This window comes from Oreochromis aureus, linkage group 13, assembly GCF_013358895.1.
Source record: "Oreochromis aureus strain Israel breed Guangdong linkage group 13, ZZ_aureus, whole genome shotgun sequence".
Classification (NCBI taxonomy): domain Eukaryota; kingdom Metazoa; phylum Chordata; class Actinopteri; order Cichliformes; family Cichlidae; genus Oreochromis; species Oreochromis aureus.
This window is the reverse complement of record NC_052954.1, coordinates 9527008-9667847: the sequence shown is the minus strand read 5'-3', so window position 1 is coordinate 9667847 and position 140840 is coordinate 9527008. Positions and strand designations below refer to the sequence as shown.

At 41.1% G+C, this 140840-nt stretch overlaps 10 protein-coding genes across 16 annotated transcripts; 4 read left to right on the top strand and 6 right to left on the bottom strand.

Annotated features, from left to right (window-relative positions):
* Window positions 1–22698: 22698 nt before the first annotated feature.
* emx2 (empty spiracles homeobox 2) lies at window positions 22699–27649 on the bottom strand. Its single transcript, XM_031737939.2, has 3 exons — window positions 26946–27649; window positions 25523–25707; window positions 22699–24022 (listed from the first exon to the last, which is right to left on the bottom strand). The coding sequence occupies exons 1-3, from the start codon at window positions 27334–27336 to the stop codon at window positions 23855–23857; spliced, it is 744 nt and encodes a 247-aa protein (XP_031593799.1). The 5' UTR covers window positions 27337–27649; the 3' UTR covers window positions 22699–23854.
* A 2303-nt stretch (window positions 27650–29952) lies between these two features.
* On the bottom strand, window positions 29953–38140 carry eif3s10 (eukaryotic translation initiation factor 3, subunit 10 (theta)). The gene is made up of 22 exons (XM_031737940.2): window positions 37960–38140; window positions 37310–37500; window positions 37082–37218; window positions 36763–36926; window positions 36090–36289; window positions 35765–35973; window positions 35481–35652; window positions 35258–35362; window positions 35019–35117; window positions 34804–34920; window positions 34479–34664; window positions 33939–34286; window positions 33742–33846; window positions 33555–33668; window positions 33332–33454; window positions 33092–33245; window positions 32790–32971; window positions 32597–32664; window positions 32067–32503; window positions 31804–31939; window positions 31465–31682; window positions 29953–30825 (listed from the first exon to the last, which is right to left on the bottom strand). Exons 1-22 carry the CDS (start codon window positions 38006–38008, stop codon window positions 30641–30643), a joined length of 3699 nt encoding a protein of 1232 aa, XP_031593800.1. The 5' UTR covers window positions 38009–38140; the 3' UTR covers window positions 29953–30640.
* A 2174-nt stretch (window positions 38141–40314) lies between these two features.
* On the top strand, window positions 40315–45387 carry dennd10 (DENN domain containing 10). Its single transcript, XM_031737912.2, has 10 exons — window positions 40315–40578; window positions 40664–40718; window positions 41023–41219; window positions 41328–41407; window positions 41490–41638; window positions 43340–43451; window positions 43534–43634; window positions 43759–43866; window positions 43940–44034; window positions 44121–45387. The coding sequence occupies exons 2-10, from the start codon at window positions 40673–40675 to the stop codon at window positions 44286–44288; spliced, it is 1056 nt and encodes a 351-aa protein (XP_031593772.1). The 5' UTR covers window positions 40315–40578; window positions 40664–40672; the 3' UTR covers window positions 44289–45387.
* Window positions 45388–49381, bottom strand: sfxn4 (sideroflexin 4). The gene is made up of 14 exons (XM_031737913.2): window positions 49210–49381; window positions 49047–49112; window positions 48905–48961; window positions 48786–48812; window positions 48605–48659; window positions 47188–47213; window positions 47038–47091; window positions 46888–46950; window positions 46674–46748; window positions 46490–46580; window positions 46053–46168; window positions 45881–45966; window positions 45687–45804; window positions 45388–45607 (listed from the first exon to the last, which is right to left on the bottom strand). The coding sequence occupies exons 1-14, from the start codon at window positions 49246–49248 to the stop codon at window positions 45530–45532; spliced, it is 951 nt and encodes a 316-aa protein (XP_031593773.1). The 5' UTR covers window positions 49249–49381; the 3' UTR covers window positions 45388–45529.
* A 275-nt stretch (window positions 49382–49656) lies between these two features.
* On the top strand, window positions 49657–57162 carry prdx3 (peroxiredoxin 3). The gene is made up of 7 exons (XM_031737919.2): window positions 49657–49834; window positions 53981–54092; window positions 55044–55185; window positions 55332–55467; window positions 55713–55816; window positions 56689–56854; window positions 56985–57162. The coding sequence occupies exons 1-7, from the start codon at window positions 49799–49801 to the stop codon at window positions 57033–57035; spliced, it is 747 nt and encodes a 248-aa protein (XP_031593779.1). The 5' UTR covers window positions 49657–49798; the 3' UTR covers window positions 57036–57162.
* A 185-nt stretch (window positions 57163–57347) lies between these two features.
* tm9sf3 (transmembrane 9 superfamily member 3) lies at window positions 57348–71384 on the bottom strand. Its single transcript, XM_031737918.2, has 15 exons — window positions 71183–71384; window positions 70083–70278; window positions 69813–69935; window positions 67570–67730; window positions 67359–67436; window positions 66906–67037; window positions 66626–66792; window positions 65083–65177; window positions 64840–64970; window positions 63993–64132; window positions 63198–63266; window positions 62944–63090; window positions 62757–62840; window positions 62586–62662; window positions 57348–59041 (listed from the first exon to the last, which is right to left on the bottom strand). Exons 1-15 carry the CDS (start codon window positions 71273–71275, stop codon window positions 58974–58976), a joined length of 1761 nt encoding a protein of 586 aa, XP_031593778.1. The 5' UTR covers window positions 71276–71384; the 3' UTR covers window positions 57348–58973.
* Window positions 71385–72128: 744 nt separating this feature from the next.
* si:ch211-117n7.7 (uncharacterized protein LOC751622 homolog) lies at window positions 72129–78974 on the bottom strand. The gene is made up of 13 exons (XM_031737911.2): window positions 78729–78974; window positions 76471–76586; window positions 76268–76373; window positions 76000–76119; window positions 75853–75883; window positions 75721–75766; window positions 75272–75401; window positions 74053–74090; window positions 73534–73616; window positions 73343–73425; window positions 73143–73221; window positions 72881–73002; window positions 72129–72784 (listed from the first exon to the last, which is right to left on the bottom strand). The coding sequence occupies exons 1-13, from the start codon at window positions 78827–78829 to the stop codon at window positions 72763–72765; spliced, it is 1077 nt and encodes a 358-aa protein (XP_031593771.1). The 5' UTR covers window positions 78830–78974; the 3' UTR covers window positions 72129–72762.
* Window positions 78975–84396: 5422 nt separating this feature from the next.
* Window positions 84397–93559, bottom strand: mocos (molybdenum cofactor sulfurase). Of its 4 annotated transcripts, none has more exons than XM_031737901.2 (15): window positions 93127–93557; window positions 92952–93041; window positions 92776–92842; window positions 92032–92676; window positions 91852–91928; window positions 91514–91713; window positions 91303–91419; window positions 90830–91210; window positions 90560–90722; window positions 90346–90427; window positions 89822–89946; window positions 85510–85606; window positions 85224–85365; window positions 85034–85138; window positions 84397–84928 (listed from the first exon to the last, which is right to left on the bottom strand). In XM_031737901.2, exons 1-15 carry the CDS (start codon window positions 93236–93238, stop codon window positions 84821–84823), a joined length of 2511 nt encoding a protein of 836 aa, XP_031593761.1. In that variant the 5' UTR covers window positions 93239–93557; the 3' UTR covers window positions 84397–84820. The 4 variants fall into 4 exon arrangements, with proteins under 4 accessions (XP_031593761.1, XP_039477969.1, XP_039477970.1 ...); XM_039622035.1 differs by having other exon boundaries at window positions 92782–92842; XM_039622036.1 differs by having other exon boundaries at window positions 92957–93041; window positions 93127–93178.
* A 4255-nt stretch (window positions 93560–97814) lies between these two features.
* zgc:110045 (uncharacterized protein LOC664755 homolog) lies at window positions 97815–110967 on the top strand. 3 transcript variants are annotated; one of them, XM_031737922.2, is made up of 14 exons: window positions 97815–98428; window positions 99726–99766; window positions 102698–102806; window positions 102972–102995; window positions 103116–103148; window positions 103256–103372; window positions 103523–103654; window positions 104110–104238; window positions 104876–104965; window positions 105527–105568; window positions 105982–106057; window positions 106946–106998; window positions 109177–109346; window positions 110569–110967. In XM_031737922.2, the coding sequence occupies exons 3-14, from the start codon at window positions 102729–102731 to the stop codon at window positions 110603–110605; spliced, it is 981 nt and encodes a 326-aa protein (XP_031593782.1). In that variant the 5' UTR covers window positions 97815–98428; window positions 99726–99766; window positions 102698–102728; the 3' UTR covers window positions 110606–110967. The 3 variants fall into 3 exon arrangements, with proteins under 3 accessions (XP_031593782.1, XP_039478120.1, XP_031593781.1); XM_039622186.1 differs by having other exon boundaries at window positions 109684–110967; XM_031737921.2 differs by lacking the exon at window positions 99726–99766 and having other exon boundaries at window positions 109684–110967.
* A 2654-nt stretch (window positions 110968–113621) lies between these two features.
* vwc2 (von Willebrand factor C domain containing 2) lies at window positions 113622–139603 on the top strand. Of its 2 annotated transcripts, none has more exons than XM_031737882.2 (4): window positions 113622–114051; window positions 124231–124951; window positions 126353–126482; window positions 138814–139603. In XM_031737882.2, exons 2-4 carry the CDS (start codon window positions 124310–124312, stop codon window positions 138963–138965), a joined length of 924 nt encoding a protein of 307 aa, XP_031593742.1. In that variant the 5' UTR covers window positions 113622–114051; window positions 124231–124309; the 3' UTR covers window positions 138966–139603. The 2 variants fall into 2 exon arrangements, with proteins under 2 accessions (XP_031593742.1, XP_031593743.1); XM_031737883.2 differs by lacking the exon at window positions 113622–114051 and adding an exon at window positions 122734–122809.
* The last annotated feature ends 1237 nt before the right edge of the window (window positions 139604–140840 follow it).

Below are 140840 nucleotides of genomic sequence, written 5' to 3'. Positions count from 1 at the left end.
GGAAGATAGCAAACATCCTATGGAGGGGTGTTTCTGATCAGTCATATATTGTCACTGTTAAAGCTACTTTGGGATGTTCTTGTCAGAGGTAGCTCCACATTTTTGGCAGTTTCTGACACAACCCCAGGAGGAATTTGTGAGTCCTCCTGGGACCAAACCAGGGATGTTTTCCTTGGTAGCACTCAGTGACCTAACAAGCCACTCTGCACTGTAACCACGAGTCGTATATTCTCACTGTATTCATTTTATATTAACTAAATAAGACAGATTGAAAATTATTACATCATTAAATAACTCGGCGAGTTTTTTTCAGGTATTATTATGAATTATTCTAACACATTACACAATCACCCACAAGTTAGAGTAGACAGACTCTGTAAAACTGTAAGCAGGTGTGAATGAATACTGAACAGAGGTATGGAAGCGTGACCGCAAGCCCACCCACACCTTTCACATTAAGTAACATCGACCTTAAACCTGCGTGTAAAATATTAACAAACTGAGAAAAAATGACAGCTGCCTCACTTTAAGTTTCATCAGCATGTGGAAACAGTTAATATCATACCTCTATTGTAGCCTGTTCTCATTAGCAGAATGACTGAAGCAGGAGGGCTGGGGTGCGGGGTGATGAAGAACATCCAGGCTTGCGTTTTCAAGACTTCAGCACACGTAAACACAACATGAGGATTTGGTGAATTCACTTCCTGCTTTGAGAGAGCCGCTCTACTAAAAAAAAAAGCAGTACAGCTGGGGTCCTGTACTTGTTCCCATCAGTTCCATGGTGTTACCTTCAGGGTACCAGGACCAGATTGTCTTGGGGTACAGGATGACGCAATCAAGTATTTCATTTTCAGCTGTTTTCTATTAGTCAGAACATCTTTTTGCATTCTTGTGTTAATTTTTTCTAGAATAGTTCACCATTATATGTGAACTGCAGTAAATTTTTAATTTTGGAGGCTGTTTCAACACAGCTAAGAAGTCTTGTTTGTGTGCATGTCCCTTCCTCCACTTGTATTTAATAGAGTAGGTAGAAAGTAACACCTCAGGCAAACAAGTAAGAACATAAAAATCTTTAGAGACTATGAAAAATCTCACAGTAACTTTGTAACTGCACTGCTTACTAGTTTTATTTTAGTCTCTACAAACACATCAGATAAATGTTAATGATGGATTTTCCTCGTCCCCAAAGCTTGCCATTCTGTTTTTATTCTACTGAAACTGTGCCATTACCGGTTAGATTCAGTCCTTGGTTTGGGAAAGCTGGTTCAAAATAATCTCCTTCTTGGACAGGTGTTATTATCTGATGAGCTGGAAGTGAGACCCTTTTCACTGTTTCTGTAAACCAAGCGCCGCGTGTCTGTGAGGCAGTTTTGACAGAGTGGCAGTGTTTGACATCCTGGGAATGAGAGAAGGCTGGAAGTGCAGTGAAAAGAGTCAGCTCTGTGTGTTTTGGGAAAACAGTTTTAGATTACATGCAGTGATTTGACCCATTTCTAATAAAACATATTTATTTGAGCAACTGGATGCATTTCTGATTTTGAACAATAGGCTATAACTTCAGTTACTGTTCGGGTAAAAGCAGGTAAAATGAAGCCGTCAGTGTGGGAGCATTCTCCCTATATGACATTAAAAAACACATTTTGTATCGTTGTGTATATTTAATGCCTCATACAAAGTCTAGCTGTGTCTCACTCTGTCATGTACATTACATCAGCCTCAGCCTAATTCTGCTCCAACCAAACAATCATTTGGATTAATTGTCAAAGAAAATCTCCCGTACAGAAACACGACAGTCGCTGGAAGCTTGTGTGTGTGCGTGTTTGTGTGTTTATTATGGTTATTTTTCCCTCTGTCACAAACATGAGGACTTGAGTGGAGTGTGAGTTGTGTTTGAAAGGTGGTAAACCTGCTGAGGCTCTTTAATTTCCCCCCTCTTCACCGGCATGAGGGATGGTTCAAAGGGTGACTCTCTGACAGGGCATGTGATCGCTCCTCCGTCCTTTATCTGCCTCCCCACATTAGCACGTAAATGAGGCTGCACTTTGGGTTTTGGGAGCTGAAGCGTGCTCAGTGTAAACAGGAGTTGTACTGTTATCATTATTGGACAGATTTCTGACATCCTAACACCTCCGTTTCATTAACATTCAAAAGGGCTGGGATTTGACACTGCCTCTGTTTATACAGATTTTTGAATACTTTGCGGTGGGGATTGTATACAAAATACTGTATACATAGTATCGCCACTGTTGAGTGGAGTTACACACCTTTGTATTGGCAACCTGAGCTTTGTGGTGTACGCAGATGATTGGATGTTTAAGCCCCGAAGTTAACTTAAGAGGCTATAGTCGGACCCTAACAGTGATTTATAAGAAGAGACTCTTTAGTTCGAGATGGAGCCAATATTGTATGTATAATTAGCTACAGTGCTATATTTCAATGTGCTTGCATATCGATGTTGATGTCTGTGCTGAAGTGTGTTCTCAGGCCTACAGTGGGGTGACTGCAGGGTCCTGAAACTCCATTGTGATTCGAGCAGAGCTTATCGCATGGGAGAGAACTGGCAGCCTCTTAAAAGGTATTATATGTGCTCTCGTTCTCCTTCCCTCTGTCTGACAGGAGCCCTTGGGATGAAAGGAAAAAGCAGTGGAAAAAGAGACATCGGTTCCCGACATGGGGAAGTCTTTGTTTCTATTCTCTCCATCCCAAGTCTCTCCAGGAATCCTAATTTCCACCATTCACCTACCTATCGGCAGATAAAAGCTGCTTGAAGGGGGGGATTTCCTCAATTGAGACAGCTTGTAACCAGTCTGCATAAGGGGGAAGCCGCACAAAGCTCCGTGAGTGAGAGGAGGTTGGAGCGCAGATTTCAAACCGCTTTGAATTCGAACACACTGGTGAGTGAGTTGTTCTAAAGGACATTTTCACAGAGGCCGATTTGAAACCTGGCTGGGAATCTCCGAGCTGAGAGTTTGGATAAGAACACTGACACACGCCATGAGAATCTCCTCAAATCCTGAATATTCCCAGGAAAACCAAAGCGAGGATGCTGACACGGCTTGTGAGAGCGTCATAGCCTTGTTTCTCATTATGTCGGTTTCTTGAAACCACTTTTTATTAAGGTTGTTTGCTTTTTTGGGGGGATGGGGGGTGATTAGATGGTGATGTCCAAGTTCAGGGAATGCCAGGCTTGGCAGCTGACGTCCTTAATGCGGCTGCTTGGCATTAGAATGGGGGAGGAGAAAGTCCATGCCAGTCTCCGGGGAGTGGGAGGTGTTAACTTCTAATGGCTTTCTCTGCCACAGCCCTGACATCTGCAGGGCTCCCAGCAAAAGAGAGTGAGGCCTTTTTGAAAAATTAATGGAGCTGAATGCATCTCACAGCAAGGAGAGGGCTGGATTAATCAGCACATTAAGGGCTAGCTCCGGATTGGAAATAATTATTGGAGCTGACAAGGTGCAGAGGTGCCAGTGCCAGCTCCTTTCAGGAATGCATTTTAAAAAGCAGTTTAAAAAGCCTTCAGATGTTGGCATTATCTTGCGTGACCAAATTAGGAGCAAATGAGAAAAGTTTATCTGGCATTTTGGAGTATTGAAAGAGCTTAGGCTTTATAAATTATACAGTGTGTGTTTGTGTGTGTGTGTTGGTGTGTGTGTGTATGTGGAAGCGCATGTGTCTGCACAGCGTGCACGCAAAAGGGGTGCAGATGTGTTTTTTTGCAAGTGGGGGGAAGAGATGAGAATGAGAATTATGAGTAAATCCCTTTTTTTTGCAAAAAAGAGGAAAAAAAACAGGTTTCTGATTAAAAGTGTGTGTGTGTGTGTTTTTTTTCTAGAGGGACTGCACAAAACTTTAAGGGGGATTAATTTAAATGGGTGCTTGAAACTATCTTACTGTTTGTGCAAATGAAAAGTGGATGTCTTAACATCCTGAAAGAGCCAGACGGTAAACTGATTACTGTTGACCACCCATGAAAAGCATGAAGGAGGAGGGGTGGGGGGGCTGAAGAGAGAGAAAGAGAGAGAAATTATTTAATAAGCGGCATGTTTTTCTGCCTTTCAGAAATAATCCTCTATAATTTTTCTAAGCAAGTGATCGGGCAGGCGTTACAGTCAGCATTAATATACTCTACATTTCAGACATCATTTGCCCGATAATAGCTGCTTCCATCTGAACGGAATCAAGGTGATGCAAGCCAAGTCGAAGATAAGAACCATTGCTACGGAAATGCAAAACATTGCAGTATTTTTATTTATTACATTTGGACAAATCAAAGTGAAATTGGAATTAGTTATGTAAGTTATTAGGAGGCTACCTGACATTTGGATGTCAAAAACTGGAGGAAAGAAATGAGCAAACTGCTGCAAGCTAATACAAAACATCTTTTCTTATAATAGCTGCTTTATGATTCCTGCACAATTTCCAGGGTTGACTTTTTAAAAAGTGTTACAAATGGTCAGTGAGCATTTCTCTGGGTTATCCTGGATAAAATTGAATGTGACTCTGCCCTGAAAGCAAACAAAATATGACTGAATGGATTAAGAGTAATAATGTTTACATCTTCGTGGTGGTATGAAGACACCTTTGAAGAGAGGCGGTCCACAACATCAAAAGAAGCTCTGTGTGGAATGCCAAATGTTTAGCTGGCTGTTTGATCTTTAAAGCACCGTCGATCAGATATGCAACCTTGGATAGAGATCTCCATTATGGCTGTTAGTCTCTTTTAAGTACAACGGCTCTTCAGGTAAAGTGCTCAGTAACAAACTGGAGGGCCTTGAGCGTCGTCTTTACGACCTCTGTTCCGCTTGCAGTGAAACAAACTTCAGGAGGCGGTGAAAACTTCAACGCTGTGAACGAGCGATTACTCGAGCCAACGCCGATGTAATTCCGTTGTCTCGAATGTTGTCGCCGGTCCTCGCCATGTAATTACACGGAGCGTAGCTAAAGTCAAACCCCAGAAAATGGGTGGATTTCGCAGATGCAATCAGGTTTGTGACATACCCAATTCAAGGGATGCAAATTTGATTTAACTATTTCCAGGGCTGATGTATGGAGCAAGATATTACTGAAAAGGCACGTAAATTGAAAAAATAAATAGGAAAGAGATCATCTTAATTACCTTGAAATTAGACTCATATTCCACGGTGCTGATATCAGGAAGTGACATAGGTTAGAGATTTCACTTGTTTATTCACCAGCTGACTTGGTGATTGCCACACGTCGCATATCACGGTTTGCATTTATATATGGCGTATCAGTGAAATTGTGTTTGTTTCAAGATGCTGCAGATTATCCAAAGGTGTGAAAGAATTCATACAACCGAATTGCTTAATATTGAATACTAAATCAATTCCGTGTCTGTGTGTGTGTTGGGGAGCGGGGTTGGGGAGGGGGGGGTCTCTGCCCTGCAGCTTGTGGGCGTAAAGCTTAAGCTTCTACATTCATGAAATCCAACAGGATATTTACCACCTGTAAATGCTTACATTACGTGAAACTCTAATTTCCCCAGATCCATGTGTGTATGATTGTGTTTCTGAGTCCTCATCCAGGCCCGGTCGCCTCAGGGGCTGAGACTGGACAGCTGTATTCACTATTGTAACACTGAACTGCTTTGGACTTTGTGTTTCTTTATCACGGTACTTAAATCCAGTGGAAATGGGGGTTTTAATTCTTTTTTAAAAGATGTTTCAGGTATATGCATCTATATATTTCATCGTGTTCTAAATAAATAAAGGAAAATTCAACTTTCATGCTTCCAGAAATGAATTATGCCTTGAGGAAATGGCCAAACTTCACAAAAGTGGGCGTTTTCTGAAAAGACGCATAGGCCTTGTCATTATTTCCTGCCCCACCTACTATTTTTTTCCCCCTCTGTCTGCAGAGCAATGCATCTCTGCCCTGCAGCCACAGCCTCGAGCACGTCATTCTGGGAAGCATTCGAGAACACCTCTGTCTCCTCTTTTCAAAAGCTGTTTAGTGTCTGGGAATATTTGTGAATTCCTTTTGATATCATTACATACATTGTAGTGGTAAGCGCTCCTGCACATACATGCGGGCTCACAGTGTCTTTGTGTCTTTTTCTCCCCGATCCACACTTAAAACAGTGTCGATGGATTTATGTTTTTTGTGATGGATTAAAGAGCTACGAGAGCGACGTGTCTGCGTGAGAAAAGGCTGCTCTTGGAAAAGCTTCGCTTTTTTTTGATGATCATTGTCGTGTCACCGCGTGAACAGAACAAATCAATCCCAGTCTTCATATTCACACATCACCTGCTGTGTGGTTAGTCACCAGCCACCACTAGGTTACATCCCAGACTAAATAAATTATGTGTATCAGAAAAAACCATAGAGAGGAACAAAATTGCAGACATTTTACAATATCTATAAATATATTGAGTCTTAATAATATTTAAAATATGTTATTCATATTCAACCTTAGTTTCCATGGTTTTAATCATACCTTTCTGACACCACCCCTTCTCACCAGCATCTCCTGTTCTTAGCAAAAATATATTAAATGCATTTAAAACACATTTGCATCTAAAGAAATGTAGATGATGCAGAAACCACAAGGGGGGAAATCAATGTGGTCCTTACAGTAGCCTGTAATTAAACTTTCTTAAAGCTACTAAAAGAGATTTCATGAAGGCCAAAGGTCCTAGACTGGCACCATGGGTGCTGTGAGGGTGCTGATGGTACAGTACGGTGGCGAGGGAGAGCTGTGATAAAGGGCAGCTGCTGGCGATTTAATGAGGGAGCAGGGGATGTGGCCCCCCGCTGCAACTCATCGCCACTTAATGGCACCACTAATCCCTGCAGAGATGGTGCTGTACACACAATTGGTCTCCCCTTCATGTGGCGAAATATCCCAGCAACACTTTCTCACACCCAGCATCACCAGTTAGCTGTTCGCAATCACTATGAAATGGTGCCTCTTTCAAAAACATTGACAGAAGAAAAGATGAGCCGCTTCTTGCAGGTGATTCAGTCTGGAGCTCAGTCCTTTGAATGTTGTTTCTGGCTAACACCAGCCACTTCACCCACTCTATAACCGAGGACATGGTGTGCAGGTGTAAAGGACTAGAGGGTGTAAAAATGTGCCCATTATTTTTCACTGCAAGCCTCTCTTGTGTATGACTGCTGGCGGCCACACGCTGCTAAACTGCAGGGCAATGAGTGCTCGTGCTTCCAAGGTTGCGGTGTTAAGGGTTGAGACAGATCCATCAGCTCTTGATGTTATTTAAAGCAGGCTTTAATTGGCCCAGGGTGTGAAATGTGATCTATGAGTTGCTGGTCCACTTGTTTTTCACAACACTATGCCATTATAAAGTGGATATTCCCTGACCTGTTAGCTTTGCCAGGAATTCTGTCCCACATTTTCTCTCGCAATCTATTCGACAAAAGCCTCGGGCCTAACATCAGCGATGTGCATATACAGGCCCTCCTGTAGTCCATTCATCAAACACAATGATTTGGCTGTGTGTTTATATGGCGCAAGCAATTCTCCTGTCTATATTTGAACAGAGTCTCATTAGAATAGCAGAGAGAACTTGAATTTCGGGTAGTGCTCACCGCACAAGCACATCGCTCTCAGATGAACATATGGAAATTGATTTGCATGTGAAAAAAAGCATGAATGAGCGTCCAAACCGCACTCTGGAAAAACATTCCATGTACGAGAAGAAGAGGGAAGCACTTGCAGCGTCACAGAGCAGAAAAGTTAATGCAGGAATGTCAAAGCAAGCATGTTTCACTTGTAAAACATCTCAATCTGTTAGCATGAGCGCACGATTTATACGTCTCAATTTTATTTACATGCATGTAGAGTGCAATCTGTTTCGTTCCCAGCTGGGAGCTTCGCCTTGTTTTCTGGAGAAGAGTTACTCGCTCCACTTGTCTGGACGATAACTTACGGAAAACATTCATTCTTTGACTGAAGTTGATACTTTGCTCTCAGCGGGACTCCGGGCCAGCGGAAACAAAATCTTTACGATTCTTTACCGTCCATATGTTCTTGTTTATGAGCAGGCACCTCTGCCTGGGGATTCAGCCTGTCATGTTGGGACACGGAGGGCAGTTTCTTCATAATTCTTCAGAAAATACGTCCAAACACAAAGTGGTGCCCACCTGCCTGACGCAGACATAAGCCCACGGTCTATTTAGACACTCACATACACTATCCCTCCCTCAGCTTTAGATCCAGATGTGCTATGCTCTCGGCGCAGCCTGAGCTGCCAGCTGAGGCGAGAGCATTACCCTGGCAAAGAGCAAAAAAGGCCACATGAAACAGACAGAGGAGAGGGATTAATGCTCTCCTCCCATCTTCACTTGGAACCGCACTCGCTCTATTCAGCATATCTGGCCTATAATGCATTTACAAACTGGATTGTTACTGACTTTAATAAAGAACAGAGCCTGGATGGCATTCTAATACTCCAAAATTTATCTTGCACCTGTCCCGAAAAACTCGTGTTTCTAAGCCTGACACAGTTATTGATTTGGACAGCGAGTTCATCCTTGTTAAGAAATTCTGCCTTAAATCCTCGCAGCTGTAAATTATTGCCTACGCTTATTGTTGATGAAGCTGTGGTTTGTGGAGACAGAGTACTCTTTGCTTCAGATCTCAGCGTTTTATGCTGCAAAGAAGGAGAGGACCTTTGGAAGTTAATCGAAAACTCTTGGCACAGATGAATCTTTTAGCGCACGAGAGGAAGACACAAGGCTAAAGAGGGCAAACCTCAAAGGGCGGTGCTTCATATTTCTTTCCAAGAGGATTGTGGGAGATTTTGCATACAGGCACCTCTTGAAACCAAAAAGAGGCCGCAGCGAATCAAACATGGAAGAAAGAATTAACTGCCAGAGTATACGCAACACGCTAAGATTTAATTCACAGCTCTTCTTTTATCCTTGTGGTGATTTTTTTGTCACTCTGTAAATGTGCACTTAGTTTGCATTTGGCAAAGATTTCGTGGTGAAAAGACGAATCGGTGTAATCTTTATCCCATGGCAGCGAGCGCAAATGATGAGCCACCAGTAAAAACAGAAATGGAGTGAAGCTCTCGCTTCTATTGCCCCCATCATCTTTGACAAATGGAGCAGCAGTAAGAAAGGCCTCTTTGAGTGAGTTGTAACTTTCGGCAGCCCCTCGCAGGTGTGGGTGATCTTTCATCCTCCCGGCCCTCCGCCCCCTCCGCTTCGGCGTCCAATCTCTGGCCCCCATCAAAAGTGAACGTGCTGCCCCAGGTTCAGATTAACTCCACTCTGACAGACCAAAGGCCTCCCCTCCTCCTGCCCCTTTCCACCTCAACTCACACATCTCCTACAACAGGGGAAATTAGGGCTAGTTTAGCAGATCTTACAGCACCACTAAACACCGCCTCAGATCGCTCGCTGATTGCCTGGCTCAATCCGTTGCGTCCCTCCCACCACCTCCACTCCCCTTCGCTTATCTTTGCCTTTGGCCAAAAGCAGCTTCTCTGCTCTGAACCCTTACTCTCCCCTTACTCACACACTGACACACTCACACACAAGCACAAACGCGTGCGAAAGCACACACAGTCCTCCCTCCAACTTGTCCAGAGGAAATATATAACTAACTTATTGTGAACAATCTCTCAGCAGAGTCAATAGATAATTTAAGTTAAGCTTGATGCCATGCCACAGTGTTTGCTGTCTGCTTTTTCCACTCGGAGTTAATGTTTCTTGTAATTGTGAACCATAATAGATAGCTTGCTGTGTTCATGATCAACTGTACGACCTCCTTCACAGGTTATTATCCCAGCTTTGTCCCAGACGAGCTTCAGTGGTAACACATTTACAGATTTACGTGGACTGGGATGAGTCTGACTACAATGAGCTAGGTAACCACAGCTTAGTGGTCGACTTTTGGAAATTAGTTATGGGAAAATGGACAGAGTTGTGGTAATTGCTGGAGTAAAATCTTTTTTTAATTAAATCTCACCAGATATTTTAAAGGCTTTTTAAAGTCTTGCAGCAATTACGGATGATCAGCTTTTGTAGCAAACTGGTTTACCAGCGGGTGGTTGGGTGAGACCTGTCATTTGTCTCTCTTGTCAGTTTCCTGTTTTCCTGAGCAACTCCCTTGACCTGGCTGGCAGGCCTCCCTGCCCTGAAGAGCACTTTCCCTTTCCTCATTTTGCGTTGGGCCTACAAGGATGAAGGGAGGGAGAGCGGCAGGGAGGGAAGGGTGAAGGTGGCGGTGGTGGGGAGGGTCCAACTTAATCTGACCCATTGCTCAGGTCAGTGAGCTGCTTACAGGGTCTATCCAAACATAGGAGCTTGTTTTGCTAAAGCTGTGGAAAGAAGAAGTACCCTCTTAAATCAATGCTTTACTTAGAGCTGTGCACATGCAAGGTTGTTATGCGTGAAACCACAGGAGGCAGAGCTGGCACACAACCAGCAGCGTGCTCCTCTTCTCCACACTCCCCTCACCAAAGGGAAGAAAAAGAAAACTTGCCTCTGTACATGGCCAAAAACTTTTCCCCATTATGAGCTGCATTTTTAAAGCATAGCTGGAGTGTGTGGAACAACCCCCTCCCCACACGCACAAACAATTGCTTTGGTTCACTCAAATGCAACAGCATTTTCATTCGGGCCCTCCACAGTGTGTGCTCTTCCTATGACAAAAGAGAATTGCAGTCTAAAATGCATCCAGCTGTGTGTACTTATCTTTTTCTCTTGACATATTTTCACCAAAAAAGTTCAGCCCTGATCTAATCACGATGCTGCGGAGAGACCAGATTGAGCGGCGCTCATGTATGTTTGTGGTGCACACGCTGGAGCAGTTTGAGTTTTCACCCGGTTGTTTGGGTATCATATGATCTAAAGAGGAATGTAGAAATCAGCCAGATTTATTATTCCTGTTTGAGTGAGAGTTTGCAAAGGCAAAGAGAGAACCGCTTACTGCTAGCTTGAGGAGGCATTTAAGGTATCTTTGAAGTAGCTACTATGACTTTTCGGGGCACTAAACTGCCTTGTTACAGAGGGGAGCAGACGCATTGCACACTTCAGAAGTGGTTTGTCATTTAGATTGAATTTTTATGAGTGCCCACAGGCACTTTTTCTCAGGGGTCTTTGCTTTCAGTGAGGTGGGGGCGTTGTGGAGTTGTGTTTGACGCTGCAAAGAAAGGAATTCACATAAAATTCTGCAGGTAGAGCGCAAACACCTGGGCGAGGTGTGTTCCCAAACTAATGTGCCACAAGTAACCAAAGGAAGCACGGCACACTTGAACCCAGGTTACACGGGGCTTCTGACAAACATGGCCACTGGTAAAAGGCTCTTGTTGTGACTGTAAACAAAGGCTCTAATTCACCGTAATGGTTCTTTGGGTCCAATGCTCTGGGAGATGCAATGGCCAGTCTCAGTAGCTTAATTATCTTTCTAATTTGTATTAGCACCAGCTATCCTCTCAGGGATAATTATGTATCTTGTGTGTGAGCAAGCTTAATGAGGTTAACTTAAGTCTTTACATGGAATAAGGGTTCATTCACCTTATAGAGTGGAGAGGCGAGGAAAAAGCTCCTGATTGCTGTGTTTTTCTCCTTTATAGATGAATACCATAAAGTCTTAGAAATCCCAGTAGAGTGCAGAGGTACTGTGAACTTATTCTCAGTGCTAACAACAGAGGAAGTTAGTTTGGCGTTCTGGTTGAGGGATGTTCAGCTGAATCAGTCGAGAGCGCTCTACAATGGCTAAACCTTGTCCATCCTCACTGATTATAGATAAAAATCAAAGAGCATTCCTATCAGATTGGTATAACCTCACAATCATTCACTATGTTCCCTCTCCTCCCCCTCCAGTGACATTTTCAGGAAATCTCAGCACTTCCACCAACCGAAACTCAGCGCGCACTGAAGGGAATCACGTTTAGCAGGTATTGATAAGGCTGATAAGAGCTCAGGCTTGCTCCTTGATATGATCTGAATTCCTAAAGTCCTGTGATCATACGCCTTTTCCCCTCTCGATTCATATGCTGTGCACCACCACTACAAAAGACTACATTTTTTCCCTCTTATGACTGAGTGTAATCCACTGCTAAAGAGCCCTCATTTATTTGCTGTACCCCTCCCATTTTTGCTTGCTCAATACTTAGCTGTTTTTACTGCGGGTTAGGGAAGGAAACCATCTTATCTGTGACTAGGGGGATTTATTAGTGCAAAAAAAGATAATTGCTATTCATAGGCCACTGGGGGCTGATTTACAACCACTAATATTTAGGATTCCTAGAGCCGGTTTTCAGCTTTTTTATCTCCAGCCCTGCCTGCAGCGCAGAGGGGAGAGAGGTCGATGAGGGATGGACTGGGCAGAGCCTCCGCTCAGAGTAATTTGGTTGAAGACTAATGTGTGAGGAAGTAGCCTGCATGAGAAGGCCTCATCCACGTAGGTCTGCCTGGAGCTGACAAACACTTACTTAACCTGTAATGAGTCTGCAACTGAGATCTGTCTTATCCCCTTTTGGTCCACGGGAGCAATTCTAAGGCAACAAAAAATGTCAATAAAGTGGAAAAATCTGGAACGATATTACTTTAAAGTCTCTTTTATTATCTTTGAATACGTAAAAATATCTGGAATGACCACATTGTTCGCTTTCTGTTTTCCTTCTGGCCTTTTACCCACAGCACAGTGAAAACATAGCTTGTCCTCACAAGGGTCGTGCTTTGGTTACCTGTAACACAGGTAGCTTCTTTTTTCTTTGCTTTGCTTTTTTTTTTTTTGTAGTTGCAGGCGAAACAGGAAATGAAGAGTTCTGGGTCTGTCTGTCCGTGCTGATCCTCCAGCTGACCGGGAGGCAGCGGGGGCTTCAGCGAGAGCACTCAGATGTGAGGTCACGGGTTCAAAGCCCAGGTGTTGTGCCTCACAGCAGGACGTTTCCCAGTTTAAACTGTGTAAATGATTTTAGAGAATGTAGAGGTTAACCAGAGATCAGCCTCTGGTGAGACTCCTTCTACAGTATCTGTCAAAGACGTCAGTTTGTAAACACTCTGATCTTGGCTTCGGTGTGCTCACGCTAATGTGCTCTGTTACTGCAAATCCAAATCGCGACTTTAAGTAAATCTCACCTCTGTGTCTTGGTGAGCAAATTTGATTGTAGATAACTTCAGATAAGAATTAAACAATTATTAAATTTAGTTTTCAATTTGAAAACAGCGTATCTGCGCATGCAAGCTGTGATATTACAGCAGGAGAAATTTTTATGAAAAAAGAAGGCGGCAGAAGAATCCTGAGTACATGCAGCTACTTCCTTTTGATTCCCATTTCATTGATTTAATTTCTCATCCTTAAGAGATGTCACTTTGTCTGAAAATGTATTCATCCTGCATATGCGACTCTTAATAACGCTAATCTTTTCGCCAGAGCAGAAATCTCGTGGAGGGATAATCTGAGATAAATATAGTTAATTGAGGCCAGGTGAACTTTCTTTATCAGCAGCACAGTCAACCAATCTGAAGTAAATGTGATAATTAGAACGGAGATGTCTTCACCAGGAACAGCGCGTGGTCCTGTCCCGCAGCCATTTGCCTCAAATTATATCTGATTTCACAATACGTCAGAAATCTATAGCAAATTAGTTGGGCTGAGAATGCACTCATGTTTCCTATAGACATGCCTGAACGTGACAATCTGGAGGGAAGAAGGACAGCTTCCCCTCAACCACTCAGGCTTCTGATCTTAAATAACACTGCACATCTTACACGGCAAGTGCACCAAACAGCCCCCTCCCTGAGAGACAACAGGTCTAAATCAAGGGGAAAACGGGCTCACGTCTCCCCCCCTTCCGCTTGCTGGTGAGGTATGAAAGAGTGCTCTCTTTGGCCATACATGCAGCCTATGCTCCACTGAGCCTGACCACCATTAACACCCCTGAGAAACTCCGTCCTAATTACTCATTCAGCCCGACAGAATCTCCTTAATTACAAACTTCATTAGCCTGCAGGACTTTGTTTTTCTCCTGAAAAGGAGGGAGCAGGGGGACAGCTCAGGCCAAGGTGCAGTGGAGGCGAGGGGCTATGTGCTTTAGCACCTTATTCCTCCATGCATTTCTTTTTTCTTCTTCTTCTTCTTCTTTTTTTTTCAAAGGAGATGTTAAGACCTCAGTCAGAGATCTAATTAGATTCATGGTGAGAATCAGACACCTTTTAACTAGCCTCTGGAGTCCCCCTAAAAGGACAGCGAGATCCAGGCTAAGAGAGGCACAGAGAATTAAATGAACCTACTCCTGCCTTTCATGTGTGAAGTGGTCTGATTTGCCATGTCCTCACCTCCAAATACAAAATAAGCTGCAGCACTTACACACCCCGCTACCATTATACCTCACTCATAAACACATAGAACAGCCTGTGTGTGCGTGCGTGCTTGTATGGGGGGGGTTGGGGGACAAAAAGCTTCAACAAGACCAGGTGCTGTGGCTTTAGCTCTCGTTGTAATTGGACTTGAAAAGACATAGATTGCCATTGCCTCGTTTATACATTCCACACTCGGCGTTGCACCTGTTTATTCTGCCCGCTCGTCTGAGGTGCTGATGCGCACATCGCGTGGCTTCACAGTCAAGCCGCCCCTCATTTCTGTGGGTTACATGCATTTAGAGCTCATATGTTCACACTGCATGCAATTATATGGTTGAAGGCGCTTTAGCCAGCGAGCGTTAGCACCAGTTAGAGTCAGGTGAAGCACAGAGCACTTCTCGGTTGCTGCTAATGCATAATGGAGTGCTGCACGACCGTCGAAGTTGGAGAGTTCCCAGCCAACGCTGGTCAGACTTCAAAGTCTCTCTGCGCTGCTGCCTGTGGAGAGGTAATTATTTCACCTTAAGCTTACGTAAACCGAGTTATGCTTGTTATTAATTAGAAGGTGGCTCTCACAAACTCCACTTGAGATGTTTAGACAGCATCCCTCTCCCTTCAATAAATAGCTAAGCTGTGCAGAGGAAGAACATTATGAGTGAATGGGAGTGAATGATCAGCAAGAGTAATTTAGGTCAGTTTCTCTGTGGAGGTGCTAAGTTGTTCATTGGCCCATAATAGGTGTCACAAACTGAATTACTGCCACCAATCATTTACACCGCCTGTCAAGCAAGGCTCCAGCTCTCCAAGCAGTCACACTGAAACCTGCACTAAAAGCCTTTTCTTGTCTTTCTGCGTTGCTTAAACATGTCAGTGTTTAGATGTCAGACACTTCAGCACACTGTATTTTTTCCCCCTGCCGTAACACATTTGGAACACATGGCCCGCACGGTTTTACAGCAGGGAATTCGAGAACATCTGCCGCCATCGGAAAGACGTAACAAACACGAAGCTTCTCGTACTTTTTCCAACCTCATCTTCTGTATATTACTTCCATATTTGTGTGCTTAATCTCAGCTGAAGTTGCAGCCCTCGGGCTCATGAGACAAAACCACTTCTTTTGTTAGGTGTTTGTGCTGAACATAACGATGTGTATTTAGCCACAACCGAGGACATTCAATTTCTCGAGACAAAGCCACAGACTGTTTTGTCGGACGGTATTTTTCCACGATGGAGCAGAGAACGCAGAGACACCCACTACCAAACCGCAAATGCATACTCGCTCATACAAGACACGCACACACAGTCCTCCACGGAAAATATTGTTTGTGAATATTAGTCATGTTTAAACCGACTTCAAGTGTCTGTTGCGCAGAGGGGGAGGTGGGCTATTATGACAGAACTGACCAGAGAGTTGGCACGGCGTCGCATTGATGCCACAAATGACTTCAGTGTTGTATGAGAAGCTAATGAGAGCTGGCGTAAGAGTTGGATCAGCATTCATGAAGACGTCGCGTGAAGCAGCTGAAACGTCATGAATTACCATGAATTACAGAGTGTCAAGAAACCCCTTCTGGTGTGTTATGAAAACTGCCTGTTGTAAATTAGAATAAAGTGGTCTGGTCAGTGTTGCTTGTCATTCTCCAGTTTTGACTGAGGGTAATTTGGAAAGGAGGGTAAAAGCTCCAAATTCCAAACTAAAGCGTGAAAATGTACTGAATGAGCTGGTAAATATTTTCAGTCTCAAGCCACACTTCTGTTTTTAACTCACACCAAATATATCAACACACACACAAGCAGAAATGTCAAACACTTCATAATGACCTTTGTTGTTAAATGGTAAATAGATAGTTAATTCAACAATTACAGGATTAATTATTTACTACTAACATAAGTATAATTATTCCTGTTTACCAATCATTATTAAGGCAGTAATATAGTTATATAATTAATTCATATGTAGAAAAAAATAATTTTATTCAATCCAATATTATTTATGGGACACCTAAAATTCTAGATATTAAAAAAGAAAGACCCTTCAACATTTTTTAAAATTATATATAGTATAATGCATGGTGTCATAACTGATAAGAGAAATATTGTAGTAAAGCTTTCATTACTGATCGCTGAGCTTGTTCTAATTCTCAGGGCATCAAAATATTGCAGATTTGTCATAACTACTGGCATCACAGAGATACGCAGTGCTCAGTGAGATTATCCTCACTAGATATATATATATATATATATATATATATATATATATATATATATATATATATATATATATATATATATATATATATATAATTTCTAATATATTTTTATTTTTTCTAAAACAGGAACTTTTATTATTATTATTAACCTTTATTTAACCAGGAAGATCCCATTGAGATTAAAAACCTCTTTTTCAAGGGAGACCTGGCCAAGATAGGCAGCAGCAGGTGTCTCACAGTTACAGAGATTACTCAAACACAGGCAGCAACAACACACATGCAACAATAAGTGAAAGAATAAATAAAATAAAATTCAATAAAAAAAATAAAAAAGTCAGTTAAAATGACAATCTAATTGAAACAGTTGCATGTTATGGACTTGGCCTCAAGGATTCATAGTTTAGATTTAAAAGCACTTAATGAAATGAATTCAGTCATTTTCCATTCCTTCTGCAGTTTGTTCCAAGCCGAGGGTGCTAAATGGACAAAAGCTCTTTTACCAAGTTCAGTTCGGGCAAATGGAACAGAAAGCAACAAGTAACCATGCGGACGAAGAGAATACGACCAGCATGTTTCATTGCAAGCAGGGAACATATATAAGAAGGCAGCAACCCAAGTATCGCCTTATATATATGTGAAGTGACTAATTTGTGTCTGTTTAAGCAACAATATTTTAAAAAATACCAAGATGCCAGCATAAGTAAGCAGCATGTGAGTGAGTAAAATGGGACCCGAAGGCCCCCCCCGCCCCAAGCTCACAGTCTTATCATTTACGCCACTGCCCAACTTACCTTCTTAGTTTTAAGTTATTTAATACAATATTATGAACATCAGCTTCAACTTTTAGAATAGCCATGTAAGTAATGTTTATAGTAGCACTGCTGTGTGTTTACTAACTTCTACAAAGATTTATAAACATCATTTCCAGCTTTACAGTACCGTCAACGAAATGTTCACGGATAGTTTGCAAAATTAAAAAAAAATATATGCAAGTTATCGTTGCTTAAAGCTCATTTTATTGCTAATTAAGGATAGTTTTTATACATTGCCCGCTCTTGTAGGTGCTTCACTGACTGTTGTTTCACAAGCAAATTAATTATCTGGTAAAGGAAACGTCAAAATAGCGCCAGCTAAAAGTATTTCTTCTATCACTCAAAAAGTACTTGTATATTATGTTATCATATAATTATTTGTGTTATGATAAACTATAGCTCAGGCTATAAAACAAATTAGAATAATAATTTTTCACCTTACCATACGGTGGTCCAATGCAATAGTTTACAGTTCCACTTTCAAACTGTGCCATTTCTTTTTAGTGTTAACAACACTATGTAAGGCTACAGTACCAGTAGTATTTACTGATATGCGCTTTACTTCAGGCTAATGTTTCTCTTGTTTGCCAACAGTCTATTTTAAAGCCACTTAATGAAAAATCCAAACATCTAAAGTTACACTTTAAATGTGTGTCATGGGCTCAGTTGACTCCTGCGTTGAAAAGGAATAAGGAAAAGCGATGCACCATCCACTACCCAAGAGCATGCAAGCCCCTGTCTGCAAAGACCACTAGTATTTTATTGCTGCTTCACTTCCCAGACACTAAACACTCCACTGCTGTCAGACTCAGCCCAAAGTAACTTGATATTTCATGTTTTTTGGGGGCCAGATTTTGCTCCCTCCCAGTCACCAAAAGGGGGAGACACAGCGAAGCTTTGAGGGGGCAGAAGAACAGGTGCCCACAATTTCACCTGTCTGCTTGGTAACCCATGCTCTGGGAGCTATGTTACACTTCAGCTCTAATTGTAGCCACATTTGCAGCGATTTCACAGGGATGAAGTAGCAGAGGGGAAGTGGACTCAAAAGTCCACTTTTAGAAGTGAGCTAATTTAATTGCATGTGACCATACCCTCACATGGAGCGACATAAAACACGGATAGGAGAACTAGCAGCTTAAATAGAGACGCACACACACACACAGGAACAATGGAGCTTCAGCAGGCCATAGCACTACAGCCTGTTTATTCTAAAAGCAGGAGGTCATAAAATCAGGCAGTATTTTCAAAAGTACCTGCAAGCTGCGTCCTGCAAACAGACAGAGCCGTGTCAGTGCTGATGATGTGGGAGGGGACTTGCAGGTCAAGAGACACAAAATAGTTCAGCAGGCACATGTGATATATTTAGTGAGGCCATTGTTTGTTTTATTTAGAGAGCGAATTGAGGATTTTCCAAACTGCGGCGCCCCTGAGGTATTTTATCAGGTGTACAGTCCACCATGTGTTACACATTAGGGAGCTGAAGGGAATGCTGGTTGCAGATACAACCTATAAAATGTTTGGAGGTTGGAACTTCAGAGGACAAGGGGTCGACAGTCGTTCTCTTCAGAGCTGGTGGTGGATATGTGGGAAACACTTATATGCAAATGAAACAGCCTCAAATTACAGCCCAAATTGCCCCTATATCGTTAGAGAAAATAAGCATTAGGAATCTCTGGCATTGCAGTTGGCCATAAGAATATTAATGCATGGAAAAATAGATGTTTACTGCTGCAGCCAATTATAATAAGAAGAGTTTAAGGAGGGGGGGGGGGGGACAGCTAATAAAGTTTCTGAGGCCTTCCAAACTGAGCTGTGCCTGTGCACTGTGGTTACAGAGGGGAGCACACAGATATGCTGGTGGTGTCTGCAAATGCAGGGCGCAAGGCATGATGGGACTGAGGCCTGACAGAGGGGGAGGGCGGCCATTGTGCAGGTGGAAAAAAAATAAAGTTTACTGTTTCTGAAATGCAATGAATATTTCATAGTGAAATGACCATTTGTCACTTGTAGGTCATGTGACATGTGTGTGTGGTGACCTCGGTGAACATGGGCAATGGAGCACCAAAACCCAGTGAGTGAAACTCTGCATGGGCCTGTCAGAGCAGCTTGTAATGTGCCACTTGGCTTTGTTCATCTATTAACAATCACATTTTGGTGCCAGGCTCTTAGTGTGTGTGTGTGTGTGTGTGTGTGTGTGTGTGTGTGTGTGTGTGTGTGTGTGTGATGTCGACCTGCCTTGAATACATTAACTCAAGTGTTTTTTGGTTTCTTTTTTTTTCTTTTCTTTTCTTTTCTTTTGAAAGAACACTCGGCATATTTATATCTTACAGCTTTGGCATTTTTTCAAACAATATATTGATTAATTTTATTTTTTTTTTCCAGTATAGGACCTCAGGCGCTAACAAGTTCATTGTCATGTCAGAAAACGCAGCAGGCCGCTGTGATGCCTTTAGGAGCGCTCCGAGAGTGTCTGCGTGTTTAATCGTGCACTTAAACGCCTCACCTCGTTCAAAATCTGAGCTGGAAATAACTTAAGGATAAAGAACGCGTTATTCACCAAGATCTCCACGTCTGCCCAGCTGTGTTCATGCCACTGAAAGTCGGTAGACTAGTTAGTCCGAGTCAGTAACCGCTGACTGTACCCGATGGCAAATTGGAAATTGCTGGGTTCGGAAAACATAATCATCCGAGCACATCGTGGCTGCAAACGCCCCTCTTTCGTTATTAATAATAAAGAAAGAAACTGAATCCGAGGCGTGGATGTTTAATTTAGTATTATGTAAGCTATTTGAAGAGTGATTGTATGGTAATTGCTCATTAGTCTTGTATATTTATCGCTGCACCTTATGTCGAGGCCAGGGGAATTGTGCGGGGTTCATTCTCTCGTTTCAAGGATCAATTTCAGAGGCAATTTGTGAAACAGGACAGATCAAGTTAGGCCTGACGTTGGGTCTGTCGGCCTACAGGTGCCACCTCACAGACATTCATTTTGCCCCCGACGAGATGCTCTTCGAAATGAAACTCCTCCGGCAGACGATGTGTTGACAAACTATCCAAATCTATCCTTTCAGAAGCACTTCTTCCGACTTAAGAGATTCCAGCTCGATCAATTATTGACTTTGCGCGCTAATACCGAGCCTGTCCTCCCCTTATTCCCTCCCTATTCACATTAGTGGTGTCAGCGGACGTAATTATACCTACTAATTGCAGATTAGAGGTTTTGGGTCAGTGGGGTCATTTGATAGGACCGACTACTCTTTTCAGTGGTGAATAATCATTTCACGTTGCGCGCTAAATGTTTGATGCAGCGGGAGCTCGTTTCCAAAATGTCCAAAATTTACGCAAGAACCAAATTGCGCGTGGACTTGGGATGATTTATGAGGGAGTTTAGCCCGCGAGAGGGGCAGTTTAGGTTTAGATAAGCGGGTCACCAAAGGTCCCCACAGCTGGCCCGTAACGCACAGCACGAGCGTCTGGAAGAAGGATCTAATATGTGAGGGCCCACTTCAACTCATAACGCGCGCACGCTGTTTGAATTCTGTCCAAAGCAATTATATTCATGTGACCTTAGTTTCAAATTGCGCCTGATCGTCCTCTAACAAATGCCAGGATCTGAAAAGAAGAGCGCCTTGAATTTCTCAGACGTAAAAACCTAAATATTACGGAAGCCGCATGCGCGCTTTTGTTAGGAAGATGTCTTTACCAAGACTGCTTTACAGAAAATAATCCCCCACTCCCCCTCCGCCTACAGCTTTTTATTATTTTATTTTAATTTTTTATGTAGTAATAGGTACTTTCAAAATAGAGAGTCTATTCTATTTTTATTTAGCAAATTAAAATACAATACACCCGGTGGAAGCTTTTAATTTGGTGAAGCAGATTTTTTTGGATATTGTAGCTTTAAAAAAAAAAAAAACGTAATTTCAAAAATAAGATCAAAAATTATTTCCATGCACTACTTTTTTTAAGAGAGAGGGGTTGAAATCAAACGCATTTAAATTAATCAAATTGTGCCAGGCTCTAATGAGAAGCCTGTCCTGTCTCCTGTGTGTCCATGCAGGCGCACACGAGGAGGGGGTGTATGTGTGGTGGTGGCGGGGGGGGGGGGGAGAGTGCGCCAAATTTGTTTGCGGCGGATCAAGGCTCACCGCCTCCACTGCACTTTCTTTATCTTAATTCCAACTTGAAAAGATATAATTATCTAGTTTGAACAGGACTGCTATCAAATCCTTCTTTATAGGCAGGGTAGGGAAAAGCTCGAGTGGATTGTGAAGCTCTGAGCCGCTCGGTGTTGCCCGAGATAGGAGTAATGAAGTTGTGGAGTCCGGAGATACAAAGGGCATTAACCTCATTAGCATGAAACCTTTTCTTCTAACTATTGTGGGACCCTTTCAGTCCTCTAATCCCCCCTATTTCAAAGCTGGGTTTGTAATAAAGCTTTTAGGGGTTTTTTTCTCCAAAGCTAATGGTATTCTCTATAGATTTTTATTGCTGTTATAATCTATGGGCCGATTAAGAATTCCCTATATGCCATGCCCCCCCCCCCTCCTTCCTAACCCAAACCACAAAAACACCACTTTTTACTTTATGAAACAATTAAACAAACACGTGCACCTCCGCGAGAAACACCGAAGTTAGGTTTGCTATGCTGTTCGCGAGGAAACAAACAAAAACCATCATAATCTAGTTTCAATTTGTTAAGATTTCTTTCTGCTTTCGTGGTTTTGTTGTTTTGTTTGTTTGTGTTTAAGTGAGAAATCATTTCCTGCATCTCTGTCTCTTTTTTAATGCGCTCACGGGCTCCAAAAAAGAAGTCCTGTAATGTTTCCGCTCGGTCCAAAGCAGCAGCTTGCAGCATGACTGGAGCCTAAAAGACAAGATTTTAAACAAAGATCCCATTTTTTGCGGCACATTGCAACCTTCCCTTATCGCGTCGTGAGGGGTAGTCAGATTGTACTAAATTATGTCCAACCAAGCCCCCCTTGGATCCGTGGATTAAGAGATTAAAGTGGACCACTGGGCAATGCATCCCCTTTCCCCCCCTCATATTACTCGCATGATAATTGCCCAAACTGATTTGCACTTTCACAAAAGCTTGTAGGGACTCTTTGTAGCCGGAGCGGAGCAGACGCTGCAGCTCCTGGAGGAAAAAAAATGCTTTCTGTGTCAGACTGAGAAACAAATGCAGGGCTGAGGAAAACAAATTACATGCTGCAGAATTTTTCCTCTCTTTGTTTTTTAAATCATCCTATAAACGCCACATCAGCGCGCCTCGCTGTGCGCCAAATGATTGCGCATTTCCAAAAAAAGAAAAAAGAAAGAAAACCATTAAGGTTGCTCTGCGTAATCAAAAGTCTATACTTTTACTGCGCGCGACATATTGATAAAACTTTATTGACAAAATATTGACAATTACATACTTCTTGGAAGTATACTTTGTGTTAAAATTGTAGCAAACTTAACACAAACACAAAAAAGTATTTACATTCTGTAAAAGCGGGTTTAACAGAAACATTAACTTTGTTTTAGCATTTCTGTACATGGAATAACGCTCAGTGCTTTTTTTTATTTTTGCTCTCTCTCCTCTCTTTGTCAATTCTTGCTTTTTAGTCCTTCGTTTCAACTTTCACTGGAGGGTCAAGTCCTGACAGAAGGCTGTGTGGGGGCCACAGCGACACATTGGTAAAGCTTTAGGTTAAAGGAATGTCCTGATACCTTCCCTTTAAGTACTTTGTCTGTGGTCTGATTCACTTATTTTTTAATTTTTTTATAGAAAGATGTCATTTTTTTCATCGAAATTCCACTTTTCTTTCCTTAAAAAAAATTAAAAATAAACACCATAACGCAGCACCGCTACTTCATATGTTTTCACAATCACTTTTACACGAGAATCATTAATTAAAGACTGCACACATTGTAAAAAGGAAGAAGCACGACATCTCTCAGTTTGAAAATAGAGTTGGAAACAAAACTGATTATTCCTCTTTTTTGTTGTTGTTGTTTCTGTTTTTCCTTGGTTTGCGAAAACTCGTCAAATTAATAACAGCTACCAGGAAAAAAGAAGAAAAAAAAAAACTAGACCATGCATTTCAAGTTTTACAAAAAAAAAAGCAGTTTGGTGTTTTGGTATATCTTACGTGGAAACGATTTTTTTTTTTTTGTTTAAAAAAATAAGAGGAGGAAAAAATAATAATAAAAGCCTTCTGAAGTGCAAACGTCCAATGTGAATTGGAGAAAAATATAATTAGGTGTTGGTTGTAGGTGGGGGAGGGTGGGGGAAGGGGGGTAGTAGTGGTGGTTGGTGCGAGAAAGGGTTCAGGTAGGTGGACTGAGACACTGTCGGTCACATTTCCCTGGGTCACTCGGACTGACAGACCCGCGTGGTGACAGCAGTGTCAGTCGGGCTTGTCTCACCCTCAGCTGCCGATCTCCGGAGATCTGAAATGTGACATTGGCTTTGTACCCTCTCACTTGTCTCTACACGGCATCCTGTATCCATGTCCTCCTTCATTCAGGCGCATAGTCTTTATTTTAATCGTCCGAAGTGACATCAATTTCCTCCGGGCTCGCCTGTTTAGTCGCCAGTCTCCACCGGTTTATGTGATGCGATCCTTTCTTCTTCTGCTGAGACTCCGAGCCCTCCTCTTCCAACTTCTGTCTCTTGAACTTCGTCCGTCGGTTCTGAAACCACACTTTTACCTGCAGAGAGAAGGGGGGGAAGAAACCAGAGAGGGAGAGAGAGAACAAACCCGTATCAGTATCACGAGATAAACCGCGATTGGCCAGTGCGTAAAACCAAGCGTGAATAGGATAGCAGGGCTAAAAACAAGCAGAGAGTTCAGCAGAAATAACAATAATTTTTTAAAAAGGCAAAATGTGACCTGCACCTAAGGAAACAGCCGCCAGAAAAAACAAACATCAATTATAGTTCCAGTACAGCACGAATACATGCCATTAAAAATCATGTCATTGTTAATTACTCCAATTATTCTTATTAACTCACATAAAAAAGAGCGACTTCCGCCTTAAAAAGGTCAACCCCCACTTCTATTAACAATATAACAGGACAGAGTCTTTTCCACATCACGCCTTAAAATTATGGGGAGAAAAAAACAGGAAAATGAGACAAGGAGTTGTGACACAAATAGAATATTTTATTAAATAAGGTTCACTATTGTTGTAATGCGCGGAGAAACTTTGACGCCATACCCAAAGTAGGTCAGAAATTTATTTTCTTTTTTTTTAGATTTTATTTTAAAACAAAAATGTCAGCATGTGGATGTCAAGAGAAATAAATGTCTCTGAGGCACGTTTAACATATATGTCCACACGCTCCTCTAAGTGGATTTGTCAATAATCGGTACCGTAGGGGGAATTAACAACATCTAAATCGATAAATTATCTGTTCCTGTTTTGTCGCTGTGCAGCCCTTTCAGCTCTTTAATGGCAACCGAGGTGCGTTTAATAAGCCTTCAGTGGGCTAATTGAAGTAGGTGACGGTTCATTTCTCCCTTCAGCTCCTCCAAAAGGCCCCGCCGTCTAAAGGAGACACAGCGGACAAAAGACAGCAGGCTGATGGGCTCAAACAGCATCTTAAATATGGCAGGGGGAATTCACTGAACCCGCCTCGCTCTTTGTATCTCCTACCCTATAAAATGGTTAACTGGTTAATTTGCCCTCCATTTTGAAAAGGCAACATTCTCTCCCCCCCCACCCCAAAACAAAGTAATTCAACCCCCTCCTGGAATGAGGTTAGGCCTACACAATGACGGTGGACTGGCTCCAGCAGAAAGCCTCTGTCTTCAAATGACAACGTGGAAACGGTGTGCCACCTGATAATTTCGCGTTATTGTTTGGCAAATGATAAGCAAATGATAACACCCCGCTTTAGTGCCGCGCGTAAATACGCACACGTTTTACAGGCCTGATTGAAGGCTCCATGACGCACGTTAAAAAAAAATAAAATAAACAAACACCTAAAAAGTAACACACCGTCCTCCAGGACAAGCACCACAACACAGTCAGCTTTTATAATAATCTCTCGAACCACTGTAAAATGAAAGTGGGGATTTCCTAAAAGCCAAAAACACGACACGACGCGCTGAGAAGCAGCATTGAAACAAAAAACACACACACAAAGTGAGAGCAGGTGAGTGGAGAGAGAGGGCGGAATGTCGAGTAAAATCCTGTGCTTCTTACCTGAGTTTCTGTGAGGCTAAGGCTGTGGGCGAGCTGCTTTCTTTCTGCTCCCACCACATAATGGTTTTTCTCGAACGCGTGTTCGAGCCGCAGGAGTTGCGAAGGTGAAAAAGCTGTCCGGATTCTTTTGGGCTTTCTGGCCAGCGCGTTGTGCAAAAGGAAGCTCTCTGGACTCGTTTCATTACCTAGAAGCGAGCAGAAAGCGAGGATCCTCAGTGACTTATTCAAATATATATGTATATTTTATAAGATGTTAACTATTCCATAAGAAACAACAGGCCTGGGCGCAGCTAGAGGACTGCAGTCTCCTGAGGGACTATAAAAGAGGACGATAATAAAGTCCAAATAGAAGCTGGACATTAGTCAATAAAAAGCCACACGCCGTGTTTATGAAAGTGTGTGTGTGTTTAAATTAATCATTATTGAAGGTTTCTTCTTTTAATATCTGTCAGTCCTTCCGTGTGAAGAGAAGAGGGAAACAAATAAAGCAGACGTATAATCCTGGACTTAATTAAATTAGCTCTTTGTGAACAAAATGTAAATCGACAACACCCAAAACCACCTTAGAAATTAAACTGAAAATACATTCAAGGAAAATAAAAAATAAAAATAAAAAATAGTGCTGTCACTTGCAGGAAAAACAAACCAAACCAAACCAAATCAAACAAATAAAAATAATATTCAGTAATAATATTATTAATAATAACAGTCACATAAAAATACCACAAATTCATCCCCCGAAATCAACAATGGTAAAGTTCTCAGGCCAAACCAACTTAAACAATAAATTTACAATTTACTCATATTTTGTCTAATGTCAGGTTCAGAAATTTAGGAACAGCATAATCATATAATTACACGTTTAGCTCAAATAAAAATTTATGTATTTATTTAAAAAACAAAACTAAAAAAACTAAAAACTAAAAAACCTGCTGTAACAGGTCTTTAAACCGCAGACTAGCGAAATGCATTCATTGCGTTTCTGGATATAGATCATGCGCTATATATAACCTGCAGACTACCGGTGTACAAACATGTCAGAATTTCTACTCTTTAAAAAAACAACAAACGTGAACACATACTCCAAAGCTGCAGGCGTCCTCACAAGCCCAGCCACAAATATTTCTTTGCTACAGATTATTTTTCTTTCTCCAAAATCGAAGAAATTCGTTACGAGGTCATTTCTTTTTACAGCTGCGACACCTTTAAAACTAGTTTTGGCACTTAACGACGCTTCTCTTTAAAACTGTTCTGCTACAGCTTCAAATATGTATTTATATATATTTTTACACCACCTTGCTCTCAGCTTAACACAGTCTAAAAAAACAAAACAAAAATGAAATAATAACAAAAAAGAAAATGCTACAGTCCGTAGTTGTTCGTGCGTAAAACTCATCCAAAGTCGAACACTTTGACAACTTACCTTGAAACCTGTGACCCAAGTACCTATATCTGTGTAATAACCAGGGGTAGAAAGTTGAGGGGTCTCTTTGCTGGCTGGCAAAAAGCGGGTGCGGACTGTGTGAGGATGAAAGCGGGTGAGCGGCCAGAGCGTGCGGCGGGGCCACCGGATGCACTGGAACGGTAGAGTTTGGCGGATGAGAGACCGCCTCGGCAAAAACCAAGTCCGGGTTAGAGTAGACGCCCCTGCCGCCGGAGTGAAAGCCGTTCAGAAATGGGTTCATCTGGCCGGAGTTTGCATAGCTGAGAGCCGCTGGCCTGATGGGCTCCTCGGTGCGGGACGCCGGTACCGGATTATCCTTCGCCACTAAAGACTCTATAGTAAAACACCTCTTGGGTGTAGGTTGAAACATGGTCTGATAGTCCAGATTCCCCAGTTTAGGTTAAAGTTGTCGTAGGCGCTCTTGCTTGAAAAATACTCCACACCCAAGGAAAAAAGGGGGAAAGTTTCTGCGCAGTAAACAAGTTAGGAAAGGGCGGCGGGCAGTGTCGAAGAAGCCAAAAAATAAAAAGTGCTCGGCTACTCCCAGACTAATCCATGGATGTGATCGTTTTCCTCGCCGGCTTCGTGCAGGCAGATTTGTTAGTTCATGAGCCTAATTAGCGCTGCAGCCCCATAAACAGCTTCCTCTGAAGGCTGTAATGGCATGGTGATTGGTCGCTGCCGCTGCTGCTCGCCTTAAGGTGGAGAAGGGGGAAGACGCTTAAAAAGTGCGTCAATGGGAAGCAGGGGCGCGGAGAGGCGGACTCGAACGCGCAACACGGAACGGATTCGTTCAGAGAAGAGCCCCCCGCGTGCACGCACACATGCCCGCACGCGCACATGTAGACACACAGACACATGCATCCACTCGTGGGCACATATCTCCAGGACATTTAACACATTCAACTAACCAGTAGAAAAGGTAGCCTGCTTATTTGCATTTACTGTCTACGACAGGTTCGGGCAGATTTTTAAAGTGAGTGTGTGTTTGTGTGTGTGTGTGCTGTTACTACTAGAGGTGATTACTTTAAAATATGCAAAAACAATGTGGCGGCAGCACATCAGCTCTGTTTGACTCTCTTTTTGGGATGCTAATGGAATGGAATAAATGGAATTTTTCAGCAGCCGCTTATTTGCGCAATTAGTCGGATTTAATTTATTTTTCTATATTTTCCTGTTTTCTTTTTGTTTATTTATTTATTTGTGACTGGACATTTGTAGAAAATTCTTTTTATTTCGTTGCTACTTGTTTCCATTTGTCCCGATTCTAAGATCAGCATTAGTATGAGTTCTACGCTGACACGCTTACATTTGTGCAGAATGGTTTGTCGGAGACGCAGACGCGCTAAAGCTCAGATTTAGAGGTGTTTCTGCTTTTTTTTTTTTTATCTAGTGTGCGGGACACGACCCTGAAACAGTCAGTGTTCAGTAACACTGATGAGTCGCTGTGTCAGCCGGTGAGAGCTGTTTATTAGTGTACCTGTGCGAGTGCGACCTGTCACCCCTGCGTGCAGATCAGCGGCTGACGGCAGCAGCACGAAGCTGCAGCCATGTCCGCGCACAGCGGGCCTTCACAAAGAAATGATACACACTTGGAGTGCGCGCAGGCTGCTGACAAGTGAACTGATGCATCCCCGAAATGAGAAAATGATGTATTGCCTACCGACAGCCTAGGTCCAAGTGTTTGGAGATTATTTCATCATTTTATGCCCTTTTTTGTTTTTGTTAATTTAAATTTAAATTTTTTGGCCGCTCCTTGTAAAGCTGATACATGTTTCAAGGAAAGTTTCCAACCAAATACATATAATCAGAATTATTCCACTTATTATCATCATCATTATTATTATTATTATTATTATTGTTATTATTATTATTATTATTATTACTCACATGGAGTTTAGGCTTTACTCATTTATGCGGTTAAGTGTCCCTGAAATGAAATGTGGCCTATAAAAAAATCAAAGACTGGAGCACTGAAAGGGCTTCCCAGCGCTATCAGAGCACCAGCATGCCCACACACATACACCACACGCACGATGCATCTTGTTTAAGATGTTAAAAAACACATTCCAGTTTATTATTTTCAATACCTTGAGGAATCTCCTAGAGGTGGATATTTCCCATGTTTTTTAATTCAATTCGCTTATACAGTTCAATCAGAGAGAGGCTTTTATTTTGCATTAAATATCAGCCTATTATTATTACTATTATTACTATTATTATTATTACTATTACTATTACTTTTATTATCATTATTATTATTATTATAGGGTAGCTCAAATCGGGCATTCAAATTCAAAATGCCAACGCAGTTTTGTTGTTGGGGCAACAAACTCCCGCCCTGCTGAGGGTGTTTTCTTACTTTACAGCTCCAGCAGCATGTTACGGGTTTTGTAATTGCCTCCTTTCTGACCACCTCCTGCTTGTTTATATTTTTCCTGAGTTTTATACCCTCAGTTAACTGATGATCTTAGGCATGAACCAACACGCTTCCCTTTTTCACATGGTGACGCGTCTGTCTTCTTTCTGGTGTTTTACCGACCTCTAGTGGTTACAGAAAGAAAGGCTTTAAAAGATCGCCAGCGTCGTACGGTCGTAACCTTCACAAGCAGTTTTGAATAATTATCTTGTTTGCCAGGCCAGCAGTCTGACCGCTCCTAAATATTTGGGCATACATGTTTCAGTTTCAGCCTCAAGGTATTCAAGAACTTCTGGATTACGATGCAACATTCCCACGTGTTGTTGTTTATACATTAGCAGTGATACTTCAGTGATGTGGGATTAATTTAGAAACCAGAAACCAAAATCTAAACGAAAAGCTTCATCATCTGCAAGTATCAACATAGTTGCTTTACTCATTTAAATGAAGTATTAAAATGTATATTCATAAGGTTATCTGTGGCTTTATTTGATCTAAAGTAGGCAAAGCTGAGGACAGCAGGCTCTAACATTTTTTTAATATCCCATTCAAGACAAAGAGAACATATCCCTGGTGAGCATTGTCTTTATTAATAAAGGCTTTATCTGTACACATGCAACCTGGCGTGATACCATTGATTGCAGCAAGATAGAAGCACACACTGGATATGAAGCCAGACCATTTCAATACTCTATGCATGCACATCAAAATGTAAATTCCACTAGTTCTTTAACAGGTTAAAAAGCATCTCATATTAGATGGAAGAGCTGAAATAACTGAAGCAGGTGACAAGATTCGTAGTCACTGCCATTAGAAGAGTTGTAGATCTGTGCCATAACATAACATCTATGCAAAGTACAGTCAATAAAAGAGGCAGTTGGTGGTACACTGAGTTTGCATTGAATATTGTAGCAGGTTCACTGGTTTGCATGTAGGTCAGATTAACTTCACTAAGGTAAGAACATTTCTAACCACTGGGGGTTACAGTAATGTTTCACTGAAACCTAAGTGAACACAAGTTCATTGGTTAATGGTGTTTGGAAGGTGAGGAGTTTCTGGTTCAAAACTGTAGGTCAAAATAAAAAAACAAAATCACTTCCCAGGAAACTACATTCTACAAATGCTCAAATCAAATCAAAGGTATTTTTTGGCCACCAATGAAACACTGTGGCCAACAGAGTGATGTGGTATCTATGATTATTAGAATTATTATTATTTTAAATCATTTTTTATTGATTGAGGCATGAGCTGAGGTTCAGCGGCGAACGGTGGTCCAGCCATCATCATCTGTCTCATTTTTGGTGCGGCGAAGGTTTTCTTTGTCAGTACGCCAGCCCTTCTCTCCATCAGCGTCACGATCACGGTCCCGTTCTCGTTCCCTGTTTCGGTCCCTGTCGAGCTCCTCACGTTTATTGTCACCTACACGACGCCAAGAACCACCTGTGGGGAACAAAGATATTTTGTAGAAAATATTCCAGCAACGGAAGTTTTTATGTTTTAACTGTAGAAGTTTTGTGTGTCCAAAGTGGATGATTTCTTTAAAAAAAAAAAAAAAAAAGCTTATGTAGCAGAGCATGTATTAAATGGGTATGTAGTGCCCTCTGCTGGCTGTATAAGTTATCTTCACGTTGAAATTTTTGACAGTCACAAGATGAGCTCAGTGGATTGAGGATGGAGAGTTGGATCAGGGACAACAGCATCTACAGTGTTTTAAATCTCTCTCAACTGCGATTATTTTTTATTTGATTTCAGCAAGATAAAAACCACGGTGATGTTGTGCACATCAGTTTTCTTTTAACATCTCTTAACAACAAAAGTGTTTGGGAACAAGCCATACTAGTTTTGGAATCAAAATGTTCTCCATTCAAGCTTGATATAGGATTATTATTAATAAAAGCGGAGCTTAAATTATTGGTAAATCTCTGCAGTTTTTTTTTTAAATTTTTTATTTACATTTCATATAGCAATTTTCTGAAACAAAGTTGCCATTTGTGCATAAAATAAATTACTAAGATCACAGTTGAAGAGATCAAACCCACCAAAGACACTGAAAGCAAGTCTAAAACATGCTCTGCTCACCATCATCAGGATCTCTGGGTGGGCCTCTGTTGTCACGATCATCACGGCGATCTCTATCCCGACGGTCTCTATCGCGGCGATCATCACGGTCGCGGCGATCGTCTCGATCACGTCGATCATCTCGATCACGTCGATCGTCGCGGTCTGCCTCCTCTCTGCGAGATTCTCTCCAGCTGCTTCCCTCATCAGTACCCCCTCTTCTCCAGATACCATCCTCTCTGTGAACGCACAGTGACACCAATTATAAACTCTGCCAACAACTACCTGAAAAGCAAATTGTCACAACCTCCGTGGTGCTACGAATAACTCAGCATACAGGCATAGATCTATTAGCCCCACCTGTGTGGACGACGGTCTCTGTTGCGGTCGCTGGATCTTTCGTCTCCTTCACCATCATCTCCATCATCATCATGGGGGCCACCACGGGGAGGTCCCCAGCTCTCCTCTCTGGCCTTCTCTCGCTCACGCCAGCCCCCTATATCAGAGGCGTTCATTATCCTCATTTTATTAAGACTTGACATTTAGGCACAGACCAGCTTCCTGGCTGTTGGATAACAAGACTTTTCTATTAATTACTGATAGGCAAATGGCTACAGACTTACCAGGTCTGCCCAGTGGTTTCCAGGGTTTGGCGTCATCACCACCACGACGTGGCCCATCATCCATACCTCTCCTTCCAACTCGGTCATCATCTCCTTTTCTGGGGCCCCAGTCGTCATCAGCTCCACGCCTGGGTCCCCTGGAGTCATCCATGCCTCTACGAGGACCTCTGTCATCATCAAAGCCACGTCTAGGACCACGGTCGTCATCTCCACCACGCCTTGGACCACGATCATCGTCGAAACCTCTGCGTGGACCACGGTCATCATCCAACCCTCTGCGAACAGGGCGGTCTTCATCGTCACCACGGCGTGGGCCTCGTTCATCGTCAAAGACCCTACGGGGACCTCTGTCCTCTCCGCTTCTACGAGGACCATCTCGTCTGAAAGGTAACTCTTTCTCCTCCTTGTCATCATCTCGACCGTCCTGTCTCCAAGTCCTAGGGAGCACACAGTTGTTGTTAAAGAAGCCATTCATAGCTGAGTCGGCAGTACAAGAAGAAAAGCAGGAACTAAGTGTTAGTGAGACACACCTGTCTGGTGCAGGACGACGCCACTCTGAATCCCCACCCTCTGTGCGTCGTCTCCATCCTCCCTCCTCCTTTTAACAGAATCACATGATACTTCAAGATTACTCAAAGTCCTGTAGACCATATTATCCTTACACAGCCTATCCCAGCCATCTTGGGGTAAGCAAAAGCAACTTATTAAAAAACACATCCAAACCTTTGGCTTCTCCTCCTGTGGGACCCTTCTCTCCTCCTCACGGCGTCGTTCTCGCTCCTCAATCTCCTGCTGACGAAGACGCTGCTTCCGTTCTTGCTCCTCAAGCTTTCGTAGACGCTCCTGGTACTCCCTCTCCTCCTCCTCTCGCTGCTCTTGTTCCAGGCGTTCACGCTCTTCACGCTCTATTTAAAAAATTTAAAAAAAGCAATTTCCTTCCTGGTTCTCTGTGGAATATGAGCTCCTGTCCTAGCTTTATGAGGACAGGTTGGATCACGGATTCGACTGAAAAAAATTGTACAGACCTTTCTTGAGCTGCTCCTCATGAATACGCTGTGCCTCCTCTTCTTTTTCCCGGTAGAAAGCATTACGCCTGTCCTCTTTGCGCTGTCTCTTTCTGTCTTCCAGGCGCTTCTTCCTTTCCTCTATCAAGCGCTCTTGGAAAGCCTTCAGTTTTTCCTTTAAAAGGCACAGAATTGAAGCTGAAAGCACTGCTTCAGTCCTCATAGTCAGCTAATGCTCAGCGATTGACTAGGCAGTCTTACCTCATAAATGAAGCTACGAGCAGCTGTTATTTTGGACAGGAAGTTCTCTTTGTCCTCCATCATCCTGGACATGCGCTTCTTGTGCTCCAGAGCCTTCTCCCGTTCAACTTTCATGGTACTAATCTACATAAAGAGAAGAACAACTTGTTACATTCCAGATGCTCAGATTTTTTACATTTGTTTTTATCTCTTTATGTAACGTGCTTTTTCCCTGCCCACTTACCCTCTCCTCCTCCTGGAGCTCCCACAGTTCCATATCCTTGACACGCTGCTCTTCATAAGCTTTTTTGATCAGGGGAATCTCCTCAAGACGCTTTGCCCTCTCAAAATAGTCAATCTGAAGAGAAATAAAACTTAGGGCCCAGTACATATTTAAGTTATCAATACTTTTGCTGATTTAATACCATTACCTTTTTCTCCTGGTTCTTCAGACGCTCCTGAAGTTCTTTCTTCTCCTTCTCCAGCTGCTCCACCTGTTTAGCCATGATGAAGTCAGGGTCCAGTTCTTCCAGGTCCTGCAACAAAACCAGTTTGTTAGATCTACATTAAAAATGTAATCCATGTGAAATTTACCCAGATCAAGTTGATTCTGGCTACATTTCATCACCTCAATGTCGATATCCTTGAAAGCCTTTGCTCCAAGTTCAGTCTTCTTGATCTGCTCCAAGCGCTCACGGGCATTCTTCTTCTTGATCTGCTTGTGCTCCTCCATGATGCGCTCCTTCTCCCTTTCTTTGGCCTCCTGCCGCAGACGCTCCTCCTCTGCCTTGCGAACCTTCTGCATCTCAGCCTCCCGCTGTTCTAGCTCCTCCTTCTCACGCTGAATGTTTAAGCTCTCCAGACGCTCCTTACGCTCTTCGATGGTCTGTCTACGAGCCAGGATGCGCTGGTGATCCTTGCGTGCATTTTTCAGGTAGGCAGCGATGGCCTGTTGGTTATGCTCCTCTCGCTCTTGCTGAGAAAAGAATAATTTAAAAAAAATAAATAAATAAAATGCACTTGAATTCAAACAAAGGCATAACATGAGTAATGTTTTAAATATAACATGAAAAATACAGTCACTGTATGTACATTAATAAAGAACAAAAAAAAGCGCTGTATATTAGGTGCCTCTGGTCACTGTGTATCAGTTAGAGGTTGAACTCACCAGGATGGAGGCAGGCTTGATGACCTGTATGGCTTTAGCCAAAGATGCAGACATGGCAGTGAGCTGGTTCCTTATCTGCTCTGACGGCATGTTCTGCAGGAAAGGTCCAACAGGAGCATCCTCTTTGGTCGAGTAGTTCAGATCAGAGCCGAAGCTCAGAGTTTTAGAGGTGTGGTCTATTCTGACCTACAAGACAAAAAGAAATGTTAGATAATCTACAAAAACGCAGCATGTTACTTCAGTAATAGCTCACATCCCTGTTGCTGGACCATCAGTAATGTCAGTGTGTAAAAAACAACATAATCTCTACCAATGTGAATCTTACCTGCAGATCACAGTGCCGTGCAGCATCTACAATGGAGCGCTCCAGCTGGAAGGCGTCCACAAATGGAACCAGAGAGGCCAGACGACTGAACTCGATGCTTTGATAGATCTGTGCAACCTAAAAATTAAAAAAAAATGAAGACAATTACAACCATTTCAGGGTAGAAGTGATTTAGAAAAAAAGATTAACCAGAAGAGAGAGAGAGAGAGGATTACCTGTTGCAAGAGCCTCAGGATGGTGTTACTCTGCAGATGTGGGACATACTGCTGAAGATCAGGTTCCTTCTCAGCCTGATCTCTCACCCAGTTTAACACCTGGAAGAGAAGGACATTACAAGCAACAATAAATGTTAATTAAATTAATAAACTTCAAGCTGTATGTAAGAAAATGAACTGAACGACAGCTCCTTGTAATTATTACATCTGCTGCTGCCACATGGAGCTGGACAGTTTACCTTGGTCACTCTCCCGCTCAGCTTCAGAGGATGAAAGTCGACCTCAAGCCAGTTGTAAAGTTCTTTCACATCAGGTACAACATACTGCAGCAAGTTAAATCTCACCTAAAACACAAAAATCATACATTTGACAAAAAATTTAAAACAAATTAAAGAACAGATAAAAACAAAAAACTATATTCTTAAAAGGGTGTGAAAATTTCTCTCTTCTTGCATAATGTACCATATCATTAATGAGACTTTGGCGGGTTGGTGGAGACTGCAGGGCCAGGAGGGTAGCTAGCCTTCGGTGTTTCTCAACAATGATGCCATCCATGTCCAGCAAGCGAGCAATATCGGTACGCTCAGGGGTGATGGGAATAGACAGCGTAGCCAGGAGGACTCGGGTAGACATCCTGAAAATTGAAAGTAAATTTTAATACATATTTGGTCACGATCAAGTTTAAAAAAACAAACAAAACCCAAACAAACACTGGTGCATTTATCCACAAGGAATTAATGGAATACCGCTGCATCTCCTCTTGGGTCAGATTCTTTCGCATCTCCCTGGACAGATGATAGAGCCGGTGAAGGGTGCAGGCATGGAAGAGAGCGTTTCCAGATTTCCAGAACACAGTAGACACCTTGTTGTAGTAGTTGGCCATCAGCTGTGGTTTGGGAGGCTTCTTGGAAAGAGCAAACAGGCCATGGATGTCCTCAACAGCCTTGAACGCTTCCTGAGAGGAGAAAGAATTAGTACCATTAATTTTACTTTTACAATGTTGGAGGCATTGTGGAGGCAACCGATATGAAAATGCTTGTGTAGTTGTCGAAGAGTGTTAGGTAGACTAACCTGCCACAGCTCCATGCTTATAGCGCTGTCCAGCTGCACCAGACGTGTCTCCAGGTGCATGGACTGACTTTCAGGGTTGTTCAGATTGATGGCAGTGCTCTGGTTGTGATGGCGCTGGATCTGACCCAGATGCATGCGCAGGTTGTCACAGAGCTTACGAAATTCTGCCTTGCGGGTGTACTGAAGGCAAAACTTGAATGCTGCAGGGAAGGTAGGAAGATAGAGAATTTAGAGCCTCGTACCTAAAGGTTTTAACTGTAAAAATGTTTGCAGTTGCAAAACTATTCAGTTATTTAATATTAATAGTAACAACAACAATAACTGTTCACTTTGACAATTAATTTAATCTGTTACATTATATCTTATTACATCACACTGCTTTGCGTAACTACTGTAATACCTTGAGGATTAGCTAATCCTAGACTCACAGCAAACAGACTAGAAATACATTTCTGAATTATAATTAAATGACTTGATTGGGAAAGATTTTTGTTTTATAAAACATCCTATACATGCATTGGTGTTAATTAACATCCATATACAGAAAATGATTAAAAATACAAAAACTTTATATTAAGATGGTAGTAAGCAGCCTGGAATACTGACTTAGCACTATAACATGACAACATGAAAACAGGCAGTATTTAAAAAGTAATTTGATGCGTGTCCCTACCTTGCTGTGCAATGTCATGGTATAGACGCTCCACCTTGGAGTTGTTTCTCAGCAGGTCAAGGCATTGGCGGTAGGACTCCCACAGGAACTTCACCCACGGAGTAAGGAGCAGGCGATCAGTACGATCCTGAGTGTCCTCTCCACTCACAGCACTCAGGAGCACGCTAAAATCAAAACAAGTTCCACATTAGTAAAGTTTATTTATTTAATTGAAAAAACAAATCAAAGTTTAAAGTTAAATCAAATACCAGCCCTAAGAAATGAATCAAGTCATTTGTTAAACAGCTGATTTACTCTATAAAAACTTAAGCAGCATCACCTTTCTGGGGTCTGGATGTTATCCAGATCTTCGATGTCCAGGACCATTTGCTGGGACTCCTCCTTGGCTGTCTCAGTCTTCTCCTCTGCCAGCTTCAGGTAGGCCCTAACCACATCCTCCAAAGACTTGATGTTCACCTGGAAACAAAAAGCGCTTACATTTAGACGAAACTGCTATTTTGCATAAATTATTCTGTGTGTGCAAAAATCACAGATTTTTCTTGCAGACCTGCTGGCAGATGTTCTTGTACTGGTAGAGACCCTCCTTGGCCAAGTGACTCTTGCGAAGATCGACGCAGAGCTCGAGATATTTGAGCATAATGGGCTCGTGGATCTTCTGCCATGTTCGGTGTTTCTTGCTTTTGATGACATCGTACAAGACATCCAAGGCCGGCTGCTTCTTGCCAACCTCAAGAAACTCTGCGCAAACACGTTAAAGTAATATAAGTCAACAATAAACGCGTAAAGTCCAGCATCATTAAAATAATGCAAACGCTTCAAACACCGTGGTTAGCTAGCGCCGGCTGATTAGGCCGCTGTTGGTGCGCCGTGATAGTAGGATCTACTTACAGCACTGTTTCCCAGGCAGTGTTAACAGCACCGTAAAGCTACTTGGAGGGTTAACAGCTCTCTGGCAGCCACTTACCTTTTCTAAAAAGTCTTTGTTTTTGTAATTAAAAAACTGCTTAGACCGTTGGCTACATACCAACGTAGCTCCACAATTTCGATATGGCTTCCCCGCCATCCGGCTAGCGTTAGCAGTTAGCCCGGCGGGTAACAACAACGAGTCACCAACCGCTAACGCCAGCTAACCCTTCGCCCAGTAGTTAGCATGGATGTGGCCCATCTGTTAAAACACGAAGCCGTTTGTATACTCACCGTTCGCTCGTTTCAGAGCATTCTCTGGCCGCTGAAAATACGCCGGCATGTCGATGACCTTTTAGCAAAGCTCAAAATTGGTTGACTTGGATTAATTTTAAGAAATTTTACCAGTCCATCAAAGCCACGCACTCACCCTGTGCAACGGTGCTGGCTGAGAAAGGAACAACCTCGTGAGTGGCCTTGGTAGGGTTGCCAGTTGCGTAACGTGTTATCCCTCCCCCCAATCCCACACTGTGTGCGCCGCATCTGTGTGGCGGTGAAAGGAAATAAAGACAATAAACCTGTACGTTTATTGTCTTGTCTTTATTGTCTCAGCGTATCCGCGTAGTGTTGTTATTATTTTGTGTCACTTTTGTCATTTGTAAACACATCCCTTTCACATCTTGTTGACCTTTTTGAATATGCAAACACATAAGACTTTAGTTGATAAATGATTCAGTTGTGGCATGTTTTCGGTAACGGAAATACGATCATTAAAATGATAGAGTTTAAAACAGGAAATAACTTGTAACTCTTATGCTTTTATGAAAGTTTCTATAGCGTTAGCACCAGTGGCCGTCTGAAGTCACTGGTCCATTTTAGAACGTAGAATAGCAACGCAAAATCTAAACTTCCCAAGTGAGGGCTTTAAACAAACCTGGCAACTCTGATGGTATAAGGTTCCCGTATGTGCTCTCCCCAATGGTACCTTCAAGTACTACTCAGAAAAAAGTTAACTCAAAAAAGATCAATTCAATCAATGCGGATATGATCAAAGAAAAGCCACACAACCTCTGTCAAAACCCGATTTAAACCATGCTACTAGCCTAGAAGAATGAGCAACAATTTCCACAGCAGGTTTATTTCGTGTGTATTTTATTTTCATCTGTATATATCCTTTGTAATATAGAGGTTGAGAGACTTTGTCTGAATAGATAAAAGAGTGTCTGTTTATTTAAGAGTGTGAAATAAGATAAGATAGAGCCCAGTTTATCCACAAAGTTCGTAAATTCCCGTGTATAGGTAGAAAAGAGTAAACACAACCAATGAAACAATGAAACAATAGCTTAACAAAGTCGAATAACTCAGTAAAACGGAATATGACAAAATTAAAAGTAGCTCAATAAGTAACATAAAAAAATGATCATTTAAAGCTAAATACAATACAATTATTAGCTGGATAATTATAATTATTATGTTAGAGAATGTGCTCCACCAGTGTTGGGAAGGTTACTTTTAAAATGTATTCCACTACAGAATACTGAATACATGCCCCAAAATGTATTCTGTAACGTATTCCGTTACGTTACTCAATGAGAGTAACGTATTCTGAATACTTTGGAATACTTAATATATTATCATGCTGTTTACAACTACATGAATGTCCTATTGCTGTGATTTATTACTGTTACTGAAGGTCCGCGGCTCCGAAACGTAGTAAAGGGACCTCTGGCTAATACGTCGGGTTCGTGTCGGGCTGGTAGCCGAAAACTAGCTTTACTTTGTTGTCTGGGTCAACTTTGCTTGCGGGAGACAGAGAGAGGCGTTGAAAGGCTGCTCCAACGGAACTTATTTTTTCCGGAGGAAAACACGAACACAGTGTACAGTTGAGTCTTAATAGCTTACTTACAAATGGGCTCCTCAGGCACTCTTCTTGGCTGCAGTGGTTATTATTATATTTACATGCTTCCAGCTCCCGTTTTTGCTCCGTGACAGCTCGGACTTTTCCTTTCTCTCCCTCCCTCGCTCACAGACACATAACGGGTATGGTAGTCCATTCTCCCTGCAGCACGGACTACACTGCCCATCAGGCTACATGCTTTAGAGCTATGCCTGTAGCATTCTGCCTTTTAGCTTAGCACAACAACAACAACAAAAAAGCGCTCTCTCACCCAGGAAACACGCAGAGAGAGAGCGCGTCACCCTGTAACCATGGCAACCGTAACGCTGCCGCCTGGAACAACAGAACGTAGCTGTCAAACAAACCCAAACAATCCTGACCCGCGACAATATGAAACAGGGAAGTACCGCCGTGTATTCCATTTATTTCAACAAAGTAACTGTATTCTGAATACCACCTTTTTAAACGGTAACTGTAACGGAATACAGTTACTCATATTTTGTATTCTGAATACGTAACGGCGGTACATGTATTCCGTTACTCCCCAACACTGTGCTCCACTGCCTGTCCAATACTGCCACTTACAGTACAGAATACAATCTTAAAAGCAATCTTCATTTTATTTTGACTGTTTTACTTTCAAAAACATATATCTGTGTTACAGATTACGTGAAAACGCAGACTTTTCTATCACATCCTAATGTGAAATGCTAAGGGTTCATAAAATTTCAAATTTATATTTTCCTGCCGTCCGTGAATATAACTAGCATTTTATGAGCTACCATGAACGCACCGTTACGGCTGCTGCGATTGGCTGTGAGCTGCGTGGCTCCTCCCTGCACAGCCCTCCTGTCCCGGAAGAGGGAAGCAGCTTCCCAGAGAGAGAGAGGAAATGTCTGTTGACAGCAGCAGAAATCATCTGAATCAGACTGCTGGCAAGTTTTAGCCTACTTTCTGTCACATTAAACCCATCCAGCATCGCTCTCTGGCATTCTGATCTCGCATGAGCTCTCAAGGTAACTTTCCTGTTACATCTATGTCCGCAGAAAAAGACGGCCGGTGGCTGCTCTCCAGTTAACTTGTGCTTATGAACTGTTTCAGGTATGGAATATGGCAACGACTGAAACGCAGTTTATGTTAAGCGTGGGATTAATCGGTAAGTTTCAGTTCGTAGGTCGTTCTTTTGTCTTTTTTTTTTTAAAGCGAAGTCGGCGTCTCAGATCCGCTGAACATGCAGGACAATCACATGATACTACTGTGATCCGAGAATGTCCCCTCACTAGTTTATTGCTCCTGCATGTTCAAACTGAATGGCTCTGGATGGGTTCCTGAGCGCATCCAGAAACCTTGTTATTGGTATTGATGCTCTTAGAAGACCCTGAAAGTCCAGTCTGAATGCATTTCTTTCTCCTGACATGAATTAGGAGTCATACATGTTGCTTTTATTTCCCCTCCTTTAGAGAAAGATGTGAATGGAGACACTTTGTGGGTGTGGTGCTATCCATCTGTGGGCGACGAACTAAGGGAAGTCCTGCTCAGCAAGTGCTGCCTGACACACGATGGCCGTGACTTTCACACCTTTGTGTTTGGTCAGTTCTGTCGTACCTGGTATTACATTACTACAATGGAAGTACAGGAGCCGACAGCACTAAACAAGGTAAGGTGTCTTTATCCAGGCATTAGCTTCATCCTTTTTGTCACATATAATATCTTCATCCCTCCATAGATGAGCATTTCTTTAATGTCTCTCTTTCTCCTCGTCAAGGTCACTCATTTTTCAGTAGTTGTTACAGCAAAAGACTTCAACCCTGAGAAATATGCTGCACTCAGTAGAATACTCTGCAGGTGACAGCCTTTATGAATACGAAGCATCACCTTATGTCTTTGTGCTTTGGGCTGAACTCACACAGTTACATTTATTTCTCAGGATGTATGTCAAACACGGAAGTCCAGTGAAAATGATGGAAGCCTACATCACCGTCCTCACCAAAGGAATCTGTCAGAGTGACGAAAACGGCTCGTTTCTCATTAAGGACTACGATGTTCGGAAAGCCTACTTGGCAGGTTCAGTCAAAGGTAGGACTTCACATTTGTTAAGAGGAACATGTAAAAATACTGAACACCTTTCCCTGACTTTCCTGTGTACACAAATCTACTATTTAAGATTTTTGTTATTTGTTTCATTTGTTTTATTGTGGCCAAACACTGTTTGAACTTTTTAAAAGCAAAGAATTCATGCTTTTTAGCTCTTATTAGAAACCCCCACTGTTACTGGAGGTTTTTAGGAAGTAAAACAAAAAAAATCCAGTGTTAACATATCAGGGTCAGCTAATATTTCACATGAAAATGAAAGTGTTCTTACAACTCTATGCAGTCCTGACAAAATCTAATAAACTTACTGCTTTAATAAGAGGGTACCCAGGTGCTGCTAATCAAATGTACTTGATTAATTTATCATTGTTAAGTGTGAGAACCTCTATAAAAGCAGAAGTTTTGTCAGTTTGCTGGTCTGGAGCATTGAGGCATGTGTTAACACAATACCACAATCCTTCCAGAAGTGCACGTTGCAGCAAATCCATCCCAGTGTCAGACCAATCACTGCTCAGAGAAATCGCAAAAAACACAAGAGCTACGTCTCAGACTCTACAGCCATAGTTAGAATGTTAAATACTGACATTCATGGAAGAACAATCATAAAAAGACAGAACAAGGATGGCTTTGGGAGGGTTACCAGAAGAAAGACTCTTTTTTGGGGGGGTTAAAAAAATAAAGAAATAAAATAATAATCATTAAAAAAGAACATAGGAACACATTTTAGGTTTGCAAAGAACAAAACTTATGGAACAGTATCCTTTGGACAGATGACAATAAAGTGGAGATATTTGGCCATGATGCAGCTACCAACACCTCATACCAACTGTCAAGCATGGAGGTGGATGGGCGATGATTTGGACTAGTTTTGCTGCCACAGGGTCCTGAGCACCTTACACTCATTGAGTCGACCAGAATTCCCCTGTATACCAAAGTACCAAAGAGGCCCATCTGTCTGATAGCTGAAGTTTTCCTTAAAAGAGCTGTGCATAAATGACTGACTGTAAAACGTCAACGAACTGAAGCTATGTTGTAAAGAAGATTGGGCCAAAATGCCTCTACAGTGATGTTGAGACTGATGAAATCAGAGAGAAAATTATGAGTTTATGTTATTGCTGTTTAAAGTGGTCCCACGAGCTACTGAATGATGAGGTGTACTTAATCCTGTCTCCCTACAGTCACGTGAAAACGTTTTTTACACGGGCATATGCATATATAGTGAGATATACTATAAAGGAAAAACGATGGGGTTGTCATTTATTAAATTTGAAGTTATAAATTTCATAAACTAGAAACCAGCAATTTATTGTGAAAACTGCACCACTGTTTGCTCAGCTGTGATGCTACTCTGCTACTCGTGCAGCAGATGGTGCTCAGCGTGCTGGAAACAATGGAGCCAGAGTCATAATCATGGACAAAATACACGATGACACCATTTATATATCATCTCAAGCAACTATTTCTGCATTAAGTAGTGTAAAAAATATGGGATAGCAATAAATGAATTACTGGGGACGGCAGGAAAACATTATGCAAACGCAGTTTGGCGTCTAGGTAATTATTATATCCATTTTTAATTGATGTACAGCTTTTTTTAATTAATTCATTGAACATTTTAAAATGTTAGCTGTTAGTGGAAAAAGTCACAAGATCTCAAATCTTCGACCATGTTTTTGCTCGTCTCAGATGTGGTGTCTCAGTTCGGGATGGAGACCATCATCCTGTATACAGCCCTGATGCTGAAGAAGAGGATTGTTGTCCATCACCCTCGGATTGAAGCGTTGTTGGAGTTCACAAGGTGAATTTAAGACTTTCATAATCATTTTATAGTGGACATAATTGTCTCGTGTGGGTAACTCTTTTCTCTGTTTGTCTCTCAGAGTTCTGCCGGCTTTCGTGTGGCACAGGAAAGACTGGTCCATCCTCCACCCGTACGTCCACCTGAGTGATGCTGAACTGGAGGATTTAAAGAAATGCCCCGGTGAGGCTGCCTACTGGTTTATCTCTCTAATTAACAGAAAACTCATCACGCAGCTTAGCAACTATCTGCACTGCCATGACTGGGGTGAATTATTAATGGTCCAATATGTTTGCTTCCTCCACAGGATACATAGCAGGGTTTGTAAATCCGGAAGTGAGCAACAGAACGGATTTGTTTGATGTGTTTGTGAACCTCCCAGACAGCACCATCACAGTATCCCAGAGTGCTAAAGGTAGCATGTGTTCAAAGAGAGAGCAATATGTTGCTTTGATTCTCTCAGACTGATGCTGAGTCTCTCACAACAGAAGCCATGGCTATGGGGAAGTTGCACAAGGACATCGGCCAACTCATCGTGGAGTCTGCGGAGGATGTGGAGAAGTCAGACAGTCAGGTGATCAAGGTAAGGATGTAGTTAAAAAACGCAGGACAGGAAAGCGCCAGCTGTAAGAAACCTAGTCTTAAATCTAATGTGTCCTTCATCTGCAGGACATTTCTGTCAAGACTAAAGAGATCCTCGCTAACCTGGTTGCTCTTGCCGATGAGTGTGAAGACTCTAAAATCACACTGGAAGGTTTAAAGCAGCGTCATTTCCCTCCAGCGACGGAGAACTTCCTCTTTCATTTGGCGGCTGCAGAGCAGCTCTTGAGGATATAAACCTGTTTTCAAACACTCTACTGCAGGTTACCATCTGCAGCATGGACTCACTGTTGGGATCATTACGGTTTTTGTTTTTATAAATGTCACACTGTTAATACAATGAAGAAAAGTGTCCCTAGCATCAGATTTTATGGTGCACTGCTTATCTAATACATCAGTGGACTCGCACACCAATAATGGGAGCAATGAAAGGATTAGTTTGGTGATATTTAATGTTTTTTTTAGCAGAAACTAAATTAATCTACAGCTCGAGTCGTTAAAAATATCAACACACAATGTGAACATACTGGCTGCTGTTTGAGTTTTTGTGTAATCTGAAACAATGGTCTTTATGTGGGATTTGCTGAAAAATGTAAAACAATGCAAAGTTTATCACTTAACAGTAACAGGTATGAGTGAAAAAGCGCCACAGCTGTTGACTTGGAGGTTGTAGAGCAGAAACAACTAGCAGTGATTTTCCAGCAGAGCGTTTTCCTACACGTTAGCTTCCTGTTCACGGTGCAACGCAGCAACTCCAAATGTCACAAATCTTGTTCGTGGCTGGGTACTCACTTTGTACTGTCACATGTGTGTGCAGATTTTGCAGTTACCGATTTAGCTGATAGAAACTTTGCTGTACGGGGAAATCAGATTACAAGTGTAGCAGACACTGCACAACTTGTAGATTCTTTTTTTTTTTCTTTTAAAGGAATGTCACATTTTCTATTTTACTAACAGCATTAGCACCGCGCACAACTGAAACAGAAGTAAACTGTTGTGCGGTGGAGATTTTTCAGAGTTACTAACAGCTTCCACTTCAGTCTTGAGCTGATTAAATAACAATTAATGCTTCCATGCCCACACTGACTCACTTGTATTTAATTACACGTCTTATTTTCCAAGCTCTTTTTTTTTTTCTCCACTCTTCTAAATCTGTGTCGTTAGCGCCATTGTTGTACTGTTGAATCCATTTTTCACCACATTGCAGTATTTCAGGTGGGGGTAACACATAGGCTCGTGCAACTTTGAAAATATATTTTCATGAAAATGTGTAATATTTGCTATATCTATAAATCCAACTGATACTCAAAGTGAAATAAATTTCTATCAGAAAGTACACTGTTGCTTGAAATAAACTCTTTATTTTGGGGTGTGTGGGGGGAACGTGTGTGGTGTGGGGTTGTTCCTGTCACGCTCTCTGCAGTTTGTGAAACATGTGTCAGTGGATTGTGTGTCTTCTATCTATATAAAGCTGCTTTTCAGAGTCCTCTGTGGTAGAATAAGTGTCTCCCAACTGCTGCAGCCTGCAGCTCCTCCTCCAACTGCTCCCTCTTTATCTGCAAAACAAGGTCAGTGTCAACCAAGTTCAAGAAAGCAAAACAAAACCTGAGAGCAGAGGAGGACCCCGACTCTTACCGTTCCCAGCTGTGGAAAGAGACTGAATGAAACGGGAATCATCAGGCCAAGGACGAGCGCGGTGCTTATGTGTCGGAGAGGAGCGACAAGCAGAGAGTTCCTCTGGAAAGGTCTCACTCTGTAAAGAAAAATCTATTCGGTCAAACCTGATTTTATTCGGAGGGTGTTAAAGACAGCTTTAACAAAAGGCTGACCTTTTCATGAGTAGCACCAGCAGATTAGGAACGGTGGCGGTCATACCGAACAGTGCCGCTCTTGACAAGGCAGTCTCCCACACAGCCTTACAAAAAAGGAAAGATCGTTAGTAAATCAAGATTTCACTGAAATTACTGACTTTTCTTTTTTTTTTTTTTAATTTAAAAATACCTTTTCTCCTGCTGCTTTAGACACGCCAACAGGATTTCCATTGTGATCAAACACTTGGATGCCAGTTTCTGGCTCCTCACTTCGGACAGTTAACACATTGAAGAAGGCCAGAGTAGCTGAGGAGAGTAAAACAGCATTACAGCGCTGAAACTATGCTAGTTCATTTGCTCTTTTAGGGTACCAATAGGCTCAGGCTTCATTTTTTTCCTATTATCCCTAATATGGTCAACCATAGCAGCTTGTTTCAGACAGAGGGTCTGCTCCAAAGCTCAGTGTAAAATAAATAAGGATTATTCTGAACTGTAAATCATGCAAAGCTACTCTAGTAGAAACCTAAAATGCAAAATGGAAACTTTAAATACCATGTCTGCATTGGGATGATTTCTACTGTATGAGTCTCCGCAATACTATTTATGCATTCAGCACACAGAACTTACCTGAGAGAGGGATTGGTAATATTGACCTAAAGAAAGTCTGCACTGCTGAGCTTCTTAAACCTAGTCTGTTGATAAAAATCTGAGGGAGGGCCTGAAACAGAAGATACAAAATAACAATGACTGAAAAACCAAAAGTTTACTTGAGGCATTACAGTTACGATTTCCATAATCAAAATGTACACACCCCTGCACATGTCGTATAGGAGACTGTACCAGTGATCAACAGAAGCTGCTTCAGAGAAATGTTGTACCCCTGGTGCTGAGAGATAAGTGCAGAAACAGAGGGAGGGCTTGAGATTAGAGAAAGGACACTTAAAAAATGATTGAAGCAAATAGGAGCTATATGGTCACACAATCAGCTCATAAATGAATCTATAGGCCTGATCTAAACACATTACCTGCTCTGATGAAGAATTTCTGTTTGCATAATTGAACCCAGCACTGTAACTCTGCAGCAGAAACTGAAAGAGTGCAGTGGAATCTTTGCCATTAGTTACTTTGTTCATGTCTAATATATATTTATCAATCTGATCAATATGCTTTGTTACCTGCCAAAACAGAGCAGGTTTCACAGTGCTGTGTGGCAAAAGACTGGCAACAACCTGTGAAATTAAATAAATAAACTTCCTTTTGAAAAAAAACAACAACATATATACATATATATATATATGTATCCATGTAAAGGAGTAGACACCTACCAAAGGTCCTGATATAGGAAACAATGCTGAAAAGAAGCAGGTGGACATAAACTCATCAGAATCTCCTTCTGTAAAACTCTTTCAGCGATATACAGCACTGTGCAAAAGTCTTGAGCCACACCTTGTTTGTGTTTTTTTTAAATATTTTTCTTGTAGGGAGACAGTTTATTTTATTATTTATAAGTGTTTTAAGTGGTTTTGAGGAATAGATCTGCAGGCTTTCTAAACGTCTTTCAAAGTTTTTCTCTGGACATCAGCTGCTTTTACAATAATTTTCTGTTCTTTCCTTGTACCCGACCATTTTCAGAGGACTGTGTTCTGAATCATTCATGCATAAAAGGACATTTAACTTAAGGGATGAACGACTGTTATGTGTAAACACGACAAACAGTCAAAAAGCTACCGCAGAGGAGGAGTATCTGAAAGGCATGAAAAAAATAAAATAAAATAAAAATAAAAGACCTGACACAGGAGCTGAGAGATGGATCTGACCTTTCAGTGGACCCATCTACTGCTCACCAAAGCCTCATCAGAAATGGTCTCAATGGGAGGTGGCTGTCAGGAAGTCATTATTAAGAAGGGGGAAACATGGGGATAAGACTGAGTTCATTTGAGTTCCACCCTGCAAACACACCGCTAGTGCAGTTAAAGCATACTTGGATAGAAAAAAAAAACAAAAAAACCACACAGTGGAACACTATCGGTCATGGATTGGCCTCCCCAGAGCCTGGACCTCAACATTATTGAAGCAGTGTAGGATCACCTTGACAGAGAACAGAAGAAAAGGCAGCCAACATCCAAAGAAGAGCTTTGAATGTCCTTCATGAAGCCTGGAGAACTATTCCTTAAGACTACTTAAAGAAATCACAAGAAACCTGCATGTTTTGAAATATTGTTGCATTCATTCCCCCCTTTCATTGCATAATATATAGATATGGACTGCTATTGTGCCCATTTACTTGGATTCTACTAGGGTAGCTTTCATTTAATTCACAGACATAATGGACCCTGGTGCAGCCCATCAATCTGACACAGGTTATTTTCATCCCATTCCTTCCCCTTCTTAAGCTCCTTTTCTTCTTCCTGAGCTGTTGGATCACGTAGGTTACTTATATGTGTTATATATGTTAACCTTGCTATTTGAAACTTTGGTCATGTGTTATATGAGATAATGTTTTTCTTTGGAATATAATAAAATATGGAAAAGTCTAACAGGTCCATTTGAATGCTTCAGGGATACACATGGGAAAAAACCCAGCCGAATGCGGTTTTTACTTAAAGGTGTCTATCTGGAAAGCCTGCAGCCTTTGTAGCATCTTTAACAACCGTTTAAATCTTTGTTATCACACATATGAAGTGATCACACAGCAAATGTATGTATGGAAACTTGTAAACAACACTTGTAAAGGTCTGTTACCTGGAGGGCGAAAAATTAGTGGAAGAGCAGCCCCAGAATCAGGGTGGACAGAGGACTGTGGAGACAAAGTGGTCATCCTCTAAATCACATCTGCACAACATAGCTCTTTCCACTTAACAATACTTTAATAAGACTGATAGCGAGGAAATCTTAATTTAGGGTCATGTCTTGCAAGACTTACAAGTGAGATGGTCAGTGCAGCTTCATCCTAGTAGAGGAAATGAAAGAAAGAGAAGTAAAATAGCCTGCAGCAAGTTCACAGTGACCGCTGTGCACTTAGATCCTTCAACATAATCTGACCTTTTCATTTAATTTTTCTCCGCTTCCAAGGAGAGAGTGAGCCTTTTGTATCTCAGGCTGCGGGGAGCAGAATCACAAGGTAAACATCAGGTATTTTCCACTCATCCCATAATATCGGATCACTGCAGTGGCTGCTACTCACGTCAGAGGAGAGCAGGAGGGTTGGATTAAGGAGATTAACCCAGATCTTGAGTCGACGGAGGAAAGACTGTAAAACAGGAAAAGTGTAGTCATGAAAAAGCATGAGAGAAAGTAATTCCATGGTAACTGTGAGAGCTGATGCTATGCATGCTGTGCACCGTTACCTGTCCCTCTGCTTTCCAGTACAACAGGTTAGGATCCATTAGAACAACGAGTACATTCACGTTTCATAAATTAAATCACTCACAGTGACACTATTACAGTACATGCTTTTGAGGTCAACTTCCAATTAGACTCGACTTCCGCCACCAATCACGTGTTCGCAGAGGTTTATGCTGCATTCACGGATGTCGGATATATTAGGCGTCGCATTTTTTTTTAAACTTCCTAGTGGCTTTCTGCTCAGCTTGTTCAGCAGAGAGCACAACGACTCATTTAACATTTTTACGGTCAAACAAACAACATTTAAATTAAAAAGAAAACAATATCACGAAGCTTCGTGTTTCGCTCACTTAAAATATTTTTCTCTCAATATTACGAGCTGTACCTGAAAGTATCGTGACTTTAGCATTTTCTTTATGCGCCATAATTTGTCACAAAATACGTTTTATGGTCGGCGTATTCGATAAATTGAGCTAGCAAAATATTATTACAATTCATTTATTTTTTATATTTTTTTCTTCCAAGGACAGGTTGGAATTAAGCACGTGCGTAATAACCTGCTCAACCGTGCCTCCAGTGACATAATCCAAAATGGCAGCCACCATCGGAAAACTGCTCAGGACCTCTGTAAGTGCAATTTTATATAACGTTATTTCGCATTTGTATTTCGCGCTGTTGCACATAAGTCATTAGTCAGTGATGATAGCAGGTATTGGTTAAAATAAATAAAAAATCTATTTATTTATCATTTATGAGCTGCTGCACATTTGAACCTGAGCACCAACTGACACCGGTGTCAACCCGCCGCAACTGCGCAAGACTCGCTTCATAAGAAGAGCAATGAGTAGAGTTGTGGTTATACCAAACCAAAACTTTAAAAAATGACGTTCGTGTCTTATATAGAAATGTTAATTTCGCCATCTTGATGCATTGTGCTAGAATATTCTATGGTAAACAGGGTAAAAGTTATGAACTGAGTTCCCTTGCATTGAGATTTAAAAAAAAAAAAAAAAAAAAGCTCGCTTGCAATTAATCTCATTAATTACACAAAGTCTTAAAGAAAGGAAGGCGGGAACACAGCAGAGGTTCAAATTCAGTATGATTATAATGACCACGTGTGGGCAAGTGCTGTGTTCACTTTGTAGGCCATGACTAATATAGATTTATTATTATTATTTGTATGAATGGCAACAACTGGGGCTGAATTGTGTTCAATATTAAGGCAGTTTGTTTAATTGCGTGGTTGAGCTGTTGTTGAATTTTATTCTGCAGTCCACATGCTTCAAGAGTCCCAGTTTTTACTTTAAAGCAGGGGTCCTCAATCTCAGTCCACGAGGGCCGGTGTCCCTGCAGGTTTTAGATCTCACCCTGGGTCAACACACCTGAATCACATGATTAGCTCATTACCAGGCCTCTGGAGAACTTCAAGACATGTTGAGAAGGTAATTTATCCATTTAAATCAGCTGTGATGGATCAAGGACACATCTAAAACCTGCAGGGACACCGGCCCTCGTGGACTGAGATTGGGGACCCCTGCTTTAAAGGTACGGCGTATAAAATCTCACCACTAGATGTCAGTAGATCCTGCTTTCCAACCCCTCCCAATAGAAGTGCATAATCCTAGCTATGTTGGGCGCTGTAGGACAACCAACTCTGGCTGCTGTATATCTTAGTGACTGTTTATCTCAGTTGTCAGTATGTCTATGTCCATTTACTCTGGAGGAGGCTGTAAAACTTTGAAAGTAGTCTGAAACAAGTCGATTAGTCAGTGAAGCTCAATTCTATTTGAAAGCGATACTGACGCGAGTTGTTGAGAATATCCTGAACCTTTATGTCAGCAAGCACCGATGTTTTTGCTGCAGTTAGCCATCATTAGTGTAACTTTCTTTGGAGTGGATGTAACATTGTTGGACTGACATTTAGCGAATAAACTCCCATACAATGTGAGAATGTAATCAACATATTTATCAGATGGAACTCGAGCTGGCATAATGTTGGCTTATGACCAGCTGTTGTTGTTTTAGCCGGCTCATTATCAGACGTTTGTTTGCATGTCTAACCTGCTGAAAATAAGTAATTGAAACAATATTGGGAGTAAATAAGCACTTTTTTGTGTTAGAGCCCTGACAGGTTAGGTGAAGAGGAAGATGAGGTGGAAATGAGTGAAGAGAAAGAGATGCTGAAAAAAGAAACATGCTAATGCTAAATGGTCATGTATAATTTGAAAGAACTATTTGTCATCTTTAAATTAAAACTTAATTATAAGCCCTTACTGTATATATAGCATGTCTCTTTCATAAAGGTTTTACTTATTTTTATTTAAATAGACTAATTGTAATGAGCAAAATGTGGCTTAAATGTTACAGCTGGATGACAGTGTTCAGTGAGAGCATATTAGTGTAGTTCCCTAGTAGTGTAATGTTACGGTCCCCACCCTTTCCATCAGTCTACAGGTTTAACAACTCTTACAGCATAAAACTTGCACAGTCAGTAACATTTGGCACATGGCAGACATTAGCATTAACAACGATGACCCTCTATCTCCCGTGGTGTAAATCTATTTTTGCTTTGTCTTTTTTGGTCTTTTTTTTCTTAAATATGGTTTATATGTAAGAGTTGGTGCTGGTGGGGATGAGGGTCCCTTTCTAGAAGCCTCAGCCACTGTTTGCTGCCCGACTCATTAGAATACCTTCCACATGTTGTTCTTCTACACACAAATCAATTTATGTGCAGTCTTCAAAAAAGGAAACCATACAGAAAAGTTTCAGACACATCATAGTGGTTGATTCTTTGCATGCTGTAAACCAGGGATGTCAAACTAATCTTACATCATGAGCCACATACAGTCCACTTGGATCTCACATGGGCCAGACCAAAGAAACTCCTCTTTTACAGTTTAAAGAAGTTTAACTAAAAATTTACAGTGCAAAGATATTTTTTTCCACATGATAAAGCTTTTTTTAATTTTTTTTTTTCTCTTTTTTTGTAGCAAATGAAATGAAAGAAATCTGTCAGCACAACTTTTGGGGCTTAAATTGTAAAAAATAAATGTTGAAAATCACATTAAAATTGTTGTAGATCATTGCCTAGACTGCCCTGTAATTATAATACAAAGTTTTTGTTAATTTATAAAAAATGTCTTCTTTGTTTGTTTGTTTCTGTGGACCCATTGTAAATACATTTATCTATAGGGTCATTTAATTTTTTTATCCTTTACTCAAGTAACAGAGGTTAATTACGCAATGTCTGTTACTTAAGTTGTAGTGTAAAAATCCAAAATGAATGTCATCACATTTTCCAAAGGTGCCTAGCGACCAGATTGGAGTCTTTGCTGGGTGTTATCTTTGACAGCCCTGCTGTAAACGGCTTTGTTATAGTGCCTTTTTCATAGGGATTGTTAGTGATGTACAGTAAATGAGTCACTGCAGGGGAACTGCCTGCATAGTTCAGAGTGCTAATGTGGTTTTATTCTAAGCTCATGATAAAGTCATTGAGGTCCAGTGATTGCTGTCTCTGACTTTGATGCATTTATTATGAAAATGGTCAGGTTAAATGTAACACCAATAATGCCTAACGGGGATTTCAGTATTTGTAAAGATACAGACTTCTGCAGATGAGTGTCCTTCAGTATGAGCTTTGATATCAGTTATATGAATGAGGAAATAAAAACTGAGTGTCAGGGAGCTGCTCCAGGTGCAGCAGGAGGGGAGGAGTCAGAGAAACTCAGTGAAGAGGACAGGGCACTCGTTACTGTTAGAGCAGAGCGCGAGGATTTCATGGACTAAAAATTCTAATTTTAGAAAGCCTTGTTGTGATTTATTTTTCCTTCTGTTAGCAACAGCACTTGCTGATATAAAATCCCTGCTGCGGTTTTGCCGTTTGGGAGCCAAAGCAAGTGGTTGACTTAGAAACTTTTAGAGGCAGTGTAGCCTCAGTTTCCTCCTATTTTTGGAAATTCTCTTTGATATCCTAGCTAAGCAATTCGTTCAACAAGTTTTGAATAAAAAATAATTTCTTACCTAAAGGTGGTGCGTGTTGATATGACAGAATCTCCGCACAAACACAGCAGGAATGTTTCCTCAAGCTACTCCAGAACACACTGTAGCCTACATATAACAGTACAGTGTATCAAAAATAAATCCATTTAAATAATTCATAACCTACGTTGGAAGAAAAGTCACTTTAAAAAGTTAAAGTGGCACATGCGTTTTTGAACTATTTATGGTGGCAGTGTATGTGCAGTAGGAACATTTAAGATGTGCTGCTCACATAAAGCACTTTCTGTATATAACATAGCAGTGGAATATCTCAGTGTGAGTATAGTAATTAAAGAATGAGCAGTACTCACAAAGACCTTGGTTTTGTTCAGTGTGGAGAAACTGTTGGTTTAGACCTTTAGTTTTATGAACTCAAATTCATTAAATAACCTCTCATTTTAAAAGGTTTCTTAACAAGGCTTGTTTAATGCTGGAGCATCTTGCTTTAAGCACCACCATCACCTTTGCTCACTAGATTCTCAAGTGGTACCAATGAAGGTAAACCATGAAAAACACGATTAGAGGACATTTTCCTTTCACGGAGGACAAATTCTTTCACTGGTTTGAACACTCTTGAATGCATCTGCAAGCTTGAAAGCATTGATACCTTTTCACATTCCAGTCCTCCTAAACCATTGTTGCAGTTTTGCAATAACTAAAAGGGCTAAATATCCTTCCAGAGTATAGATTATGGATCATTCATGTCATATTAATGTCTTTTTATTTATTTTTGAGGCGAGGGTTGCAGCAGGAGGGCTGAAAGTCGCGGCAGCCTGTCAGCATGGAGCCTGCGGGGCTGCAAGAGTCCTCACCGCTCCTGCACTCCAGAGATCCCGTTTCTCCACCAGTATGTACAGAACCAGAACACACAGCGTGCAGTCACATTATAATGAAACTGCCTGATTCAGCTCTGGCAGGATTTTTCAGTTTTCTACAGATGGATGGATGGATGGATATAGACCACACCATGAGTTAGTCAACTGATCAAATAACTTACAGATGAAATGAAGGAAGTTATTTGCTTCCCAGGATAAGATGATAACATTTTTCTCCCAATACTGTTTTTATCAATCTTATTCTGCAAAATGCAATATCGGGCAGTTTTATCAAACAGTTGGTTACAGTTGTACTTAAAAGGAAAAACTATAGTCATTATAATTAATTAATTAACTTTCCAGCAATATCCACAGTATCGTTATATTTGTGATCCTGCACATAAAATTGGCTAATATTGGCCTTACAGCATTGGTTAAATTCTGCTTAACTGTTCAGTTTTGTGGATATAAACTAAAAGAATTTGTTCAAATGTTAGCTTTGCTGTAATATTATGTTTATTACAGCAGTTATGGCAAAAAATACCCTTACTGTCATAAAATTGATGTGACAGAATGATTCGACTTTTTATTTCTGATTTTTCTTGAACTCGTATGACGGCTGAATTTTTCAGAACTTTGCAACTTTGTTTTCTTTAGATAACATTGTTCTTGCTCTGTGTACTTAAAATACACTGCAGCAAACAAAGGGGAGATCTGTCTAGAAAACTAACTAAAATCATGTTTGATGTGTATGTTTCACACTGCAAAAGCCTTGTTTTCCCACCCCCAACCCCACCCACCCATTACCAGATAAACAGTGTGGATGTTTGTATATCTGTGTCAAGCCAAACATTACCCAGATGACATTACAATAAATTACTGTTTTATCCAGCATGCATCTTATAGTCAGTTATGAAGACTGTTGCATATCTTATGTTGATAAATAAATAATAAATAAAGAGAGTTTGACTTTGCTATATCAGGCGCTTCCAGATGGGCCCCTGCTGTCACCCAGCCTGCTCCTGCTTTTAAAGGGACAGCTGTCCACAATGGGGAGTTCAAGGACATGAGCCTGGCTGATTTCAAGGGCAAATACCTGGTCCTTTTCTTCTACCCACTGGATTTGTGAGTTTATATAAGAATAATTTTCAGATTTGCATGAGATGAAGAAGTGAATAAAATGTTGACATCAATGGCCTTAGATTTTCCAGTATTTCTGCAGATGTGCTATGATTTTTAATAAGTGCTTTTTATTTTTTGTTACACCACAGCACATTTGTGTGTCCGACAGAAATCATCGCATTCAGTGACAAGGCCAACGAGTTCCACGATGTCAACTGCGAGGTGGTTGGAGTGTCTGTGGACTCCCACTTCACCCACCTGGCATGGATCAACACGCCACGAAAGGTACATTCAGTGTAATAGTTATTCAGTAAGCGGCACACGGGGCAAGGTTCAGATCACTGTGTGTTCTCTATTCAGTCTTTGAAGTAGAACTTCAAGGAGCCTTTAGTAAATGACTGACCTCAGAGTGTGTTGTGCTTGCAGCACTTTGCAGTACTGTGAAATAATCTCAAAAGCTGTTATTTCAAGAACACTACTAGAAGCACTATGCAGCGTTTGTGTTCATGTATCTTTTTATGTTTTGTCAGGCTGGAGGCTTGGGAAATATCCACATCCCTCTGCTCTCAGATCTCAACAAGCAGATCTCCAGAGACTATGGTGTGCTGCTGGACGGTCCAGGAATTGCTCTGAGGTGAGTTCATTATGTGCTCTGAAACAAGTATCAGTCCACAGCTGCCTCACAGTACTAAAATAACAAACCAAAGACATAAAACACAAACCAGTAAAAATGTGCACAGCTGTAATAGGAACCCTAACAGAACCTGATAACATGCATCATGGGGCTAACATTATTATCTAGATTACCTTTTATAGAGCGTATTAAACAGTTTTTCTTTGATTTTTGCCATCCAGGAATGTCTCTGCCAGACTGTTTGTGTTTTTTAAAGTTATCCTCATATCTTTTATTAAATTTTTATTTTACATGGTCAGTTTGTATAAAGGCTTTAAATGGTAAACGTCATACATTCACACCCAAAATAAAATTAGAAAAAGCTAATTTCAGGAGACCACAGAATACAGTAGTAGAAAACAGTGGATTTGAGATAAACTTAATTGGAGCACACTGAATACAGCTTTAATTTTTTTTAATGTCTGGAAAAGTGACTAATGTTATTGTTGATTTCAATACCCAGAGGACTGGGTATTTTTAATTTGAAGACAGGGAATATTACGCAACAGGCCTTAAAGTGTGTTTTCTCTCATTTGGTGGGTGTATCCAGACATATCACCAAGTGTTGCAATAGTGCCTGTAACTGGTCTTTTATGTAATTGCTCAATATTGAAGGGAGAACCTTCTAAAACTGCTTATAAGGTTGGGGAAACCTGCAGTCAGCTGAAACTGAAGAAGTCACTTGGATGAGTGACGAAATGTTTCTCCCACTGAAAACACTACGTCCAGATGAACACAATCAACTTTTTGGGATTTCCTTACCTGGATGATTGAGCATGCATCAAGACCTTCTAACACTTGTTTAGAAAGATGCCTGATGTTTTTTATTTTAGGGGACTCTTCATCATTGATCCAAATGGCGTGGTGAAGCACATGAGTGTGAACGACTTGCCCGTGGGCCGCTGTGTTGAAGAGACCCTTCGTCTGGTGAAGGCTTTCCAGTTTGTGGAGACTCACGGGGAGGTGTGTCCGGCCAGCTGGACCCCTCACTCCCCAACAGTGAGTACACCTGGGCAATGTGTTTCGGTCCATTCAAGACTATAACAGCTAATGTGGATTTTATACCATACACATTTTAATGAGCCTTTTTTCCCCTCCTTCCTTAATTTTTGTAATCTTTGTTTTTCAGATCAAACCAACACCAGAAGGATCCAAGGAGTACTTTGAAAAAGTCAACTGAACACTTCACAGCAGACTGAAGGCTGAAACATGGTACAAATTTAGAAATATACTCAGTTTACACTTTAGCATATGCATTTACTCATAACATCTGGATGCTCTAATAAACAAACGCTTTATAAAACACAGCTCTTTGTCTTGAATAATGCACCAGACCACAGAATAAAGTGGTCTTCATGTTGGTCTTATTTTTCCTGTCATAACTTCATCATCTTAGCTGCCTCTCCTTAGTGGTCCAGCTAGGACTATAATGCCCTAGTCTGGAAATAAATGCTGTTCACTAAGTGCTAATCAGGTTCAACAGTATTTACCATCAAAGTCAAGATCACACTTTAATAACCCCTGTACATAAACATGTTTATTTTCTTTTTACAGCAAGTTAATATGCAGGTTCAAAATGTCTAATCAGACATTGGTACACAACATGAGGTGCCAAAATCAACTTCAGTGGGGGAGAACTGGAAATCAAGAAAAAAAAAAAGAAAGAAGGCAATGCCACTTCTCATACAAGTAGGGTACATACTGAATTTACACAAAATGGGGGGGAGCATTTGAAACACACCGCAGCACTGTGTGTGGTTATGAAAACATCTAGCTTTAAGTGTACATAAAGTTGAATTTGTACAGTATGTTTGCAGAAACAAAGCGACTGCCTCTTTCCGTTGAACATTCACAGATGATGTTTCAGGTTAGGCAACAGAACGTGATGGAAATGGCTTACCAGAAGATGTAGAGCCTTTTTAAAGCTTTAAATAACATATGGAATCAAAATAAAGTGTCTAGAAAATCACCAAAATGCACCTTTCCATTTTGAAACCAAGAAGATGCCAACAATCAGGAAAAAGAAAAGAAAAAAAGGACAGCGCTGAAGTGAAATCTGATTTGATGATTTGGTGAAAACTTCATGCAATTTCAGGCAAGATGTAACAGCGCCACCAGCCCCACCCCAAGCACCAAACAAACAAAGTGTTTTAACTGAACGATTCATTTTTGGAAGAAAGGAAAAACAACACCCTGTAGTAAATCTGTACAACGAAAATACATTTGGGATCTACATCTAAAGGTACATTATTAAGGTTATATACACTGCCCACCATCCATATATTATCTTTACATGTAGACTTCATTCAAACCCAAACATTTAGAAAACATAAAACTAAACAGATAAATGGGATCACATCAAACATCCATTTTTTTTAAAAATCAGCTCTTGCTGTACCTCAGCTGTTGCTCAGTCCCTCTGTTCTTTGTCTGTACAGTAAACTACAGCAGGACTAAAATCTCATGACTGGATGGACTGCTACCTTAACAGGGAGTTAAGAATAATCGAAATTGGGGAATGATTATTGGGTGATCATTTTTAGGTTTTTTTTTTTTGTTTGTTTTTTTCCCAGTGGATTTCAATGAAAACAACCAATTGTACTATAGTAACAATAATTCGAGTGACTTCATGAATACAAAATAGACTTCAGAGTCAGAACACAAACACAAACCCAACTCTCCAATATTCTGACACAACAGAACAAAGGCTTTCAATACACTCAGGCCTCTTCACTGAAGAGAGCTACACTATTCCATCAAAATCACATGTACTGTATGTTCTCTGGTCTCAGGTGGGACTGGGTTGGGAAAGAGAAGCCATGTCAGCCTTAAACATTCGCCCCCTCCCTCAACGTTTGCTTGAAAGCAACTGATAAAAATCAAAAGTTGTGTTTGATATCTCTTCCGCAGGTCTCCTGTTGTTCACTTTTGAGTTGCGGCGTTGAAAATCTTTCAGAGGGAAAAAAAAAAAAAATATGGAAAAACTACATTGTACAAAGTGAGATTCTCAATCTCTTTGCAAGAAAGAAAAGTAATAAAGAATGACTTGTGCCCGCCGTCTTTTGGGATACGCCTAGGCAAATCCATTAACATCCCTGTGTTGATGCTGCTTTACTTCTTAGTCAATTTTCACATTTGTGTAAATCTTCCTCACAAAGGCACTTGTTCCCATGTATCCTACGGCACCTGAAAAGCAAAAGATGATTTGTGAGCGAGTTGCTTTTTGTTTGACAGCACCACGTATCAACCTCTGCTGTTACTTTGCAGGTAAATCCATCACGAGACAGGATGATTACTGGTGAGGTATCCAATAAAGGTTTTAGCACAGAAACGCACATCCCACATCTACAAAATGAGCAGTCAGACACACAGCCAGCCCAGGAGGCACTGTGTAGTACCTGATGCAGATCAGAGAAAGCTCCACAAAGGTCCTTCAAGGTACATGAGTGTCAGCCTTGGCTTATTACTCTTTCAGCTGAAAAATGAGTTTGGCTTGCAGCTGGTGGGGAAAAGACTACTTAGCTGCACTTAGAGCTGAATAACCGATGTAGAAAATAAGATTTCTCTAAAAAGATAATTGGTTTCATGCAAGAACTACTTGTATGTACATACGACTAACATTTTTCATACTGAATAAGCCTAAATCATATACAGTCAGTGTGCTTTTCTCCACGTTTGACTATGAATGAATTTTCAGGTTAACGTTGTAATTTCATCGTTTACAGGGAGGTGTGAAAAGCTTTTATTAGATTGCTGACCGTAGCAGCTGTCTACTGTACTTCTATAGCCCCCTCCATTGTACCACCTGCTGTTTAATATTTTCACATCCATCTCTATGACTGTCACGTCCCCTCGACCACCACCTGTCTAAGCTGTAAACCACTTTCTGTTTGAGCAACAATTCTCCTTTACTCCTGTCGCAGTACCGTGCACGTCTAACAATACAATGTCAGCAGTTGTATTAATATCTTCAAATTATTCGAGGTCCCCCGTGTCTGCTGACAGACTTCCCAGATTCTCTTGATTTTTGACAGCTAGACTTGCAGCTTGATACACAAAAATAATCCATCTGGGATGATAATTTGCAGCAATTTTTGGAGAATTTGCACAAGATCACAAATGCACTCCCATTCATGAGCAGGAGGCATTCTTCATGTGAAAATGAGCAAGAGGAGGAAATTTGTGCAGGTAAGAGGAAAAGCAAACCTTGCAAGACATGAATTTAAGGAAGACTGTAAAAATGGTCATGTTAAATTATGGAAGCTGCTGCTTCCTGCCTTTAACATTTTTTAAAGGCAGGAACCAAAAGGCATGTTTCATTCACTAAAAAGTAAAGCGAGGTTAAATCCTCTAAATGCCCAAATTTAACCACAAACTGTTAATGTAAAGCACAGTTTGAATGCTGTAAATAACGGTTCTTGCTGTGACAGTGATCCATCAAGTATCACCTCAATATTTGCATTTTTACACCAATCAAATTGATCCACAAGTTCTCCAAATGATATTAAAAAAAAACCCAAAACTGAGTAATAATCCCCCACTCTGAGATATTTAAAAACTGAACTTCAGTGAAAGGTGAATTTGCTCCACACTATGAGTAAGATGCAGTGTAAGAACTGTCTCAGTCTCTGTGCTCAGAGGGTGGGGGGTGTGATGAGGAAATTGAGAAATCTTGAGCAGAATTTAATGTCAGACTGGATTTTGCTTAGGGTTATTTTTTATGGCGTCACGCCTCACTGGCACAAATAACACTGCTTATTTGTATGTTTCCAATAAAGTGGATGTGTAACCAACATGTGACATGAAGTGAGACGTGGTAGTTGAGATTTTAGCCCATCACGTATTCATCACATCTATTTATTTCTTTTCTCTTTTGTTTAAACGAACTGTATGTAAAGTCACATAATCACAAAACCAACCCTTTATAAATGAGACCACTGGTGTTTATGAAGTGAACAGCTATTTACATTTGGCATAACTTCTAATAGTTCCTATTCTGAGATGAGTCTTCAACAAACTCTGAGTTTAAAAATAAACTCAAAGTTGATTAACTTTGAGTTTCTTGTTCCAGACCAGCTGAGCAGAGTAAGTTCAATCAACTCTGAGTATGTTCACCCTGAGTTAAGCATGTGAGAGTGGAGAAAGAAAGCCATCATCAATGGAGCTCTGATACCACAATTCACTATGGCAACGGGTAAATAAAAAGTGTTATTTAAATCCAGTAAACCAAGGAATATGAATGTGTGTCAGTGTGGACCGTGACAGTTATCTTAAAAAACAAAGAGAAAAGAGATTTTAATGAGCTTGGTCTGCTCTGTCACCATCATAGAGAGAATAAAAGTTTGATATACACGTGTGTGTGTGTGTGTGTGTGTGTGTGTGTGTGTGTGTGTGTGTGTGTGAGAGAGTGAGAGAGAGAGAAGTTCAAAGCTGGATCATCACTTACCCGGCTTGAACTTTCATTAAATGAAGCTTGAATTCTAATTTTAGGTTTGATATTTAAATCTTATTATTTAGCTTTAACCCTACGGGGCCAGAGAGTAGGTGAGAGAAACTGAAGACAGTAGCAGACTGCAGGGTGGATCCACCTTCAAGACGCGTTTTTATTAAATTATAACAGTTTTTTTCTCCCTCTCTGCTCTACAGTTTATGACCATTGCGTTGTTTGAAAAAATTATTATCTGGAAATGTTAAGTCATTATAAATGGATCCAGACAGGATGAACCTAAACTGGATGAGGGCCTGATCTGGTCTGAACCTGTGATCTATTCATCAGGTTTCGATCTCTCCTGCTTTGCAAGTAGACTCCGGCCCGTTTGCTAATCTGTTACGGAGCCTTTGGGCAGATCCTGTTCTCTGTCGACCCACTGAGACTGATTTGTGATTTTTAGTGGGAAATATGTTGAGATTCAGAGTCTGAATTTCAAACCTTTTAAAATGTTGAAAGCCTTTAACGACTGAATCTCAAGCTGTGAACAAATTTCAGCAGATATGTTCAGAATACTGCTTTGCAGCTGCATATAAAAAGACACTTTAAATAAATTTAGTCCAGTTTTCAAGTCTTAAAATCATCTTCACTCAAATATTCACCTTCTCCAAAATCCCAGCTGTAACAGACATTTTCCCCATCGGTGTGACTTTTACGACATGACAAATGATTGACAACAGATCATATATTATGCATCTTTATACAGATGCAAGCTATTATGCAGATACATTTAAGTTAAACATTAACTGCTACAGTAATGTTTCAGAGGAACTGACTAAGAGTGTGACTGCTGGATTACTGTCCACAGAGTAAGAAACATGTAGACTACATAGACTTTATTCTGAGCTGTCCGTCTCTATCCTTATATATTGATGAGTGAATGGCTGTAACAGCCCTGATGTGATTTTTTTTCCAACCTAACATCTAAGGTGGGATTTCACTGCTTCTAAAAACATAAACATCTGCCAATTAAGTTGCTCTTTCATTTGCTCTTAGAGGGACTTTACAAATGAGGAAGGAGTGAGTGTCAATCAGCTGGTTCAGGTGCAGAGAAAAACTCAAGAGTTTTTTAGTTCATGATCTGTTACCACGGTAACCAACTCAGTTAACTTTTTTTCCTGGCACAGAAAACCAGGGTTTCCCCCCATCTCATGGTTAACAAACTCAGAGTTAGCTAAACCTGCTTCATGGAATAGGGCCTGGACCTCCTACAATATAAAATTAAGTGGACCTAAAACTTACCACACATGATTCCCAGGGCAGTGCTGAACACAGCCATGTAGCCAAAGTAGAAGGATGTCTGGAACAGCCCATACATCCTGAAATACAACAGGATAAAATGTAAGAGGTGTGTAAGATGTAAGCACTTCTACAACAGGATGTTTCATCGGATTAATAAAGAGTAAAACTCACTTAGTTTTGAAGAAATAGTAGTAAAAGGAGTACATGTACACATAAACAGCAGTGGATGCAGCAGAGAGGAAGCTCGTCCATTGCCTGGAAGAGATGGACAAGCAAACGAGAATGAGGATTGATGACAGGATGACAATGCCTCAACTTTGTGGCTGATATTCCAGAGATCCGTGTGGGAAAAACTCACCATCTGTAGTCCTCAGCATTGAGAAGAAAGTATGTACACACAATGGTGACACACACAGTCACAATGCACAGGATAACCAGGACCAGCATCATGAAGCCATACACATAGTAGATTTTGTAGGCCCAGAAAGATGTGAAGATGAAGTACCTGTCACATGAGGGGGAAAAAAAAAAAAAAAAAAAAAAAACCCACTTCAACATGGCTGTCTGGATCATTTTAAACCGAGTCCCTCAGTAACACTGCAATACACTTACATTTCTATGAAAATGGAACCAAATGGAAGGATTCCTCCAAGGCACACGATGACAGCTGGCTCCATGAACCTGAGAGCACAAAATTCAACATATTGACGCGGCCATGTATCCTTGAGTGTTCGTGTCAGAGTCCCCCTTCAGGGTAAGGACACATTACGAATTGTTTTACGAACGCGAGAAGGGGGGAAAAGTCGACAGATTGGAAATTCGAGTAGAGTCAGACAATGGCCTTAGGTCACATCTACCTTTTCCATTTGGCAGCAGGCCACAGTGCTTGGCAGAACGTTGTAAATGTTAATAAACCTGCAGTCGATCGCTTTTCCATATTTCATAACCTAAAAGTGTTTGTGCAGACAGCTAAAATGTTTTGAACTTTAAACCTGACATCTGGCAACTTAAACACAGGCCATTCAACACCTTGTGTCACCTGCATCGAGTACGACATTCTCACTGCCCACTGATCCGATAAGCTAAACCTACATCTTCTGACATTTTATAAACAAAACAAAGGAAACCTGCCACTTATTAGAATCATAAATAACACTCTTCTGACCGGTGCCCCTTACAAACTAACGGCCTGAACGGCATTTAGGGCAGGGTCTGCATGAAAGAATTATTTTAGGGATATGTGTTCTCACTGACATCATAGAGGGACAAGATTAAAAACAAAAACTGTTGAAAGTGGTGAGATCAGGGTAGTACAGAGTTCCTGTTACACTATATGCATTATCTGACCCCACGTCTCTGTCACTAAGGCAAAGACACCTGCGACTATCCACGTCAAACCACACCTACCATTTCTTCTCAGGGATCGGCCGCGGCACAGCATTAACTCGGCAGGGAAAGTTGGGCTGGCCAGACAGATTCCTCCCCAAAATTGTTCCCACGAGGTTCAGAGGCAGGATGACAAAGAAGCAGATACAGCAGACAGCAACCTGCAAAGAAAACAAACATTTAATTGTTTTAGTTGGGTGGTCTGTATTTACGGCCATTATCCAGGGTGTTTTCACATCCCCAATCAGTTGTTTTAATTTTGTTGACTGTGTTACAGAAGTTAATGTTCACTGCGTGATCTTATGGTACAAACTCAAATGTTCATTAAACTGGAAGAGTAACAGATGAATGGATTTCATCAGCAGATGCTCCGGTTTGGACAGAAAGAGCAAAAACCCTGCCCCAGATGTTTCTGAGGTTTGGCTGAGTCAGGGGAACGATGGCTATTCCGTGACACTTTTGATTGATCAGCTTTGCAGCACTGAGTGGAGCAAACAAACAGCTGTTTGTAATTTTTGTAATTAGCAATTTAAAAAATATGTCAAATGTTTGTGTGTGTGCATTTTTTTATTGCTGTAGTGTCTGAAAACATTTGGCACTAAATGAAGAACTAAAGCAAACAGAATTAAAACTCTATGGCGGGTTTGGGACTCCGGTGTCATAAATATCAGGTGAAGTGTGTGTATTGTGTTTCAATTTGTTAGTACACTTTTCTCATTACTTCAGTTGTGTTCCCCTCCAAGACTAAATCCCATCGCTGATACCAGAGATCTATGTGGCCAGACAATTTAAATGCTAGCTCTTGACTTGGAGGATGTTCTTCATAACATTGTGGTTTTTAGGGAGGTGCTGCAGTGTGAAATCCCACCATGGTTCCAAATGGGATGGCTCTGGAGGCGTGGTAGTAAATAGCGATGAAGTTGATGAAAAAGGCAGTCCCACACACCATGGCTGGGATCATAAAGGCCCCAATGAACATTTGTTTAATCCATCTCCTGCCTGTATTAAGCCAAAAAATAAATAAATGAATCAGACGGCAAAACACGACAATCTGCTTTAGCAGGGCATGTCGAACATATTGTGTTTGTAAGAAAATGAACTATTTTATTACCTCCTTGTTTTGCATACAAACTTCCCCCGAAGTAGCCATTGACAGGAGAGGTTGCAGCATACACAAAAATGGCTGTGCTCAGCATGGATCCTCTCCTACAGGGAAAAGAAAAAGTTAAGGCAAGTGAAGACCACTCCCCTTAGAGTTGCATATAATTTTTGTAGTATTTTATAGCACACTTGCACCTAATTCTATGTCTAAAGCAAAAGAACGATAGAAATAACCACTTGATTCCTTGATTTACAAAATGGTTACCTTCTTTTTTTAAATTTCCTCTTATTTATACACAAATGATAATTAATTATTCTTTTCTATCTTCTTTCTATTTTTCTAATCATTTTTTTAATGTTAAGCATGACAGACTACAACAAACTAACGTAAGGTAGCAGACCACTCAAAATGTAAGGTAATGCTTTTTTAACAAGTTAATGCAAGTTCCCAGAACACCTCTTTCAACATGTAGCTCCCAAATATAGCACAGATGTTCTTTTTTCTACAATGCCTGTTTCAGAGTCTGTAGCTTTAAAATCAACTGAGTTGCTGCTGCCCCCCACCTCTTCTAGGAAAAGGTATGACAGTGAAATGAAGCCAATGGGAGCAGCACAGTATCTCTCCCACTTCTTTGTCTGAGTGATCTTATTAAATGTTATTATCAAAATCACAGCACGTCTTTAACTTTCTCAGATGTTATAATATAAAATCCGGATTTATAGAGTGGGAAAAAATGTCTTGCATGTTACACCAGGTTAACAGTCCTTCATACCCATTCTCTGCAGTGACGCAACACAAAAACACAACCCGCACAAAACTCTTGTCTATTGGCTTCAGTCATCGATCTTAAAAGTCTCCAATTGTTCTTCAATATTAGCATTTTGAGCCTTACATCAAAAGGTAATTGTAACCTTAGCCACATTAGCCACTAGACATACCAGAATAGGATTTTTACCATAGCTGTGGAGACTAAAAATAAAAGCCAACAACTCAGTCTTCACTTCTGCAAGAGCCAAGACTGCATGAAATGATTTCTTGGGATTATTTAGAATACTTTCACTGCCTTCCCGTGCTGCCAGACAACTTTTTTTTGACTGAGAAGCTGAAGTCATTATATCACTATAAAGCCAGCAGTCTCTGCAAACAAAAACTGTATTTTTACTTTAGCTTATTTGTTTTGCTGTAAAACTTTTTAAAACACAGAATAATGCACATTTTATACTTTTCAGGCTAAACAAAGAAAGCGAATAAAATTCTTAGAGGCTTTTAAACCTGGGAGCTCATCTAGTTGTGGGGGTGCTAGGAGAGTGCAACTTTTCACAGCTTTACACAAAAAGGAGCATTTTCACAGTACAGATTTTCCTGATTATTTCATATTTAAATTTTAGCTGAATGATTTGAACCTCGCTCTTGGATAAAACCGTAAGTGAGAGATGACAAAGATTTTTGATAAGGGATCCAATACATAGAAATCAGCTTAGCAACTAAAAACTAGATCAACAACAGTCCTCAGCGAAATCTTACAATCACAACAAAATGTTCAATTACTCACTCTGTGTACAGATCCTCAACCATAGCAACGATGATAACGATGAGGGAGACTGAGAAAATCTGGCAGCCGGAGCCAATAAGTGAAGAGAAGATCAGTGGATGGCTTGACGGCCTAAACACATCTCCATGTACCTGCTTCCACCCATATTCATCTCCAAGGTCTCTATCCTGTTGGTACAAAGCAACATAAGGAAACTCAGAGAAAAGCGTGATGGGGAGAAAAAACAACAAGACCAGATCTTAGTTACATGTTAAAGCATGCAAGTACATCCAAAGTTTACCATGTCATCCATTTCCTCCTCTTTGCTGTATCTGGCATAGTCCTTTCTTAGCGTTCTCATAAGAATCATGGACACCAGACCCACCAAGAAAATGACCATCATGAAGGAATTGAAGATGGAGAACCAGTGAATCTAAAAAAAACAAACAAACAAAAAAAACGTATAGTAAAATCAAAAATTTTCTTTAAGAGGTAGCAACACTGGAAAGCTCTTTGCATCAAAACAGTACATCAAATATCCACACTTGAGTAAAACAAATGAATTATGACACTGCATGGGAAAAAAAAAAAACAGACTCTTATTGAGCAGGTTGGTCATTTACATTACATCTGGTGCAAGGCTCAACTTGCATCTTCTGAAATGTCATACAGAGTTGTGCTGTTACAACAAGCCAATGGTATCCCCACTGGCATGAGGAAGCATGTGAAAAACCAGAAAAGTTATTTCACTCACTCTGTGCTGAAAGAAGGATGGATCAAGGTACTTGTCGAATCTGTCTTCAAACTTTACATCTGACTTCTTCCATTTCACCTGGATAGGAGAGGTTCATTGGCATTTATGCATGTGTTTACATGTCCTATGTATCCCCAAGAGAGTATAAGTTAAATATGGCATATATACAATGATTTTTAGCTTCCCAGAATGTTAATCAAAAAGTACTCACAGAATAGGACATTGCGATTCTTGTGTTTGGCACAAGTCTGACTTTGCCTTCGCTGGTCAGATTTACATCAACGATTCTATTGCCATTGAAGCCGATCTCTAGTTTCTTATACGTCCACAGGAAGTGCTCTTCTCCATTTTCATCTGCCTCACCAACAATACCTTTAAAAAAAAAAACGAAAAAACAACTCAAGATCTCGTTCAGCAGTGGTCCAATTCAGCAGTGGTCCAATGGACAGGTGAAAATAAACGCAGCAAACCTTTAGTTATACAACACTAACAATCGGAGTGTAAATGCCAAATAAAGGCAAGGTTTGATGACTTTGTAACAGCATAATCTCTCTACTCACTTGTTACAGTCAGGATTTAGTTTTCATAAAAGGTCATTGCTGAGCAAAGAAGTCTGATGCAAAGCAAGAACTATGAATCAGCACCCCGTTACTCCACTACAGGGGACATGACTAATGGTAACATAAAAATCTAATGTTGTGGCTACATGTATTTTAACTTTTTTTTTTCTTGTTTAATGTTTAACGCCTGAAAAACTGTTGCACATTCTGCATCACAAATTAATGTAGACGGGAAATTTTGTTCTAGCATACATATTATGCAGGCGAGCTCACTTTATTAAGCGGTACTACAAGTGCACAAGTTCTGAAAGTGATGAACGACAGGTCTGCAGTTGCTGAGCTAAATAACCCTGATAAACATCTCATCTCATAAAAGAAAGGCACAGCAGTGCACTTCTCACACAATAGCAACCCGGACGTTAGACTTATAGATATTCACTCCTAATTATGCGACACATAACTCAGCAACGTTTGAGCAAATACCAGCGCCCCTCCCACTTCCTTCTACATCAGCTTGCATAGTCTGTTTAAACAGGGTAGGAGTGGCACCATTGTACTACTCCAACATATGTGAGTGATCACACTGACGGCTTGTTAGAGTGACAGTCTTGAGTCAGTAACAATAGTGAGTCATTAATATCCTTCTTATGAAGCAATTCAAGGTTTATGTGAAAAGCTTTTACATATGTGAAAGGAATACTGAGAGCTGCAGGAGAGTTTTTATAAGCCCTGTATCCAAATATTCAACTATTTTAATATTCATTAGGTTTTATTCAGCAATCAAATTGGAAATATAAACCATTTGTTGCTAATTTGACAACTCTGTTTTATGTTAAGCTTCTTTGCAAAAGAAAAAAAAAAAAATACAAGACAGGCCGTATCCTACACATCTTAACAGTGTGTTGCTTGCTTGGCACAGGAACAGCACTCTGACTCTTTCTGACATGTTCAGTGGGTGAGCAAACAGGGAGGTTTCAAAAAGTGAGAGAGCAGCGGGGCACAGTGTGAGAGAAAAGTTAAACCTGCTGTTGCTGCCAACTTTCTCTCCGACTTATCATTTTACACACAAATAAAGATGAAAAAAAAACCCAAAACACCACAGCCATTGTCTTTAACACATGGGCTGAAGAGCTCACCTTGGGAAGTGATTATTATTCTGGACAGCCCTAACACTCAGTACATCCAGTGTCTTTATTCATTTTATGTCAAAATAGTTCCACTCATTAATATATTTTTCAGTCAGAATAATATCATAAAACTATTCTAAAATGTAAAGCTGATGAGGATTCACACTAAAAATATAGGCTAATCAACTGGTACACTGCACTAATTAAGGTGATTCAAAACAAAAACAATACAACACAACATAGACTAAATCTTGAGTGCCTTTTAGTTTGACATTTGACACGTGACATTGTGTCCTGTTACACCTCCCTACAACACCGGTAAAGAATAAATGGACCAGTCATCTCAAGAATAAGAACTGGTTTTACTTCTTCACCATCAGGATGAAAATGTCGGTCACTCTACTCTAAATATTAGCACTTTGACACAGCTCTTGGATGCCACATCACCACTAATAGCCAGTAAGATGGCATGCGTGAAATTCTGAGATGAGAGGGATGTTAAAATTAAATTTGCCTATGTTTTTTTCATTGCTGTTGGGTTTTGGTTATTCTACTCCCTACACTGCTAGTAGTGAATGTAATCCTATGTGCCTACAGGCTAATAACAGTCGAAAGATGAATGTCGACCAATATCAATGCTCAGCAGATCGATATTATACCTATTACTAGCTACATTTATAATAATAAGAACACACCTCAGAAGTTGGACAAAACAAAAGAAACATGTAAAAATATGTGTTAATTAAAAAAAAGTGGTTATCACTTACCCCAGATTGGCAGGTCATCTATGTACATTTGATACCAGTAGTGGTTCTTTATGGCGTAAACAAAAGCATCCCGTTTGGCTTTGTCCAACTCTATTTCACAGTATGTTGACTGCATGACTTCCTCTACAGAGATAAAGATCACATTTTTAGTAAGTGTAGGAAGTGATGTGGAATTAATGAAGCCAGACATCCAGAGACAAGCAACATTTTTTAGTTGTAATGATCTTGCTGACTCATAAGTCCTAAACAGGTGAAAGTCAGTGTAAGTACCTTTGAACTTTATTTGCAAGCCGCTGAATTCAAGCTCCACTCCCTGCAGAGCCTCTCCAAGTGTTTCATGGTAATGACTGATGGTTTTCTGGGAGCCCGCACAGAAGGGCAACGAGAAATACTTGTATGTCTCCTGTCGGTTGTGGTAAGGCCCCACTGTGTTCATCCATAAAACTACCTCCTCCTTATCTGTGTACTGCAAAAGGAAAACAGGAGGACTCTGATAATCAAATCCAGGAATGCTACACTAGTTCTGCAAGTTCTACTGGTGTCCTATTCTTATTCTAATGATAGTGCACCAAAGAAACTTCTGTGAGTTGCCGACAACTTTTAAAACAATGGCAGCAACTTTCACAGCACTATCACGTTATAAATCATGCAAACAAATGAAAATTTCAGGCTCTTTTCACACTGTTATCGGGCCATCCTCGTAGCACTATTGTGTGTTAGCTATGTGTACCACTGGCAAGGAAGTTCTCTTAAATGCAACATCCGCCTCTTTACTTAACAGCTTTCCCACATTAGCGCCCCATTTATCATTAAAACAATGTAATGCACATTATTATCTTGTTAGCCAGGTGTAATTAGGGCGGCTGGATCTGACAACTGAGAACAAAAGTCATATGAAGAGGGCCTTAAGTTTAATCGATGTCAAGAGTAAATGTTTTTCATTAATTGTGTTTGCGAGGCTAAACGGACGGCAGTATTATAAATCTTGCCTTTGATTAACTAACTAACGTTAGCTACATGCTAACTAGCTGCTAACTTAAGTGCAGCTTCCGCCGGTGCTCAAGTAAGGTTGTAAAGACCAGCTTGGAAGATGTGCTAACAAGCTAGCAAGCAAACGTTACCCATAAGCACTTAGGCCGATAAGTAGTGACAACTTAGCCGGCTAAATGAATGCCTACTCGTTTGATAGCTCACCCAGTACCAGTATATAACCCACAAAGACCAAGTCATGAACCCTGTCACGTTTTTAATTCTGTTTTGTGGGGTGTAGCTAGCCGTCGCGGCTACAGTTAGCAGGTTACACAGAGCACAAACGTCCATTATTTTCAAGGCTCCCCCTTTTCAGTCGGCCTCTCAAAAAGGTGTCTTACCGTGTGGTCATGTTCGTCTGCATCGACAGGTGATAAAGAACACACAAGTGCGAAAAACACCGCCGCTACCACCTTCCACCTGGAAGATCCCATTATTTTCGGAAAAAAAGTGTGCAGAAAGACTGGGGATGTTAGCTTTGCACGGCTATCCCACCTTCTTCCTGGTTGTATGACAGAGGCAATTTTTAGGGATGCTCTCGTACGCATATGGCGTAAGAGCCTCATGAGCGTTCGTCGTACGCACGTTCGATTGGCTGAAAAGAGGCACGTGGCTGACGGCGTCCAGTCAGCGCAGAAAACGATGGATACACGGTGACTATAGAAACTCTGTCGGCGCATCTACCGCAACCTTCGGCCACGTCATCCGACTGCAAAGACTGGAGCTTCAACTTTGACAGAGAGCTGGTGCATGAAACATGATCCTCGAGTACAACAAGCGGGTCTATTCACTGTCTGATGAGGCCTCTTAATGGGCCCAAAGTTGTCCGAACAATTTGTCAGTCTGAGCCACGGAAACGCGCAATTTCAAGCAAGCACAGCAACCTCTAAATGTCCTACTTGTTTGGATTGCAGTTCTAGGGTTATTCTTTGGATAAAGCTGTTAAGTTAAACCTGAGTTTAAGACTAACTTTAAAGTTCCAATGCACTTTGACTAAATTTATCTTTAAGGACAGAGTTCAGCTAAAGGTAGGCTGACTGTAGTCTCAAACAGACACTTGTCTTCCTTGACTACTTAAATGCTCTCTGGTGTCATTTAATATGTACAATTGTCTGAGTTAGATTCAGACTCTTCAAAATGAAAATTAGTTTTATATTACAATATTCTACATAAATGTATACAAATATCAACTTTAACTGAAAGTTACCCTGTTTCTCATTTACTGCCCCCTACTTGGGTGAAACTGCACAGCAGATGACATTACCATAATTTACAATGAGGGCTTGGTTCACAGTCAGTCAACATAACTTTAATTAATGCAATAACAAATATACGATTTCCTTGTGTTTCCTTCCTTGTATTTCCTTACAGTGGAAGAAATCATTTAATATAAGCAGATTTTTTTAACACCTTTGTGGATATCATACATCTTGAACTATAGCTATAGGAGTCTTCAGAGGTCCCATCTTGTAGCTGTTTTTAACAAGACAGACATAAAACTGAAATTCCCCAAAACTTATCTGTATGCTTTACATATTCTGTGGTTTAGACGATGTAACTCAGGATTTCTGTCTTTATTTCCTTTTTTTTTTCTTTAACGACACTTGTGATAACAGAAGATAACATAAGTTATCACTTGTGTGGCAATGTCTCACATTTCCATTTCCTATTTGCAATCACAAAAATCAGCAGTTAATCCTAAAGCTGCAACTCATTTAGAAACACAATTTCATAAAAGCTTTAAAAATTCTTTCAGTTCATTAAAAACATTAAACTCATTCAATTTACAGTTTTCAGAATTCATAAAGATGTTTCAGTAAATCACTTTTTTTTTTGCAAAATATGTAAATCAACTCCTTAAAATCAGTGGTCTCCATGTGAAGTATGATGAGGCTTTTCTGCTTCAGATGTCTTTCCAGCATTACAAAGACTGCACAAACCTCCTGTAGAAGAGACACAAGGGAATATACTACACGTTGTGGAAATTAAACAGATTTGATGTAATCAATGCGAGCACGATTAGTGTGATGTTTTCTCACTTTATGATTTCAGGCAGACGGGGGTCTCTGTATAAGCCGTTGTGCAGATATCCCAGAGACCCTTCAAATGTCACCAGCTTGACTCTCTCTGCATTCTGGGCACGTGCAGCCATCTCATATGTCTGGGGGAGTAAAGAGAAGGAAATTCAGTTTACCTAAAACAAAAATGTTCCTAGAAGAGACACTTAATTACTTACAGCTCTAATGAAAACACTGACTCAGTTTACTTTAAATGACAAGCAGCTGTCTGTGCCACTGATACCTGCTGAGCAACCTCAATGGGAACCAAGTGATCATCCTCAGAATGAAGGAAAAGTATGGGACTTCTCATTTTCTTCAAACTGCAGAATAACAGAGCTATATCAAATCCCAGCATTTTTCTAGCAATAACAAACTTTTTAGCCTATTAACGTATTACATATCTCTTAATATTTCACTACTGTATGTACATAACCAACTTACTTTTCTTCAGTAGGAAAGAGAAACTTATAATCCTCCCATGGTGCTCGGTATAAGTAACCAAGGCCTGGAAATTTCCAGTAATGCTTTAAACACAAAGAAAAAAGTCATTGCAAAGTCTGCTGCGATGCAGTAACACAGTCACAAGAAATAAATACCACAAATACTAAAAGTGGTAGGTTAGACAAGCATACCCAAGCAAAAGGGTTAAATGGAGGAATATTTTGCCGAACAGTATTGACTGCGCCTTCAAGGATCACTCCATCAAACACCACTCCTGAAAAGAACGGGAAACAATCACCATGTTGAGCTCATGTGCTCTTATGCCCAATTTATGCTTCAGCGGGAACTTTACATCATAGCCTACGACGCAACCTGACGTGCACCTTTTAAGAAACGTAGCTAACACGTCGGGTTGATGTAGCCGCAGAGATTGAGTTATATATTGGATTTCTCCTGTGCTGCTTTTCGCTGCAGTCTTTGAATTTATCAGTGAGAGAATAACAATCATCACCTCAGTATAAGGAAAAATAATCATAGCATCAATATAAAGACTTAGTAATTAATGGTTACCACGTGGTAATTAACAGAATGCATGGCACAAAAATAAATGCGGGTACAAAGGTTGAGTCGTAGGCTTTACAAAGATTCCTCGCAAAAGTTTAAATCAGACATTATTTCTAATTGCCTGATTCATTAGTAGCAAAACCTACCCTGCTCCAGAAGTTTGTCTGCAGTGTTAGTCACCACTCTGCACGGAAATACAGAATAGCATTTTCAGTTTATCCACTACGTTATCTTCTCAACTAATCCGGATGTTTCCAGATTCATTACAGCTGTTGACTAATTTAAACTAAATCCAATTTAATTATTTTTTTTAAAGAAATGCAAACTGGTTCGAGGTATCTTGTTTTTTTTCAGCATTAAACCAATACAATGAAAAACAGCTAAATGTACAACTACATTCATTTCAATATGAACACGTCTTTTTAAAAAAAAAAAAATACCTAGACGTTACAAAATGAACAAAAAAAATTAGGTTAACATAAAAAAAAATAGACATTAAGCACCGAATTATCTCCACCTGGAAAAAAACAGAAAAACTATTTCTCAATATGAAACGGGAAATAGTCAATTCATGAGGGATCTGCGTTGCATAAAGCGTTTATCACTTGCCTATTCATAAGGCTTCCTCCGTTTCTATTCAGTCAGTCAGAACAGGTAAGGTTCCATAATTTGCTGCCTAGTGACAAAAATCTGAAGTACTTCCAAACAGGGATCTTTCCGGTGCCGAGCTGGGCTGTGAACTATCTGCCATCATTACCACACAGTTGCTGATGAATTATTCCAGATTTAAATTACCCTCCTGCCAGGCCTAAGCACCAGGAAATTATGTATTTTTAAGATGTTTTCTTTGACAACTGTTAACTTTGCTCATTAATGTTATTAGCCTCCTGTTCCTGTTCATCATTTTTGCATATAAAAACAGCCTGAAAGAGTTGGTAGAACTAAAAATGCTATGACTTCTCATCATTTACCTTCAGTTGTTCAGCTGATGGGTCCTGGTTAAGATCAGCTAAATCATTTACTAGTTTATCCCTTCCTTTGCACCAGCGGCTTATCCTAAGCCTGAAGTAAAAAGAAGTGCACCAACACCATGCAGCTGCTTCTATCAGGTTTTATAGTAAAAATCCAACTTTGCAGCCTATGCAGAACTTTTTTGCCCCAACAATCGAATTTTAATTTTTACAGTCGAATGGCATTATTGCTTTCTGTCAAATTTGATAATGAAATTTAGAATAGCTCTTGACTGTTGCAGATTATTACTTCAATATTTTAAAAGGAGGAGAATGTGACAAGTATTCCAAACATTTTTTGGGAGTGTGTAAAGGTCTCCAAAATGCTGCACATCAGGAGTCTTTCCTTACTGACCCAGTGCCAAGAGAATGTCCCCAGATAACGACAAGGCTGTTTCCGCTGCGTTCTTTGACCCAGTTGTACACGCAGAGGGCATCAGTGGTCAGACCGGATTCAGTCGGCTCTCCGGTGGAATCTCCAAAACCTGCCAGAGATTGTCACATCATTTGCTATTCACGGTCACGTCAGTAAGCTGATCTTGAGAGCAAAACAGCCACAAGGTGGCAGTCACTTAGAGGAAAACCCTCATCAGGCACTGACCTGAAGCTGAACTGATCTCTTTTGACTGCCTTACAACAAACAACTCATCAAGCGCAACAAAATTAGTTTACAGTGATTATATGTCTGCAAATGATATTAAATCAATGTGAGAAGGTTTTGCTTTACAATCAATACTAAGGCAAAAAAGCACTGAAATAGAAAATATGTTTAAATAAGAGTCATAAATCTTCATTTGTACCAACCTCTGTAGTCAGGCACCAGGACATGGTAACCAAGAGCACTCAATATCTGTTGACACATAACACTTATTTGTCATCAGAATGGCCACAAAGACCTTTTAAAAGATTAATATGTTTGTATTTGTGATCACTCACTTTTGCAACTCCCACCCGATGAGGAGCTGCCCTGTTGGATTCATAAAAAAAATAGCCACAGAGCCAAAAAATTGGTATTTTTTCCAAAGTGTGGAACCTCTACTCTTTGTGTCTGCAGCTGTAATACAAATGCATTATTTATAATACCTCGTGCCTGTGTTTCCATGAAGATATATGAAAACTGGACTTCCATCGCTTAAAGTGTTTTGGTACCACGCCAAGTCTTTCCCCTGTGCCTCCTTCCACCGACTTTCAGGGACAGTGTGCCTTTGACGGTCAAAACAATGCACCGCTTAGAAATACAACCAACAACTGCATCATTAAAAAACAAGTGCTGTCCTTTAGTCTTAAGCTTTTAAAAGCTATGCTAGGAAAAAAAAGAAAAGAAAAAAAATTTAACTTAGCTTATGCTCACCATACGCCGAGGGAAATTCCTTCCTCTGATGTTAAGTACATGTTGATGGTGTGATTAAGGGAGAAATCAGCAGGTCGGCTGAGGTCAACAAAGAATGGCAGCCTGACTATAAACAGGAAAAAAGAGAAGTGATTTTTTTTTTTTCTGAGTAGCAAGCTAAGGATTTACAGTACTTCCAACCGGCAAACTGGATTTTCACATACTTCTGTGTGTGTAAACAAAGTGCTGAATTAATTCTGGGAGCATTTTCACCGAGAAAGGCACCACAACCAAGATAACAAAGAGGGCCAATAAGCCTTTTTTTAGCCACCCTTGGGACCTATAAGGAGACAGAGAAAGACAAAAATAAAAACAATGTGACTGGAGACTAGGGATGGATATTGATAAGATCTTATTGATTGGCAATTCTGCTTATCGGACAGATTCTTCAACTATTCCTCGATTGATTCTTGTTCCACTTTCTTTGTGTAAAAGAAAATAGGCATACGCAGGTTTTCAGCATGTTCACCTGAGACTTAACACTGTGTACAAACAGAGTGGGAAAAACGCTGGCAAGTGACTCAGGGGGTGCAAAATCTCCACGAACATGACTCACTGTTTTTGCATCAGTCATATAAACATGAAAGCATTTATAAAAGGTATAAAACAGTCTGGAGGCGTACAATTTCAGTAGACTAGGCCGTTCCTGTGTGCACCGACACCGACTTTCTTTCTTTATCCAAAATTATTATAAACTTCTGATGACTTTATTCTGCCTACCCCTAACTGTCCAATCTGTGTTAAAACACCAAATCAACACTACAGCAACACTAAAACGTTTGGCTCCCACTTCTCCTCTTCATGACATCTAAATTCAGCTGCATCCCTGCAGACAGTTTGAATGACTCAGCAAATGTGAGAAGCATCAAGTGAGGGGAGAGGAGGACGGGGGTGTGGTGAATGACTTTGTTGAGTGGTGCAAAAAGAAACCACCTGCAGCTCTATTCAGGCAAGATCTGAGAAACAAATAGCTGCCCCCCCCTAAAAAAATAAATAAATATACAATATATACAAATATTCATACATATATTCAGCCAGGTTTCACAATGAGCTCACCCGAAACCCTGGCTGATTGGGAGCCACACCCGCTTTCACACCTTGGCTCATGTGATTAGGTAGAGGATCATCAGGGGGTCCTTTTGTCCCTCTTTGGGGGGGAAACTCCCACTGGGTTTAAATCTGGGAGTCCCCACCATTGACCCTTAGAACTGAAGAAGCTTCTCGGATGAGAGGTGAAACGTCTTCAAGAAACTCAAAGAAGTCCAGACGCTTTTCTTTCCAAGCTCCTTAGACTACGATGACCTGGATGACTGAGAACCTTCACAGACACAATATATACAAATACAATCTCCCTCAGAGACACACTGAAGGGACTGTGGACCAGGTTGAGCAGATGTACTTGGAAATGCATACTCATTCCCACTGGTGTGCACCGAGCAGCTCTCCACATGTCGTAACAGTCTGTGGATGCAGCATTAATATAGAAACATTAATATGGGAGAGAAGAACTGAACGATCTAATCAAGACGGCAGGCTGTCATTGGAGTCAGTCTGGACTCCCTGGAGGCAACAGTGGAAAAAAGGATGCTATTCAGACTATTGCCAATTAATGGACAATACATCCCACCCCTTCCATTAACACTTTAATCAGGCAGAAGAGCCCTTTTAGTCAAAGACTGATCTCTCGGTACTGCTCGGGGGAAACATCTAGGAGGTCACTTGTTCCACAAGCCATCACTGTCTAAAGTTAACTCATTGAATTTATTATTCAAATCTTTTCTGAAAAAATAAAGTTCACTGCAGATTTTTAATGAATCACCTCTCTTTTTTCCTGTTTATAGTCAGGCTGCCATTCTTTGCAGGGTGACGCAATGAACCTTTGGTTCACTGGGCAGTCGCTCTGCAGAAGACGTGTCTGTTAGTGATGTTATATTTTAACATTTTCAAGACACTTCCAGTCCCTGACACAGTTTAGTTTTCAACAACACTTACAGGAATTCCTGTACTTTGGGAAAATGACTCACTTGTATTGCTCCACTAGTTATTGTATTGTTCCGTAGTGCGTTAGAATTTCAACATATGGCCATTATGCACGACATATTTTCAGATGTTTACAACAACGCCCTCTATGAGTTTTTGATATTGTTGTCTTCGCTAAATGCGTTTGCGCAATACTTCAATGTCCAATTATCTAGCTAACGACCTATCATCTCTATTATGGTCTAGTAAAAGTGTGCTTGTAGTAGTAACACCATATAGTGTCATGTAGTAAAATGCACCTCATGCGCTTCCAAACGTATAACAAACAGAATAATAAACTAAACGCGAAAACTGTCTTGGTGCAGACTCGAAGTAGAACTTTTAATTCCACTAGCCGTTAAAAGGTAAAAGCTAACGCAGTAAGGTAAGCTAGCTAACTCACTGTGGTGACCGTGTCCCCTCCTTCTTCTTGGATTTGGAAGACCGCTGTCCCCCGCTATTGTCGGAGGATGGCTCATTCTGTTTAACGTCCCTTCTCTTCATTATTTAATGTCAGTAATACTGAACAAAAATAGACTTTATCTATACAGCTAAACGTCTGAAACAGTTGTATGGCTCGCAAGGAACTTCAGCAAAGTTTGAGCGAAGTCTGTTCAAAGACCTGAAGTTTAATTCGCGGTGAAAGGGCGGTGCCAGAGGCTTTTAAGGTAGCACAGGTTTACACTACAAAGCACAATATATGTTACACGTGACGCGACCTTAAGACAGCAATCCAGACAGCTCGATACAGTCTGTGGCAGAGGTGTCAAACATCAGGTCCGGGGTCAGAGCAAGAGTCCAATCTGGCTCTCTGCAAGGCTTTGGAAAATGTGAACAGGGGCATAAATCTCGGATTTTTTTTAAAGCTTTTCCTCCTAATAAAAACCTGTGTCATGGCCATTCACTACAACCATAAAGTAATTAAGTGATAGATAAACAACTAAATGACAGAAAAGTCCCAGTTCTTTCACTATCGACTAAAAAAAAGCATTTAAAGGAGAGTCTGGGCAATGTCTGTGCAAAATACTTCTTAAAATTAAGTAGTATGTAAGTACTCTTCGGGAATACTTCTCCAGGCTACCTGAAGTTCCCCAACATTACTGACTGAAATGTATGGGCAGAAATCTGTGCCATCAGAAACTGAATTTGAATAAGTTAAATTTGAATTTGAATTACTCGGATTGAATCTGAATTGTAACTTGAATGAAAGCTTTTGAAAACTGAATTTGAATTAGTCTAATTTGAAATTGAATTTATGGTTTGAAAATGAATTGATTTGCTTTGAAACTGCATTTTATCCTTTAAAAATTCAGCTCTCGAATAATTTCAGATTCACTTCTCACCATTCAGTTTCAGTTCTACAATTCAGTTTTTGGGACTTACATCCGGTTCGGTTCAAGCGCAGATTAATAGAACTACAGACTGATAGCGTTACTGACGGAATCTACAGCGTCTTGAGCTGAATTAAGACTTCAGAAGTCATTCGTCATGTCGAATGACCAGCGGATAAACTCTCAGGTTGGTAATAAATGTATTACATGTATAAGAACAAGCGTCATGTTAACAAATGATAGCCGTACAGTAACCTTTATGCTTATTGTAGCTGCTAGCTAAAACGCTAATTTAGCGTAGTTTGCCCTGGATTCAGCTTTGACAAACAAATATGATCGTCTGTTTCTAGTAGAATTCCAAAGTTGTCATCTTGTACCCTGTCAGAGCCCTGTATGCTTGCAGAGACCCCTACAGTAAGGAAACATGCAAAACGCTGTCCAAACCTTTGTATTTGAGCTTTATTTATGTCTTACACAGCATCCCAACTCTTTAGCGAACTTAATAACTTTAGCTAAAGTGAATAGTTAGTCTAATTCATTAGTGCAGCATTACTGGATCACCTCTGTTTGAAGTGATATAATATGATATACAACTATCACTGAAACAGCAAACTTTGTAAATAAACAAACAACACTTCTCATTCTCTAAACGTTTGGCCACAGCTGTAAATTACACTATCAGTGCTTGTTCACTCTTGACAATAATTACATTTCTAAATTCTCTTTGTGCATTTACAGGTAAACAATATCTAATATTTTATCTAAATGACTGCTTTGTCTTTGAAAAGGTGAAGAGCCTGAGGCCGGTGACAGTCCAGTTCTACTCTAAGTACATCCTTACGGTGGCTCACAGGACAAGGCCACATTCCTGTCCTGCCAGAAGAGAAGAGAAACTTCAGAGTCTCCATGAAGTTCAACCACACCTGTCATATGGAATATGACAGGGGTCTCAAACTCCAGTCCTCGAGGGCGGTGTCATGCAACTTTTCCATGCCCTCGAGGACTGGAGTTTGAGACCCCTGCTGTATGGTGTTCATGCAGTTTTCTACCCCAGTTACAGCATGTCTGACTGCCTGTTCAGCATATGCAAAAAATATATGATGAGTTTAAGCATGTGATGACAAAGGCCTTCCATTATGGTGTTTGTCATCACATGTCACAGACATCTGGATGATCATTTGGAATAAACAAAAAAAACAAAAACTTGTTACTTCATCTTTTATCTTTATTATTATTATTGTTCTTATTTTACATTTTTCATTGTTAGGCATTGGGTTTATTTGTAGTAGTCCTTTCCAGCTTCTCTCCCTCTTCCATATTACTGTGTCAGCTTGTCAGCATCTATTTGGGGTTGGGAGTGGAACAGGAAGTAAGGAACACAAAGTGCCATTTAAACCAGTTCTTATATTTCAGAAGAAGGATTAATTCAAAAGAAATGACCTCAATGCCATATTTTATTTAGGAACCCAAGAGAGCACTTTGCAAAATAACACATTCTTATAATTTCACCCTCAGATGAGCCAAGCTACGACTGTCAGGGAAGGTGATGTAGGTACAGAGCATGTGAGAGTGGTTAAGTTAATGTCTCTTGTCTAGATGAAGGCACAGGAGGGATCAATGGCACGGCGTAGAGATTCAGTATCTTCAGTCTTCAGTGGACACTCCATTTCTGGCACAAAACACCTGTAAAAGATGGTCGATTTAGGAGGTGACCCGACAACTTCAGCCTGTCAAACATAGCAATGGAGCAGTATGTTTAAAAAAAAAAAAAATCTAATTAAGCATGCACTCAGTACCCTAAGAATTATCATGGTAGTTAAACACAGTGATAGTTGTATATCATATTATATTACTTCAAACAGAGGTGATCCAGTAATGCTGCACTAATGAATTAGACTAACTATTCACTTTAGCTAAAGTTATTAAGTTCGCTAAAGAGTTGGGATGCTGTGTAAGACATAAATAAAGCTCAAATACAAAGGTTTGGACAGCGTTTTGCATGTTTCCTTACTGTAGGGGTCTCTGCAAGCATACAGGGCTCTGACAGGGTACAAGATGACAACTTTGGAATTCTACTAGAAACAGACGATCATATTTGTTTGTCAAAGCTGAATCCAGGGCAAACTACGCTAAATTAGCGTTTTTAGCTAGCAGCTACAATAAGCATAAAGGTTACTGTATGGCTATCAATTGTTAACATGACACTTGTTCTTATACATGTAATACATTTATTACCAACCTGAGAGTTTATCCGCTGGTCATTCGACATGACGGATGACTTCTGAAGTCTTAATTCAGCTCAAGACGCTGTAGATTCCGTCAGTAACGCTATCAGTCTGTAGTTCTATTAATCTGCGCTTGAACCGGAACCGGATGTAAGTCCCAAAAAACTGAATTGTAGAACTGAAACTGAATGGTGAGAAGTGAATCTGAAATTATTCGAGAGCTGAATTTTTAAAGGATAAAATGCAGTTTCAAAGCAAATCAATTCATTTTCAAACCATAAATTCAATTTCAAATTAGACTAATTCAAATTCAGTTTTCAAAAGCTTTCATTCAAGTTACAATTCAGATTCAATCCGAGTAATTCAAATTCAAATTTAACTTATTCAAATTCAGTTTCTGATGGCACAGATTTCTGCCCATAGAAATGCAGCCCCAAACCACTGCAGATATTTAGGGCTGTAGACATTAACTTTGATCCCTCTCTCTTTACCTCTTGTGCAGATATTGATGACTAATTGAACCAATAATTTAAAATGGGGATTCCTCACTCCATAAGACATGCTCCCACTGAGTTCTTGTGTAATTTGACGCACCTCAGCCTTTCCTCCCTGTTTCCCATCATTAAGAATGGCTACTTGCCAGCCAGCCTTCCACTGATAGCATTTCTGATGAGGCTTCAATGAAAAGTAGATGGATCAACTGAAGGGCCAGATGCATCTTTCAGGTCCTGTGTCAGGTCTTAGCTGACGTTTTATGTGTTTCATGAAGACATGATCTGATACAGTATTTTAGACCTGACACTTCTTCTTTTGCCCCACACTTGTCCAGTTTTGTAAGATTTATTTAATAGCATGCTGAACACCGTGTAAATTGTTTTCAGCTAAGAGCCCTTAGAGAATCTCATTGCTGGTGCAAAAACATTATGTTGTCTGTCAAACTGTGTTATCTTTTACACTTTTTGTAGATTCAGCTAAAGCAATGAGAACATATCATGTGTTATGATACAGGCTGCTAGTGATAAAGTGCCAAAAAATACAATTTAAAATTGGTTCTTTGATAAGTGTGCTAAGTTATGCGCAGACAGAACTCCAGTCCATCCTTTGAGTAAGTTTATTAAGTGACTTAACAAAAAAAAACAAAAAACAAAACCTTTGAAAATGGTCAGCTACATGGACTGGACTGAAATTGAGAAGCCTGGAGAGCTACTGCTCAGGACCACTTTAAAATTACAAAAAGAGTCTTCCCCTCTGAAGGAAAATATAAATAAACAAATATTTGAATGTTTTTGTAATGTTATTACAAAAAAAAAATTTAAAAGATTCTTTCATTTCTACTGTCCAAGAAATCTAACCTTATTGTTTTTTGGGAAATACGCAAATTCTGTCTGTTTTACATGAAATTATTACTGGCCTAAAATATTATCAACTATTTAAGCTTTATTTATATAGAACTTAGAATATAATTCAACATGCTTTAAATGTGATAAATAAAATATAGGATGCAAAAAAGGAAAAGAAAGAAAAGAAAGAGATTTGCAAGCAAATCCACACCAAAAACACTAGTGCACCCTCACCGACAGTCTGGGAGGTTTCTATACTACAAGAAATATGTTTTAGATTTTTGGCAGCAGTCACATCGGTGGTGTGTTTAGGAGGAAATGGCAATAAAAACCTTCATGGGGAAAACCTTCACAAAGAACTGTCTGGAGGGTTAATATGAGCTGGGATTAATGCATCAAGCTTGACATGTTATGGATCAGATAACACATTGAAACCACACAGCGTGCACAATTATTGGCGCATTTTGACTTTATCATTATTTCTATATGCATATTTTCAAGCTCTGCATCACATGAATGATAATGATGATGAGGGAGACTAAATGTAATGAGGCCTAAAGTGATCCCACACCTTGTATTAAGTTGTAGGATTACCTCAGCTACGCTGGAGCACAACCACCTCTGAGTAAGAGTTCTCTGTGCTGTGTTGTAGGGTTCTCTGGTCAAACCTTGCTCTTGCAGTGAAAGTCGTTGTTGTTGACTGGCACTGTATAAATACAACTGAACTGAATCAAAATACATAAAGACTCGGGCTGCTGTTACTGCACATCATTACGCATGCATCAAAATAGTTCAGTGTGTATTGTCACTAAGCCATCACACCTCTCTGAAGAGCATTTGGGAGTCTCCAGTTGCTGTCTTAGTGAAAGTTGACTCTGAGATGAAGAAACGGACACTCCATGATTCAAAGGCTTATGACAGTTATTGAAATGAAAAATTGCTAGGATGGTGGATGCTCATATTACACACGGCCAAAGTTTCAAATAATGAGGTGGGTGTATGCTCTATGAGCCAAAAGCTGGGGCTTCATAGGGATCTAAACATTGCTTTTCAGTCATTTTTTTCTACTCTTGGCTCCATTAATGTGGTCATCTAAAGCATTCAGCTGTGCCTGTGAGCACAAGCCACTTTCATTTCTTTTCTGTGGAAGGAACAGCCATTGAAGACAAAGTTGGTTTAAAGTGACAGGGATTGCATTCTGTTTTTTATTTACCTTTTACACAGCACACCAACCTTTCTGGAATTGGTTTGTAATTGTGCGCATTTCCATGAGAAAAAAAAAACCCTCCTTGCAATGCATTTGCTCAACATCTAAGTTAGTTGTGACAGCAGTTTTTTTTTTATTTCACATCTTCTTTACATTAAAAAAAATCCCCAAATGTCATACATTTTCCATCACAACGATCTGAAAGCCTGAATGATGTGGCATGAAAAGGACACTTGAGAGGACCACTCCGGTTATACAAAGAAAAAGAGCAACGTCTCCAGTAACTCTGTCAGTGTTTGACAGGTGATATTTAGGATGCACAGCAGAGAAATGGCCTCTTAGGACCAGAGATGTCACTGAAATAAATTAAGAGGATGTTGCAGACGACTGCTTTAAGAACTGTTTGGCTTGGGCTGTATGAGGGAACCGACAGAGAGGACATTGGCTGCTGCGGTGGAGCCCTCTGTTAGCTGATGGGTCAGGTAAACACCAAAGGTCACCTAAAAACCACAAAATAACAGAGAGTCTGAGTTGCCACACACACAAACAAACACACAACCACACAAAGCATCTACATGTAGGTGCAGTAAATGCTTTTGACTGACCTTCCCGCTGCGGTAAGCAGACAGAGACATTAGCGGCTCTTTTGTTTTGCTTCCTGTGTCTTGGTCTATTCCAACCATGTGACATCTTCCACAATGTCCTGCAACCTTCAGGTTAGACAGAGGGAGCATATTCATTTTGGACAAATCCGCAGTTGAAGATTTCATCATTTATCTCAAAGTGTCAGCTCACCATGAATTGAGTACTGCCAATAATCAAGTGTGACCAATTATCCTCCTCAAACGGTTCGACACCAGCGATGACTAAATTGGCCCGGAAGCGGCTAATGACACTCTGTGTGTCAAGGAGCTGATCACCCTCAGAATCGTCCTGCCTGAGAAAGCAAATGTGGAAATTGCATGTTAGTTTGCCTTGCTGTGTAAATGACCCACTGTGATGCAAATGTACAGACATCGACGCATCCTGAATATTTCACTGGAGCCATGTGTATTTTGAATAACATGCCATGTGTTCAAACCTGCTGCTCATTAGGTTCTGAATGAGCTCCACGCTGGCACGGTTGATCATGAGATACTGAGCTTCATTTACCAGGGAGAGCGATGTGGAGGTGGCAGCTAGAAGGGAACAACTTCATATTAGCACAGTGAGCTGAGGAAAACATTTTCATTAACACTGTCGTTTAAAAAAGTCTGGTAATTGAGATTTTACTGAAATACAGCGTTTGGAAAATGTAAGTGAATCTTGGCACACATCAAAATGCACACTCACAATTCAACACACAAAATGTTTTGTTGGGTTACATGGATGAAATCTTCTATCACTGTGTCCTTGAAATATTCTTAAAAAAATATCAGAGAATGTACAAGGAAGTGACAGCTGCAGAAACTGTAGCAGAGAAAGAGCAGCCACAAAAAATGAGATGGTTATACCACAATAAATACATATTTGTTTTTTAAATTAAAAGGAAATAGCTATTGATTAAATATTATGACGGAAGTTGTCTAGTAAATAAAACTTGTCAAAAAATATTATACTGAAGCAAGAGTTAGTTTTTCAGACTGGAGAATTGCTCTCTGAGTGTTTATTTGTCAAATTGCCAGTTATGGCCTAACACACTTACAAATATTAAAGATTCGAGTGAAATTTCACTCGATATGAGGAAATTTACTCAGGCTGTGAAAACAGCTGCAACAAGTTTCTTAGTGCTCTACAGAAAATGGACAATAACCTGAGATTATAACGTTCCTAAAGACATAATCAGCAGTGGTACTGTACACTGGATTAGACCATAAACTGATGGATTCAGCCATTGTTTTCTTGACTCGGTGCTTTATTAATGCTATTATTGATTTTTTTTTTAAATCAGTAGTGACTCAGCAAGCTAATTTAGCAAGCTGCATAAACTATAGTGGTGGAAAACACAAATGCACTTTATTTTATGCACATGCAATTTTTTTGGATAGTTTGCACTATACAGAAAATCTATCTATCTATCTATCTATCTATCTATCTATGTATATATATATATATATACACACATATATATATACAGGGTGGGCCATTTACATGGATACACCATAATAAAATGGGAATGGTTGGTGACATTAAAGTCCTGTTTGTGGCACATTAGTATAGGAAGAGAGCCATGTGACACATCAAACTTATTGGTAATGTCACAAGAAAAACAATGGTGTGCTTGGTTTCAACGTAACTTTATTCTTTCATGAGTTATTTACAAGTTTCTGACCACTTATAAAATGTGTTCAATGTGCTGCCCATTGTGTTGGATTGTCAATGCAACCCTCTTCTCCCACTCTTCACACACTGATAGCAACACCGCAGGAGAAATGGCAGCACAGGCATCCAGTATCCGTAGTTTCAGGTGCTGCACATCTCGTATCTTCACACCATAGACAATTGCCTTCAGATGACCCCAAAGATAAAAGTCTAAGGGGTCAGATCAGGAGACCTTGGGGCCATTCAACTGGCCCTGACGACCAATCCACTTTCCAGGAAACTGTTCATCTAGGAATGCTCGGACCTGGCACCCATAATGTGGTGGTGCACCATCTTGCTGGAAAAACTCAGGGGCGTGCCAGCTTCAGTGCATAAAGAGGAAAACACATCATCATGTAGCAATTTCAAATATCCAGTGGCCTTGAGGTTTCCATTGATGAAGAATGGACCCACTATCGTTGTACCCCATATACCACACCAAACCATCACTTTTGTTGTTCCAACAGTCTTGGAGGATCCATCCAATGTGGGTTAGTGTCAGACCAATAGCGGTGGTTTTGTTTGTTAACTTCACCATTCACATAAAAGTTTGCCTCATCACTGAACAAAATCTTCTGCGTGAACTGAGGGTCCTGTTCCAATTTTTGTTTTGCCCATTCTGCAAATTCTGTGCGCCGATCTGGGTCATCCTCGTTGAGATGCTGCAGTAGCTGGAGTTTGTAAGGGTGCCATTTGTGAGTAGCTAATATCCGCCGAAGGGATGTTCGACTAATGCCACTCTCCAGTGACATGCGGCGAGTGCTACGCTGTGGGCTCTTGCTGAATGAAGCTAGGACAGCCACTGATGTTTCTTCATTAGTGACAGTTTTCTTGCGTCCACATTTTGGCAAATCCAACACTGAACCAGTTTCACGAAACTTAGCAAGCAGTTTGCTAACTGTAGCATGGGAGATGGGTGGTCTCGTAGGGTGTCTTGCATTGAAATCTGCTGCAATGACCCGGTTACTGCGTTCACCAGCTATCAACACAATTTCGATCCACTCCTCACGTGCTAACCTCTTCGACATGTCAATGGCTGTGATCAAAGAGAAACTTGTAAATAACTCATGAAAGAATAAAGTTACGTTGAAACCAAGCACACCATTGTTTTTCTTGTGACATTACCAATAAGTTTGATGTGTCACATGGCCCTCTTCCTATTGAAAAAACAAAAGTTGTATCCAAGATGGCCGACTTCTAAATGGCCACCATGGTCACCACCCATCTTGAGGAGTTTGCCCCCTCACATATACTAATGTGCCACAAACAGGACTTTAATATCACTAATCATTCCCATGTTATTATGGTGTATCCATATAAATGGCCTACCCTGTACATATATATCACAAACATAACTGAAGAGCCCATTTCAGTCACATAACATAGTGTAGGTGAGGCCAAACAATGATCGCCTACAGATTCCTGTTTCATCTATCAAGGCAGCCATGTCTTACAACTTAAAGCCTTTCTAGTATCCAAATGGATGAGTTGTTTAGAAAATCACACACTGTGTAGTTGTCATATAGTTGTACTGTTGTTATTAAGTGAGATCTAACCATAGAGATCAAAATTATATTTCGCAGCTTTTATGTGTATAAATTTGGGCATTTTAACATTGGAGTCTACAGGCTTTTACTCACTTTTGGAGTAAGCCTCAAGGCCACTCTGGGAACGGCAGCTTTTGGCCCTTATGTGCTTACATCCCTTGGCCTTGTTGCTTAGTTAGGATACAAATAAAAAAGTTGTAAAGCTATGCACTCTGGAGTTTGGGAAATGAAAGATGTCAGAAATATATACTAAACGCCAGGATAATCTGGAGACTTGCAAAAGGCAGATTTCAAAACAAAGAACGATCGGCATCTGCACAGGCGAGGCCGAGATGTCCTAATTTGCTGTAGTTTCAGACAAGCTCAAAAGAGACTGCAGTACAAGGGCACCGACTTCACATGGCTCCTCTCATCATACTCTTTCAAAGTGGTACGATAAGAAGAAATGTGGTGTCTGGATTTGTGTGCATTCATCTTCAAGGAGCATAAGTCAGGCCAGTGGTAGCAGCCACAAGTCCATTTGTTCATAACAAAGTGGGAGTGACTCTGAGGTCCGCACAGAGCCTCAAGTTCACCATCTGATGGGGAAATTTACGTCACTTATAAGTAAGTATTTCCTGGTATAATCCATGCTTAGATTCTCCCTGGACTCTAAATGTCCAGAGCTTTCAAATCCCTTATCTCCAGTTTGTAGCACAGGCTTTCCATTAAAATCCTGGACTCTCCATACCAGATTAAGTTCACTTTTATAAAGTCATATTAACCATAACAACTGAACTTGATGCACTTTATGCATTTATTTATTGTGTTTTGCTTGCCTTTATGTTAGTGCTGACACGGGACAGTACTACAATTTCGTTGTACTATTGTACAAAATATAAGTATACAGTTTTAAGCCATTGAGTTGTTACATTTAACTCATTAATCAGGTACGCACTATTTTTAGATAAGCACTTTAAATATACATATCTTGTGTTTACAATGGAACAGCCAATCAGAAAAAAGCTGGCTTAAGGCTGGGAGAGTGAATTAGCTAAAATGGCTTGTGTCAGAGTGGCTGCACACAAGCTAGGTATAAGATAAATAAGGATTGTTTTGAACTCTGAGTCATCCAAAGCTACTCTAGTGGAGCCCAAAAGAAAATATAGAGGATGAAATGAACATAATGGGGCATGTTTTCTGCTCCCTTATTAATAGTTTTCACACACTGCGAAGTGCAAAAGGAATCAGGTGTGAATGTTTGCTCAGTAGGTGTGATTTTTTTTAATCAAATCGCATGTTCCAGTCTAAATGAGGGATTCACATCCTTGGCTGAGAATCCCAGGCATACGCAGCGTTTTCACACTCTTTCGGATTACAATCTGACGCTCTTAAGCAGTGTCACAGAAAAAGATGTTGCCAGCATTACTGAATGCAAGGTCACACTGCTCGTGCACTGTATTCCACATAAATCTAGAGTAAACAGAGAAAGGCGAAGCAAAACAGGTGAAACGCTTGTACTGGTACCTTCACTAGGCCTTTTCTTCATTTCTCGGGTGAAATCAGGCCTTTGTTTTATCAGGCGGCACGGCTGTCCAAGGAAGTCTGAAAGCCATGATGCAGCCTCATCCCCAAAGTCGACAGTCTCCACCCTTGGGGAAGGAGGAAGATTATATTCAGGAGACCCCCGGGGGAAATCTACAGAGTTTTGATGCTGCTTACTATTTGCTGCGACATCTAATCGGAGAATCACTGGGTGAATGGCTTTTTTTTTAAAGCTTGTGACTCGTCATGTGGGGATCTGTCAGAGGAGATTAATATCATCTCCTGCTCCATTGTTTGTTTTCCCCTAAAAATGGTAAGCAGCAGGAATTTCATAAGAAGCTGGGAGAGGAAGGCCTTATAATGCCATCCACAAAGAAGGGGTAGCATAAAGAACCACGCAGGTAGGGAGAGCGTTGACACGAGAGGAAAACAAAGAACAAATGACATGTGTCACAATATTTCCTGCAGCTCATGCTTTTTGGATGTCTCAAACGCTGCCAGCTCACCTGTCACCACAAACTTTGCTGTGACACACCCTCGTGTGCGAATGATTGTTGTTTTCCAGGGGAACAGAAATGGTATCCATCCCTGTAGGGCGATTGAAGAAAAAACAAAACAAAAATCCTCTTTGAAGTTTACAGCACAAAAATCGGACTAACTGAAATTTAGATATATATTTTAAAAATGTATTCCCAGTGAGCCATGGACTGAGTGTCTGACCTGGTGCCTGCAGGAGCAATTTGTTGGAGCGAATGTGGACTTGGGGGCGAATGAGGCATAAACGTGGCTCCCTCTTCTGACTCAGGCAAACGCCGTTTCCATTCACCACCATCCAGCCTCTGTCATACAGTAAACCCAGCGGGCCCACCGGCCAGTCGTGGACCTGCATGAAGAGCAGACTCAAATCAAAACAGGTAGAGTGGAAGAAGGGGGAGAAGAGAAAAAGGTTAGAAAAGAAAGACGAGAGATAAGACTGGGCTGTTCTCAAACCTCATACGCTCCACAAGATTTGATAGGATAGATGTATATGTTGGTCAGAGTATAAGCCTCCCCATGGCTGTTTGAGTCTCTCAGTTGAAATCCCTTCAGTGATGCTTCTGTGGGCTTCTTTTCATCTCCTTTATATACTTCTCCATTAGTAATTTTGATTGAAGGAGATTTATTGGAGTCCTCTGATGCTGCAACAGCTCTTTTTAACTCCTGTAGCCTCTCTTGGTCTACTGTGACGGGTTTCTCTACGAAGCACTCGGCCACAAAGTTCAGGAACTTTTGACAGTCTTCAAATGTTGACATGTAGCCGAAGGACACTCGAACAGATCCGGTCGGCTGGCCATCCACTATGTCGATGTTGTCTCCACAGACGTGGCCGGCCTTGAAGAGAGAAAGAGAGAGAGAGACGTTTCATTCTACCTACGCATGCCCTTAACAGACTTTGACAATTTTCTCATTCTTTCATCTCTCACCTGCAGGTTCCTCTTCACCCGCTGATTGGTGATCCCGAGGAAGGACTGACATGCCCCCGTGTTGCAGAAGCAACCCGTGCGCACGTGAATATTGTACAGGTTGGCCATTCTGTCGACCTGTGAGTGAACGAAATTATTTCACCTCCTTTACATAAACACACAATTATTAGACTCTTATGAAATAGAAGTAAATTCTGTTTTCCACATGCACCTGCGAATAGCCAATTATCTGCCCATTTGAATCCATTAGGTTGAAGTTCAGGACTGCACCCTGTGTGATTGGACTGTCAAACTGGCCTTCGGTGTATATGTGAGCCACTGGTCTCCCGTTGCCATGGCAAAGACTTGACAGCAGCATGTAAGTGTATCGTGCCAGGCCGAACGTGTGCTGCTGGATGTTGTGCATGCCCCCTGAAGGGAAAAAGAAATAAACGAAGGTTGAGGGCTGTTGTTTTTAACCTGAGGCAGATTCTAAACAACCCGCATACGCATCATGATTTCGCTATTAAACAACAGATTGAATGAATCGCCATGCTCTGGCAACAGTACCTGTGATTCTGTAAAGAGCTTCAAATGCGTGATTTAAGCCAATGATGTCCAAGAAGGAGACAGTGCCATCTTCAAATCTTTATCAGGGAGAGAGAAAACATTGTGTTTCGAATACAGATGCTCACAACAGTGAGTTCTCAGAGACTATCTGGCGTTCGATGGGCTGTAAGAATGTTTTACCTGTCAGAAATATTTGCCGCCTGTACATAATAATCTTCTCCGGAAAGGTAAGCTGCTGCTGTGCCTCCTCCGAAATAAGTCTTTTTTAGTATGTCTGCTGCATCGTTACGGACAAGAAGCGCCCCCAGACCTGTGGGGAAGCCAAATATCTTGTAGAAAGAGATGGGAATGAAATCAGCAGGGCAGTCCTGTAGGCTTAGAGGCGAACAACTGACATAACAGGCTGCATCGAGCAACACAAACCAGCGGCCTTGGTGGGCGCACGCTGGGTAAAGGCGTCTCGCCTGGATGCCTTTCACATGGCTAAGGGGATACTTCCTCCCTGAGAAGTTGCTCTGTGCTGGGTAGCAGAAGAGGTGCGGTGTCTGGCAAATAACATCTTCAACTTGAGCTTCATCCTTTGCTCTGTTTTCCAATTCCTGCGGGGAGACAGGCTGGGTAACCACCCCCCGGCTAGAAGTCAGTCCTCTCATGCCAACTACAGAGGTATGGCTGTCAGTGAGGTAGCAGAAGTGACTCCCTGCTTGGCTCTCTGTGTGCGACCTCCAGGGAAAGCTCTCAGCCACTAATTTAAGAGCGGCTGTACAACCAGAAGTGAAAATCACAGAGTACTCCTCAGGGGTGGTGTTAAAATGCTGCAATACCCTGTAAGAAAATGTTTTCACTCATTTATTCCAGCAAAGTACCAACTGAAGGAGTTGCTGGCCCATTATTAAGGCTTTTGAGAGCATGCACAGACTTTACCTGTACCTGACCCGGTCCACCGTGTCATGTGTGAGTCTGCTGCTGGGGTTGTGGCTGTGGGGGTTTCCTATTTTGGGGGGGGGGGACAAAAAGGAGATACTTTTAAATTTCATGGCTCAATGAAAAATAACCACATAGCAGTAACACTTGGTGGGATTTTATGTGACTTGTCTCACCGTACAGATTGCTTGTAATGTCCCGGCAGTAGTCCTTAAGCACAGACTCGGGATACAAAGTAGCTGCTGCATGATCCAGGTATGTTATCCCTGTTTACAACAGAGGAGAAGCAACGGTTTACAGCCAGCGGTTCCGTCACTACAGCTGCTGCTCAGGACTGAGCACAATCATTACCTTTAATCCGCGTGAACTCCTGCTCGATCACGTCTCTGAAGTTTTCTCCATAACCGTAGCGCCCCGAGACCTGCTGAAAAGTTTCAAAAGTGCAAAGTTGGTGGAAAGCCATTATGACAATTGTTCCGGTGAACAAAGGTTACACAAAACACAGCGGGACTGCTCCTGCTTCAGCTATTTCAAACACAGTCCTTATCACCGTGTAGGTTACTGATCGACTCTGTGAGAGTGTAAAGTCCGGCGGACGGAAGCTAAGCTTTTGTAGTCCTCGTCCATTTGTAGTCCTGGTGCGTAAGACAGGCCGACCCAGCAGATGTTGGTGTTACTTTAATTATTATCGGTGTAATTACTATTTACTATTCCGCTAGAAAGACGGAAGAGAGCACCAAAACATGTTGCCTCTTGGACCAATCAAGACTGCTGTAGCTGCACTGTGGTCACGTGACTCGCTTAAAAAAAATCTCAACCTTCGTGTTTGGCCAATTTTTGTAGAAGAGCATCAGCTAAACGGTGAGAAAGGGAGGCAGACTTAAAAATGTTTAGCTTGGAGGAAACAAAAGTCCTTAAAATTTTACACTGGTTTTTAATATAGGTTAGTTGAATCTTCTAATCTTATTGGGAGGCCAGGTACTCTCTGTGAATGTGATTAAAGATAAGTGAGAGTCATGCACTTGTAAGCAGGGGCGATTTTAGCCCATTTTGGGGGTGAAATCGTGCTGAAGCGCCCCCAAAATGAATCAAAGCACCCCCAAAGATTTCTTACTTTTTTTTGACAGTATTTGCTGTTTGTGTGACACACTACTAAAAATATAAAAAGAATACAGTATTGTACTTGTTTGAGACGTAACATTTTAACAACAACAGTAGAGATAATCCCCCCCCCCTCCCAAAATGGTTTGTTCCAGCTCGCCTTGCTGCCAGAGCGATGGTGGCTGAGACGCAGCGGAGCGGAGGTGTGTGTACCTGGCTTAAAACAGGACATATTCGCTGCATTTAACCTTCAGTAACTCTTTATATAGTTAGGTAGGAGTCAGACCATGTTTCTGTTTAGCTGAAAAACATTACACCCAGGTAACCTGCAGTGTTGAAAACGTGTTTCCCGACGATCTTTGCTACCCTACAAACCGTCCTACTCATTGACTGTTTCTACAGTCAATGGTCCTACTCTGTAGTAAAATCAGTGACATTTGACCGTCCTGTTGCTCCCATTGAAATGTATACAGCCTATTGAAAATCTAAAACTTAAAATTGTCCGTAGCCTGCTGTTGTTACCACTGTCCTGTTTGAAATGGATGCTAACTGACTGGATGTCCATTAACCTTATAACTATTGTTGTGTGTGTGTGTGTGTGTGTGTGTGTGTGTGTGTGTGTGTGTGTGTGTGTACAGAGAGACAGCCAGGTTCATAATGGATATAAGGACGTTTTATCAAAAAAAAAAAAAAAGGAGCCACATTCAGGTAAAAGTGTAAAATCAAATGATCCGTCAATCAAGAATAACGTTGGATCAGTGTTTCAATATTTATATCTTTTATTAGATGTTCATGTGGTTTGGTTATTTGCCTTTTGGTTGAAAGTACACTGAAAGAGGACTTTTTGTTAGTGATCTTAATAGCATTGTTTTCATATTAATGTAATTTTCCATCTAACTGTATACAGTCTATTTGTGTATGATTGCCAGTCCAAAGAGGGAGAGGGGAATATGAGGAGAAAGTACAAGGTCAGGAAGAACCAGGTAAGAAAAAAGACAGGGAACAGTGACAGGCAAAACAGAAACTGTTAAACTGACAAAGAGAAAAAACCTGATTTTACTCATACAATCTGGAAGTTGTTTTCTCCCTACCCTACATTAAAGCTGCTATACAGAATCTACAAAACAAACTGGGTTGAAACATTTTTGACCCTCTTTAACAACATTCCAACATAACATTATCATTGATTGGGGAGATTAAAATTAATGATATATTTTTATGTGGTTCAGCCACAACTCTACTAAAACCTCAGCCAGTAATAGGTAGGCCAACTTTTGGACCGTCCAGTTGTCTGTATGACTGCCGCAATAAGTATATCACATTTGCACACTATCAGAAAGTGCCAAACAGCCCTGGTGGAGTGAGGAGCTGTAAAGAGAAGCAGAGTGCTCTGTTTATATTCTAAAAATGTTTTAAGCTAGCTTGTTTCAAAGATTCTGTACAGCAGCTTTAAATGTTTTCCAAAAGCACACATACACTTATCAGTGTTTCTCAAACTTTTTACAGTGTGTACCACCTGATAAAATGTCAAGCTCTCCCAAGCACCACTATGAAAGCATGAAACTCGTAAATCTTACAACACAAAATTAGTATTATTAAATTAGTCAAATTAGTATCTGCAGTAAAGATTTTTTCATACATTGTATACATTCTACCACAGGCAAAGTTGCCTCCATTTTATAGTTTTTTATTAATATTTTGTAATAATTTATTTGTAATAATTTATTTTGTTTTGGGAGTATTTTTTATGTATCTGTATTATATTATACATACACATTAAAAGTGAATCTCTGTCCAAAAAATGCAGTCAGTTTACTTTTTACTCACTATGAGCATCATTCATTTTTCTCCCCTGGTAATTAAGGTTAGGATATGTATTTTTTTTATTCCAATCCATTCTTCTTTTGCAGCATTTAAATAAACTTTATCAGATTTGATGGTTTTGTTACAGACTTTTTAAAAAAGTGTTTTGTTTTTCTTTCACAAATGTGGGGATTAAATTGTGTTAAAATGTACAAAACAGTGATGTCATGTTTTGAGACGAGGACCCAGGCACAGAGAGACTTGTTGAATTTAAGAATCTTATGATTTAATAAAGAAATTTGCAGACTTGCACAGAGATGGTAAAGTTATGATGACTGATAATGGAGACTAAGACAACAGACGATGAGGACAGGGAGGAACAGGGGTTTAAATGCACCAAAGAGACAGTTATAGAGAACTCGGGACAACTGGAGACATTTAAGGATGCAGGGACCGACAGAGACAGGGAAGAAGTCTCATCGTGACGTGTAAAGTTTATCTTGCCTGGCTGGGCAGCTCTCTGGGTGCTCAGCACCCCCAAAGCTCTAATCCTAGAATCGCCCCTGCTTGTAAGTCTATACTACCTTAAAAAAATGTGTTTTATATTGTGTGATTTTATATGTTTTTACTGTTAAACAGATGGTGCTACGGGAAATAAAACCAAAAGGTGGGATACAGAGAATTTCATTAATCAACATTTGTTAATTATCAGATTAAATATTTTTAACACATTCCATACTGGAAGATTCTCCTCGTCATCAGAGGGCGCTGGCTGTAGATGGAAAGGAAACAGGCATTTTGAAATACATGCATTATGCACGTACATATGCTTCTGGCAGCTGATGAGAGATCTGCACTGACATGTAATCTATAGCTGTCATTTTCATATATGGGGCATCCATTAGATTTTTGAGTGCGTTGTGTCAGCCCAGCAGACGTGAAAATTTCACAGGTGCTAAGCACATATATACATTTAAATAACATCATGAGCATGAACTGTGTATTCATCCTTTACAGGCATTAAAATTCCTTCCAAGACATCTGAAATCACTGCTTTGAGTAACAAGCATGAGAAATTGCTTCTCAGTACCTCTTACATGTCATCTGACTCCTAGCCTCGCTGGCTAACAGGGTGCACAAAGGAGGGCATTAATCAGAAGTGACTGATTAAAAATATTGATTAGTTCATAATAATACCGTGTAATGATTAAGATGGGCTAGCTAAAGAGCTAGAAAGCAGTGTGTATATTTGATCCTTTATCTAGTTTTTCCCACATGGGTAACCACTACATGTACTCTGCTTTCAGTAACTGTAACTGATTACACCAGCAGGTCTAAGTAATCACTTCACTGTAATCCAATTACATCTAATCCCCGACTTTTTAATCTAGTTGACAGACAAGGTACATGAAGGAGAAGAAATTAGTCACAAGTGATTGGCATGAAATGCCAGATCATCTCATGGTCTCTGAAAGGATAGAAATAGCTGTCACATACTGTGTCACATGCTATGCCCTTGAATGCTTTGATGCTCCTCTTGTGCTTCTGATTCTGCTTGCAGTTTGGACACAAAGAGACACCCTGTTGAGCCTGTTTTGTTATAACTGGATAAACTTTTGCTTACTTTTACAGCTTAACCTCTAACCTTGTCTTAACTCTGAAATAAAGGTCTCCTAAAAAGTGAAGCGAGTCAAATCAAGTCAGCATCGACACTTATAAAGACAGCCTTCATTCTTCTGTTCTCACGAGGACATTACTCTTTTAATCATAGAAGTGCAACTTGGAAGCTGAATTGAAATCATAGCTGAGAAGTGAATGTCTGCTTACATGTCTGATAGACGGCCATGAGACTCGCAGCAGCCATCATTGTCTCCGTGCAACGCACTGAATAGTAATTAAATATGCCACTTATGCTTCACTGATTCATTTCCTTCACAATTTTGGGGCTCAGCTGAATACATTTTTTCTGTGCAGAAGGGCTGTATTGTATCCAGTATGGCCTCATTACAAGGGCAGAAGGGCTTGTTGTGGGGGAGGGCAGAGGCCGTATGAAGGGGGGGTGGGGGGTGGGCAAAGCCCCCCACGAAGACGTTGTGCTTAACATCACTAAATACCTCACACGCCACATTGTCCTTTCCAGCCCTCAATTAGTCAAGTTTCTTGTAGGAAAGCACAGATTTCTTACAAGGAGATTTATTTTTAGAGAAAATCCTGCCCTGTGCTGGCAGGAAGCTCTCAGAAAATCTAATGAAAAACACAGCAGTCATGCAGAGTCGTTAGACACGAACCAACATCGGTTAACAAAGCTTCTCTTCACCATCTCACCGCGCTTTTTTGATGACTGCAAAAGGCTAGACCTTCCCGGGTCTTTTTGTTGTGGTGTAACTGTAGCTGGTTCTATCTTTGCTGGACACTGTCCAGCCGGAGAGCCTCTTTGCCCTGCCCTTAGGCCTCTTCAGCTAGTGGAACTCCATGCGGAGGAACGCCTCTTTGGTGACTGTGACAGGGAGAATTAGGCAAGAGATGCGGGTTCACTTGCCCTGCGTAGGGGCTTATCTTGGGCTAAGCTGAGGGACTAATAGCAAAGCCAGCCTCCGCTCCAGCCGGTCTGAGGGCACAGGGAGCCATCTGTCCACTCTGTGGATAACTGACAACAAAGGGTCATACGTTGAGCACGGACTACAAACTAAAACGCCATTCTTTTTGAATACCAGAAATAAGAGCACGGAACCAGTATTTTGTATATAAGGTCAGTACTTTAAACCACTCATTCTTGATGCATTACAGGCCTCGCACTGGGCTACAAATGCAAGCTGGTGATTGTTCACTGAAGAGAATTTGTTGGGAACATTGTTGCATACTACAGTAACCTTGGGGTTTAGCCAGAAAGAAAGCTGAAGTTGTTGCTGGTGGACTTTTAATGGAAGCTGAATAATGAGAGGCTTTGTTTTAATGCACTACTCCTGACTCCCATTAGGTTGAGATAATTTGAGCTGCTTGTTTTTCCTGTACTCTGTGCCGTGCTGTAAATGCATTTTGTTGCACCGTTCCCCTAAGAGATAGTTTGGGCTTGAATTAATTAACACATTAAACCAGACATGCGATGAATCTCCAATACTGGAGGCTTTGTGTTGATGGAGGAATGCCACACTGAGAGGACTCACACTTATATTCTGATATGTGGTGGCTCACAAAATAGCTATAAATAGCCATTGCTCGAGATTTTTAAGAAGCGAATGCTGTTGGCTTGTTGTGATAAGCAAGATAAGTAATTTGAAACATTGTCTTTTAAGAGCATTGCTCCTAAACTGGAGAACAATTGCAAGTGATAATCTCCTGAAATGCTGTAATTTTATCAGTACTGTTTCAATTTCAAAATGTTCCATCATTCTTCGTCTTAGCCTCCAAATTTGAATATATTTTCATACGAAATCCTTCAAGTAATCCACTTAGACATTGTTCTCCATTTCCCCCGAGGGATAATACCCTGTTTTTTATTGTCTGAAGCACACTTCTGTCTGCCTGTTCCCGGAGCTGAGTTCCTGTAGATTATCTGTTTTATCATGTATACTCTGTGGGTGCTGTTGTGCACCAGCGTTTTGTTCGGGAAGTCTTGAGTGGGTGCCTGCATGCTAGAGGTGACAGAAATAGGTCAAAAGGGTCTTAGCATTAGCTAAACAAATCCCGGCCTATAGGATTAGACAGAGATGTTTCGCTTTATTCGATGTATTCACAGGAACTTTATAATGATGCACAGAGGAGAGAATAGCTGCGCTTCTTGTTAGCAGAAAGACACCCTCCACTTATTCAAGATATTGGTTGGATTAAGGCCTTTAGCCCAGTCTGGTATTATCAACACTGGAATGTGCTAGAACAATACCATATTGTAAGCTTCTCTCAGCTGCTGGAAAACCCCGTTTTTGTTTGCTTGTCATCACACTGATATTACCAACATTTTAACTGGATAGCTCCTGAATGAATTTTGTTGTTAGTGCTAGCATGTCTTAATCAAACCCACACATTCACGCTGTTCTTCTTTTTTCTAGGTGTGGAATGGCGGCACAGAGTACTGTATTTATTGGTTTGTGTGAGTATAAAAGCTGGGATCTATTGGAAGGTCATAAAAATGACAGTTTTTGTGAAACACTTGGCATTGAAGGGTTATCCGTCTGTACATATGTATGAGGCTACAGCCTGTTAGCTTAGCCTGTTTCAGTCCAAAGGTCACTAAATCCTTGACTGGGTTCAACAGCTCCTGGAGAGCTCCACTGTTTGCCTGCCAACTGGTTGAAGCAAGAAAGGAGGCAGGCAGATAAACCATAGTGTGTTGTTTTTGTGATTCATTCTTTTATTGATTAAACAAAGATGCAGAATTGTGTCTTCATGCTAAACTAAGCTGACTGGCTAGAACCCTACTTCATAAAGACAAATGAATACTGTCAATCTTCTCATCCCAGGGGCGTAATTTCCAGGGGGGGTTAGGGGGGTTATGACCCCCCCCAATAATCAGACCCTACCAATATAACCCCCCATTAATAAAATTATGAATTATCTTGCTTAAATAGGCTGTTGATTTTCTTTACTCATTTCAGGTATTACCAGCAAAATAGTTGCATGTTTAATCATGTTGGAATTTACCCAGATTTATTTATTTATTTAGACAGAGATCTCGACCCCCCTGATGTTCAGCACAAAGTTACGCCGATGTCTCATCCAACTCTTTATTAAAAAGTTAACAGGTGTACAGTACTAAACAAAAGTCCTGATTAACCCCTCATTTCTGTATATTTTTATATCAAAATGGAAAACAGATGTAGTGATTTAGTTAAACAATACATGGAAATACAGTAGACAAAGCAAACCTGACCACCTTTATTCTTCAACACAGCCTGAACTCTTTTAGACAAGCTTTCTTGTAATTTTTCTAAGTAGTCTTCAGCAATACTTCTCCTCCATTCAAAGCTCTTATTTAGATGTTGGCTGGCTTTTGTTCTTTTCTCTGTCGAGGTGATCCCACACTGCTTCAGTAATGTTGATGACCAGGCTATGGGGAGACCAATACATGACTGATAGTGTTCCATTGTGCTTTTGCTGCATTGGCAGTGTTTTTTGGATCAATGTCATGCGGAAAAATGACATTGCTGCCTATCTGACGCATGGTGGATGGAAATCTGACAGTACTTTTCTGGATTCATGATTCTACCAGTTTTGACGACATCTCCAACACCACTGGCTAAAAAATATAGCCCCAAACAATGACAGAGCACCCACTATGTTTTACAGATGGCTTTAGACATTCACTGTTGTACCTCTGTCTGTGATGTATGTCTTCCTCACTTCATAAGACCTGATACTTTTGACTTTTTGTATAAGTCTTGAGTAATTCGGCATACGGCCTTTTCTCCCTGTTTCCCTTAAGGATGGCTTCTTCACAGCCACCCTTTCCACTGAAACAATTTTTTTTGGACAAAGTCTTTTTTATATATTTTTGTATATGTGTATTATATTTTATATTTTCTCATACATAACAACATGCAATATGGAGTATATGAATGAAAATAAGAGAACAACTGGTTGTGAAAAACTAGCTTTTGAGTGAGAAGCAGTCAGTATTTAAAACACCTTTAGAAATCCTGTAGAACTATTGGTCAAACTCAAGTAAAGTTTGGCTCCTTGGATGCAAAATATAAAGAAATGAGAGATGGTTGTCATTAGGCATACTGTTAAAACGTTAGAGTAGGATTGACTTTAACTGCGGATTAACTGGGAGCACTTCATGCATGCTTGCCAACAGCAAGCCACTATAGCCAGTATATTCCTGCTTTCTCTGACGTGACCAAGATTTCAGCTAAAGCAAATCTATCATTTGCAAAAAGGTTTTAGATAATGTCTCACATGTGAGTGATTACTAAGTTAGTCCACAATCACATCAATCTCTTGTTAAATTACCTTTTTTTTCTCTATTTAGATTATCTTGTTTATTAGCTACAAACTCAGCGTTAAAAGTAAATAGAAAAATCACTTCTCAGCAGAACCATGATGATCTAATGAACACTGCGACCTTGGCGCTTTATAGACTTGAAGTCGTCTCTCTGTCTGTTACGGTGCAATAAGCTGGCCGTCCTTCACTGCATCGAGACATTCTTTATTTGTTCTACAAATACAAAGAATTGGATACGCGGCCACAGCAGAGTCGACATTGCGTGGTGCCGGTGTGATATTAAGAGACACGTCTCTCTCTCTGTCTCTTTCTCACACACACAGACACACACATCAATTGATCCTCAGGCCTCCCCAGCACAAGTAGCTTCCTTTATATCTTATCTTCTCCAAGAGAGTCACACAACTTGTATTTAGCCGGAACTAAAGACACAGTCCCATGTGAAGATTGCACGTAGCGATAGGCTTATCTTCCCCCGCTCACAACTACATGATCAGAAGACAAGCAACAATGGTCCATGACTCTTCAGAGAGCATCATTTAACTTAAAAATCCCCCAAAAGGGTACGTGGCTCCGTACAGCAGCATAAAAGTGAGTGTTCCATCTTTGGAGAATTTTCCACTTACTCAACGTTTATCCTAGTTAAGGTAATAATCCACAACAATTTCAGATAGAGGTCTACTTCATCTATGCCACAGATGGATTCCACAGTGGTAATGCAGCTTACACCCACTTCATGAAAGCTTTTAACATTTAGTTAGCCAGAAAGGTCTTTCCAACTGAATCTTGTTGAGGAAAAGAAATGATGCATATTTCAGGCCGTTCTGGGAATTTAGCTGTAAACAGAAGGACAGGGTAGTTAGCACGAGTAGTGAGGATAACCCAAAAATCTCAGGTTCGCTGGAAATTCAGAATAAAAAGATAAAAAGCAGCAGTACCCGATGGAGGCCTGAATGAAACCCTGTACATAAATAGTCAAATGTTACAGCGGTAATGTTCACTTCAGTCTGCATGCATTGAGTTTACATGATATTTCCTGAACTACCTGAAATACTGATAATTTCTCAATCCTTGCAGAGTGTTTTACTTTACATCTGGGAAAACGAGAATGTCTGACAAGGAAGAAATGGCTTCAGATGGGAGTTTGAACGTTACACTGACGCTGAGGCTGCTGATGCACGGAAAGGTAATGGACATTTGTAAATAGTTCAAATCATTCAGTGCGTTTTTGTTGTAATAGCCTAACGGTCTCGTAATAGCTTTTAAAATGTTTACATCCTGCTGAAAAACTGTTGAGAGAACATCTTGTGTCCCGCTACTTTCTAACACGCTGTTATCTTTTCATCCGCAGGAAGTTGGCAGCATAATTGGGAAGGTAGATTTATTTTACAATCCATCACCATTTATTGATTTTTGGCTGTTTTATTTCTGTTTGTCTTGTTATATTCCTCTTATAAATCCAATCGAACTGACTTGTTTTCCTGCCTGATTTCAGAAAGGAGAAACAGTCAAGAAAATGAGGGAGGAGGTGAGTGTTTGCTTTGACATCTGTAATGTGAAAGGGCGTATAATTTCACGTTGTTGGGCAGATCGAATCAAATCACAGCTGGAATAACTGCGGGGCTTTGCTTCCAGAGTGGCGCTCGCATCAACATATCAGAGGGCTCGTCCCCTGAGAGGATAGTCACCATCACAGGACCTACAGAGGGCATCTTTAGAGCCTTTTCCATGATTGCGCAAAAGTTTGAAGAGGTACGCCCAAAAGCATGAAAGACGCTGGCTGCACCTTTTCTCCAGTCTTGCATCACAACACGCACACACACACAAAAAGACTTGTCAAATAACGCTGATGTTCCGTACAGTCGACACTGAAAAACAACATATTTTGGAAATCTCCCTCAGGATATTACCGCAGCAATGACAAACAGCAACGTGACAAGCAAGCCACCTGTGACACTCCGCCTGGTTTTCCCGGGGAGCCAGTGTGGCTCACTGATTGGCAAAGGAGGCTCAAAGATCAAAGAAATCCGAGAGGTATGAGTCGTTTTCTTTCTTTTTTTTCATTTTGCAGCAGGAAGTTGTTTTCTTGCACCCAAACAAGCACAGAAAACAGTCTCCCTGGCGCTCTGACACCCTGAGTATCAAACACTCAAGTCAAAATCTTCTTGTTTTTCTCTGCCTTAAACTACGTGAAGCTATGTGTATGTTTTCTGGAGGGGTGGCGGGGAGGGGGGTGGGTGAAAATCCCATTGATTATGCCTGTGAGGATGAGCAGGGCCTGAATACTCATTCTGAATGGACAATATTTGTGTGCGCCTCTTCAAATATTGGAGCGCACATTGCTATTTGGCTTGCAGCTGCTCCCTGCATGTCAAAATGTGTTCAGGATAATTTGTGGGGTGCTCGAAACGGCATTTCAATCTGGGTGATGGCGTGCTCTTTTCAGCAATAAATAGCCTTTGTATTTTCTGTTGTCTGGTGATGTTAAGACCACAGGCGCTCAGGTTCAGGTGGCAGGAGACATGCTGCCGGACTCCACAGAGAGGGCTGTCACAATCTCCGGCACTCCACAGGCCATCACTCAGTGTGTAAGACACATCTGCTCTGTGATGCTGGAGGTAAGCGCTGTCAGCCAGCAGATGATCTTCACGTTCAGCGGCTCTATTTAGAAGTCAAGTATGTCACATTTATTTAGAGAGCAGAGGAAGGTAGTAAATTCAGGATGTCTTCAAAGCTAAAGCCCAGATCATTTATATTGATAGTTCTTAACCTTGTCTGTCTGATGTACCCAGACGTGTATTATATAACAAACATATAAACTGGATATGGATGCACTACTTTTTCCATATTGTTAAAATGTCAGCGTTTTGAATCACACTGTACTGTCAAAGCTCCTTCACGTTTTTAGACCCCCGTTTTAAACTTTTCTCACACTGCCCATCGCAGCACATGCTCTTAATGTATTCTGAGGAGCTCTGAGTTTGGATTTTGGGTTTAGTATCCACTTGACCTCTTTCTATTTTGATCAAAAACTTGCCAATTCCCCATTTTCAGCTGTGCTCCCAGTTGTATCGCAGTTTTTTTTGGTCCGATCTTTTATGTTACTTTCTCAGCAGATGAATGGGGTATAAAAAGATTCAGGCAGTGCTATAAAGGAGGATATAAAACGCATCAATGCCAGCGAGAGTTCTTTTTCTCAGCTGCGCCAGTGTATAAATTTTTCTCCCTTTTTGGTTTGCACGACTGTGTCTCCAGTCTCCACCAAAAGGCGCAACTATTCCCTACCGTCCCAAGGTCATACCTGCTGGAACCCATGCAGTATTAGCACCACAGCACTCTGCACAAGTAAGTAGCCATAGGGGAGTTGTTTAGCTCTGAATTTAGCTGATTTAAAGACAAGCAGCAGTTGAGTGGACTTATTATTTTGTGTGGTTTCAAAATTTCACTGATCATCAGGGGGTGTTTCTGCTACTAAAGGGGCAAAACGGTGTAATTATACAACCATTAGCTGATCATATTTACATGCATTTAGCCAAACATTTAGGATTAACTTGCTTTTACATGAATAATTTACATATTGTGTCTAAGGCTGATGTTTTCCACGAGCTGCCCAGGCGCTGTCCTGAATTTGGCAGAGTCTGCTTTGACCTATCAGACATCTGTTTATGTTATTGGATTTGCAGCTAATGGTCGGAGAAGGGGGGGTAAAAAACAGCAGATGACATTTAGATGAAATTCCGTCAGATCTATAAACATTAGAGCCATGGAAAAGGGGAAAGGAATGGATTTTCACTGCACTGACTTTGCTCTTGATGCTCTGTGACAAATTCATTTTTCAAGTAACACGTTATAACATGTCTGCACCACCCGCTTACATAACCGTATCTCATCTGTTCTTCCTTCCAGGCCTTTGCAATTCCAGGGCAGTATGCTTTTGCACATCAAGATGTAAGTATGTTCATTTGAGTGACTGACATCAGTCCTAATGACCTACTCCTGCCCACTCCTTCCAAGCCACCGATACGCCCTCTGTGTACCCTACTCTGCGAAGATCAAATTTCAGTAACCCTGATCTGTTGACTTTACTAACACTAACCCACGGTAGCAGCATGCACTGATTGAAATGGAAATGAAGATTTGAAGAGTTCATGATCACTTGTAGCTTTGTAGCCTGAGATGTGACTGTATTTTCAGATGACTGCTATGAGAAGTCAGCATGCTTTCTGAGGAAAATGAATCTCTTGATACTGACACTATGTGTGATGTTTGTGAACTTCAGATTGGCTCTGTTTTGTAGTTGTCAGCTCCTCTGAAATAATCCAGTTTGATTGGTTAGCTCTAACTTCCTTCCTACCCTGCAGTTGACCAAGCTTCACCAGTTGGCTATGCAGCATATCCCCCTCCCTTCCCTTGGGCAGAGCAACCCTACCTTCCCTGGTACGTACCCATGGCTCCCCAGGGAAGTCCATCTATCCCTCTCTCATCACTCCTCTTCGACTCACACCATCAAAACACTGCTGTCACTTCAGTGAGGATCAAGGATTTCTTTGAGAGTAGACGGTGGCTTTGCGGTGATGTGCATGCATCTGCATTTCATCGATTTTCACATGAAAATAAGATGAAAAACAAAACAAGAACAATCAACACAATTGTAGGTTTTTAAGGTTAAGCCACCCAGCTTTCTTTTTTTTTTACCTTGAAAGTTAGTCACTGAAATATTTATCACTGAAAAGAATATGCGACAGACTGAAGCAGACAGAATGATATATAAGCTAAAAAAGGAAGAAAAAAAACAGCAGCTTTCTCTGACAGGGAAATGTGAAAAATGTCAAAAATATTTACAGTTTAGTAAATATTTAACCATTTCTCACCATTTCTCCCATCAAACCCAAATTTCAGCCCCATTTGCCCAGTTTCCCTCTCCAAAGAAAAACCAAACAAAAACAAATCCTAAGTTTTTGACCCCATCCTCCACCTTTTGCAACATTTCTCCTCCAAATCTAACACTGTCTTGGCCAGACCATCCCTGACCTCAACCACCCCACGTACTCATATATTCCGTCACAACTAACTCAGCACAATACATTACAATATTTTGATTACATAGCAAGTATTGGTGTGGTAGTCATAGTCAAGCAGCATGTATGTATTATGTATATATGTATTGTCTTTTTAGAATGATTATTTTGCCCTATGCTATTTTCTGCTTCTTAATTTAGCAGTGTAACAGTGATAAACTAGACAAAGTAGGGCAACTTGTCGTGCTATGAAAGTGGAAGCCATTAGTGCCAAACTGTTGGTAGCGCTCCTTGTCCTACTTTGCAGGATTGGATGCATCTGCCCCCACAAGTTCACAAGAGCTGGCAATACCTAATGATGTAAGTGTTACATTGTTTGTGTTCTCCCGGCACTAAAACCTGTACTGATAATCTCCATGCATTTGGCTTCATTAAAACTTTCTAGGAGGACAGCTATAATGAGGAATTGTTTGGACACAAATGTTTCACCTACTTAGCTGCGGAAATTAAATAGTCCTTGCTTTTGGCTGACATAGATTATTGCAAAAGGAATCCACAACAGATTTATTGAAAAGATGTCTACGGACCGCTGTTAGAGGACTGTTAACTGTGCTGCTTCAGACACAGACAGTCCTGGTTTCATCTGTACTGAATCATGTCAGAACTTGATGTTGTAGGAAACATCTTTTTGGCAAATGCACTTTTTTTGCTGAGACTTGGATGAGTACGACTGACTCTCAGGTGTGTAAACATAAAAACAAAGCCAGCAGCCTGTTAGCTAAGCTTACCACGGAGGCAGGGAAAGGGGGAGAAATACCCAGCTTTGGTCTGTCAATTCTGAATTTTAATGTTGTATCTTGTTAGTTTAATAATGACTGAACCAAACTGTAAAATCAACAAGTTGTAATATTTAATGGGTGTCTATTTCTTGGGCAAAAGAAGTGTCTTTTTTGAGTATTGAGGGAAAATAATGAAGACTCCAGGAAGTCACTGTACCATCCATCCAGTTTCTTACGTATCCAGTTCAGAGTCACAGAGATCTGCAGCTTATCCCAGCTGTCATAGGACGAGAGGCAGGGTACACCCTGGACATGTCACCAGTCTGACACAGAGAGACAACCATTCACTCGTACAGCCAGCTTAGAATCTTCAATTAATAAAACCCACACGTGTTTTTAGACTATGGGAGGAAGCAGGAGTACCCCAAGAGAACCCACACAAGTGCAGGGAGAACGTAAAAACTCCAAACAGAGAGGCCCAGCCCTGATTTGAACTCAGGACCTTTTGACCATGAAGCAAGGGTGCTAACAAACGTAGCACTACGCTGTCCAAACAAGCAACATAATTAACAAGAACCACCCTGAGAGCACAAACCTCCGTCAAGGCATCTCATTCTCTTACTTTTAATGGACTTCTACTGTATTTTGTGCAAGAAGTTAGTAGCGCAGTAAAAATAACACATTTTGGGGTCAATAGGCAGATCTAAAATGTAAAAGTGAGGTCAGAGGTCGGTTATCACTTTGACCTTCAGATCAATCTTTTAACCTTGAAGAAGAGGTCAGAGGTCAAAATCATAATTTTTTTTTACACACCATACTTGTAAGAATCCCAGTTTTTAAGTCAAAAGCCTTTTTTTTTTTTTTTTTCAATTTTTGACCAATAAATCATTAAGTTAACCTTGAAGACCTTGGTAGGTGTAAGCCAGATTTTAATGGATTGTTAACATGACCTCGCTCTGCACCCCTGCAAAGTTTTATCAGAATTCATTCAAACCTTTTTTGAGCTAATGTGTATACAGAAAGAATGACACGCGCACGCAAACGCTACCAAAAACATAACCTTCTCGGCGGAGGTAATTACTGAGCTTTAGAGGCGGATTTTGCTGACTTCACACTGTAGGAATATTAAGGTGTCAGAGTTTCACTGCACTACTTAGTGACCAAAATAATTCACAACGTTATTGCTGCGTTTACAGAAGATTCCAATGAAGTCACTCAGAGTAGATAGGCTGTCTTCTTTTTTTCTATTACAGAGCAGGTGGGAACCAGTGATAAGGTGCAACAGCCACTTATTCTATTGCACTGTCTCCCAGATAATAATGGGTGCTGCTGAATTATTTACCATATGTATATTAACATGTTATCATATCATTTTTTAAAAATAATTTCTTGTTTACCATCAACACTACTACTTCTACTGCAGACAGAGCCAAGATAGACGCTCCTTCTGTTTCTAATATATCATCCTGCCTTCTCATTTAACTCTCAGCGAGACAAGAAATAAACATATTTGCCAAAATACCAATCAGTTTGCAAAAAATAAAAGCCAGTGCTTTAGTGGTGATAAATTATGTATCATCTGTTTTATCTGATGGGCATAATGGACTGTGGATATGTTTTCTGTTGTCACGATAATAAAGAGAAATGTGGTTTCCCTCTATAGAAAACGGCCATGGCAGTTGCTCCCAGGTTCTTTTGTGAAATCTAATTCCTGCATTCCTGTTTTGTTATTCGCATGTTTCTGATCTCCACCTCCCAGTTTATTGGCTGCATAATTGGAAGACAGGGTAGCAAGATCAATGAGATTCGCCAGGTCTCTGGAGCTCACATCAAAATTGCCAGCGCCACTGATGGCTCAGCCATGCGCCAAGTCACGATCACAGGTTCACCAGCCAGCATCAGTGTGGCCCAGTACCTCATCAATGCCAGGTAAGACATTACGCAGGACAGCCACGTCCAGCGGGGCATCACTCGCAGCCTGATGATAAGACAGCCAAACACTGAGCTATTATATTGGGACAGAGATATTGTGCTCAGGGTGAGGCTGGATTTGTTCCAACTCACTGCTCCGTTCTCTTGACTGCATTAAAATCCTTATTGTCTCTGCTTTTTAACACATTCCTTCTTTGATTCTTTTGTTTTCTCCTTTCTCACCTCCCTTATCCTTTGTCTCTCCCCCCATCCTCTCCCCGTTTTTCTTTCTCCATTTTTCTCCTCTTAACCCTTCACCGTCTCCAACTGCCCCTCCAATCGTCACGGCCTGCAGCTTAGAGATGGCTAAATACACAATGCAGGCCGCTTCCTCTGCGACCCCAGTTGACCTGAACATGAGCTTCTCACAGTCTGCTTCCACTGCCTCCACTTCTGCAACCTCTATGGCCGTCCTGGCGGCCACCACCCCAGCCCCCACCACAATTAACGTCCACTCTCCCTCCACCTTACCAGCCATCCAAAACCCACACTACGCCGTCCCCGTTTCCAGCCTGCTTGGCATGAAAACGCTCCCCGTGCTGGCCGTCCACCCAGCAGCCGCTTCCAGCCTAACGCAGGGTTTATCCCCTTACACCGCAAAAATGCCAACCTCCGGCGTCAAAAAGTCAGAGCGGCAGAAGTTTGCTCCTTATTGACACCTGCTTTTGAGCCCAGGCATTGTAGCCGACCGATAGGACCTAATTAAAAAGGATGGCAAGTATATAGGCCTAAAATCGGCTTACACCAGTGTGTAAGTTTTCCCCGTGTAACATTTGTTTCCCATAAATCAGGATGACATTAGACAGAGGCAGAAAGGCTGGCAGTATCAAAACATGTTCTCATTAATTAAATGAGGCAGTAGAGGTGCATATTAAGTCAGTATTATCTCATGGATATGTATAACAATTAATGTTTGTAACTCAGGCTTGTATTCATAAAAAAGCTATTTTTCAAATGGATTTGTGTTCCAGAGCTTTATATGAAGACTTATCCCGATGCAACTAGTTTTTCCTAGAAAATGTCAACTAGCAATAAAAGATGTGGTGCTTTTGTTGGCAGCAGGCTGTTAAACTTTTGGTTTTTTCACTGTAGACGTCAGTGTGTTAAGTGTTTTTTGGTTTTTTTTAACAAGGATTGTTCCACTCTTCTGTCATATTCCCCTCCCTCTCTTTCACTATAGGCTCTCATCAGTGCTAACAGGCTTGGGTGTTCTGTAGTAGCGTTGCACTGTTGCAGTTCTGATGGGATTATCTTAAAGCCACATTGGATTCTAGTGGATTTCACTCTACACAGTAATCATGTAAAGCAGGGACTGGCCTGACTAACTCTCACTCGCTTGTACCGTACACCGGCTTGTTTCTTGTTTACTCTCCAGCCTCGGCGAGTGGGGGAAGGCTTCGACTTGCTGCATCCGAAACGGGGCGCTGATCAGTTATTTTAATAAATGTTTTATTCATGTGTTCCTGGTGTGGCAACCCGCCCCCACCCCACCGCCACCCTCCAAAAAATACCAGAATGCAGATTTATTATATTTGTTGATGAAATGACTTTGAAATAAATGGGACTTTTTACGAATGCAGATTGGTTGCTTTTGTTCTAATTTTGTCGGTGGTGAAAGAATTCCATGTTTTTGCTGATTTCTCCGAGTCATAAATATAAACCTGGACTCTTGAGGATTTCTCCCTTGTTTACTCGTGGCTTTAAGCCATAATTGTATATACCACACATACCCACTTAGCTGAAATTATGGATAATATCTCAGAGTGTTGAAGCTATTTTGTTGAATATACACTGTTTAGGATTCGTGTTTTTTATTCCCTTTGTAGAAATTAGGGATTCTGAAACCTTCTGGTGTGATTCAGTTTTCTACACTTGGAAACAAACCTCATAAACAAACTGATATTAATAAGGTAGTAGTCAGCTTGCTTTAGCAGGGATCAACTTTTATTCTTTATTTTTATTCCCCCAAACACTGAATTTGCTTCCACAGACTGTACGTGTAAAACATTCAACAGCTGAAATATAGAAAAAATGAGGGAGTCCATTAGCAGGACACAGCCACGACTGGCAGGAGTGCGAAGACAACTCTGCACAAACTACTCCATAGTATTAAGGATGCAGTTTGTTTGTGGCAGAGGGCATGCAGCTCCTGTCCAAACAAACTTTTCTACCTGCACTCTCCTGAAAGAAAACAGAAGCGAAGCTGAACCTCACAGTAAATATTCAACACATGCTGTGGCAAAATTCTCATGGGTGCCAAAAAAAAGAACAAGTTAACCTCCAGTCGTCCGCTCAACCGTGCTGCTAATGGGCAGGTGGGGGTACAGTGCAGTCACTCCTTGTTTCTGCGTGTCCCTGCCGGCTTGTCCCTCTTTACCCTCGCCCCTTGGCGAATCTGACTTTGCTCCCTTTTCAGCGTAAAAACCCAGGAGGAGGAGGAGGAGAGCACTTCTGTTCCGCCTGATCCGTAGCAAGCCACAAGGGCCATTTCCACAGCAGGGCTCCAAATGCTGAAGTGGAGATAATCAATAGTTAATGGGGGCAGAAATGTAATGACAGTGAAGGATGACATTTCAACCTGGGGGAAGGTGTATGTGCACTGAACGCTGCTGCATGTATGTTGATGTGTGCCCAGGGCAGTTATGAGTTCACAGCCAGCTTCTAATGCTATATTAATGATTTCCTTTTTCAACCTGACACAGGCAGGAGTGAGCGGGCCATTGCTGGAGCTTGCTGCCATAATGTGGTTTTGAACAAAAAAAAGCTATTTAGAGGTAAATAAGAAAATAAATAATTTTTTAAAGGTGTATAGGCACTTTAAAGTTTGTGGCAAATTGGAAGGCAGGGCTGTCGCTCAGGCCCTGATGAAAAATGGCTGCAATACTTTGCAGACTTGCATGTCTGTGGTGCAGATTGGGATTTCTTTTTTTTAAACTTCCATCACACACAATAGGTCTGTATGCTAGACTTTTTATTATGAAGCTTCACATTTATAATCCTTAAAGTGAGGCTTTATTCCAGAGTATAAGCAGTAAATATACAACTAATAGTCTGCTATTGTAAATAATATCCCCTAGATTTATATTTCTGAAGCTTTGCTTTATCTTAAAATTTGTTTGTTTTATCCATATAATGAATAATTTTTTAGAGACCTGAACAGCATATAGTGTGCTGCTGTTGTTTTACCAACTGCATTTCTGGGATAATTTCTTTGTGTGTTCAGGTAATGCTACCAGTGATGGAGAAGGTAAAAGTACCAAAAAGGCTTCATAAAAGGGCACAGAAATCCTACAAATTCACTTTCAAAGTAAAATTAAAAGCGTGGCTTCAATAATCTGAAGTCTAAATGTGCATCCAGCTACTATATAGATAGACTGTATGTGTGTTTACATATAATGTAGCTGGGCAAAGTGGAGCTAATGTGGAAGAACATCAGTTATGGCTGCATCAGGTCAAACTGTCACTCTGCTCAGCTTTGTTCTGTGACCACATAGTTGCTAAGCTAATGGCATTTCCTTTCTAACAGCACCAGCTAAGATAATACACCTGCTGGATATTGTGCTGTGAACAGGTTATCATGGTGGTGTTAGATTTTTTTTTTTTTTTTTTGCTCAGCTGCTGTGCCCAGGAATTTATCTTTTACTCACAGCTGTCAGGTAAATGCAGTGAAGTATGAAGCATGCTATCTCCTTGGACTGCAAGAAAAAAAAAAGTTTTACGCATGAAAATGAAAATAAAACAGGTTAAAACTGACAGTGTGGCAACTTATTGGCGAGTTTGTGCTGCTAGTTATTTAAACTCACCTCCCACTGGCAACAATAAATAATGACTAACTAATGTGAAATAATGTCTTAAACCATTTAAGGCCTTTTTTGGTAATGAAACAGGCAAATGAACAATAAAACGGGATCTCTATGGATTACATGACTATGTGACACTGATGAACAGCGGGCTGTTGAGGGGATGCAATTCACAGCTTCAGTTAAGATAAATCAGGTAAGAGGAGGAATCTTGGCCACACACACAAAAAACATCTTTATGCAACAATTAATCAGAATCTTACATCAGGTGCTTTAGTCTTTTTCTCTTCTGGCACCAAATTACCCCCAAAGACCAAAGTGCGCCATGGAAAACGACTCCCTAATTCCAGATAATTAGGTAAAGTCGTTAATCACAGCAGTGAGTGAACCTTCTGAACCGACCTGTGAAACATCCATCGGGCTCACTAATTGACTGCCTGTTGTCTTGGAACCATATTTAACTGCTCCATCTAGCGGTCTCTCGGCTGAACGTGACGTCGGAGCTCTGCTGCCTCTCTTCTCTCCCCCATTTATTAAATTATTTATTTATTTATTTTTTGTCACCGTGAGAAATAAAGTGCCAGTGTAGGGCAGGAACATCAGTAGCGCTTTGAAACCGCGGCTGTTCGCCGCAGACGGAGCGCTCTCACTCACTGCGCCGATGAAAGTTGAGCGCAGCACGCTGATGACCTGCGAGCATCCTCCGGGGAAACTGTGCATTTGACTGGCTTAACGAGCGCCTGTTCCCATCTCTACACTACACATCATTTGTTGCTGTCTTGAGCTCCGCTGTCCAGCAGGCTGGTGGCTGTGTGTTTGAACCCAGCGCACTCACGGATACGGACACACTCCGAGGATCACAGGTGAATAAGGATGCATCAGTGTTCCTGTGTGGGGGTTTTCTTCTTCTCTTATTTGCTTGTCTTAAATTGCTTGAACGCTCGGGCTTCACATCAACTTAGTTGACTGTGAATAGGCTAATTTGTGTTTTCTGCTCTAATGTTCTTTTGCATTTCCTTGATGTTCCCACTCTCCGTGTTACAGTAAAGCCACCGTGCATGCATTTAATTGCACCTATCACCTAATCCCATGCAAATTAGCTTGATTGGAGAAAACTAACGCAGATTGTTGCAACCTACTGTTGCACCTGTGGCTGTTATTGTAAGTTCATTATGTGGGTTTTTTTAATATGTAAAATAGGACTGAGGATTTTCTAAGAGAGGTTTCAGACTCTGCTCACACACTTAGGGGTGCACCATCCAGTCAGCACAGCCTTTACCAGCAGAGCCGAGCCGAGCCGAGCAGGCAGCCGAAACCCACAATCCAATGTATTCATTATTTAATATATTCATAGTATCCAGAAAAGTAGGGGGCGATCATGATAGGGTCTAAGGATTCTATATGTTTTGTGATACTGTAGGCTTGTTTTTGTTATTGTTATTATTTGGTAAATTCTGTTCTGATTTGTTAATATTTTTATTGAAATGTTACTTCCGTTCTGGGTGTGTCCCAGCTGCATACCCATCACTGTCATCATCATCATCACTTCTCTTTGTTCTTATTGAGAAACACACAAAAAACCCGCTTTTTTATTCTCTTTTCTTTAATATAGTTCCAGCCTCAGACTTTCCCTAGTTGGCTTTGTTGCAAGAGCAAACCACTTACCTTCTTGCACTGCATATAACCTTAAAGCCTGTATGACAGTTTTGCAAGGGCTGTTGGTTTGCATGTTTAGGCAAACTTTCTTCTGATTTGGGTCACTAGTAAGATTTACAGTCAGAGGACAAAATTCAATTAGACAGCCCTGCAGCAATCTTTACTCACTGGCAGATGGCTTTATGCTCTTGGATCCTGCCTTAGTGTCCCTTATTGCTCTAATTGGATTTCATCATTTCACACTGTTTATCTGTATGAAAATGAATTTTAAAACGCAGCATCATTAATTCAATACTCTCTCAGCCCTGTCAGATCCAAGCCCACAAGTCACCACCGCCTAAGCATTTCACATCTCATCCCCTGCGATCGGCTTTGTCATAAATTGAAGCAGACCTCAGAGTAAATTGTTGTGTTGATGGCATGTTGGGTTGTTGGAGGAGTCTAAGTAGGAGAATCTGTAATCTGTGTGCAATAAATGAAGTGCACGCAGTGGCGAGGGCATATTTGTCTGTCTGAGTTTATTCTAGCCCTGAGGAGATGGTTTTCCTCTCAATGACATCCACTTTGATTTTACATAGGGACATTCGCAGGAGTTGCATTCCCCAAGACAATGTGAATGTGATGTTTGCTTATCTGGTAGCGCTGCTTGTCAGACATACGTTGTGTACTATACCAGCCTTACACAGAGAGGGAAACAAAAAAGGGTGCTGATACTGTAGTCTCGCCACTGCTGCATCACTTTCCCATCGTTTTCTGTCACCATGAAGTGTTTCACTGGGATCAGATTTGCAAATTGTCCTATTTATTCTTTTAAATACCACTCCTATTAATTACAATTAAATGCTAATTAGAAACAAACATCTTAGTTGGGGTGTAGAAAATTCCTGGAGATGAGTGAGCTGCCTCAGTACATTTGACCCTATTTATAGCATTATTGCGAGACTGAACAGCCATCAACCGCCCTCACTGAGTGACATCTAAGAAGAAAGTAATAGGGAGGTCAGCCTTTACACAACTCAAGCGCCACGGTTTGTGTTATTGAAACCTTGCCAATTCAATTTATATGAATAATAGTATCGTATTTGTCAAGGTGGAGCTAAAAATTGCACTCAGATCTCAGGTTGTTGTGGCAGGACTTATCGTCCATATTCGCTCTGCTGTGTAATGAAAACGACAATAATTTATGAGTCATGAATCAATGCGATGGTGAGCTTCACTGAAGCGTGAACCAGCAGCTAGGCTGAATCCCGTCTTGATTAATCATTGTTGCTGCACCTCAGTGGTCAAACCTACTATGTTCGGTTGCCTGAGATGTAAACAAAACTCTGGCCTTTGACAGAGGGGATTTATAACTTCAGCGACGATAATGACTGAACTGGTCCTGGTGCCAAACACCGAGGCTGGATGTTGAGTCCGTTCACTCCAGCGCAGGAAGCCACAGAAATATTTAAATGTCAGATGGAAGTGGAAGCATTGTCGGTCCTCAAAAGAAATAGCACGGGGACCGGCAGGAGTTAGATTTGCAATTTTAATGGTTGGAGCAGAATAACAAAATTGTATTATCAAGGGATAATTATAGTGGCATGCAAAAGGTTGGTCCACATTTCTGCAACAGTGAACAGTTAAGTGAGTAGAAAATGAAGTGAACTCCAAAAAGGGAAAAACTATTTCAACATTTGGAGATAGATTTGTCTGTCATTTCTGTTGTGTAGAACTGCAGAGTGTGAAAACAGGAAAGGTGCGTGCCTCATTCACATGAGCACCTTTTTTCTCCCTGTGCTGAAATGCTTTCTATCTAATATTTACACACATTGGCAATCTAATGAATGCATTGGCCACAACTCGGGGTTCAGTATCTTGCCCAAGTATACTTTGCCATGCAGACTTGAGGAGCCAGGGCTTGAACCATCAACCTTTCAATTTAATAGTTCTGCCTCATGAGCCACAGCTACTACCCCCAGTCTTTCCATACGCTTGGATATCTTTACCAAGGTTTCAGATTTTTACAAGGCTTTTTTCACGGTTGTCATAATGAAACATCACATTGGAAGTTCCAAAGTTTTATACTCTTACTTCTGAAAGCTTGTGTCAAAAAATCCTGCACCCAAGCAGCACTCTGCCTACAAAACAAGGGACTGCTATGAGAGGAAGGCATTCAGGTAGCGCTTTGCTCAGTTCGTTAGGAAGATGAAAGCTAACAGGAGTGGTGGAGATCAAGTTGAGGTCTGGAAGACCAAGACAATGTTCAGAGAGAGCCGCCTCCTGGATTGCAAGAAAGGCAAAACACAGATGTGTTTGAGGTAGATTTCACAGGAAAAAAAAAAAGAAGAATTCATGAAAAGAAGACTTCTTCAACTTCACAGGGGTGTATAGGTCGTGCTTTGGGCTTTTGTTGCAGCCAGCGGAATAGGGAGCATTTCACCGGCAGAGGGAAGAATAGATTCAATTAAATACCAGCAAACTCTAGAAGCATCACAGTTTGAGTCTGTAAAAAAAGATGAGAAGATGAGACGAGGCTGGCTTCTACATCGGGGCAATGATCCTGAACACACTTTAAAATTCAGAGTCAAATACCAAATAAAGACTGTTTGGTTTTTTTCCCATGGCTATGATAGTCTGTCGGCCTAAATGCCATGAAAAATCTGTGGTTAGACCTCAAAAGAAATTGAAGCTTTTGCAAGAATATTTAACAAATTCAGAGTAAATAAATAAAAGACTCTTAACTTCTACAGCAAGTAGTGTTACTTGCCAAAAGATTAGCTATTAAGCACTGACCATGCCGGGTGCCCAGCAGGGTGCCCAGCTGTTTCCTCTTTTCTTGATTTTCTCACTCTAACTTTATTCCTAGTGGAAATTAGGACATCTTTTATCCATTTAACTGTACTAACAGAAATTTTCAAGAGGGCACGCGTTTGCATGTCCCTGTAAAATTCCCTTCAGCTAGATAGACACAATTCCAAGGTTACATCCTCTGTGTATATGGTAATTGATGCTAACTGCATGCAGAGAATTGAAGGATAGAGCTATATGAAGGCATATCAGGTGAAGTTTGGGGTGGAGGAGGGGAAAACAATCTGTAACATACAGCAAGGCAATTCCCATTCTTTTAAAATGGACATGCTGATATGCATCCATCTCTTACATCTTCTTAATACCCTGGAATTAAATTTTGGGCTAGCACTTAGTATCTATAAATTTGATCTAATTTATCCAGAGAAAATCAAATTATTTAGTATTTTTCCCAGGAAAAATATAGGTGGAAAAAACAAAAGGCTGCTTTTGAAGGCACAGTCGAAACAAATAGCGTAATAAATAATACATTTTAATAAAAACACACAATATTTAATGGCAAGTTTCATGTACTGTGATGTAGCTATGATCAGTGAAAGTGCATTACAACAGGAGAACACTGTCAGTGCTTTTCTTCTTGACCTATGCATTGCCTGGTTGTAGAATATTAATAATTGCATATGTTCTCCCTTAAATATGTTATTTGACCTTATTAAAAACCAATTTGCAGGAAAGTATTAAGGCAGAGCCCTTCCTCTGCTATAAGCTGGGTGTAATGAAGGTGACAAAACACAGGAATGTCCATAAAACAGTGTTGATATAGCAAGCAAGGAAATATTAAATAAGATATGAATATTTAATAGGTTACATCAGCCATACAAACAGAAATAATTACATTTTATGTGCAGTGAAGTCATTTACAGACAGTACATTAACCTACAAAGTGACATGAATAATTTTTGGGGATGGCTAAACCCATGAGACAGCTAACTCCCTTAGACTTGTATTAGCCAGTAAAACAAATCCAAAGACATTTATCTGGGATTTGGATGGTGTAGTGCAATATGAAATGTATCGACAAGACAGCCGCATTTTTCTATAGTAGTGCATGATTTATAGCGCATGTGTTGCAGGAATTTAGAGACCCGAATCTGCTTTTTATACTAATGAATGTGATGTTGTATTTCTCGGGAAATCTGCTTCCTTTGCTGTCAGTTTCCAGCAGAGGTCTTCCTGCTGTTCAGCCTGTCAGGCCTGAGGTTTGAACCGACGACTTTCACATCGCTGTCTGAAAGCCGGCCGACCATAACCTGCTTTAAAGTCCCAGTCATTAAACTTTAATACAATATGACCACTCCAGAGATGTTTTAGTCGTATATTTGAGATATATATTGTATTCCCGGGGTGTGTGGTTTGTTCTCCTGGAGTCTGTTTGCATCATTATTTATTAATCAAAAATTGGACGACCGTCAGATCAAGTCTCAGCACAACAGCAAAGATAAGCTTCTGGTTTTTTATTGGCATTATTATGATGCATGTGTTAGTGTAACTGTTTTGGTCCAAGGCACTGTAATATAATACAAACGGCATGTCTGAGGATTTGAACTTTTCTCATACATATTTCTTGTTTAACTGACTTAAAAAAAGTCTTTGCCTAGACCTTAATCTCATTTTAGCACCTTATGTCACTTGATAATTGCTTGCACCACTTCAGTTGGCACAGTGCAGAATCCTGCCACTTGCCAAAGTGATTTAAAAAAACGGGGAAAACGGCACATTCACTAGACTCTGTGTGGTTCAAAAAGTGACTGCTCTCCCATAAAAATAAAAATATATACACATAAACATACCTAATTTTCCATCAAGTGTTTGTTTTCCAGCGATAAGTATTTGCTGTTAATTGGAGAGTTGCTTTTCCACTTACAAAGCTGAATTTCCTTCTTTATTTTGCTCAGAAGTGGGTGTTCTGAAGTGTCACACGTGTGAATGAACTCACTGATACCAGCTTATATAAACTCTGGTATGCTTTTGATTGATGGCTGCAGCCGGTAGTTAGCATAAATCTGGGATGTGCTTTGAGGTCACACCTGTGCAGGGTTTGTGACCGAGTGCAAGAGCGCTGTTGTTACCTCGGCAGGCAAAAACACAGAGTTGCTACATCACAATTAGGTCCCTAAAGAGACTATGGTTGCAGCGTGAAAGACACTAGGTGATTAATGCGTACAATTTATGCAATATTCAATGCTGTATTCTGCAGCGACATGTAGACTGACACTGTGTTGTATCTTCATGGCACTTCTTCGTTGTGTTTTTTCCCTTCCTGCCAGAACGTCTTTGCGAGCACTGAAGATAGAGCAGTGAAGCAAAAAACCCAGAATTCTTTGCAGAGCTGTAGGCCAAAGATAAATCCATGACCTTTCAGCAAATAGCTTATATGCAACATTATAAATATAAAAAAAGCTTGCCATCACTTGAACCTGAGGAGTGGTAAAGAAGAAGTATCCACAAAGGCATCTTGAACAGTGAAAAGGTTTTCAGTGTTTTCAATCCAGTCTGTAAATCTTCCTGACATTTGGCACACATTATGCTGTGTGCTGGAGAATTAATTAGATAGACATTTGGAAAAGATGTGATCTGTATGAAAATGGCAAGATGGCATAAGGATAAGGCTAATGGATGTAGGCAACAATTTGATTTGCCGATGCTGAGAATCTGCATAATTTTGTAAAGAGTTTGTTGTCAACAGATAAAAAAGATGCTGCTGTATCATTTTCTTACCTTTAACAAATCCAATAAGAAAAATAAATAAAACCAGAACCAAAACCTGTCTGCAGCTTTTAGTAGCTATCCCATTGATTCCTGAAGTAATGAAATGGGTCTTAGATGTAATAGTTTTTATTTTATTTTATCAGGAGTATGTGTTTTCATAAAAACAGCAGGGAACTGTGGCTTGAAGTAGAAGTTATACAAAAGCAAGTAAATGGTACATTTGTTTAGGACTATTTTCAGCCGTGGGTACACATGTAGTTCTGTAGTGAGTGCTCACGTCACCAGTGTATATCATCTCTGTAAGTGGACAGTTAGCAACCCTTTGACTGTGTTGTATGTTGGAGGAATAATGGAAAAGAGACTTAAGTGTGTTCAGTGCTTATTATTGTCTGAATAGGAAGAGAATAGATGTACGGGCTATAGCACCATAGAGTGAAACCAGTGAGGATGGATCTTAAAGCTGGTCTGAAGACCTTGAAATGAATAAGCACAAACTAAAATGATTGACTTTTTTTTACTTTGTGAAGATTTTTCATCTATCAACCAAGAAATGTCTTAAACCTTTATTCTTTCTAATGGCCAGCAGGGGGCGACTCCTGTAGTGACGTGCATCATAGTGTTGTATATTAGTCTGTGGGGAAATGGCTCATCTGTGATCTTCAAAACGTTTTTCAAGTGTTTATGGTCTAAATATCTAACTTGAAGTGTGGCTGGATGGAAAAATGACACAGTTGTCCTATAGCAAGAAGATCTAAAATAATGTTTATGCTGGTTACATTTAGTGGCAGTGGCATGTGCCAATATTTTTGTGTGACTCATGGTCATGCACCTCTTGATTTTTGTAATCTGGTGCATTAACCCTAGAATGCAGCTGTGTTGAATGCACAAATGTACGATTGTATTCAATTCAATTTCAATTCAATTTTATTTATATAGCGCCAAATCACAACAAAAGTCGCCTCAAGGCGCTTTATATTGTACAGGAGATCGCACAATAATAAATACAGAGAAAAACCCAACAATCATATGACCCCTTTGAGCAAGCACTTTGGCGACAGTGGGAAGGAAAAACTCCCTTTTAACAGGAAGAAACCTCCGGCAGAACCAGGCTCAGGGAGGGGCGGGGCCATCTGCTGCGACCAGTTGGGGTGAAAGAAGGAAAACAGGATGAAAGACATGCTGATGTTTATTGGTTTTTATGGCTGTTTTAATGGTATATCAGTACAGAATCTCCGAGATATATATAGATATACTGAAGAAGATATTGCAACAACTTGAAAAGATGAGACTTTGTGGAAAAAATTTGAACCCCCCCCCAAACACTTTGCAATGTCTTTGCTTCCAGTCTTGACTTCTTCGCTTCCTATATCAGTGCTGATGTGGCAGCACTGTCTGAGTGGTGACACCTATCGTACAGGAGAATACTGCACCTTAACAGCGAGCATAAATAGAGGTGACTGTGTGATGATGTTGCAGCAGCATGCAAAGCACAGTCGACAGTCCAAAGATCTGCATGGGGTTAGGTTAATTGGTGATTCTAAATCGGTCAAAGGTGTGAGCATGAACGATTGTCTCTCACTCTGTGTTGGCCCCGTGACAGAGTAGCGGCCTGCCCAGGCTGTGCCCGGCCTTTTACCCTATGACAGCTGGGACAGGCTCCAGCCCCACTGTGATCCTAAACTGGCTAAGCAGAAAACGGATGGATGGGAAAGACATGACGTTTTTGTACATATTGGTCCCAATTAGAGTCATGTTGTGTCTGGTGTCAAAACACCAAGATGCTGACGGCTGAAAAACACTCAGCTTGAGGCTTCACAGACGTCACAGTGGTCACGGTCGTCTTACATCTACAGCCTATTCACAGGACACAAACACAAACTGTTATTTCATGTCACTTAACCAAGTGCACCTTTTCACGTTGCGTGCCCGCTTAAAGGTTATGAAATGCACTGCATCTTCTTGTTACGCTGCACAGATGAAGTTTAGTAAGTCACAACGCTGACGTGTTCGCAGGGGACGTTTTCATTACCAATTTGCCACACTTGTGCGAAGTGACAGTCAGAGTTACACAAACTCGAGCAACTTTTACATAATGAGAAAAGAGAGAACGCCTGCGAGACACGACACCACCATGACTCATTATCAGCTTGTTCACACACCGTACCGACCGCGTTACCTTTGGAATTAACTTGTTGCCTGTTATCCGTGGGAGCCGTTGACAGTGAAGGGCAAATATAGATCTATTGGCATCCTCGCGTCCTTTAACATGATGTTATGGATAGTTCTGCTCCCGAATGCCAGCAAAGCCTGAGGGCCACCCAGAGCTCAGTCTGGATGGAGAGCACAACAGCAAAAACCAGCAGCGGCGTTAATGTGACAGCCAGTAGCAGATGTTAAGGTGGAGAGGTGAGACTGAAAAAAACCAAATGAGGTCCTTTTTGCTAATGAGGCATAGGCATTTCTCTCTCTCTCTGTCTCTCTGTCTCTCTCTCTTTCAGCTGCAACAGTGTTATCGGTATGCACCTCGTTCTGCTTCCTCTCAGTTCCACAGCAGCTCCAAGGATTCAGCCTCAAACATAGCAATTCAGCTAAAACACTACTCAAATACCACTGGTGTGCCAGCAGTCAATTCCAGCATTTTTTTTCCCTTCAGAATGGAGCAGAATTAATGAATATCAAAATGCGTGGCTTAAAACATGCAGACTTTGTTTTCCTCGCAGTAGAATTAATGCGGCTGTTATCTCTGCTGTATGCGTTACCATTTCAGCTCTTCACCTGCTGTTTAGGGCTCCTAAACACGCTGTTGGAAATTAGTTGTGTTCATTGACGCTGACAAACCAATCAATATGGTGAACTATTTCTTAAACAAACGCAGACAGGTCTTAAGTTAATTGTCGAGTCAATCGATGAGGGGTAATCTCACCTTTTCTGTTTAACGAAATAGGCCGCGGATGTCAACGCTTAGACAAGCCCGTCAGACGGAGCTCGGCGACGAGCTCAGCCGAGCATTTGGTGGGAGTAGGGAAATGAATGGAAGTAGGCCACTGAATGCAGCAAAGCATCGTAGCGGGCATTTGAATTTCAAGTCGGCGCGGTAAATCAAGTTAAGCAGGAGACAAAAACAAAAACATTGACTACAGCTTTTCAGAAATTTGCAGTGTGTGCAGCGTCTGCAGTTGATCCTGGGATTTTCCTTGACTTCAGCTGTTGTATATTGACTCCTGGCAGTGCTGAAAACTGTAAGGAAAGAGATGTGCTTCTACTTCTGATTTAAAAACAAAAAACAGAGAGACAGAGCTTTAGAGGGAAACTTTTAATGCTGCCTGCAAAAGCTGGCCACTGCAGTCAGCTCTAGCAAAGGAAATTTGTCTTTCCAGACTGATATTATGTTCTATTTTCAAATCAAATTTTCCTTTTGTACAGCTGACTGGGATTCATTTAAGAAAAAAAATCTAGACATTGATCCTGATTCTCCCTAAGAGGAGCGAGAGCTTACAAGTGCCAGATTCAAGTTGTTGGGTTTTTTTTGACCATTTTTCTTTTACTTTATCACCGCTGAGCCCGATTGATGCAGGGAAGTGTTACAGTATGAAGCAGTATCGATTTCCTAAAACGGCCCCATGAATGCTCCCTGTCCTGATGATCCAATTCACTGATCCTGCAGGCTTGCATCACACTCGGCGGGGTGTTCGACAGACATGATGAAGCAGTGCTCTGAAGTGAATTTCTTGCCCTGTTCTCGAGGCTAAATGAGACAAAAGCCACACCTTGGATAAAAAGTGACAAAATGCCGAGCACATAACCCCAGTTTAATTTTCTCTTTCCAGATGGACTGGCTCACACCTGAGATGTGAAGTGTGTTATGTGAGCCAAGGTGTTTTCCCACCTCGCTGGTGGTGGGGAGAGATGCTGCACTCCGTTGCCATGACAGCAGAAGTTCTCTTTGTTCTTGGGTTCCTGATGATGAGCGGCGCTCTGTGTAATCCTATCGCGACCTTACCGGTGAGCCAAGAGCGTCTGGAAAGGGTGTTGACCCAAGCTAGGGAGGACAAACATCAGGACAAGCAGACTGCAGAGGAGCCGCTGGGATACGTGGCCCAGCAGCAGCCGCAGGAAATCAATGCTGTAGGGCCCAACAGGACTGCCAGGTCAAACCTCAGCACTCAGGCGCGAGGATCTAAAGGTGAGAATTCCCAGGAGCTGTGGAGCGAACAGGACAGCCTGAACCAAATAGACGAAGTTCCGACCAGTGACGTCACCCTCTCCCTGGACGCCATCGACGAGTACGCGTACCCAGACTACAGGGGGAAAGGCTGCATGGATGAGAGCGGCTTTGTTTTTGCCATCGGCGAGCAGTTCACCCCGGGCCCTTCAACGTGCCCTTGCCTCTGCACAGATGAAGGCCCTCTGTGCTCCAAGCCAGAATGTCCCAAGGTCCACCCTCGCTGCATCAAAGTGGACACTAGCCAGTGCTGCCCGCAGTGCAAGGAGAAAAAGAACTACTGTGAGTTTCGGGGCAAGATCTATGCTTCGCTAGAAGAGTTTAAGGTGAGCCCATTAACTGCATTCACTCATTTTTGACATGCTCCAACTTGAAAGAAGTGCTGACAGAACACTCCCTCGCCATGAGTGGAGTTTATCACAGGCACTACACAGGAGCTAGTTACCTCGCCTTGCAGCATGCAAGCAGGCAGGCAAATTTATAATGGCAAAGGTCAGCACTTGTCTTTTTTCCCCCTTTTTTTCTCCTCTGCACAATGTTACTGGAGGCTGAATTTAGCAGTGCAGCTTCAGCAGAGTGTTTCCATATTCAGTTTTGTTGATACACATGATAAGAGTTACAGTTATAGTAGTGTTACAACAGCACAGCGCAGCACACTGCTGCATGTGGGTGTTTGAGGAAGAAGAAATACACTTGTGAGATGGTTGTTTTATCTTCTGACACCACTTTGAAAGGTTCGGCTCAGGACTGCACCACAGTCTCAGCGTTAGGTCTCATTTATCAGCGCCTAATGCTCCTATTTATAATGGATAGTGTCTCACCAGGTGGTTAGGGCTAATATGGGATGTCTTCCTCTAACTCGCGTTGTTGCCGACAGCTCTCTGCTGAGCCAAATCTACAGAAAGCCTCTACTGCCACTAGCCGCATACATCAGCCTTTGTGCTGTGTGAAGAGGGGGTGCTTTGAAACTAAGCAACAGGCAGGTTTTAATGCTTGATTGCTGCATTCTGGGGCATTGTGCTAAGTGCTACCTCACTCCATTTTCACAGTGGAGTGCCATGCGGAGGCGCAAGCCTCTGCAATCTACAGCAATGCTGGAATTAACCTTTGCTCTCTTGTTAAGACTACATGTATATTACTTTATACATGCAGCTGCTAAACTGAGCTTTGCATGGACACTGTAGGCTGCAGGCTAAATGTAATTCAAAGTGCACTCTGCCTTTGTCCTACATTTGCTGTACTTTGAGATATACAGGAACGCTCGGATAACTCCGTAATTTCTGACTCCGATCACGCGGCGAGAAAATTGGAAGCATCTTCCTTCTTGTTTCCCATTCCTATTGATTTCTCCATATCCCCCTGATTCGATTGTGAAGTTCAATTCTCGACTCAGCCCTTTCTAAAATGAGGCATTCATTGGCAATGAAGTTGAGAAAGATGGGGCTTCCCTATAGATGTGGCTTTGTGACACTGAGTGCACACAGTCTTTAAAGGAGCCAGACAGGCAGGCGTGTTTTGTGTGTGCAGGTTGTTGTGTGTGTTTGAGAGACAGAGAGAGCTGCAGAAAGGCAGAAAATTGGCTAAATGGACATGAAATAAATGAATCTTAGACAAAGATGGCAAGAAATTAATTAATATGGGAGGACTTTATGTCGCCTGTGTTTACTTGTACATGTGATGAACTGTTTGTAAGAACGTTAATTGCTGGGGGTTTTCTCTGCTATCAGGTGTCTCCGTGTGAGAAGTGCAGGTGTGAGCCAAGCGGAGAGGTGCTGTGCTCTGTGGCAGCCTGCCCACAGACGGAGTGCGTGGACCCGGAGTACGAGCCGGATCAGTGCTGTCCCATCTGCAAGGGTGGTGAGTGGAGATGATGATTTCTCTCAACAAGCCTTTCGGTGAACAGTTCATTCCAGTGCAGTCGGTCTCCCAGTGGCATTGGCATGAAAGCCCCACTAGTGCCAGTTTTTGCTCAAGGGCACCACAACAGGAGTTATGAGAGCAAGGTAGCAAAGCATTCATTTCGCTGACGCAAAGCAGGCAGCATGCTGCACTGCAGTGTGTGCAGTATCTTGCCACATCGGATCAAATCTGTTTAAATGAAGTCACGGCAAAAAAATATGGCTAATGAGTTCTGAGTCGTGACCTGTTTTTGTGTAAATATGACTTTTTTCTCTGCCTCATTCTTAATGTCATTTCGAGAGTCGTTTGATTGATTCTGTAGCTTATGTTCCAAATCCGTCTACTGTCTGGTACTGAGATTTGAGATACGCTTGCATTTTTTGCTGCTCCTGCTGCTGTTGGGGGGGCGGGGGGTGGAGTTTATGATCCCGTTGGTTTGAGAGCTTCGGCCTGCCTGAGAAGAAGGAATTCTGCAGCTCAGAGTCGATTATATGAAGTTGTTTCCGATGATTCCAGACAGCATGTCCTAGATTATGCCCCCTTGTTTTCTTGGCGTGACTCTAATGCAACATGGCAATGTCAGCAACATTGCTTCCTTCAGCAAAAAGAATGATGACTTGCGATATGTATCTCTGACTTGGAATCTTAAAGCGGCGCAGGCTGTCTGCTATAAACAAGAGCAAACAATCTGCATGTGGAAAACAGAACCCGCTGCATGTGAAAGTGCTTCGTCTGTATGAACCGCTTACAAGGTGACAAGCGCTGCTGGTAGTGTCTTTTTTTTTTTCCGGGTAAAACTGCAAGTGAGATATTTTGATTTTCCGGGCGTCTGTTGGAACTTTTTACGCATTAAATGCCAAATGGGAAAATTAGAAGTCGATTTGAAACAGATGATCAGATGATGATGAATGAATTTGGCTTAAATGAACAAAACACACACACACAAAAAAACACCTCTTCTTCAGCATATGTCTGCCATCAGTTCATTATCATTGCACCCAGAATATCACATTAGCATTAGTCATGTATCATTTTAAACTCTGGAAGTATTATAGACATTAGAATTTGCATGTAATGAATGTTCATGACTAGTCATCAATCAGAGATCGTCCCGCTCAAATGAGAAGCCTGTCTCACAACCTTCCAGTGGTAACAAGTTGAAAAAGATTGGTAGTCTTGGAGCGTTGCTCGCTTTATTAATATTTGGCTGCTGTAATCTCGGGGAATACATGTTGGTCCTTTGTTCTCCCATATTTATTTATTTATTTATTTATTTTTGCTGTACACCCACATTTTATATATATGCACATATTGATCATGCTGAGAGTGCTTTTTGGACAGTTTTGGGCAGTGCTCCATAATTTCGCCCCTGTGAAATGCCCAGTGGATTAGCTGGGCCACATTTGTAGGCACGTCAGTCCAGGAGACGAATGTAGATCCCGTACAGTATGCGCGGAGATGTGGCAGATTGAAGAGAGCGGGCATTTGTATTCTCAAGTACCGCCAAATCCACAGGCTCGTTCACCCGATAAGGATTTTCAGTTTTAGGTTGACGTCAGTCCCTATTACCATAAGATTACCACACATTACCATTCAATGAACGCAGCTCGATATACAGGGGGTGACATGTTATCTGGCCACAGCTAATACCGTCACGAGGAATATTGTACCCCATGGGGACTGTGTGGTTAAAAGTGTTAACACGGGTTAGCACTACTCAGCATGCAAAAACAGTAGGGCACGTCTTCTGTGGCGTTGTTAGAGCTTCCTAAATTGATGACCCTAATAACATCATCAAGTTAATCTCAGCTTGAGCTGGGAGATTTTATATTTTAGCCAACTGACAACCTCTAGAGCTGAAAAATGAAGCCAGTGTGGAAGTTTTGCTCTTTGTCAGGGGCAAGGTTGATGCTGTTTCCTCAGTGCAGCCATTGCCGGAAATTATAGTGGGTACAAGAAGGACTGGGCATAGTTTTTTATGGGGGAAAACAAACTTGTCCTGCTCAATACACCATTGTCAATATTAAATAACAAAATACAATAAAAGTGCTAATAATAGAGGTGATATAACAGATTTTTTTAAATGACTGCCCGTTGTTTCCTGACGTGAGACATTCTTTTTTCGTCTACCCAACAATGAAATAAAACATATTTATGATCGTAACCAGACTGCATTTGGTTTGCAGTTGTGCTCTTTTCTTATGGACAGCTGCATCTCCTCATGCATGTTTATGGAGGCAGGAGGTCTGCTCAAAGCTATTTGCATATTGTGATTTATGACTTGTTCTTAACCCCGTGACACACCATTTCAAAAAGTCCAGGAAGCACCCATGCTCCTTAAAGTTAATGCTATCACCTCACCTGTCTAACTTTGAAAGTTATATATGTTTAAAGGCGTGACTGATTTGAGTTAACCGTGTGCGCGGACACATGCGCACGCAGTGTTGCTGCTAGACATCACCTCGGCTAATTGGAGGCACTTTACTGGACCTCTTGATCTGTAATTATCTGACAAATAATACGGCTTGCTGTGTGGTTAATTATACCAACAGACCGTCCAAGATGTCTGTGCTCCAGTTTTGTTTTTGTTTTTTTGAGTGTGATTCTAGAGTTATTCTGCTCATGTGTTAATTAGCAGGTAGGCTGTTCTGTACTGATGTATTTCACATGTACAGATTATGCATGCAGCTTGCAAACCAAGCTAAATGGTGTTAAAGAACACCTTTTTCACCTAGAACTTCCAAAAAGAAAGTGATATCTTTGAAACACTAGTCTAATCTGCAAACAGTGAGTGATTGGCAGCTAAGTGCATCTTTTATGTGCAGTCTGTTGCCCTTTAACTTGGGGAAAATTTGGATTTTTTAACCATATTTAAGAGTTTTCCAGTGGGGGAGTACCTGCTGGTTCTGGAAGCATTATTTCTCCACTCTTAAAAACGTTAATGAAGCCCTCGGTGTGCTTCCACAGAGAAACACGGGAGCCTGCTGCTTGATTTAACATTACAATTATTTGTGTGCTCAGCTGGAAATCTGGTTACACTTGTGCACCATATATTCTGAATTACACCCAAATTGGCCAAAAGTTCAGAGCGATCTGTTTTTACCAAACGCTGTTATGTTTAGCTCTGACGATGATGATGAAGTGATGATGCTCAATTTTCAGCTTAGTGACTGGATGTTTCATCTCGAAATGATTTCTCCCACCAGTCGGTTTACGAGCAAAGGTCTTTGCTTTTGTACCGATGATTCAGTGATTCATTCATCATGAATGTCCAAACCAGTTGTCAGCTGCTTAAAGCCACTCGTTAAGTTATTTAACTAAAAAATGAATTGAATCTTCGAAGAAACATGAGAACCCCAAATTGCTTCCTCCACTTTTGGGCGCAGTGAGACTCTGCTCAGTTTCCTTATGGAAATCTGGACTTTCCTGTCTCTGTTCCTTAATATAGTGAAGTGAAGCACTAAATGACCAGAGTGCTCTTTTAAACTTGGCTCAAATACTTGTTTTCATGCATATACCTTTATGAGATTTAGCTAAAAGTAGAAGCCTCGTCATCATCATGCGGCGTCTGTCAGCCTGCTCTCAAACTCCTTTAGGGAGCATAATCTACAGGAGCACAGTGATATTTATGAGAATACAGAAATAGGCTTTGGCAACATTTACGCCTCATTTGTGCAGCAGTCGGGCTGCTGTGCTTTTTTTGTTTTTAACTCTAGCAGGTACACTTTTTTATGTATTTTTAGGATCGTGCCAATAATTTACACTTCCTTCCTCACTTTTGCTCTGCCTCCTGCTGGTGTTTTCGCATGTTCACGATAGCTGTGAACATTAGAGCCCAAAGTGTTAATTGACACAGAATCGAGAGTCTGGTATCAGTGTGTGTTTAACAACTTCTTATTGGACGGGGAATCATTTTTGGCTCGTGATTTTGTGACCACGGCTGACAGGGTTGCGGCTGTGCAAACAGGAGGCGTAAACACTCGACAAACAAACACCAGATATCTTTTGTGAAAGTCTGACTCTGCACGCTGCGCCATCCGCTCCCAGAAAACTAAGATCTCTGTCAGGAACTAATACAAAAATACCCCAAAAGACGCATCTCTTTGTGGACTTAATTGGACTTGACAACAAAGAACAATAAAAATGTGAAAAATTAACTTGGGGACACCGTATTAAATAATTGGAGGCTATATTAATTAGATGTAAACAGAAGTAAATGAGACATCACTCCAAATGACACCACTGATCTTCCCTTCAGCTCCTCTCAATATCAAAACGATTATCCATCGGATTTCACTTTGTCTTTTATTCATGATGCTTCTTAGCCAGGTATTGCAGGCGCCATGATTTAGATGACGAGGATCATCGATTGTCAGCTCCCATCTTGCCGCTGTTGATCATGCAGCGCTCAATATGAGACAGCGCCGAAGAGGTGGCTCCGTGATAAAATACAGATGATGCAAAAAGGAATAAAAAAGGGGGGGTTGTTAGAGGTCGTCGACGGAGAGTTCCTCCTCTGGTTCTGTTGTTTGTCTTGTCTACAGATGTTGTTTGAGGTGTGGGCAGATGTTAAGACCTCCCAGGTTCCGCGGTGCATCCGAAGTGTCACATCAAAGCTCGGGCTCATTAATGAGAAAGAATTAAACACTCACCCAGATGACACCAAACGGGGAAGGGGGCTGGTAGTGTGCACAGGCAAGTTTTTTTTTTTAAAAAAAGCACCGAAGAGAAGCGAAAATGAAAGAAAGATTAAAATCTGTAGAGATAAAAAAAACCCTCAGATGTGGTTTCTCATTCAACAAGTAATCCCTCCTGTCTTTTACCCTCATTCCCCTGCAAACAGCCACTTCGCCTCTTTACCATTTTCCTCACTATTGATAAAAATACAACGAGGTATTTCAATGTTTGATAAGTTCATCAATTATGCACAGGCATTATCTTGCCCTTTTCAGGCATGCAAAATCAATGCTTATGGCAGGGCACCCTGCCTCAGATGTGTTATTCAGCCTGTATGCTAGGAGACACTCGGGGAAGAGCCAGGGGAGGAAGATGAAAGTAAGAGGTATCACTAACATCCACCCCAGACATTTGTTCATGAATATCAAAGAACAGCTGTGAATGGGGGCAGGTTCTCATCATTTTTCACTCATTATCTTAAAGCAGTGGAACACATTGCAATTAAATGGTCTCATAGCCCTCAAAAGTTTGTGACCATCATTCGCTCTATGCCATAAAGTTTAATTAAACAGCATCGATTCATGCAAAGAACATCTAGTCAATGCGAGCTGAAGGGGGAAAACATGTTTTCTATACTCTAAGCTGGACTTTGTCTTTTTCTCCCTTTTGTAGTTTTTTTCCTCCTGCCAATATGTTTTGACGTGTTGCTTTCCTTTACTTGGACATATTGGTATAGATGTGGCGCTTTCCGTTCTTGCAGATTCTGAGCCAAGTTTTCTCTCACTGCATCTGCTTTTGAAGAACGCTTAGGGAAAAAAAAAATCAATGCAGGAGAAGTCTCTCTCGTCTGCACCTCAGCCGTGGCTCCCCTCCCTCTTGTCCTTTGCTCTTGCAGGGTATTGCCTTGGCAACGCACGAGGAAACAAGTGGTGCTCTTCAAGACTCAGACATTAGGGTCAACACTAATCTGGAAGGGGGGGTGTGATAAACAGTATGAACCGGAGCCAAAATCACTTCAAATAGAGCAGCACGAGACACGGTAGCCTGGTTGCCAAGAGGGATACGGGCTCATTTAAATTAAGAAAGGCATGATTCATAGACGGGCCTTTTAAAAAACAGACATCAAAAAACACATGAGTCAAAAGGGAAATTGTTTGTATGGATATAAAATGGTCTGGTTTGTCCATTTAAAGCATCCCCCGTTTCACTCTGATGCCACAGATAGTGCAGCTAACAGAGCTAGTTTCAGTCAGTGAATGCAAAAATAATGCTGCTTCATTACTGACTGTTTGCTAAGCCCCTTAGGCTAATGTTGGTACACTTATCAAACACTTCTCACGCCATAATGTAGCTTACAGTAATAACTGCGACTAATTTATCATTGAAATTCCAGTAGCATTTCAGCATGTACAGCGATGGATTTCTCACGGAAGAAAGTAAAAGCAGGCTCTTAGAGAAAGCTACTGTAAGTGTATGAAATGTGCACACACATCATATGAGGGTAAAAAATAAGTGAGGGTGAAACTGTTCATCCCCAGATTTTTTTTTCTTTTGAAAAAAGGGAAAAGTAAATTAAACCGTAATGAGAAACTTATCGTTCGATGTTTCCTTTTTCTGTTACATGAGAAAAGAATTTAAAAAAGGGGAATACCTGATGAGTTGGAGTATCTAACACCAATCTAGCCGCACTTGCTGGAGTGTGAACTTTCCCAAACCGAATGACGAGCATGAGAACATTATTCTAATTTCACACATTGGCTCCCACGCTGTGGCTGTTCCAGATAATTTTCTAACGTAACCTGTAACCTCACATGATAATAAAGCTAATGGCATACTCCTCACATTTGGAAAGGACACAAGACTGCTACTGATGCCAGTCTAACATACATACTAACGCTTATGTTTTTAGTCTTGGAAAGGCTACTTGGAAGGTAGCAGTGACCTCTAAGTTTTACCCTACAGAGCGTGGCATTTATTAGAGCCTTGTATCCACACAGATGCTGTGTGCAGAGAAATCCAGAGCTTTCCTTATTACACGACAAACATAATGACATCCAGCAACAGACTTTATGTGTAGTATTTGTTGTTATAAATAATGTCATGAGGAAATCAAGATTAATGCACGCACTGGTTTAATTTTTTAGGCAAACGTGGAATTACATGCAGGGCATTTTGCATCTAATCTAATAAGCTAATCAATTCACAAAAGAGTTAGTTTTTTCTTTTTTCCCCCTTTTTGTTTAAGTTTTTTTGCTGGACCACAACATTTTTATTATCTAAAGGCCATTTTCTTTCCCATTACTGGACTTGGAGTTATGATTACAATAGCGAAAGGTCGCAATAATGACGATAATAGTTAGTCGCATTATAGTACTACTGGGTCACTGAATGCTTTTCGGCTTTCGTCTGCTTGTTAAGTGTTATTTTCTGCATTTTCTCCTGAATAAAAGTCAATTTTAATGTGACTCGAAAATACATTCTCAGTACAGGAAAAAAACCCATAGAGGAACAAAACGATACAAAAACATGTTCTAGGCCTGATGCCAGACCTTTAAACACACTGTTTTTTTTAAGGATTATGCAAATGAAGGTCTTGCAGCAAAGACTGTCACCTGGACACCGCTGTGATGGCTCCCGAGGCTCCTTTCTTTAAAGGACATTGGTCACGACAGTCGAGCTGCTCGAGTGCAGCTGCGTAGCTTGGCTGCAAAGATCATGTGTGCGCATACGCGAACCAACCTTCACACAAGGTGGCACTCCCACAAAACCAAAGAGTCAGCGGCTCTCTAAGCGAAGCGGTTACTTAGAAAACCAGTCTCACCGAGCATCTCTGAAAGAAATTATTCATATTGTTGTTAAATCCCTGCAAAGTTCTCCCTCTTTCTGCCCTTACAAAGCAGCCTCGTTTTTATTCTGCATTTATAATGCAAATGTACCCAAGAAATGCATTAAGATGAGTGATTTCGGCTATTCTTCTCTTTCCATTACCTTATAATGCGGCTCTGCAGGTTTTTAACATGTCAGAATTAAGGGGTGCGATCATCAGGATGTGTCCTCGTTTCTCCGTCCATTATCTGGCGCAGCTACAGAGCCAAAAGCCACAGGTGCTAATGGCTATCTCTTTCACATGCTTCCCATGCCAACTTCTAACACGCTGTACTGACAGTTTGGGTCCAACTGTTCATGCACATGCACAGTCCATTTGTCTCTGCCTCTTCGGGTGTTTTTCAAAAGCTCTTGTGAAGCCTGATGTGCCCATAAAACCCTTTTTTTGCCACAGTGAGTGACGGAGAGATGGGGATATATTATATTATATTAATGAAGCGATGACAAAAAGGTGGGTGTGATACGAATGGCAGAATAATAGGGTGACAGGAATGAGTAAGCACAGCGGGGCTAAATCCATGCATTAATTAACACAAATGAGTGTCATGCAACTGTCAATGACGGGCTTTAATCCCGGCTCCATGAAGGAAGTGCTTTTGATTAATGCCACGAAGTGGGAGATTATTTTTCGCATTTTTCCCCCTCTCTCCTAGCACACCCTTGACATATGCATCCCCTTACTGGAGACTCTGTGCTTTAAATGCTACTAATGATGATGAATCAGTAGCGACAGCAGCCCGGGCCACAGGATGAGTTGTTATTCAGATAGCGTGCGCGCGCGCGCGTTCATGTACAGACTTATAAACGTGTTGGGGTTGACATTTTGACAGGCCTCGGCAAACTGTTCACATTGATTGATGCGCAGGCTCGCTCCTTCTGGGCGCTGCGTCCAATCAAACGCGGTGGCTGCAGCTGAAAGACTCCCCATTTATCAGCATCTTAATTATACAACAGAGTGGCTCAAGACCTTGTTAGTGTAAGGGAAATAGCCATTGTTATGCTATACCTGTTGTTGTGGAAGCAATTCCTGCAGTGTTTATATTTTGCCGTGCGGCTGGAGAGATAATGGATGATTTATGAGCACTTTTTCTGCAGCCACTGGTCGAGGACGCGGGCACATTCACTAGACAAAAACATTCCCATTACACTTTAGGACCAAAAGAAAGTAATTGTGTCCGATAGGAGGAGGACGCTTATGTTTTTGTATTGTAAGCATTGCAAGTAGATTTCTTTGTACACTCCAGTGTTGCCAGATGGGAAGAAGCACCAAAATGAGTTGGACTACAGCTTTTATTTTCTCTGTCGACTCTCTCGGCTAGTTGTTCAGTTCTTAACAACCACTACCTAACATCAAAATTTCCATTAGCGAGAGCCAATTTCCTGCAAAATAGTTAAAAAAAGAAGAAAAAAAAAGATGCAGTCCCTTGGGGTGCACTTCAAAAACCATATTAAACCACTGTGTAACAGTGCTTAATTTGTTTTTATGCACAATTCACAGTCCAGCCTTGAAGTTGCACGAGGAGAGCAGCTGCCTTCAGCCAGACATATGCTTTACAGTGCTTGTGGTTTAGCCAATCTAAGGAGCGTGGAAAGAAATGTAATTGAATACCTCTCATGTGCAAACCATACAAAAAAAAAAAAAAAAGTACAGAGTGTGAATTTAAAAAGGAAAAAAAAAAAAAGACAGGACTGAGTTGAATGCCTTAATTTCAGAATATGACAGTGGATGAGATAATCGTTTGATTCAGGTCGTTGAGAATTCAGTGTAATCTTTATCCTGATGGGAGCTGGGGCTGAATCAAAGGGCTGTTCTGGTTAAACCATAAGTGGTCAATCAGTAGTCTGAAGAACATTGTAATGATTTCCCAGGAATGTGTATTTTAAGTGGATTCAAAGCCGGTTGCTGATAGATGGCAGAGTGGAAGCTGCATAAATTCCACCTTTAAGAGAAGCGCAAGCCTGAAATCATAAAGGTAAATGTGAAAAGCCTTTCATTTCTTTGCCATCAGAAATGACTCTAGAAAGGGTGTTAGCAAGGGTGTTCTTGATGCTTGTGTAGCCATTATTTTTTTCCGAGCCTCTTATATTCCCATAACAGAACACTATTTTGGGAAACAGTCAATGAAAAGCCCAGATGAGAGAGCCCATTTTCCACTGAGAGAAATGAACTGACGAGCAGCACATTCAGCTCATTCTCTTCTTTGACTGACTGCATTCAGCTTCTCCTGGATGTCATGAAACTGTCTTAAAGCAAAAAAAAATAAAAAAAAACACACGAGACAACCAACTGCACTGAACTCCATTTGGTCAATGCAACAGATATGACATCTAAAATTAGCAGTTTAACAATAACTGAAGTCCTGCCCCACTTTCAAACTGGCATGTGTCCCGTTGGCCTTCGTTGCACAATGTACTTTTGCACAGAAGGTTTTCCGTCACCAGCCTTTGTGAAAAGCTGAAATATATGGCCAGGCAGTTCTGCCAGTGCTCCTTTATGACTAATTTATATTTATTCCCATCCAAATAATTATTTGTACATGTTATCAAAATTTTTCCCCTCCATAATAGCGACCTACTTCAGCTTGAATTGCACACCGCATTAAAAACATTAGAAAACAATTACAAAATATGAATGTTAAATGTATAAAATGCATTCAGATTGCATCAGCAATAGTGACAGTATATCTGATGTATTGTAGAATAGCACCAGCTAAAGAAACCACAGTGGAAATAGAGCTGCTGCTCTGTCCTGAGTGGAACTCTGTGTTCTGTGTACTGGAAATAGCCGGGGTTAAATCAGTGCAATTGTTAAGCATGCACATTTGGCAGAGTCAGAATGCAGAGAACAAACTCCGGTGCTGTTGGTGGTTGATGCAGTCAGTGTATGGGATAATTGGTTGGTTGTAGCTGACTAGCTAACTGATGCATAGGTCTGGACTGCATCAGAGCACTGACTGTCTGTCATTAGGCTGTGTCCTCTCGAATCTTTAGCCATGAACATTATGTTTTCATAATCTCCCTTACCAACAACCCTTAATCCTGGCATTAGCTAAAATATACTCTAAAATATACTCTCCTTTCAGTTCTTTAATGCAAATAATTAATCCGCCAATGAACAACTCAATGTATTAAGGCTTATAGACATGGCCAAGACATCCTGCTGAAGTTCAAAGCGAGCATCAGAATGGGGAAGAAAGGTGATTTAAGTGACTTTGAATGTGGCAAAGACATGGTTGTTGGTGCCAGGCGGCCTGATGTGAGTATTTCACAAAGTGCTGACCTGCTGGGATTTTCCCATCTCAGCCATCTCTAGGGTTTTCAGACAATGCCCCGAGAAAGAGACAATACACAGCGAGCTGCAGTTCTCTGGTTGAAATCGACTTTTTGGTGCCAAAGAAGAATGGTCAGATGCTTCAAGTTGATAGGAAGACAACAGTGAGTCAAATAACTGCAGAGGAACATCTCTGAACAGACAGCACATCAAAGTTTGTGGCTGATGGGCTACAGCAGCAAAGGTCCAGCCTGGTGGTGATGGTAATGGTGTGGGGGATATTTTCTTGGCTCACTTTGAGCGTCTTAGTACCAACTGAGCATCATGTAAACACATCATCCTACCTGAATATTGTTACTGAACATATCCATCTCTTTACTATCCCGCTGTCCATCTTCTCATACCTCCGTCCGGCCAGATAACACATCATGTCACAAATAATCTCAAACTGGTTTCTTGAGCATCACAAATGAGTTCACTGTCCTCAAATGGCCTCCACGGGCAGAGCACCTTGGGGATGTGGTAGAAAACGAGGTTCACATCATGGATCTACAGCAACTATGTGATGCTGTCATGTCAGCATTGACCAAAATATCGGGGAAATTCCAGGTCCTGGTTAAATGAGGGGGGTCTAACCTGGTACTAGCAAGGGGTCCCTAATGAAGTGGCCAGTGAGTGTAAATCACTGTAAGCTGCTGGTGACAACAGGCCAAGCAGTGGAAAAAACTTACTGTGCGGTATCGGTTTTTTGTAACTAACCAGCTGCCTTTATATATTTTTGGATGAAGGTTTTTACATAAAGTAAATGTTCCCAGACATCAGTGAAAACAATCAAAGTATCTTAACATTGATGTTTATTGTCACTCACCAGAATCATGAATGGAAATTAACTGGAGGACAAGCACCAGTTTACCATCCTATTTCGTAAATCAGCTATGCCCCGGCTGACACAGCTGTCTGCGAATTTGAGGAATTTATAACTGATTGAGATCCATCGAGCAGCACAAAAGAACATGACTTTCAGTCGTGTTCAGTCTTTGAACTGCGTTTTTCCCTCACACCGAGCAGAGTCCTTGGCCGCTCAAAAGGCAAAAAAGAACTGACAAGTGCAACCTTAAAATGACTCCTGCACGTACATGAAGGGAATTTGCAGAATTTTAACAATAAATCAATCCCCTTGACTATCATCAAGTTTGTGTTCGTTTATTTTGACCACAGCACAGTTCCCACAGCACTGCGATTCAAAGGAACAAAGCAAATCACGCATTTTTCAGGGCTCTCAGTGTGAGTCTGACCTCGATAATGTGACACTGTGCCAACAACACAAAAAGAAACATATTAAAAATGGATAAGCTAAATTTGAAATTCCACTGTGAAAGATTTGAAAAAGCCCTGTTGTCTGTCGTGCCCTGTTTTCCTCTTTATTTCTTTCTTTTATGTCTCTACCACCTACAGGGCCAAACTGCTACGCGGACACGGCGGTGATACCGGCTGGCCGAGAGGTGAAGATCGATGAGTGCACAATCTGCTACTGCACATACGAGGAAGGCACGTGGCAGATTGAGCGTCAAGCCACCTGCAGTAAGAACGAGTGCCAGCGGAGCTAGAGACTGGCACGGCGACGAGAGAGGGACATTGGCACGCAACACCAGTGCCGAGCCGCATGCACACTCTCAGCCTTTCACCCAGTCTACCGGGCATCAGGGTCGGACAGCACCCCTCAAGCATTTCAGCATTAATACTGTAGTCACTCCTGTATTACTGAAACGATGCTTTTATGAAAGTTTATAATCCACACACAGAATATCTATTTATCTATGTATTAAATTATTTATGAATATATATACGAAATATAGGAGTCATTAATGCTGAAACAGTGGAAGACTATTTTTTATAGTATCTGTATTTTATTAAGCAATGTATTGGACCAGAGGTCAATAAAACAACAGAATGTATAGAACACACACAGCTGTCTTTGGAGGTGCAAGCCTCAACGTCCCTTAACCCGTGGTGTCATCCGACAAATCTCGACACCCGTCCCTCTACCACCAAAGTGCAGACTAGACTGTGCGCGATTCATTTTGCAGTGCTAGGGTGCAGACTTGCCGTGTAGGACAGTGCAGTGCAGAGTTACAGGCGAACAACAACGAAGAAAGACGAGTAAATTCACGAGGACTCGACTGTTTCCTGATTTCTTTTATCCTTTTTTTCTGGATGTTCAAATGTGCTTTGATTTGAAAGTGCTTTTTTGTATTTCTCTCGGTACAGTGTGTTCATGTTTCAAATAAATGCCATTCTGTGCTCTGTAAATGTTCCAACGGTACCTGTTTTTTTATAGCTGTGAGTTTTTATGTTGATGGTGATTTGCATTTACAGACTTACTACGTGGAAAAAACAAAAAGCTCGCAGTTTCACTTGAATCAACAAATGATTGTTGGTGGTTTGTTGTTTGGAATAAATGATCAGAGTATCAGAGGAGCCTTTGAAAGTGACAAATCTTCCCTTTTTAGATGGGAACGTTTTTCGGTTTTGAAGTTCCTGGATGATATCTGTGTGAAAGCTACAGGTAAATATTTAATAAGTTGTCAAAGAGGATATTAAGTTCCTCAGTAATGCAGGGCTTTCATTTCCGGTAGGTATAAGCATCCCAATATAAACATGAGCCCTTGGAAGTGTAGACGCTCCGGAGTTGCCCCTGGATTTCCAACTCCATTAATAAAGCCCAGACTGGACAATTCGATCTCATTGATTCCAATTTGCTTCCAAAATTTGGAAACCGAAAGGTCATCTGACTTGCTGCATATATTCTTTTTTTTTGCCTTCGTTATTTTAGTTTGAAGATTAATCATAACGAATGCAGAGCCGTAAGGGCCAATCGAGTGGCAGATCAAAATGAAGATGAATAATTTAGGTCCAGGTTATGAACACTGAAAGGCAGGCTGGGATAAACGCGTGCATATGTTGTGTTCACGCTTTCGCCTGTCATCTTTTACATTAGCAGCAAAGCTGTGTCACCCTCTGTGCAGCGTGCTGGCCCCGCTGCAAAACTTTGATCAAGAGGTTGCCAGACAACGATGTTGCATCTCCAGCGGTGAGACGTGCCTGTCAGACAGCCGAAGGGATCGAGGTAAATAAGCCTAAATGCATGTACATGCTACGTGACAGGCTTCTCTCGGAGCAGCGGGGGAGCAGTGGCACAGATCTATTAAGGTTTTCTGGCTGTCCTTAACTCCTCTATTCCTATGACTGTAAGTGTCCTCTCAAATCAGGCTCATTCATTCAAGGAAAGCTGGACTTGCTCTTGTGCATACAAGTGGTAAATGATTGTGGGATTTTTCTTTCCTATACACTAATCCCCCCCACAACACACACACACTCTCTCTTTTCTTCCATTTAGAGGGATTGCTTCCATTTTTATCTGTATAGTCTTTCATTTTACAAGATAATTCTCCCTTATGTGTAATTTCCCAAGCAGCTTACCT

Excerpts from the sequence above, each read along its gene's own strand:
- mocos (XM_031737901.2), bottom strand. The coding sequence starts at position 93,238 with ATGGCTTTCCACCAACTTTGCACTTTTGAAACTTTTCAGCAGGTCTCG. Across the intron at positions 93,042-93,126 it reads GGAGTTCACGCGGATTAAAG|GGATAACATACCTGGATCAT; the intron begins GTAATGATTGTG and ends TGTTGTAAACAG. Across the intron at positions 92,843-92,951 it reads CATTACAAGCAATCTGTACG|GAAACCCCCACAGCCACAAC; the intron begins GTGAGACAAGTC and ends CCCCCAAAATAG.
- vwc2 (XM_031737882.2), top strand. The coding sequence starts at position 124,310 with ATGCTGCACTCCGTTGCCATGACAGCAGAAGTTCTCTTTGTTCTTGGG. Across the intron at positions 124,952-126,352 it reads CTTCGCTAGAAGAGTTTAAG|GTGTCTCCGTGTGAGAAGTG; the intron begins GTGAGCCCATTA and ends CTCTGCTATCAG. Across the intron at positions 126,483-138,813 it reads CTGTCCCATCTGCAAGGGTG|GGCCAAACTGCTACGCGGAC; the intron begins GTGAGTGGAGAT and ends TACCACCTACAG.
- zgc:110045 (XM_031737921.2), top strand. The coding sequence starts at position 102,729 with ATGTCTGACAAGGAAGAAATGGCTTCAGATGGGAGTTTGAACGTTACA. Across the intron at positions 102,807-102,971 it reads GGCTGCTGATGCACGGAAAG|GAAGTTGGCAGCATAATTGG; the intron begins GTAATGGACATT and ends TTTCATCCGCAG. Across the intron at positions 103,373-103,522 it reads TTGCGCAAAAGTTTGAAGAG|GATATTACCGCAGCAATGAC; the intron begins GTACGCCCAAAA and ends AATCTCCCTCAG.
- prdx3 (XM_031737919.2), top strand. The coding sequence starts at position 49,799 with ATGGCAGCCACCATCGGAAAACTGCTCAGGACCTCT. Across the intron at positions 54,093-55,043 it reads GAGATCCCGTTTCTCCACCA|GCGCTTCCAGATGGGCCCCT; the intron begins GTATGTACAGAA and ends TTGCTATATCAG. Across the intron at positions 55,186-55,331 it reads TTCTTCTACCCACTGGATTT|CACATTTGTGTGTCCGACAG; the intron begins GTGAGTTTATAT and ends GTTACACCACAG.
- eif3s10 (XM_031737940.2), bottom strand. The coding sequence starts at position 38,008 with ATGCCGGCGTATTTTCAGCGGCCAGAGAATGCTCTGAAACGAGCGAAC. Across the intron at positions 36,927-37,081 it reads AACATCCAGACCCCAGAAAG|CGTGCTCCTGAGTGCTGTGA; the intron begins GTGATGCTGCTT and ends TTTTGATTTTAG. Across the intron at positions 33,847-33,938 it reads TCAAGGATATCGACATTGAG|GACCTGGAAGAACTGGACCC; the intron begins GTGATGAAATGT and ends GTTTTGTTGCAG.
- dennd10 (XM_031737912.2), top strand. The coding sequence starts at position 40,673 with ATGGCAACGACTGAAACGCAGTTTATGTTAAGCGTGGGATTAATCG. Across the intron at positions 43,635-43,758 it reads GGATTTAAAGAAATGCCCCG|GATACATAGCAGGGTTTGTA; the intron begins GTGAGGCTGCCT and ends CTTCCTCCACAG. Across the intron at positions 44,035-44,120 it reads CAGACAGTCAGGTGATCAAG|GACATTTCTGTCAAGACTAA; the intron begins GTAAGGATGTAG and ends CTTCATCTGCAG.
- emx2 (XM_031737939.2), bottom strand. The coding sequence starts at position 27,336 with ATGTTTCAACCTACACCCAAGAGGTGTTTTACTATAGAGTCTTTAGTG. Across the intron at positions 25,708-26,945 it reads CTTGGGTCACAGGTTTCAAG|GTAATGAAACGAGTCCAGAG; the intron begins GTAAGTTGTCAA and ends GCTCGCTTCTAG. Across the intron at positions 24,023-25,522 it reads TTAGCCTCACAGAAACTCAG|GTAAAAGTGTGGTTTCAGAA; the intron begins GTAAGAAGCACA and ends TTCTCTCTGCAG.
- sfxn4 (XM_031737913.2), bottom strand. The coding sequence starts at position 49,248 with ATGGATCCTAACCTGTTGTACTGGAAAGCAGAGGGACAG. Across the intron at positions 48,660-48,785 it reads CTGCACTGACCATCTCACTT|TCCTCTGTCCACCCTGATTC; the intron begins GTAAGTCTTGCA and ends TTGTCTCCACAG. Across the intron at positions 47,092-47,187 it reads TTCCTATATCAGGACCTTTG|GTTGTTGCCAGTCTTTTGCC; the intron begins GTAGGTGTCTAC and ends TTAATTTCACAG.
- si:ch211-117n7.7 (XM_031737911.2), bottom strand. The coding sequence starts at position 78,829 with ATGAAGAGAAGGGACGTTAAACAGAATGAGCCATCCTCCGACAATAGC. Across the intron at positions 76,587-78,728 it reads GAGGGGACACGGTCACCACA|GTCCCAAGGGTGGCTAAAAA; the intron begins GTGAGTTAGCTA and ends GTCTCCTTATAG. Across the intron at positions 75,767-75,852 it reads ATCGGGTGGGAGTTGCAAAA|ATATTGAGTGCTCTTGGTTA; the intron begins GTGAGTGATCAC and ends ATGTGTCAACAG.
- tm9sf3 (XM_031737918.2), bottom strand. The coding sequence starts at position 71,275 with ATGGGATCTTCCAGGTGGAAGGTGGTAGCGGCGGTGTTTTTCGCACTT. Across the intron at positions 67,437-67,569 it reads GAATCGCAATGTCCTATTCT|GTGAAATGGAAGAAGTCAGA; the intron begins GTGAGTACTTTT and ends TCTCCTATCCAG. Across the intron at positions 64,971-65,082 it reads TTTGTATGCAAAACAAGGAG|GCAGGAGATGGATTAAACAA; the intron begins GTAATAAAATAG and ends GGCTTAATACAG.